The sequence below is a fragment of the Zeus faber genome, assembly GCF_960531495.2.
Source record: "Zeus faber genome assembly, chromosome: 19".
Classification (NCBI taxonomy): domain Eukaryota; kingdom Metazoa; phylum Chordata; class Actinopteri; order Zeiformes; family Zeidae; genus Zeus; species Zeus faber.
In genome coordinates this window covers 22,756,520-22,900,698 of record NC_137206.1, presented here as the reverse complement: position 1 = coordinate 22,900,698, position 144,179 = coordinate 22,756,520, and the positions used below count along the sequence as shown (strand labels likewise).

Sequence of the window (144,179 nt, the reverse complement as noted above, 5' to 3'; positions counted from 1 at the left end):
ATGGTCGGATGGTCAATGGTCTTCCCTCATTTGATTAAAGTTGGTGGAGCGCAAAGGGAGGACATCCGGTGAACAATGAACGAGAGTGAAAAGAGTCTGTTTGGCTCTGATTTGTGAACAGAATTCTCTTGAGAATCATTTCATTCTGTCAAAGTTTTTTTTTATTTGGGTGGAATGCAGAGTGTAAATCAGTCACATGATATAACATGAATGTGGCAGATCCGCTTGCCACACACCACCCGAGTGGCCTTTTCAGGGCCCTCCAGCACAGAGACACAGACAATGGAGTAGAAAAACACCAGTTTATTGTAGCGAGTGGGCTAGGTGGAACAAGCCCCGGAGCAAATGGACAGCATGTCATGACAAGGGCTCCTCTCCTGTCTGTGTGTGGGGATGGGGGTTTTACCTGTTGCTTGTTGATTAATATAACGAGCAACAAGTATAGGCACAGCCACCCTGATCTTGGGCCCGATTACTTAGACCAAAGACAGGTGTTGCTTCTCAAACGACACCATCCCCACACCATATAATGAGCAACGATTTTTTCACACGAATAAATGATTTTTGTGAAACAAAGAATCACTCAATCAATCTCTCTCTCTCTTTAACTTCGAGCCAGCACGCAACAATTGCACCAACCAACCAACCAACACACCAACAACCAACCAACCAACCATCCAACGATTGCACCAACCAACCAACCAACCAACCAACCAACCAACCAATGTTGCATCAACTAACCAACCAACCAAGGATTGCACCAACCAACCAACCAACTAACAATTGCACCAACCAACCAACCAACCAACTAACGATTGCACCAACCAACAAACCAACCAACCAACCAACGACTGCACCAACCTACCAACCAACAGACCAACGAATGCACCAACCTATCAACCAAACAACCAATACACCAAATAACCAATCAACCTAAGATGGTTGGTTGGTCGGTCGTTACAAAAAAATCATTAGTGAATTTCCAACACTAGAGATCAAAATCATAAATGTTAATCTCTCAGGTGAGAGCATGTGTGCCCAAAAAGTAATTATTTTTCTGGAAAAAAAAACTCCCAGATGAAACACGATGCTTTTTTATTATCATTCCCTCTCACTGAAATTAAATACAAAACAATAATAATAAAATATGAAAAACAGCTCTGCGTCTCTCCTTTTAAAGTCCGCAGACATTGAGGATATGTACAGTACACAGCCAAGAAATTCTCCTGTGGTGCGAGCCAGAAGAGCCTCGAGGGCCTGATGCTCTTTTTAAAAAACAAGTGGAAATGTTTAAATGGGGCGTTTTGATGAACTTGTGCAGGGCCCAAGTGCATTCAGGAATCCAGAATGGATTCCTGAATGCAAAGCATTACCACGCTGTCACCACCCACTGCAGATGATTAACAGCGGCTAATGTGTTGAAGAGCTGCTGATGAGTTTTGGAGATTTGGAGGGCTCTGGAATCAACATGGAACCCCAATGTACCCAGCCAACTTCAAAGTTTTGGAAAAAGGAGGAAGATCTGAAGCATCGTTGGTATTCCGATTAAACAGACTAACCCTAACAAACTAAGATTATTATTCTCCCTGACATTTTTCGGCCCATGAAATTTGACCAGAAGTAGCCAAACTGAAAGGTTCGAAAACTTCCGATCGGGTGGTGGAGCAAGATGAGTTTGTTGAGCGGGACACTTTGTGACGTCATCAATTCCTCACGTACGGGCAGGTTGTGGTTCCGAACGTCCATTCGGCCATCGTGCGAGGTGCATAGTGTAGACTCCATCGCTCTGTAGTGGTCACAAACCGTGCGTGTGTGTGTTTGTGTGTGTGTGTGTGTGTGTGTTTCGCCTTACCTGCGTGACGTTGGCGGGGTGTTTTGTTCGTTTTTATATTCCTCCTGCCCGTTTTGTAAATATAAATGCATTCTGTTCGCATCTTACCCGGTGCCATGTAACTCCTGCGGCATTCCAGCCAGTCGTAACATACAAACTGTAGGAGTCAAAAACAGTCCAAAACATATTCCCTGTTTGAGTCCTCACACATGGACTTCACTTGCAGCTCCAGAGCAGCGGGTCTGAATCGTGTCCGTTCTATTTTAGTCAAGTTTAAAAAGTTGAAATGCCTCAGAGAGACATGCAGTGTTTAATCCGTTTGAATGGCACCGTGTTGTTGGGAACTCCTACATGGAGTGATTTCCTTCCACAGGGACACCGTGAGGCAGGACTCTGTGGACTACAGGAAGTAGACAGACACCTTCTCATTTTTAAAGCCGGCAGGGTTGCGCTGTGTAGACCGCATAGTGGTTGCTCTGTGAGACGAGCATCCGGGAGACAACAGACCGGGAGGAGCCCATGCTCATTTCAAGTAAACTCGGAAAATCGTGCTGCGTTTCGGAGTACCTGGAAAACTGTAAAACTCACCCAACACGACTAAACTAGACCCTGTGTATTGCTGCCTGCAGCTACATTTTTTTATTATTTATATTCTTAGTAGTAGTAGTAGTAGTAGTAGTAGTAGTAGTAGTTGTAGTAGTCGTATTTCTGTATTTTTTTTTTACTTCTTAAAATTATTTTTCATTTATTATTATTATTATTATTATTAGTAGTAGTAGTAGTGGTAGTAGTAGTAGTAGTAGGAGTAGTAGTAGTAGTAGTAGTAGTAGTAGTAGTAGTAGTAGTAGTAGTAGTATTTCTGTATTTTTTTTTTACTTTTTAAAATTATTTTTCATTTATCATTATTATTATCATTATTATTATTATTATTATTATTATTATTATTAGTAGTAGTAGTAGTAGTAGTAGGAGTAGTAGTAGTAGTAGTAGTAGTAGTAGTAGTAGTAGTTGTAGATATTTGAATACAGATATTTTAATTCAAATGTAGTCAAGGAAAAGTTGAAGGTCTCGGAAACGGATTATACTTAAATACAGATAGTTGAAAAAAAATGTAAGCCTGGTAACAGTCTACTTGTCAATTTTTACTTTCCACCACAAGAAATAGGCTTTTCCACATGCCCACACCCACGTCCAGTCACTGTGTCAGAGTGGGAGTGGGCATGGCTTCAGTTTGTCCACACAACGGGAGACTTAATTACATGTTTGGTACAAAGATCCAGGGATTTGTTTTTTTTTCCGTGGTCGCCATCATGGCTGAGCCACAGCTGCACGTGTGCTCCACGTGTGGAAGTTTCCACGCTTCCTCCCTGCGGTCTGTGGATGCAGGAAGTACTTCCATCAACGCGGAACTCGTTTAAACGCCAGTTGACGTCGGCGGCGCTTTGGTGTTTACTTTTAATGGAGGCCATATTCCATCTCCTTTATTCCTTTTTTTGTTTGTTTTCAAGCTGTACAGACAGGCAGGCAGGAGGACGGCCGGACAGATGGACAGACAGATGGACTGATAGACGATAGATAGATAGATAGATAGATAGATAGATAGATAGATAGATAGATAGATAGATAGATAGATAGATAGATAGATAGATAGATAGATAGATAGATAGATAGATAGATAGATAGATAGATAGATAGATAGATAGATAGATAGATAGATAGATAGATAGATAGATCTATGGATGGATGGGTGGATTGATAATTAATAATGAAAAATTGGCCACATACAAAAAAAAATAAAATAAACAATAAACCTAAAGATACACAATAAAAAAGGAAACCTGTAAATCTCTCTCTCTCTCTCTCTCTCGCTCCATTGATAACCCGATACTCCTGGTAAAGCAGTGAAATTAGACATCATTATAGGTCATTATCTTCCAGCTCCAAAAATAGCAGTAAATCCACCGCCAGTCGCTCTCAGTCTGTTCAGTCGGCTCCAAAATCCCTCAAACTTCGGTATGTGTTAAGGGAAAAATAAATAAGTCAAACCAAAAAAATATATTAAAACTGGCCCACTGCCTAGCGCTCTCCTCCTCCTCCTCCTCCTCCAGATAATTCTGTTAGATTAGATCCAGTCGAGTGCCCCGAGGACGACGTGGGAACCTGGCTCTAATTCAGCCGTTTGGGAGGCGGAAAGCAGGGACGACAGGGAGATTGGAAACGTGCACTTTGGGCAATTATGCACGTAGCCTCTAATTTAAGTGGCCGAAAAAGACGGTTCGGCTTGGAAATACGAAGGGAAAGTATAGAGAATAATTCTATCTACACTGGAAGGACTGGTTGCATCAACTAAAGACATATATTATTTGAGGTTTTCTCAACTTACAACCTGCAACTTAATTTCTCTATTTTAATTCGAGAAAACTTAAGAAATGTCAGTTGAACAAATAAAGGTTTTTATTTTTAAATTGAATCAATGACTTAAGTCAATGTTTTTTTCAGCACATCTGTTTATGTCTCTAGCTATTTGTTTAAATTGTTTTTTATTCATTTTTTATTTTAATTATTTGTATTATTATTTGTATGTATGTGTATATGTGTATGTATGTCTTTCTTCATTATTGTCAATTATTTTAATTACTATTATTTTTATTGTAATTATTTGTGAAGTGAAATGTCAATTTTTTTTTCATTCATTATTATAATTTATCTTTTTATTTCAGTATTATTTTAGTATTATTATTATTTCTGGTATTATTATTTGTGTATTCAGAGAATGTTTGTTCTTATTATTTCTTATTTGTATTTATACTATTCTTTTTAGTGTTATTTTCATTTTATGTTCCGACATATGCTGCCGTAACATTTTAATCAACCCTTTTTCTATCAATCTATCACCCATCCATCCATCCATTGTCACTTTCTGAAGCAGAAGGAGGTGAAAGGTGCAGCAGTAATTTCCTCCTACTCCTCCTCTTCCTCGGCGGCGGGCGGACGGAGGAGCTGATGGAGTTTAATGGAGGCTCGGTGTCACGACAACAGTCACCACCGGACAGGGACCGCGGGAGGGAGGAGGCGGGAGGAGGAGAGATGGAGGCCAAGGGGACGGAGAGAGAGAGAGAGGGAGAGAGAGAGAGAGGGAGACAGTGGCCTCATTATGGATATGGTACGGAAATTCTATTCCTTTGATGTTCCCCTGAGAACAGTGAGGGTTGTGTAGGTACTTAGGGTTGGGGTGGTGTAGGTAGTTAGGGTGGGGATGGTGTAGATAGTGAGGTTGGTGGTGGTGTAGGTAGTAAGGGTGGGGGTGGTGGTGGTGGTAGTTGTGGTGGTGGTGTATGTAGTTAGGGTGGGGATGTTGTAGGTAGTGAGGGTGGTGGTGGTGTAGGTAATTAGGGTGATGGTGGGTCAGGGTGAAAATGGTCAGGGGGTCCCACTTTTAAAGAAAACAAACAGTTCTGACCACCTCAAGGTGTCACTAAGGCCCGTTTCAGACAGACCATAACCCTAAAAATTCCACAATACGTGGCGTGGTGTGGGAGCTGCACGGTGGAATTATGGGGGATATGTGAGCCAGAGAAGGAGAGAGAGGTATATGTACATATGTAAAGATATCTTTACCAATTTAAATTGATATTACCGTACGTTTTCATTCACTAAGTCTATTAAGTCCATGTCCTGCGATGTATTCATGTCTACATTTTCATTTTAGGACAGCGTTTTTCTAACATCAGCAATGTTCATTTTTTTCAGCTATCTTCATTTGTAAAGAAGAGTACAAATAAAGGTAATTTGTTTATTGTGAAAAATAACATTTCCATCATATTTCAGTTCATATTTTTTTGGAGAATGTCAAGTAAAAAAAAAATCAACCAAATGCTCATTTAAGAAAAATATTGTTTATTGGTTTGCTCTAAGTCATTTTTAACAACCATTCAACATTCATATATATACGTTCATATATATATATATATATATATATATATATATGTATATATATGTTGTTTTTATATAATTATATACTATTTATATTATATGTAAATGTATACATTTGTTTTTTAAGAATTTTTTAAAATGTTTTTATATTTTAAGTTATCTTCACTTATATGTACAGTATATAGTAAACTGTATATATGTACTGTATATATTAATATAGCTTTTATATTTACATGTTTAAATTTTAGGTTATGTCCTTACAACTTACCATGTGAACATACAGTATGTTTTCCATGTTAATAAAGCCCTTTGAATTGAATTGAATTGAATTGAATTGAATTGAATTGAATTGAATTGAATTGAATTGAATTGAATTGAATTGAATTGAATTGAGAGAGGGAAGGAGGGAGAGGGAGAGAGAAGGAGAGAGACAGCATCAGGTCGGTGTGCTATAACGCTCTCACAGGGGAAGGGCAGTCGGAGCGAGCAGAGAATGTGCAATTAGACGACAGGACGTTATCCACATCAAGCATCACCCTAGTGACAGACAGCGGTGAGAATGCATCCAGAAAGGGTGGAGGAGGGAGAGGGAGAGTGAGGGAGCGTTTTTGAGCGCTTGGTTTAGGGCCTTGACATTGGAACTCACATTTACACAAAGGAGTAGTAAAAACATACAAAATAATGTACCACACAAGGGCAAAGGGAGGAATCACAACAAAAGCACAGAGGGCAGGCAGCGAAATTGGGCTAGATTTTTCTGGCATTGTGTCTCCAAATTAGGAGTTGATTTCAATGGAAAAATAGATGGATAACGGGGGCGGGTATGGAGCTGCATAGTGAGGTACCTCTTCCGCTTTCAAAAAAAGCTTTCAGAACGTGGGCAAGGACAGGCCAGCTGCAGAGTAGCATTCAATACCCAAATGGTAAAAACATCAGTGCCGGCTTAACAAAATGTCACGGCCTTGTTTTTGCCCTCCATTCCCAAATGTCACAGTCACGCCGAGACGAGAACGGTGAGCTCCCAAACCCCAAAAAGGTTCCCAATTTAAGAACTTATGTGCTCAGATGGCCCAAGGCAACAAAGAACATGTTTGCTGCTACGACTACTGCTAATACATATTGGACATTGAAGCACCTGCTTGGGAACCTGTAGTTGGTGGCCCCCATTGTGTTTTTCCACCAGAAACAACATGGAAGACAAATTTCCTTCGTACTCAAAGGGCCGATGGTAATTGAGGCGTTTCGAATAGGAAGATCTGGAATCCCCACTGAAGTCGGGTAGAGGCCAAACCGGGAACCAAAAGGGAAGTTCGGCTCAAGCCGACACATTTGCTTCGTCGCGGGGTGTTCGCTCCAACTGTCATGGCAGCCAGTCGTTACAAGAACATTATCCTAATGTTCGCAGAAAGGTGAGTTTCGCCCGGTTCCCGTCCCCAACACTTCCATCAATTCACACAAGGTTCCGACCCCCCCATCCCATTTCCGCCCAGTCACACTTCGAGTGAGGTTTGGTGGGGGGGGGCTGCAGAACAAAATGGCCGCTCTGGCCGAAGCCTTGTGGCTATTGCCCCCGGGGCGCCGGTGGAAAGGTTCTGGAGCATTGAGATGCAGGTCAAAACCAAAAACTCAAGGGTTCTGGAAACCTGGAATCTAAGAAATGATGGTTCTTGATTCAGATCTTGTCCCCTTGTTGCAGGAAAACTAAAATGAGAGGACTACTGGGTGGTTAGAAGAGGAAACTTTATTTGTCACACAACACATGTGTGCCAGGAGCAGTATACAGTGACACCCAGGGACCAATTCCAAATGTCCATCGCTGGTTAGACGACACTAATCTGCATGTTTTTGGTGGGGGTACTTACTGACGTTACATGGAGGAAACCCCATGTGAGCACAGGGAGAACATACAAAGTCCACACAGAAAGGCCCCTAATTGGGAGATAACCCGCCGGAGCACGCAGCCAACAGTGCCCGAGGCGGGAATCGAACCCAGGACCTTCTTGCTGTGAGGCAAGAAGGAGGAGAAATAGAGGTTTGGAGAGACTGACTGAGAAGGTGTGTGTGTTAGTTGGAGTTCAATTCAATTAGGGAGAGAAATACATCTACAATAAAAACACTGTTTTTTATTGATTTGTTCAGAAAAAAGATGGCTCTGCTCTGAACTGCTGAACTGCACTGCGGAGTGCGATGCTCAGCTAAATGGTTTGGTCCACTTTAGGGGTGCCTGAAATGGTATTCCATGATTATTACGGGCATTAATATGGAAAAGAAGGATATAGAAATGTTTTGACCTCCTGTCAACCCACAACCCACCTGTTGTTTCTACCTCTTTTTGGGGGGTCCAAATTTTAATTAGCAGGGTCAGCCCCCACTCCAACCCCTCCCTTAATTCGGGTTTGGAGAAAGGTTCGGCAAAAGAGACAAATGAGCGGGAGAACAAAATGGCCGCTTTGGCCAAGGCCTCTGGGGGAGATAAACGGGGCCGCCGTTGTTCCCAGGACACGGTGGAAAGGTACTAGAGCGTTAAGATGTGGGTCAAAACCCAAAAACCAATGGGTTCCGCTCCAACACACAAAGAAATGATGGTTTGGATCGTGTCCTCCTTTTCCGGGGAAACTAGAAAGACACGGCAGGGGGAGGCGTCCAGGGTGGTTTCGTCTTTCTTCCTGATTTTACCCATTTTTGTGGTTTTTGTGACAAAGTGACTCTGCAGCTCCTCTCTCCTCGTCTCCTCCTCCCTCCTGCCGTTGGAGGAGTGTTAACATTTGAAGATGTTCCCATTTTAAAAACATCCTGAAACCAAGCGGAGGTCTTGCGTGCCTGTTGCTGGTCTCGTTAATCTCGTAAAAATAATGAAGTGTTTTTTAGTTTTTTTTTTACCATATATATATATATTTTTTTTTCCATGGAAGGTGAGGAGGTGCGACTGCCATGCGTCATTTGTAAAAATGAAAAAAAATTAAGAAATAAATGGTTCTCTGATATTTCCAGGAACCCCCACCCCCCCCAATAAAAAAAAAACACAAGTCAAAATACGGGGAATGTGAATTATTTATTTATTTTTAATGTTGATTAGTTTGAGTGGTGGGATGAAAAGCCTTAAATTAAGCAATTGGATTAGGATGCAGGGTAAAATTTCCCTCTATCGCTTTCCGTTCCAAGGTAATAATGACAATTTATTCACACAGACACACACTGCCAGATTAATTTAACGCCAATTTCGAACAATTATCATTATTGGGGGGGGGGGGTAAACAGGAGTAAATGAAACGCTTTGGCTGCCGCTCTGTGTTGGTGGTGAATGCGCATCACTCGCAGCCTTCGCTCTCTGTTAAGGGGCGACTTTTACTCATTCTAAGATCACGGCTCATTCATCATTCATAAAACACACGCCTTATATTTATTTATTTCGCCATGTATTATTCATCGTTTCAAACTTTGCTTCTCATTCCCTACGCCCGAGGCTTGTTTTCCCGCAAAACAAATATAACGTCCGTATAAATGCTGGGGAGTCCGCCGCCTCCCCTTGGACCTTTTAAGGGTATTTAAATGCCTTTTAAAGATACGTGTTGCTGCTAATGCCTGTGGATGTGCTAGGAACGCCTGAGAGTGTGTGTGTGTGTGTGTGTGTGTGTGTGTGTGTGTGTGTGTGTGTGTGTGTGTGAATAAGCAGTTAGGATAGAGTAGTAGTATTGTGACTTTCACCTAACGTGCCAATAATTCATATTTAGTGTGGCTAGAAGGGCTTAATTGGTTGCCGTGACGACTCCGCGGTTACCAGGATGCCGGTTTGCCTTGTTTCCTTCTCGACCCCAGCCTTTCCCACTAATGTGCGAGAATAAGGTGAGAGAGAGTGAGAGAGAGAGTAAATATCTCTATTTTTTCTCTTTAACTGTTAACGCACTGCAGGCCGATTCAACTGGGGCCCTCGCCTCAATGTAGGTTGGTCCATAGAAAAGTAGCATTACCACAAAAATTGGACCATTGGGTCAAAACTAAACATGTAACATAAATAGATGTTTGATTTGGAGAACGAGACATGGTTTGGCTCAATGTTTAGGGAAAGCTTTGAAATTCAAATATGAATAAATGTTGTCCAATGAAAACAGACGGGTTCCAGGGTTGGCCCGCCCGTTGCCATCTCACCCAAATCACAACTAAGGTAGAACGTTAAAAACGAAAAAATACCACCAAATTTGGACCATCGGTTCAAAACGTAATGTCCTCCAATAGAAATTGTATGAGATTTTTCCCTGCAGTCCCGCCCACTGCCGTCTCAAACATCATCATCATCATCATCATCATCATCATCATCATCATCATCATCATATTCTTCTTCATCATCTTCATCATCATCATCATCATTCATCCCAATTTGCTCATTCCCATCTTAAATGTCAAACTACCGTCAATTTTCTAAATGGTCTGGCATATTTAGTTGCTCGTAAACACCCGGCCAAGTGGGAATACATATTATTGATCGGTTGGCAAAGCTACAAAACGTTTCTTGTTCCTAGTTGGATTCATGTAGCACCTGATGGCTGAAAGTCATTAAAAAACAATAATAAAGATAATGGGTATGCAGACGCAATATGAAAATACCGTTTTGGGATATTTGTGCATTTTTCTTCCACGCCATTTGTGTTGCTATGTAGGGATCCTAAGCTGGAAACAAGTAGGAAGCGTTGAGTTCTGCAGCCCTGACGTACAGCACATGTAGTGCATACCTGCACCGCGGTGCCGTCGCTGTAACCCTTTATCCTTGTGAGCGCTGAGCTGCCATTCACCGGTTTTCCAGCTCTGCGCTGAAGGGATGACTGCACTCCACTCCTCTTTCTCCTCTCTTTTTCCGCGGCGCCGAGACGCTCCCTATCAGCACAGATTATTCCCAGTATAGCTTTCATGTAAATGTCAGCGGTGAGGCGTGTCGGGGAGATGAAAGCCGAGATAGAAGCCGGCGTCAAAGCGCGTTCGACAAGGCCGAGGAGAAGGTAGAGAGCCGGGGATGGCGCTTGTGTCTGTGACAGCCATCGAAGGAGGCTGCACGCCGGGTGCTGTGCTCTGCAGTCGTTCCCTGAGAGGCGGCCGCGCTCCTTTTTTCCGAGTTTATCTTCCACTGTTTTCCTCCGTGAAAAGCAGGAGGAGATGCCTTCAAGACGAAACCGCCGGATTCCGATAAGACCTCGACGGGCAACCAGCTCGAAACCGTTTACGCAAAGCCTCCTTCCATATTTACTGAGGGCAAAGATTCACCAGGGGGCGAATAAGCTTTCACGAGGGACTCTTGGTTCTTGTTTGCTCGCTTCTCCAGCCCGAGGCTGAGATGTTGGCGGTGCTGGAAGATGGATGGATGGCAAAGCGAGGGGGATTAATCCACGGAGGAAAAGTCTCCATGATGGCCTCGGGTATCTGGGCCATTGTGGTATATGACTGCGCTGTCAAAATACATAAATAGAATGGGGTGGGTGAAATAAAAATGTTGCTTTATGAAGTGGAAATGTCTAATTGCCTATTACTCCCCTCAAACATTCGACTCCCGCTTAATCTAATTAGACTGGGGAGCTGCGTGCTGGCGTCCGGCGAGCTCCCCCGGGCCTCGGACCGCCCTGGACGCGGCCATGCGTGTGATGTGGTCCTCAGCGAGGGCAGCCACCCCGGTAAGGTTCCCCCTTCGCACTGATCCCTCAGATGAGGTTCCAACCTTGCTCTCTGGGGGTGAAGCGCGAGGCTCCAGATGGAGCCCGGGCGCCAGCGCTCCACCATCCCACCCATCCCCCACTCCCCGCCACCCCCACAACCCCCAACCCCCCATGCCACGAACGTTTGATCTGGCGGAGAGGCGAACGGGGAGCGAGCGAGGGGTAACGGAGTACAAGCCCCCGCCTCTCCCAAAGCGTCTGCTTGTTTAGGTTAACTCGCCATGATTGGTTTCGCCCGGCGTCAAGGATAATTACCGTGGGTTTTTCTTTATTGAATTGTAATTACCAAAGACAAATAGACTTGGAGGAACGCACTTCCTGGCTAAAAACAGCTCCCTCGCACCTCGCACAGCGGCGGGGCCTGGTTTTGTGTCGTGATCCGCGCCGAGGGCCGTCGTGGTGTTTATTGGTTTTGGCTCCAACCATCCAGGGGCAGGAGAACGGCTGCGGACGGAGCGGGTCACGTGGAGAATGAATAATTTGACGTTCTACACTAAAATGTTTACGCAGTCTTAATTGAGGGTGTTTGTTTATCATTACTACATGCAAATTGCTCACAGCTTTCCTTTGAGGGTAATAAATCATGATCTTGTGAACTGAGCGGAGCTGGAGTACCGCACTCATGGGCCGGGCACGGACATTTCTATGTAAACTAAAAACGCCCAAAAACCACCCACTCCTTCGCTGCCACCATCATGACCACCAAAAGTTGTCAACTTTTTTTATGGAATGATTTTGGCCTTTGACCTTAACATTATAAGCCTTTATTGTCGTAAATGTGTATTAATAAAATAACAGCAAGCTCAGTCAAGTTCATGGCATCATTGCTCGGTTTACTTATGTGCACAAAAATTATGAACTGTATGGGTCGAATCGTTTATTGAATCATTGAATTGTTTTTGATATCCATGGGGTGTTAATTACACTTACTGTTAGAGTTAGTTACTATTAAGCCCAGTATAAGCAGGAACAGGAAGGCACAATGTCCACCTGCACAAACAGCAGGATTGGTCAATTTTTGCTGCATTGCATTGGAAGTCAGGAGTCTGTAATTCCGAGTCAGGAGTCAGTAATTCCAGGTCAGTAGTTCCCAATTCCATCTGTCGGGACACCTGGATGCCTGCAGTACATTGGTATTTGTTTGGAAAAACTTGTGAATTCTGTAAGCATCCGCACAGGAGCTAGTCAAAGTTTTCAAATAAAAACGCCATGGGGCAAGGATGTTCCAACTTCGAATCACAATTTGAATGACCGTTCCTTTTCACTTTTTTAAACATGAGTTTGATTTTTCCAAATTCCAATTTGAATGAAGCATTTCTGTTGAGCTTGGATCAAAAGACATTTTGAAGAAGAATTTTTTGTTTGTTTGTTTTACAGTGTATTTAACTGCCATCCATGACTGAATGTGCATGCCGTTTTTATTACAAGAAAGTTCCAATTTGGAATTTCAACTTAAACGGCCATTCCATTGCAAAAGTTCAGAGTTTTACAACTTTCCAACGTCAGTGGAATGCAGCATTTGTGTTTGGCTTATTTTACTTTCGCTCTCCATGATTGGACCTGTTTGCCCTTTTTAATTACAAGTAAGGAATTTGGAATCTCTACTTCGAAGGATATTCCTTTAGGCTCGTTTGCAGGAGTTCCAATTTTTCTGACTTTCCATCTCAAATGGAATGCAGCATTTCTGTTTTGTTTGGATCATACCACTTTTTGAAGGGAGGAGTTCCAAGAAAGTTTGCATTGATTTCAGCATTTTTAAGTTGCACACCGAGGGGCACCTTCTAGGACTGACAGGGCAAAGGGGGGTTAAGCCACCGTTGGTGACAGTTCAAATCTAATCTGGAGCGGTTAATACCCCAACTCTTTTTTCTTTGACCCAGAGATGAATATTGTAATGACCTAACCTGACAAGCTGCCATTTTCCACAGCCGATAACTATATCGCCATGGAGATATGGAGATATGGCGATTGCACCTCATCATCATCATCATCATCATCGTCATCGTAATCGACTTCTGCCCGGGTCCTGACTGAGGTTCAGGAAGGCGTCCAGACAGATGAGTAATTAAAATCTCCCGCTCATTCAAGTCCAAACCTTCCTTCAGAGACATCATTAGTCACGCAACAACCCACACGTGCTTCTTCTTCTTCCATTTTCTTTTTTTTTTATCGCCAAACTTACTTCCCTCCTTCCATCCTTGGACACAATGCGCGATCATTGGCATCGGCGGGGGTAATTGAAGGTGGCATTTGGGGAAGTGGTTAACTGACACTGACGAGTCACTAGTCAGCTTGTCAGCGAGTTTGGAGGGTGGGATTTCTCTTTTTATTTTTTTCCTTAATTCCCTCATCAGTCATAGTCCGTCATGTAGTTGGGTGATTAGGGGGAAATCGAGCGTTCAATCCTACCTCGGAAAGTCAGCAGAAGTCCAACTTGGACGGGACTGGACGATGCCATCCATCGTACTATTCTATAAGGCCATTATATGAATCTATACATAATAATAATAATAATAATAATAATAATTATTATTATTATTATTATTATTATTATTATAATACATTGTAATTCTAAATAATACTTTAACAGCACTTTGCAAAGGAGAAAAAATGTTATATATATATATACAGTATATACATGTGTATGTACTGTATATTGACACACTATATACATGGCATATCTGGACACAGGACTGAGGTGTATGAATAGCGCAGTACGGTTATATAGTGGAGATGCAGAGATATCGTTTCATTTATATATTCTGGGAGAGCAGCCGCTTCCCAGACATGGTTCACATTCAGGAAGCTGAAACCCAGAGGCCTCCACGTGCAACCACAGTCCAGGTACAGTGCAACTCACACACACACACTGGTTGCTGCCATCACTGCATTGACACTGATGACCCCGATCCGTCGGATCTTAGGCAGCTGCACTAACTTCAGTCAGTCAGCAGCTTTGATGAAGAACTTCGCCATGGGGAGGTACTGCCTTGCTCATGGGTCGTGAATTTTAAGGAATATACTGTAATTGCTTTACGTCATCTTTGGTTTTTAGGTTAAATTTTCTGGATTATTGAAGTTACAGCATTTTTTTCAGGTCTTCAATTATTTTTTTCCCCATTTTCTAATTCACGTGTAGTTTTATTATATATTGCCAATTTGTCAGCCGATTCTTGGGTTTATTGCATTTTTCCATTTTTTGTTTTGTCTATTTTCATTTTAATTACTTTATTATTATTGCCTATTGTTTTGCCTATAATCCCATAAATCTCTGGAAACAGCAATTCGAGCTTGTAACAAATTTCCGTTGTATTATCAGCCAGCATCAGAAAAACAGCTATCAACCCTAAAACTAAACCTAAAAAATAAACAAAAAATATGTTATGCTTTACAATTCACGTAAATGCTTATCAGAAGTGTTGGCTGCTGTCATTGTTATTATGCATTTTTCTCATCTAATTTCATTTTGCTGAGCTGTTTCTTATTTCTTCTTATTTTTTAATGTATTTGTGAATTTACAGTAGTGTATATCCTTCATGTTCCCTACTGAGTTGCTACTGAGTTGCTAAAGTGCTACCAGTATCTAATAATACGTATACGCAAGTCATTGAAGCTTATTTAGAATATGTCTCACCGTACTTTAAAAACTTTTAATAACTGGTCAAAGTACAGATATTGGACATTGAAGAAACTGTTCCATGTGAATTTGAGGATCACATCAACTACTTTTATTATATCTCAAAGCACGGAGGGAGCTCTAAATGGATTATATAGAAATCCTGATATATACCGTCTATAAAAAATATATGAATCAAATATCAGTATTCGAAATGTCCCGTGACCCTGTGCTCCTATAAACTGACCCTACGTGGGGTTGCGCCGCGCAAGGTGGAGAACGTGTGCTCCGCTCTGTGGATTATTCTGGATTACGCAGAATATTGCCGGCGGTCAAACCTTCGACCCCGACACGCCCTCCCCTCCGCCCGACATCCCGTCCCGGCGCCGACCCCGTGATGGAAGTGACACATAAAGACGGCTGTCATACTGCCTTCCTCTGCTCGTCTGGATTTGGGATGACAGCCTCTTTGATCGGCTGAGCTGTCCTGCACTCTGCCAAAAGCTAAGACGGTGTTTTATTTAGTGGGGGTTTTTTGGTGGAAATCGGACTCAGCCACCAAGCCGACGAATGATGAACCCTCGATATGTGCATTTCATCGATGATCGGAAAATAATGGCGAAAGGAACACGAAGTGGAAGTGTTTTTTGAATGAAAAGTCGATTAGAATACAGATACATAACAGGGATCCTTAGCCCTAAAGACAGGTTTTTAGGAAAGTTAGTTGAACTTTGTTTCGACTAAACAATTGATTAATTGATTGGTTTCCTGAAAATTTTGTGAATGAACATCATTGTGTTTTATGTTTGTGTACTATATATATATATTTATTTTTATTTTTATTTATGTTTATTGGTCTATTTTTTGTATATAATAAAATAAAGACAAAATGTATTTATAATAATAATAATAATAATAATAATAATAATATTACAATTAAATATATTAATGACAAGAATATATATATATATATATATATATATATATATATATATATATATATATATTTTTTTTTAATATATATTAATAACAAACCCATTTAATTAATTCAGAAATGTATTTAAATAAATCATTTATCAATGAAATAATTATTAATAATAACAATAGGGATGAATACTAAATAGAATACATAAAAATACGATAAAGAAGTCAGACATCCAAAGCATGTAACACCACGTGTTATTGTGCAGCAAGCGCTCCGTCAGGAAACTGCAGCGGCTCAATACCTGCGTCACAGACCGAAACAAACATCCACAATAAGCCAGGTATCCATCACAGTGGAGGACGGGGAAAGATCGCTACGCCCGCCCGATCTGTCACGCGTGTGATTGGTGACCAGTAAGGTGACCAGGAAGTCCAATCATCACAAAGCGATACATTTAAAAGCCTTTGCTGAGTGGGAGAACCCACCGCTGCTACACCTCTCCTCACCTCCATCTCTGCTCCAACCACCCATAGATCTGCTTTTTATGGACACCTGGGGGGGGGCGGGGGGGTATTTTGCACTCCTGTTGAAGTGTGCACGGGCTTAGGGAGTAAATAAAAGCAGATCTATTACGGCAAAAGCAGAAGTCATATCGGTACAGTACAGTATATTCCACAATAAAAGCCAGTAATTATTATCCAGAGTCTGTCCTGACTGTTTATTGAGGAACAATAAACGCAGCAGCAATCCAAGATAAAACATTTTCTGCTGCACTTTATTATATTGTGGAGAAACTACAGTTCTAAACTGCACTTCGAGAAATACACACACACACACACACACACACACACACACACACACACACACACACACACACACACACACACACACACGCACACACACACACACACACACACACACACACACACACACACACACACACAAATGTCCAGAGCCAGCTCTGGTCTGGTGAGTGAAGGCTGAATGGACACATCACATGAGCCTGCGGTGCTGATGGAGCCTGGCCCGTGCACAGCCTCGCCAATCTGTCATCCACTGTGTGTCCTGGAGGGCACACACAGACATGCACACACACACACACACACACACACACACACACACACACACACACACACATACACACACACACACACACACACACACACACACACACACACACACACACACACACACACACACACTGATGCAAGCAGAGGCACACTGATATGCAGAGGCCACACACACTGACATGCAAATGTGGTGCATGCATTAATGCACACACACTAAAAATGACGTGAGCACATACAAGAACTGACATACATGCCGCACATACACACACACACACACACACAAACACACACACACACGCACCACACAAACACACACACACACACACACACAGACACACACACACACACAGACACACACACACACACACACAGACACACACACAGACACACACACACACACACACACACACACACACACACACACACACACACACACACACACACACACACACACACACACACCCTACTAGTAGCTCATAAATCAGTCATCTCCCGGTCTGCTAAGGCCAGAACCCGCTGTCATCCACAGTCTGACTGACAAAAGCAGCAGCAGCCGACCTGACACTGCCCTGGCTCCTTCATTTTCATTTCCCACCGACACCGGAGCAGAGCGGCCGACCTGATGGAGCACCAGGCCCTGGCCATGTGCACATGCACAGATTTATTAGCGCACAGATTTATGATACACGACAACATTCATCAGGATATTTTACACCGTGACGATATCAATCACGGTATGAATTCACACTCATCTCAAACCAACAAGCTAAAACTAGGGACATCTCGGATTCCTTATATTGGAGGATACGACATGACAACAGACTTCAGACCTCATTGTGAGGTTAGGTCAGACATTGTCATTATCATTAATTTGGAGTGCAAATGTATTTAATCAATGTAAAATTAAAGGACATGTCTCTCTATTTAGGATGTAATGGCAATTCGAGACGTTATAACCAACCAAAGAAAAATAATAAATGAAAACATGAACTATGTGTTGCAACAGTTAAACAGTTCTCTGACTCCAGGCTAGCAAACAATTTGCAATTTGCTAACAATAGCGGCGGCCTTAAATGTAATTTGGAAGATCTGCATTCACAAGACTTCACATTTTTGTGTAATGGACAATGCGCCTGATTCAGGGGTATGATGAGATGGTGTTCTTACAAACATTTTCACGGATATCCTCTCTGTATCCTCTGATCTTTTCTCAGCTATCCCTTGGTATCCGGAAAATGGACATAAAAATGTGTTTTGAGGCACTCAGTGCGGCAATATGCTGATGACGCTGATATTTACGTTGCAGAACAATTGACAGTCCAGCCATGTCAAAGGTCATCAGCACCACAGAATCTTTCAGTGCATTTGTAGATCTTGTAAACATTGCTGTACATTAGCCAAATATAAACCAAGCTTGTTTAAACAAATTATATATACATTTAGTCATTTAACAGATGCTTTTGTCCAAAGCGACTTTCTGTACATGAGAGGCTAGAAACAATCAAAGCATACATTCACAATCGGCGCTATTGGACCATTGGAATTGCACTGGATCAAACTAAATTGCATGATCTCCTGTTTCTAAATTCAACCAGATACAAGTGCAAGATGCTGGAAGGAATCAGAATAAAATAGTGTTGTTAGCATGTTATGTGCATTTTTTACATGTTAGTGCATTATGTTGAGTAACTTAACAGCTACTCTATTGTTGAGTAACTTAACAGCTACTCAACATCACCAACTCGTGTGTTGTTAGTGTATTGTCAATACAACAACTTAAAGCTGGTCAACCTCAGCGGAAACAAGAAGAGTTAGTCATTGCTAAGATGGGATCAGGTATTCAGGTGTTCCTGAAAGAGCACGGTCTTCAGGGGTTTCTTGATGGGTAGTCCGCTCCACCACCGGCGCACCACGCATGAGAAGAGTCTAGAATGAGAACTCATTCCACGCTGTGGAGGCACCCCCAGCCGCTGCTCATTTGCGGACCTCAGGGGTTGCGGGTCAGGGCTTATGGCTTGATACATGATGCAGTGGGTGTGGGGGCAGATCCAGTGACCGCCCTGTAGGCGAGCGTCAAGGATTTCAACTTGACGCAGGCATCAACGTGGAGCCGGTGGTGGGAGATGAAGAGAGGCGTGACATGTGCACACTTTGGCCTGGCTGAAAACCAGGCACGCTGCCGCTTTCGGAATCATCTACAGAGGCTTAACAGTGCCACTGGCAGACCTGCCTGCACAGCGCTGCAGAAGTCTAGCCATGAGGAGACGAGCGCCCGGACAAGGAGCTGTTCCGAGTGCTGCAACAGATACCATCTGATCTTCCTGATGTTGCACAGAGTGAATCTGCAGGATCGGGAGACAGAGGAAATTTGATCAGGGAAGGTTCGCTGGTCATCAATCACGACCCCGAGGTTTCTCGCAGACTTGGACGGTATTAATGATGACGAGCCAAGCTGAACATTTATGTGCCGCTGAATGGTTGGAGAGGTGGCGTTCCTTCATCCAGACAGAGACGCCTGGGAGGCCTGCCGAGGTTCTCGCAGAGACAGCGGTATCCCCTGGAGGAAAGGAGTGGTATGATATTGGCGTGATATATAAAGGACCCAAAGTTAAGTTTGCTGCAGCGCCTGGCTGAATGTGTCATGGTGACAGAGTGTACTTTTCAGGGACTTTCAGATTCTCCTCGATTGGTTTTTGCCGTGACTTATTTGCATACGACCCTGGAGTTGACAATTTTCTATGCTGCTGACACTTCGTCTGGCTCCGCAAACCAACAAACGGTCCAGTTTAAGAAAAGTTGTCTTTCATCATCCGGTACATCTGAGGCGCCACAAAATCGATTGTTTCTGTGTTTGATGAACCCTGTGTTTTTGGTAGAGTAAAATAGTAAAAAGAGTAAAATAGAGAATAATTAAATAAAATCTGTGTGAATGATACTTAATCCATTTATATTTGGAAGATACAATACCCCTGACTGGTGTTATCCTACAACATGGAGTTTATCCAAGAGTTGTGGTTCTAGGCCAGCTCGTCCCAGTGAGGACGACCAGACAGCCATTGAGACCAAAATTTCTCAATGGCTCAATGGACTCCATCTTATTTAATAAGATGGAGTCCATTGGTTTCCCAAGGAAGGGAGATGTGAACGTGAGTATTTACCTGAATGAATTATAGAAACACACGAAGACCCCAAATCTGCCACAGGCCAGACGCGGCATTATTGCAGTCTAGCCATCCTGGAAGGTGGAAAGGGGGATTCCTCCCACGGTGACCCTTTCTCAAGGTTTCTTCCATTTTCTTCCTCTGGGATTTTGGGGTTTACGTTGAGACTAGAGGATGCCATCAACGTCTATGAGAAATGAGAAGCTTTTGAAGCCCCCTGAAACCGTGCTGTGATTGAGTGCTGTATAAATAAACTTCCACTTGACTCGCTTTTTTTTCTGGACAAAATCACTTTTGATTCGGTTTACCCGCTCGGCTCTGTTAAGATTTGAGACGGTCCATTATTCATGGTGATGGCTCACAAAGAGCTTATTTATTTTTCCTTTGAACTGGACGGATAGATCTGCCATTATGATGAGCAGATCAGCTTGCTTTAGGAGTCTTCTTGAATCAAATAAATTTCAAGATACTAGTCAGGCGATTTGTATCTCTCCATTGGGTTATTGGATATTGAATTGCAGTTCATAGTGGATTTGAACAGCAACGGGAGCTCATTGAAACCATGTGATGATACCTCACCCAATTAGTAATTCCCCCCCATGTTTTGAAAACAAACAACAAAAATGAACAAATACGGAACGTAAACAGACCAAAATGGACGTTTGAGGACAGCGCTGTTTATGGTCACGTCTGACCACTTGCTTGGCTAATTTACCAATAAAACAATTTCCTGTAAAGATTGGAAACATATGATATCATGGATTATAAGGTACTAACACAATTTCGACCACCAAAAAATAAAAAATAAAAAACAGGAACAAACAGACGAGAGGTTTTTCCAGGACAGAGGAGAAGGAGCCTTGGGGCGGATGGATGGATGAATGGTAGATGTCAGGGAAGGGGGGAGAGAGCGTGACATGTTGATTCCAAAAGCACAGAACATAAATGTGATCACGGGAGTTGAAGAAAGAGCTTCTTCTAAAAAAGAAGAGGAAAATAGTGAAAGCGAGTGCTGTAAACATGCGAAGCAACCAGAGAAAAGCAGACATGATGGCACGGATAACTGGAAACAACGTCTTTGGTTTGGGCTTCAATGGACGGACGCACCCCTTGGCTCTTCTCCATTTTGTCAACTTGATGTGCCGGCGTCGTTTAAAAGAAATAAATAAATAAATACCCGGAGAGGAAATCGCCATTTAAATGACATTACGAGTGAGACGGCTGGCTCCACCGCTTAATGGGGCTTGTTTTGAAAGGAACAAAAATCAAAAAAAAAAAAAACCAAAATAACAGAGGTACCACGACTCAAAACACACGTGGCCAGCCCCATAAATAAAACATGCTCAAAGGCAATCAAACCCCGTCCCTGACATGGGCGGTCAAATTGCACGTCTCGAGCTCTGATGGCTGTCAGAACCCACCCCCAAAAAAAGAAAGCCAGCCTCCTGCTGCCTGCCGGGGTAGATAGGAGAAATTGAAAAGAGGATAGAAAGAAGGGAGGGAGGGAGGGAGGGATGGAGCTGGAAGTCCATTAGCCACTCTCCGTCTCTCGGTTAGCACACGGCGGCTCCCCGCCGTCCTCCCCCTCCTCCTCCGCTATCACCTCTGGACTTCCTCCCGTGGATCAGCAGCGGGGGAGGACCGATAATTGGTCGGACGGCCACACAGCCGGAGCACCGCTCCCCTTTTCGAACCTCATTAGAGGCCGTACGCGCCATACGTCTGTCGCCGCCATGGAAATTTAAATAAGCCGTTTCAGAGTCCGAGGCGTCCCCGGTGTTTCGCAGATTTCCCATTGACTTGACTTGGATACACGGCATGGATACACAGAGCCGGTTTATTTATATCCAAGGGCATAGATTGTGACAAGGTTTAATTTCGATTGATTTGCCCAATGGATGGAGCCGCAGAAATCCGGGTCTGAAAGGCAAAGAGAAAGGAGGAAAGATGGAGCCGTGTACTGTAGGGATTGTTTTTTTTTTTTGTTCCATGCGAAGATAAGCGTTTGATCAGCCACACCGGGCCAAGTGCACTGTAAGGAAAATATACACCACATCGCTCAATCAGCAATGGCCGTTTTGTTTTCAGGATAACGAACTGCCAGACAAATGGGCTTTCGGTCCAATGGGACGTCTTTCAGACTATTGGGGTTTCAGAATAATCGGTTTCCACGTAGACCGGCGGGGTCTGGATCTTATAGTGTTGGTATTCTGTGTTATTCTACAGTTTATCACAAATTTCACCAACTTCAATAACTTCTCTCAGTGTTTTTATCAAATTTAAACCGTTTATTACTCTCCCAATCTTCTGTACCGGGGATGGCTGAACGGGAACGTATGCGGGTTGGGACGGATCTCGGATCATTGAACGTCGTGATTGGTGTAGGTACTCAGTGGGACAGGCCGCGATAAACCTCTATGTAACCGCTGAAAGCAACTATAATATTAACATAATTATTATCATTTCAATTGTGGCGAAAAAACTCAGACGGTTGGCCGTGAATGTTCAAAACCGGGACATTTTAGTGTTTTTCGAAACTCGTGTCCCAAGACCTGATCGATTTCTACCTGTCGGGACTCAGGAAAAGCAGCTCAAAAACGGACAATCCGCAACGTCTGGTCACCGAAGGCTATAATAGCCCGCAGCATCCAAAAAAAGCTTGCTTGGACAGGAATTGAAGGTTGCCTGGTTACATTGGGTTGGATTCTCTCAATATTCTCTCAATTTGGAACTACATAAACAGAATGCCTATGTTTTATTTAACTAGAATAAGTTGATTTTATTCCAATTTGTATTCATTTTTATTTGATATTTAATTAAATAATTGCCACAAAATCAAGGAGACAATTATATTGAATATATTTTACCTAAATACATCATTAAAAACGACATGACCACAGAATCATTAATAACAGTGAGGGCAATGACGCCCACGCTCCGTACGTGGGAGCCCAAATCGGAGAAACGGTTTGTCGCTTAATAGCCGTTATTATTCTTTATCATGATCAATATTATCATTATGATTCACTGTGACGGGCGGCGGTTGCATTGACACGAAGTCGCAAAACATGAGCTTGAACGTTGGACAAACCCCGAGGAAGGTTATTAAAATAAGAAAATACTCCTCGGAGCCGAAAAAGCGTCGGAAGTTTGCCGCCTCAAAGAAGCGCAGCAGCATGTCATTCCAGTTCGGAATAAGTGCCTCCGCCCCTCCGCCCCTCCACCTCTCCGTCTCCCCCAAAGCGTCACCCTGTCACTCTATTTTTCCATCAAATATTGCACTTCCAAGTACAGGGCGAAGAGCATGAGAGGAAGCGGGGAAAAAAATAAAAAATAAATCAGCGACGAGATCCGGGAGATGGCTCGGCTTTTTATCCTCAACACGGCTTTAAAAATGTGAACAAATGGTCTGACTGTATCGCCCGGGGGCTGACGGTAGTTGGCGGGAACTCTCTGTCAGTAACTCTCACTCACAGTCTGTGGCTCACGCTGTTTTTTTGGGGGTTTTTTTTTTATACATTTAAAAAAAATCTCGGTTAATTTGGCTTCGAAATATTGACTGCAGAGATTGGGTCCACCAGAAGAAAACTGTTAAATCAAGAGAGCAGTTTATCCTTTTGATATACCGGCACAGTGGCTGGAGGCTGCAGACGGAACGTTTAAATAAAGTTTTTTATTATTATTATTATTATTATAATTATTATTATTATTATTATTATTGTTATAATTATTATTACTATAAGGGGTTCAGCCCAATTGGTGATGCCTTTTGTGGATTCATGTTTTTTTGTGTCTAAATTGTTTGATGGGTTGAGACAATCATTTTTCAGCGATTCTTCATGTTAATTTATTAGCCGTGCACTACTCCAAGCAATTCTCAAATAATTCTCAAATCATTCTCAAAATAATGCTCACAAAGTTTTTGATTTTTTTTGTCTTAAGTTGATTTTTTTCATCTTTGAACATTAGTCTTAAAATATTTGATTACGATTATTAGATTACGATTCTTAAATAATTCTCAAAATAATTCTCACTAAAGTTTTGTGATTATTTAAACTGAAAAGGTTTTGTTTTTTTACTGTGTTTATGAGTCGTCCCATTTACCACCGATTTCTCAATATAACTCTTATGTAAAACTTTGTGAAACTTTTGCGCCGGTTGCACAAAACTTGCAAAAACTTAAAAAGAAATCTGTTGTTCATAAACGTTCACTATTCAATCCCTTGTCGCCAATTAAACACATAAATAACTCACTTTTTTTTTTGTCATGGGACTGAGCTAAGCCTGTACTGCACTTATTTAAATTTTACGATCCGCAATTCGCATCCGTCTAATTCTCATCATCTGTTGTTGGTTGGCTCGTTCGAGGAATTCCCAGATTGGATTAGAGAGAGAGAGGGCGAGAGAGAGAGAGAGAGGGAGAGAGATGGAGAGAGAGGGGGAGAGAGAGAGATACCTATATATATTTCTAACTGAAAAATGTGCATTTTTTCCGGTTTAAAATGTTATTATCATTAAATATCATTTTTGCATTGCAACATTTACATTTTTTTACTTTATGTTATTTTTAGAATTTGTTTTGTTTTCCATTTTGCTTTTGGCAATGTAAATGTATGGGTCCCATGTTAATGAAGCCTTTTAAAATTGAATTGGGAGGGATGGAGGGGGCAAGAGAGAGAGAGAGAGACAGAGAGAGAGAGAGAAAACAAGCCTGCAGAGACAAATAAATTGTAGATTTTGAAAAAAATATGTGTTATCCTCCCAGTTATTGTTTATTCATCCCTCTTGGATCTCATCTGTTCGAGTCAAAAGCGCTCATCCTCAATCTAACTTTTTTTGAGATCCAGACCAGACTAATGGATACCGTATGTATATGAATTATTGTCCCCCCCTGCCCAGCCCCCGTGTTTGGGTGTTTGTCCTGTCGTTTGCACTGCCTTGTGGGATATGACTAATGGAGTGTTGCGCTTAAAGGATTGCGTTGTGTCTGGGGCGAGCGCTTCGCCAGGTCGTGGGGAAGTTAATTACCTGCGATGGAGCAGTTACACCGACCGCTCTCTGGGGATGGGATCGGCAGACAGGAGGAGTGGGGGTGGTGGAGGAGGAAAGGAGAGGTGGAGGAAGCCTTGAGACTCCGGCTCCGTATCCAGGTCACTGTGGGAAAAAACAACAACTTCTAGTTGTTGTTTTTTTCTTCCCCTCCTCCTTTTTGCCCTCCCTCGTGTCCGCGTGAGCTCGTAACACAACAGAACGTCACGTCACGTGGCGTCGGAATCGATCTGGACGCCACGGACAAGCATAGCATCTGTAGGGAAGGAAGTCGTAAATCTGGGGCCTTCGCGGGTCCCAAAATTTCGGGCCCAAAGAGATTTGTCCCGACAACCAATTGAAAAACTGACCAGGAAGAGAGATCTTTGTTGACGGAATCCGGCTTAGGTTTTTCCCGGATCCGAACAGATCCGGTTATCAAAATTGCTGGGCAGACAGACAGACAGAGAGACAGACAGACAGACAGACAGACAGACAGACAGACAGACAGACAGACAGATTGATAGATAGATAGATAGATAGATAGATAGATAGATAGATAGATAGATAGATAGATAGATAGATAGATAGATAGATAGATAGATAGATAGATAGATAGATAGATAGATAGATAGATAGATAGATAGATAGATAGACGGACAGACAGGTAGGTAGATAGATAGTAGTTTAGTCCTGTGCTGTCATCTGTTATGTTATATGTTTGAATTATATGCTCCCATATTATATGGTTTATGACCATAGTTTTTATGTGCACTTTTATTATAAGGAATACTTTCTGGTTCTCAGTCACGTGCACCTATGGAGGGTGGTGAGAATGAACGAATGAACAATGGTGACTGACGCATTTTCAGCACTATGTCAAAAAATAAAGTGAGTGAATCTGAAAATATATTCTGTGTGATCCTTCTTTGATATGGAGAACAGAAATGGAAAACCCAACAGGTTATGGGCCCGTGCGTGATACAGGAGGAAGATGGCAGAGGTTAGTTTTCGACCGAGATATAAAAAACTACGAACTCTGGGAAGTAAAGTTTCTCAGCCACCTGAGAATAACAGGCTTAAAGATCACAATACTCTCCACCCCCCGATCAAGACCCAGAAAAGAACGGAGAATGCCACGCAGAGTTCATTCAATTCCTCCATGACAAAAGCCAATCATTGGTGATGAGAGAGGCGGCAGACGACAGCAGAAAAGCCCTACTGCACAAAAGGTCATTAACAGTCAAGGTGTGGTCACACCGGCGCCTACGGGGCGCTGCAAAGCGACAGGCTGCAATGTGTTTTATACAGAGCGTGGATTCACCCGGCTGCAAGGGGCGGAGCGAGGACCGGTGACGAGCTGACGACAAGGAATTGAGCGGGTTTCAACTTTATGAAAATTAGCAGCGACGAACGATGCCCGCTGCGTATTCTTCATGATTAGGCTAATTTCTTTTTATTTATAAAAAACGACCCTTAATTTATCGATAAAATAATGAAAACCAAATTTTATGTTTCTCCACCAAGGACAATTCTTAATTTTATGTGATGGATGGCAAGATTATTTACATACTTTTTTTAAGAGGTAATTTATTTTGCGAAGTAAAAAGCTCCACCATTTTAATAAAAAGTAAGTAGACATGGCACATGGATATGAAAGGGGAGAGAGGTTTGAAATGTTTGCCGCGCCCACAACAGCCAGTCGGTTTTGAGCCAACATGCCCAACGAACAGCAGGTGCACAGAAGCCCCATCGGCGGCGGTGTGACCCTAGCTTCAGGGTAAGCCCAGAATTATTGCCCTGGATACAGAACTAACTTCACTGCCGAAAGAATCTGAAGAAACTGTGACGGACCATATAATCCGAGCTGAAAAAGCGGTAACATCCCTAAGAAAGGCAAAGTAGTAACTGAGTGATGGGCTGATGGGCCTTCCAGAATCGTACAAACCTTTCGCCCTTCATGCAACGCAGAGCAGCGAGGCATTAACGTTTACAGAGTTAAAAATGATATTATGAAGCCATGAAAGACAGAAAAGTTTGACACTTAAACAAAATCGGACAATGTTACAAAAGTGGGCGTATCATCTGTTGTTTGCTACGGATGTGGGAATCACGGCCATATCGCAAGAGATCGCCACCAAAAAGGAGCCATTAACTGATGCAGCTACCATAGAAGCACAACACACAGTGACGAGACATGCAGAAGGAACACCAAAAACAAAGACGAAGCAAAACAAACTGCAAACTTAAAGACAAGAAGACAATGAGGCAGAACAAACATTTGTATTCACGGTTAGTCAAGGTTTTTTTCCTCGACAATATTAAAAGAATCGGTAGATTGTCGAGCAACATCCCACATCATAACAGAGAAAAAAACGAATTCACAAGATTTGGTGAGACCTTCAAACCAAAGGCACATCACATGGATCGAGCCGATGGAGCTGGAATGAACAACGTGGCTTTGAAGGAGGATGCATCAAGATGACATTGAGGAAAGCCTTTGTCATACCATCACATCCACAGAGGAGCCACCACTGATGGACAACATACAACAATGAACACTGTGTTGATGATTCGTTTAATGATATGAGGTCCAGTGACAAAGCAAATTTAATGTGTGATGTCAAAACATGATTCTGGGACACAGTAATATTGATGTTGTGCTAAAATTACCCAATATCGTAGAGGGGATGATGATCACAGGGAACACCAAGGCAGATTGTAGTGTCTGCACTGAGGGAAAATTCTCAAACAACAGAAATTGGACTCCTGATGCAAAGGCTAGTGCACCTCTTGAATTGATACGTACTGACTTTGCAGGTCCCACTGAGCCAACTGTTCAAGCATTTCTATTCACAGGTGATTTTTCAGGGGAAGTGTCTATTTACTTCCTTAAAAACAAGAGTGACACAACATTAGCAACCGAGCAGTTCCTTGCAGACCGTGCACTGGACTGTAGAGCCAAGTGCATCAGATCAGACAATGGCGCAGTATACACGAGCGATGCTTTTCAGTCATTTTCAAGGGATAAAGGTATAAGACATGAGACATCATTCCTCTACTCTCCCAATCAAAATGGTACAACCCAGAGAGAGTGGAGGACCTCTCTTTGAAATGGGAAGGTTTCTATTATTAGAGAAGTGATCACCAAAGGCATTGTGGCCTTCTGCAGTTGAAAAATGCTGCTCATATTCGTAATAGATGTTACAATGACGGGACTAAAAACACTCAAACGCACATACTGTATTTCATGCTGACGGGAAGAAAGCCAATGTTTTCTAAATTGTGGGTGGTCGAAAAAGGTGTCAAAGCACAGACTGGTGAAATTCATTACAAAGAACAGTGTTAAACAACAGACACAAACTGATGATTCAGAAAATCCATGAATATGAAGGCAGAAAGCCTGGTGGTGAGAAGATCAGGTCCTCGCTGTGAACCACGAGAATGTAAACGCAGAAAGGTCAGACAACTTACAGCATGATGAAATGACAGACAAACTTGGTCCTGGATGAGAACAAAAAGAGTGCAGAGCCAAAACCTAGTCATGTTAAAAATCATTGCTACCCAAGAAGAAATACGAAACCCCCAAAATTCTTGGATGATTATCAACCAGACTTTGTAGATAACAATGTAAGTAATGGAAAGTAGTGATTATTGTTACAGGGTGGCATGTGTAATTCCCCAAACCTATAGAGAAGCCCTGATGTCACCTGAGGCGCCCAGATGGCAACGTGCTATGAAGGAAGAGCTTGAATCAGTTAAAGAAAGCGACACGTTTGAACTGACGTCTTCACCTGAGGGTAAGAATACAGTGGGAGCGGGGGGCAGGTATATGTCATTAAAGGAAATGCTGAAGGAGGGAAAATCTTTCAAGCTAGATATGTTGTTAATGCCATGGGCACACTACACAACTTTCAAAGTGGTCAGATCGCTCTACTTTTCACATGACACAGCTTTCTGTCTTGTGATCGGGAATCTTGCAGTCTTGTGGTTTTCACACTACATGACTGATCGGTGACAGGGCGTCACACATTACAAGATCTTTCGACCGGAGGAATGACTGACGAGTCTGTTGGGGTCTCCAATTTACGTTTTCTCACGAAAACCCACGCAAGAATTGACACCGGAAATGAGGCGATACCATGCGCGGGACAGGATTATTAATTTTTTATTATATTCTTGATCACTGTAAAAAAAAAAAATAAAATAAAAGCTGGATTTAAATAAGATATATATATATATTAAAAACAAGAGAAAAAAGTAAAATTGGTATGTTGTGTCTTCCCCTCCCCCTGTCACCCAGTCTCTGCTCCCATTGGCTGTAGCTCGGATCTACCCTTTCAGACGTCTAGAAAAAGAAACAAAATTCTCTGTGTCAGATGTGTTTACACCACCTGGAAATAATTTCTTTGGTGTAGACGAGGGGCGGAGCCTGGGTAGAGCGTGCAGGAGGCAGGATGTGATGCAATGACGCTGCAGAGTTTTACAGCACACCGAAGATGGCAGACAAGGCTACAGACTTATCAGACGTTGGGCTTTTATTATTTGCATCGATACTCCATGTATTTGGACGTCTCAGCAATATAAACGAGAGAGTTGAAAGGAATAATAAAGAAAGCAGAAAGGAGTACGAAGCAGCTACGCTCCGTGCGCACGCCCACTCGCTCGCTGGGAATGCTCCGGACAATCACCTGCTGTGTTCACACATACTGCTCAATTTGACATTACCCAAACGTTGTGCTAGGGTGCTGGCTGGATGAAGTCCAGGTCAAATGATTCAGACATTTGGGTTCACACATACTGTACAGCTCATCCAGGTAACATCTGGATAATTTCAGGGTTGCAGTGCATGTGTGAAAGCAGTTTTAGACTACGATTAGACGATTGCTCCAACAGCAAACTTTACTTCAATACGGGAATTGATGCAGGCAGAAGTGCAAAATGACAAATTATTCATCATATGGAGGTCAAATCAGCATACTTACATGCTCCAATATATGCAGAAATCTTTAAGAACAACCAGAGGGCTTTGAAAAGACATCAGAGACAGGGGAGAAACTGGTATGTAAGTTAGAGAATAAAAATGTTAGTTTATGTTTTATCACGACTTAAGTCTTTTTCAGTGTGCTGTCATCCGCGACTATTTCCTCAGTCGCGTGCCGCACTCATCAGTGGACCTGAAGACGAAACACAACTACATCAGTTCAGGGTCCGATATAAATATCTATATTTGCAAAATTAATAGCTTGTTTCTCTCACCTACTTAATGCGATTTCTGCCCCTGAACTTCACCACATCCGGGCTGCGTGATGTAACTTTGAGCTTCACACATGACTATAAGCTGTCATCAGTGAGTCGCGACCGATTTTTGCTTTTAATGATGTTCATGGTGGAGAACACTTGCTCGCACAAGTATGTGGATCCAAAGATGGACAGGACCCCAAATGCGTACTTCTTCAAGTTTAAATAGGTGCTGGGAATGGCATTTCAGGTCTCAAACACAAGTTTCGGGAGGTTTTCAACAACCAGCAGTAAAAGCAAATGAATCTGTCCATGACGCATTAAACGTTCTATTTTCCTCAGAATTTCATATCCAGCTTAGCTTACCGGGGTTCGAGAGCTCAGAATCAGTCACCAGCCTGTCGGCAACAGGTGACGCATACAAGGTGCGACGCATATTTTGATCGACAAAATATTAAAATACGTTTTGTTTCAATGTTACAAGATCACCTAAATCTCCAGAATCATTACTATTACATAGAAAAATTAACTAAATAGAATAACATTTATTTAAATTAAATAGCCATTATTTATTCACACTATTTTCTCAAAGCCACAGGGAGCCACGGCAGACAGATGAAAGAGCTGCATGCGGCTCCGGAGCCTCAGGTTGCCGACCCCTGACCTAGACCCAAGACATGTGTGGCTACTTAATCCACACCGCCCCCACATCACATCCTGATGCCCAGATGTCCTGGGCATTCAGTTTGAACAGAAGGGAGAGGAAATCAAAATGAATCAGAAAAGGTACATACTAAAAATACTTGAAATGTTTGGAATGTCAAATTGTAAACCTAGATTTACCCCATGTGAGCTAAAATTGGAGGGTGACAGCAATGACCTTGTTAATCACAAAGAATACTATGAGATTATAGGCAATTTGATTTATGCCATGACTTGTATCAGACCAGATATTTGCTGGATTGTGGGCAAACTGTCAAGAACACTGGCAAAGCCGAAAGCAGAGGACTTATTACACGCCAAACATGTTTTGAGATACCCGAAGGGTACAGGTACTATTGACTATGAGTTGTGCTTCAAGTAAAATGGATGAGATTTGAAGCTAATTCAGTGATTCTGATTGGGTATCTTGTTTGGAAGATAGACAAAGCACTACAGGGTATTGTTTCAGCCTGACCAAACAAGGCCGTGTTATTTTTAGGAAGCAGAAGAAACAGCTTGCAATCACTGTCAACTTGTGAGACTGAATACATCGGTCTAGCAACCACTACTCAGGAAAGCATGGCTCTAACTCAACTGTTTAATGGCATGGATAATAAAGTTTACAGTTGCACCAAAATCCATGGAGACAATCAGGGGGCCATCACTCTGACAAAGAACCCAGCGAACATACCCAGGTCCAAACACATTTATGTGAAATATCACTTTATTCCTGATGCACTCAATGAGGGCAAAATAGACATTGTTTACTGTCCATCAGAAGATATGGCGGCAGACTTATTAACAAAACCTGCAGCAAAGATTAAAACGGTTACATTCAATAAAAAAAATTTTTTGGAAATAAAAATGTACGGTCCTGGTAATTGGTTTGACATGATGAGAACAAGTGGGGGTGTTAAGTTCTGTGCTGTCATCTGTTATGTTATTTGTTTGAATTATATGCTCCCATATTATATGGTTTATGGCCAGAGTTTTTCTGTGCACTTTTATTATAAGGAATACTTTCTGGTTCTAAGTCACGTGCACATATGGAGGGTGGTGAGCATGAACGAATGAACAATGGTGACCGATGCTTTTCCAGTGCTATGTCAAAAAATAAAGTGAGTGAATCCGAAAATATATTCTGTGTGATCCTTCTTTGATATTGAGAACAGAATGGAAAACCAGAGAGAGAGAGAGAGAGAGAGAAAGATAGAGATATAGATGATAGACAGACTGACAGACAAATAGATAGATAGATGGATAGATGGATAGATAGATAGATAGATAGATAGATAGACAGATAGATAGATAGATAGATAGATAGATAGATAGATAGATAGATAGATAGATAGATAGATAGATAGATAGATAGATAGATAGAAAGATAGATAAATAGAAAGATAGATAAATAGATAAATAGATAGATATATAGATAGATATATAGATAGATAGATAGATAGATAGATAGATAGATAGATAGATAGATAGATAGATAGATAGATAGATAGATAGATAGATAGATAGATAGATAGATAGATAGATAGATAGATGGATAGATAGAGATAACAACAACTTCAGTATGAAATATTGGGAGTTCTAAACTATATGGGAGGTATGGGATCCCACTGGAACTGTTGGTATTTTTATTTTTTCCCCAAATAAAAATACCGGACGGCGCTTTTTTCTACACAACCTACTGAGTGGAGCTAGTGACCCCAATCCGAGTCGGGTGCGGGTCGGCTTCTTTTCTGGATCCGAACTCATGCGTTAAACTGAAAGTTGCCCCTAAAACGTTGTTTCTCCAGCCCGTCAATGTCCTATGAAATAAGGCCTGGTAAGGTTACACACCAGAACCTTCCATGCGTTCCTCTGGTGATTGGCACTGATAGCGCCCCCTCTTGGTTCCACTCGGGTATTACAGTGGTTGTTTTTTTCTCTGGTTCCGAACTGATCCAATTATTAAAAATGTGAACCTTAAACGCTGTTTTTCGGTCTAGCCCAGTCATTGTGGGAAGAAATGGAAAAAGCTCAGGATACTAATTAAGTAACCTCCCATACGTTCCTGTGGTTATTGGCGGTGATAGCGCCCCCCCCCTTGGATCCACTTGTGTATCACACATAATAGATTGAGAGACCCAACCAAAATAAAATGTGGATGCGAGCAAACCCGCACGGCTCCCGGGATAGTCGGGAATCGCGTTAGACTCTTGAAGAGCTCCATAGTGGAGGAACAACACGATTGGGGGCATTCCTAAGGTAATTACAACGTGAGTGGATTTACGTTTACCACCATATTGTTTAAAACACCCAGCGGGGGCGTCCTTGGAAAGAGTGCATAGTGCTCTCTCTCTCTCTCTCTCTCTCTCTTTCTCTCTCTCTCTCTCTCTCTCTCTTTCTCTCTCACCCTCTCTCTCTCTCTCTCTCTCTCTCTCTCTCTCTCTCTCTCTCTCTCTCTCTCTCTCTTTCTCTCTCTCAAAGACTTTGTTAAAGGGATTACATTTGGTTTAAACACCTGAGAGGATTTGAACAGGTTCAGGACGAGAAATGGAGGAGAAAAAAAAAAACTCATTACACTTTGGGTGGAAAGTGGAGGGTTTGTTTGAATGAAGAGTCGACCTCCAGCATGATGTGTTGCTACTTCTTGGTTGAAATAGTGGGAGGTGGAGAGTAAATAAAGTACAAGTACTTTTAGGTACATTTTTCAAGAATTCGTACATTGCTTTGGACTTTTAAGGCATTGCATTTCAATGCGAATTTCTATTATTATTCTAATGCATTTGAAACACAGTAGCCTTGCTTTAGTGAAAAAAGTAATATTCAGGATTAATAATTATATTTGTATTTATTTGTAAATTACTACGACACTACCTGTTCCCTTTTTTTTGTAAATTATAATCGAGATATGCATTGCATATGCAAAAGTACAATGCTATTTGATACCGTATTACACTGCAGACTGTTATATCAGGGCACTGGATACACACACATTGGATACGCACATTCAAGAACAAATACTTTTACTTGAGGAGAAATATCACTGTGGTACTTTTCACTAGTGTAATTTTGCATCAGGGGGTATTTGTAATTACTTAATTAAAACATACTATAAAAATATACTATATAAATATACTACTTCCACTACCAGCGACTCACAACCAAAGCTACATCGAAAGCCCTGCCACTCTCTTAAAAATAAAGAATAAAAAAATAAATGAAATAGACCAATCGGAGTTTAAAAAAAGAATTTGGGGTAAAAAAGAAAAAAGAGCGATGAAGAAATCCCGAATGCATGCTGGAGCGTTTATCAGGGGTTGGCGGTGACTAGTTGGCATCCGAGCAATGAAGCTCGCCGCAGTGTCACGGCGCTCTGTGGCTTTTAATAGGAACACGGCTTAAGAGTTTCGTTGCACTTGAAGTTGTCACTCAGTAATCCCTCGGCAGAAAAGTGTAATGCCGCCGGATTAGCGCCGCAACCCCAGATTTCCAAATTATCATCTGAGAAAAAAAGGAAAAAACACTGAATGATGCCACTAATAGGAACCACATTATGCAGAGGAAGGGGCCCACCACGTCCAGCACCACCCCCACCACCACCCCCACCACCCGCCTCTACGCCCACCACACACACTCCTACAACCCCCCCCCCCCCCCTCTCTCTCTCTCTCCATCCCCCTGTCCAATTCATCTTGTCACTTTTCCCCTACTCCCCTTGCTCCTTCTGTCCAACTTTTAGAGCAGGCAGATGAGCGGACAGCCGCCACCCCCACCACCCCCACCATCCCCACCATCCCCCCTTCTATGTCCACCCCTCTCTCTCTCTCTCTCTCTCTCTCTCTCTCTCTCTCTCTCTCCCCCTCGCTCTCCATAACCCTCTTTCTAATGTGATGTCAGCACCACCCCCCCCCCCGCCCCCCCGCCCCAACCCTTCTTTTGCTTTTTCTGTCTAACTTTTAGAACGGCCAGATTAGCGAGCCACTGCTGCGCTCCATGTCCACTCACTGCTTGGAGGATGGGAGGAAGGGAGGGAAGAAAAAAAAGGAAAAACACACATGCACACACACGCACGCACGCACAAGCACGCACACACGAGCACACACACGCGCGCGCACACACACACACACACACACACACACACACAGTGGAGATGACTACACAGCATCATGGGAAGGATTTAGTTCTAGGGGGCAGTCGGAGTCCATCTAATGGACTAATCCACCGCCTCCCCTCCCTTCTCCCTCCACTGAGAACCAGGCAACAAAAGTCCCAGTGACGGCCCGACGTCGACAGCTGCTCGAGTGGGAGGAAGAGGAGGAGGAGGATGGCGGAGGGCATGAGGGAGGAGGAGGAGAGCCTCCATCTTCGTCCCCCTCCTCCTCGTACAGTACAGTCGATGGGGACGGAGGGAGGAGAAGGAGAACGTCCAAAGGCCCTGGGCCAAACGTTCTTCTCCTTCTCCTTCCTCCATCCTTGTCCGATTGACAGGGACGGGTGGAGGGGAAGAGCATCCAAAGGCTGTTGGCCAAACACTCTTGTCCTTCGCCTCCCTCGGTCCTCCGCTGCCAAAGCCTGAAACGCAGACGGGTCGCATTTGGGAGAACAGACGCCATTCCATCGGCCATTCTCCAAACCCACACAACAAGATCTGTCTGTCTTTCTGTCCGTCTTTCTGTCTAACTTTCTTTCTGTCTTTCTTCTTCTCCCTTAGTCTGCCTCCGCTTCAAGCCTGTACCCATCTTACCCCGACTCCCCCGACTCCCCCCAACCCGCCTTTTCAATCTATGCCCTAAACTCCCTGCGTTAAAGGACAGCGATAATCAATGTTTCTCACACCGTCCTTGGGCTTTTTCTTGTCCTTGGGGCAGAGGATCATGGGTTTTTTTGGAGGTTGTTTTTTGTCGAGATTCTGACTCAGACTCGGGTTCTCTATCAAAACAATCACGCGCGGTCCTGTGCTTTGACCGCGGTTCGGCGAGCTTGGAGGGGGGATGGCCCGGATGGCTGCGAGTTTAATGCTTAAAGTAACAGAGAGAGAGGAGAGAGAGAGAGAGAGAGAGAGAGAGAGAGAGGGAGGGAGAGGGAGGTGGGGAGACAGAGAGAGAGAAAGAAAGAAAGAGAGAGAGAGAGAGAGAGGGAGGGAGAGGGAGGTGGGGAGACAGAGAGAGAGAAAGAAAGAGAGAGAGAGAGAGAGAGAGCAGACGTTATTTTGGCCGCTCCACTTCTTCCTCCAGACACAGCCAGGGGACAGAGGAGGAGGGATGATAGTAGATTCAACCTGCCCTCACAGCACAATTGGGCTGCCTGCCATGAGCCCTGTGATTTATGATGCCGTCAAAATCTACACTGCCCCCGCCCCCCCCCCCCCGCCTCCCCCCTTCCTCCCGCCCCCCGCTGTTGCTTCTCCAAGGGTCATCGTGTTGTCTTAGATGCCTCTATCTCGTTCTCTCTCCTCTCTCCCCCCGCCGCGCCGCCATGGCCTGAAACATCGCTTCTAAAAAACAAAAAACAAAAAATAAGAAATAAAAAAACGGAGGACAGCCAATCTCAGGCAGTCACTGTCCATTTATCCGATACGCGTGAATATGACGTTAAAATGCTAATGCTGATTTTTTTATATACCTTTCAGGTCCTCGACGCCTCGAGGAAAATCCGTTCGCCGCCGCCACCTTTGTTGCCGGGGAAGGGGAGGCATGTTAGATGTTATGTGCCCGGGTATTTCTTCAGATGTTAACACCAATTACCAGAGGAAAGCTGCAGAGATGCATATTCACAGAGCCAGGGCGACGATCGGGGATTTGAATATCAACCTTAACTAGGAGACCATCTAGATCCCTTCATCTGCATGCGCACAACTGCAGGAGATTTTTGCGCTAACTCTCCGACGCCCCTCGGGAAACTCCCGCAAAGCGCGTAAGTTAACCCCGTGTGGCCCACAGTCAAAATTCCAAGATGATTCAACCCATGCAAATGTTTTGGGGTTGAAATGCCTGTTGCATTGTTCGGGGGCAGGTGAGAATGTTCCTGAATGTGGGGATACGAGCGTTCCTGGGGGGGTGACGCATGTATTCCTTTGGGTATGACAGGTAGAGAGCATAATAGTAACATACAACAATAATAGCATAACTTCATCTTTGGAAAATAACTGCCTTTGGGACTACCACTGCAAATGAACATGGCTGAACACTGGAACTTAGACGAAATTCAGTTTTGTAAATACAAATGAATCCATTTTTTTTTTATTAATAAATGACTATTCATAAACAATATGACTGTTGTGTGATTATTATTCATGATATGTGCTGTTATGGGGCTAAATAAGCAATCAACCCTGCAAATTAACCTTAAGTTGTTCTGTATATTTGTTCAGACAAATTAAAAAAAAAGCTTCCAACCACGGCCAACATTTCAGTATTAGATAATTTCCCTAAAAATGTTTAAAAAAAATGTAAAACCCTTTCATTACTGCTCCAGAGGCCTCCTACAACAACATCTGAAAGGGGGAAAAAAAATGTTTGCTCATTTCTTTTCTACATTTGGGCTTTAGAGGGTTAAGGGAATGCTCTTCGTCTGGGTCAGTTGCCAAATCTCAGAGAGCGAATGAGACGTGACAAACGATTCAGATGTCCGTCCAAGTCATTTAAACACCCCCACCTACACCACCAGGCCAACCCAACTGGCGGCCCGGGGGCCAAATGTGGCTCACGCATCAAAGTAAATCGGCCCGGTGAAGAGGAAAGAAGGCTTGCAGTAAACACCTCTGAAATTAGACCATTGCTTCAAAACAAAACACGATTAAATGTCGTCCAATAAACCTTGGGGATTTCCCTGTGGTCCCGCCCGTTGGCGTCCTAAACAATCACAATTTGCTCGCTCACATTTTTGTCAAAATTCCGTAAATTTTATAATAGTCTGGCGTATTACAGTAAGTGGCTCATAAACACAGCACCAAGCAGGAAAACATATTGAAGTTGCAAAGTTGCAAAATTGTTCTTGTTCCTAGTTGGATGAATGTCCGAAATACCTGATGGCTGACAACAAAGATGATGGCTGTGCCCAAGAAGTATAAAAAGTATGGGAACAATATCCAAAAATAGAGCTTTTAGTGTAGTTTATTTAACAAACCCTGAGGAACCGTAGGAACTCTAAGCTTGGTGGCAGGAAAATCTGATCTAGATTCGAATACACTTGAGTAGCCCTGTCCTACACCCACCCCCAACCTCCCCCCAGCAGAACCACCCCACGTCCAACACCCCCAAACTCTGAGAGAGTCAACATCCCGCCGCTCATCTGCAGTTGGCTGAGAGAGAGAGCACGAGAGAGAGAGAGAGAGAGAGAGAGAGAGAGAGAGAGAGAGAGAGAGCACGAGAGAGAGAGAGAGAGAGAGAGAGAGAGAGAGAGAGAGAGAGAGAGAGAGAGAGAGAGAGGGAGGGAGAGAGAGAGAGAGGGAGGGATTTCTTGGCTCTGCTGATTAGCAGCACAGCAGAAAGGACTGAAATTGACGGCTCTGGGGAGGGAAGGGAGGGATGGACGGAGGACAGGAAGAGGAGGAGGAGGGCGTAGGGGATGGAGGGGATGGATGAAGGGGACTGCGGACAGGGCCCCACTAAACTGAGGTTGCATGCTAATAAATGCATGGTGTCACACAGAGCAATGCAAATAGAAAGTCCCCGCGGCCGTTTTCCTTGGGATTGGACACAGCCCCCGCGCGGCTTCTGGATTACTCACAGTTGTGTGTTTTTTTGGGGGGTTTACAGACTGAGGTCCTCAACTTTGAGGCCAAACACCATTTCAAATCCTTTTGAAAGCTTCCCCCTGATTTACTGAATGAATGGAGGAGTAGAATCGTCCCAAAAGCACGGACTCTATTAAAGTGACACCCATACTGTAGGCACGGGGCCTGGCTAATGCTGCAACTCACTGCACCAACTTCTCAAGTGCACCGCCTGGAAATTGGTGGGGGGGGGGGGGGGCATGATTATTGGAGACCGAATTGCTTGGCTTCGTCTTCTCGCTATTTTGGTTTATGTCATATTCAATATTTTTTTTTTCACATGTCCCAATATCTATCTATCTATCTATCTATCTATCTATCTATCTATCTATCTATCTATCTATCTATCTATCTATCTATCTATCTATCTATCTATCTATCTATCTATCTATCTATCTATCTATCTATCTATCTATCTATCTATCTATCTATCTATCTATCTATCTATCTATCTATCTATCTATCTTTCCATCCATTCATATATCCATCCATCCATCCATCCATCCATCCATCCATCTATCCACCTATCCATCCACACATATATCCATCCACACATACATGTATATCCATCCATCCATCCATCTATCCATCCACCCATCCATCCATCCATCCATCCATCCATCCATCTATCCATCAATCAATCTACAGTAACAACTGCCTGGAAGAAGTGTCAGTGCGCTTTGTTGCAAGCGTGTTTTTTTGTTTGTCTTAATGATGCATTTATGATGTGGACTGTGGATTAAATTATGTTCTTGTCCTTTCCCAATGCTCTAAATATTCCTCTTGACTAATCTGCTGATCAGCATTAGGCGTGGAGGCCATTTTGTCAGGAGAGAGTTATGTTGATTATTGCACAATGTCAGAAAGTCTGCTCTGAGCGCGGGGACGGTGGGGGGGGGGGGGGGGGGGGGGGTTTCCAGATCCACTTAAACTGCTTGTCTCTGCAAAACACTAATCTGCTCTCTGTGGGTTTCAGGATAGTAGTACACACACTGATATACTGTATATAACCATTTACATTTTGATTTCTTTTATTTGAAGGAATTACGAGTCACAATTACTTTCTGCTGTAGACTAAAAGGACATCCTGAATTACACGAGGAACCTGCTTCTTTGTCCCATGCCCTCATGTTGGGTAGGGATGTACTGTAGAGGAGGCCGCTGCTCGGCCAGAGACCAAGGGCTTTTTCAGCCAAATGAACCCGCACACAAGGACAGAAGTGTTCAGGAAGCGAGATGCGTTTTTTGCCTGGAAATTCACAGTGTAATTGGTCTTTGGAAAAATATCTTCTCCGTGTAGTTTTCTTGCCCTAAATCTCCCTTATTTAAGTCAACACTCGTGCAGAATTGCCAAAAGTCTCCAATAGAACCCCAAAGTCTCAGAAGATGTGATGATTTAAAACATACATAAGAAAACAATAACGTGTATATTATTTGTTTATATGGTCTGATGTGCCATAAAATCCACCAGATTTGGATTAAAGGACATGTATTCCAAAAACATAGCCTTGAAAAATTCTCCTCCCTCCTCAAGCTACACTTCTTTGTTTATCTTTATTTATCTCAATGGATTAGGCTTCTTGTACATCAATTAAGCCATAGTAAGCATGGGGGCAACAATGGAGTTCAGCAATTGGATGCCAGAGGATATGGACCAGGGTTGGAATATTAGGACCAGGTTTAGAGGAGATGGACCAGATTTCCAAGATTTTGACCAGGTTTGGAGTATTTGGACCAGATTCAGAAGATAAGGACCAGGTTTGGAGTATTTGGACCAGATTCAGAAGATAAGGACCAGGTTTGGAGTATTTGGACCAGGTTTAGAAGACATGGACAAGGCTTAAAAGAGATGGACCTGGTTTAGAAGACATGGACCAGGTTTAGAGGAGATGGACCAGGTTTAGCAGACATGGACCAGGTTTATAAGATATGGACCAGGTTTATAAGATATGGACCAGGTTTATAAGACATGGACCAGGTTTGGTGTATTTGGACCAGTTTTATGAGATATGGACCAGGTTTAGAAGACATGGACCAGGTTTGGAGTATTTGGACCAGGATTAGGAGATATGGTCCAGGTTTAGAAGACAGGTTTAGGAGATATGGACCAGGTTCAGAGGAGATAGACCTCTATAAACACGGTTTGGATGGGAGATGATAGTTGGGTCACTTTGCATGGCACAGCCTGCATCACAAACCTTGGTTAATGCAGATTTAATGAAAATACGAACGTATTACTCGGTGTTAAAGCCTGATTCTAACGGACCGTATACTTTACAAATGTTTTATTAATTCTCTCAATGCTTCTCAGCTGATGAAGCGGCACATCGTGACGTTTCACATCGTGAATTTTCATCACTTGCATGTCTCCAGATTGTCATGTGATACAGTACAGTTAACATTAGATGCACTGAGACACTGTGACAAACTGTTTTCTGTACATCTGACAACTGTGCATATCGTTCTGCTGTTGATGTGCTGTGTGAGACCCTGGGTGTTGAGGAGAGTGCATTTTCAAGAGATGAAAGCAGAGAGTCATTACCGGGCCAAGCGCACCTTGGTACAATTTGTTTTCCCTCTCCGACGTATGAAAGTACATCTAAACAGGACCACGCCGTGTGTGGACTTTTAATTGCACGCCACACAAACACCCTTACAGTAGTTTTGTTATTTTCTTAAACCTCACATGTTCGAAGGAGAATGACATAATTCCTACTGATCAGAGGCCTTTGTTTGGACTCCGTTGTGAGGAAGACGAGAAGAAGCAGGAGGAAAGTTTTCGAAACCGGGTTCATCACCGAGGCATCGGCGGCTGATTCGGGCCGAACCTTCTGAATAAGCTGACGTTGAGGATGGCCTGCGCACATACAGTGGAGGCATGTGCTTGAAGGAGAGAGGGAATAGTGAGAGAGAGAGAGAGAGAGGGCCACAAGTTAGCAAAGAGAAAGAGAGACGATGGAGAGAAATAACAGATTCCCACAGATCCATTTCAGATCAGTTGCTGCTTACTCTTACTTTCACTGTCCAGTGATGCAGTCCCTGCATGGACGGAGGGATGTATAGATGGAGAGATAGAGATAAACAAAGGTTTTCTTTCATGACCGTCATGTGGCTGCATGTCAGAGGCATATTGGGGTAAAAGGTCGGAGGCTGCCGCTCGGAGGGAAACTTGTGACTGCATCAGCTGATGCTCATCCCTTGAGTAATATGTTTGAAAGTAACTTCATTAACCTTTTTCAAGTACTGCTACTTAGTTTAGTATATTCCGTTTTGGAGACCTACATACAGACATTAATTCCACTACATTTTAAAAGCAAATATCTTAACATTGCTTTCGTTAAAAAAAAGGGCATTTATATTCTATCTTTGTAAATCTAGCCACTGGGGGTTCACAAGCCATTGTATCATCAGGGCCGGTCCCAAGCCCTGATGAATAAAGAGGGTTGCGTCAGGAAGGGCATCCACCGTAAAAACCATGGCAAATCAAATATGCGGACAAAAACGTCTGATTTCCATACCGGATCGGTTGAGGCCCGGGTTAACAACGACCGCCACTGGTGCCATTAGCCAACAGGGTGCCAGTGGAAATTGTGCTACTGTCGGCCGAAATAAGAAGAAGAAGAGGGGGAAGGCGTGTCCGGAGACAGCAGGAGAGGAAGAAGGGTAGGAGAGTAGAGTTGAGAGTAGGAACTTTGAACATTGGCACTATGAAGGGTAAAGAGAGAGAGCTGGCCGACATGATGGAGAGAAGGAAGGTAGATGTACTATGTGTACAAGAGACCAGGTGGAAGGGGAATAAGGCCAGGAGCATCGGAGCCAGGGTACAAACTGTTCTACCATGGAGTGGATGGAAGGAGAAATGGGGTAGGGATAGTCTTGAAGGAAGAATATGTCAAGAGTGTTTTGGAGGTGACGAGAGTGTTGGACAGCGTGATGAGTATGAAGCTGGAAATTGATGGGGTGATAATGAATGTGGTCATTGCATATGCTCCACAAGTTGAGTGTGAGATTGAAGAGAAAGAAGAATTCTTTACTAAGTTGGACGTAGTGGTGGAGAGCGTCCCCAAGGGAGAGAGAGTGGTCATTGTAGCAGATCTCAATGAGCATGTTGGCAAAGGGACCAGAGACATAGGTGACAAGAAGGTGATGGGTAGGTATGGTGTCAAGGAGAGGAATGTGGAAGGACAGATGGTGGTGGACTTTGACAAAAGGATGGAATTGGTTGTTATGAATACGTATTTCAAGAAGAGGGAGGAACACAGGGTGACATACAAGAGTGGAGGAAGGTGTACACAGGTGGACTATATCTTATGCAGGAGGTTCAATCTGGAAGAGATTAGTGACTGCAAAGTGGTGGTGGAGTGTGTTGTGAGGCAGCATCGGATGGTGGTCTGTAGGATGACTCTGGAGGCCAAGAAGAGGAAGAGAGTGAAAGAAGAGCCAAAGATAAAACGGTGGAAGTTGAAAAAGGAGCAGTGTTGCATGCAATTTAAGGAAGGGGAAGAGGTAAGGCAGGCAATAGGTGGGAATGAACGGTTACCAGATGACTGGGATCAACTGCAGAAGTGGTGAGGGAGACGGCCAAGAAGGTACTCGGTTTATCATGCGCGAAGAGGAAGGAAGACAAGGACTCTTGGTGGTGGAATGAGGAAGTACAGGAGAGCATAGAGCAGAAGAGGTTGGCAAGGAAGAAATGGGATATTCAGAGAGATGAAGAAAGTAGACAGGAGTACAAGCTGATGCGCCGCAGGGCGAAGAGAGAATTGGTAAAGGCAAAGGAAAAGGCATATGAGTTGTATGAGAGGTTGGACGGTAAAGAAGGAGAAAATGACTTGTACCGATTGACAAGACAAAGGGACCAAGCTGGGAAGGATGTACAGCAGGTTAGGGTGACAAAGGATAATGATGGGAATGTGCTGACTAGTGAAGAGAGTGTGTTGAGAAGATGGAAGGAGTACTTTGAGGAGTTGTTGAATGAGGAAAATGAGAGGGAGAGAAGAGTGGATGATGTGGGGATAGTGGATCAAGAACTGTAGCAAATAAGCAAGGATGAGGTGGGAACAGCATTAAAGAAGATGAAGAGTGGAAAGGCAGTTGGCCTCGATGACATACTTGGGGAAGCATGGAAATGTTTAGGTGGCAGTGGCATTCCTAACGAGACTGTTTAACACCATCCTGGAAAGGGAGAGGATGCCGAAGGAGTGGAGAAGAAATGTACTGGTACCCATCTTCAAGAATAAGGGAGAAATACAGAGCTGTAGTATCTACAGGGGAATAAAGTTGATCAGCCACAACATGAAACTATGGGAAAGGGTTGTGGAGGCTAGGTTAAGAGGAGAGGTGGGGATCAGCGAGCAGCAGTATGGTTTCATGCCAGGAAAGAGTACTACAGATGTAATGTTTGCTTTAAGAATGCTGATGGAAAAGTACAGGGAAGGCCAGAGGGAGTTGCACTACGTCTTGGTAGATTTAAAGAAAGCCTATGATAGGGTGCTGAGAAAGGAAATGTGGTATTGCATGAGGAATTCGGGGGTGGCAGAGAAGTATGTAAGAGTTGTACAGGATATGTATGAGGGCAGTCAGACAGTAGTAAGGTGAGCAGTAGGCGTGACAAAGGCATTCAAAGTGGAGGTGGGATTGCATCAAGGATCAGCCCTGAGCCCTTTCTTGTTTGCATGGTAATGAACAGGTTAACAGATGAAATGAGGCAGGAGTCTCCGTGGACTATGATGTTCACAGATGACATTGTGATCTGTAGCGAGAGTAGGGAGCAGGTTGAGGAGAGCCTGGAGAAGTGGAGGCAGCATTAGAGAGAAGAGGAATGAAAGTCAGCAGGAGTAAGACAGAATACATGTGCCTGAATGGGAGGGAGGGAGGGAGAATGCAAGGAGTGGAGGTGGAGAAGGCGGATGAGTTCAAGTACTTGGGGTCGACCATCCAAAGCAGTGGAGAGTGCGGAAAGAGGTGAAGAAGAGAGTCCAGGCAAGGTGGAGTGGGTGGAGAAGAGTGTCCGAGTGATCTGTGACAGAAGGGTTCCAGCAATAGTGAAGGAGAAGGTCTATAGGACGGTAGTGAGACCAGCTACGTTTAGAGGCGGTGGCACTGACAAAAAGCAGGTGGCTGAACTGGAGGTGGCAGAGTTGAGGATGTTGAGATTCTCATTGGGAGTGACAAGGATGGACAGGATTAAGAATGAGTACATTAGAGGGACAGCTCAGGTTGGACAGTTTGGTGGAAAAGTGAGAGAGGCCAGATTGAGATGGTTTGGACACGTGTGTAGGAGAGATGAGAGTTACATTGGGAGAAGGATGCTGAGGATGGAGCTGCCAGGCAAGAGGAAAAGAGGAAGGCCAAAGAGAAGGTTTATGGATGTGGAGAGGGAGGACATGCAGGCGGGTGGTGTAAGGGAGGAAGAAGCGCAGAACAGAAGGTATTGGAGGCAGATGATCCGCTGTGGCGACCCCTAACGGGAGCAGCCGAAAGAAGAAGGTATTCTATCTTTGTAAATTACTACCACACCACCCATACTCCTTTATTAAGTACAATAGTCTCTGTTATATAAGGGCAATGGGTAGGACAAGTACTTCTACTTTTAATACTTTAAGTACATTTAAGAGCAAATACTCCTATACTACTGTATTATTTAAGTAGAAAAGTTAATGTGCAACTTTCACTTTCACTCGAGTCATTTTGTGTCAGGTGGTATTTGTACTTTTACTGATATGAAGTAACTCCTCCACCACTAGTGTAATAACCAATAATAAAAAATATGATAATTAAAGTAATAACAATCATAATAATCATCATACAAATAATAATAATAATAATAATAATAATAATAATAAGTATAAATAAGTAATAATAAGTATTAACAAGTAATATATAATTAATAACAACAAGAAAAAAAATTATTTCAGTCAATGATGCCATTATTTCAGCAAAAATAAAGAGATTTACATTTTTCTCATATATACAGTATATATAACTGTATAATACTATATACTATATTACTACTATTACTACTTTTTGGTGTTTTACCTGCAGCAGGACATGATCCAAATCCGTATCGGTGGTGTATAGGTTCATGTGTAAACACCTTTGAAAACAAGATTAGCTGGTATTGTATAGATTCATATAGAGTTTTTATATATATATATATATATATATATATACACAGATTGTATATATGACATTGAAATGCTTAAAAGCCACATTAATAGGCCATTCAGATTGTGAAGACTCTAACTGTGTGCTAACAATCCAAATGTCAGATTAGTATTGGTTGAGTACTCAGGTGTACACACACACACACACACACACACACACACACACACACACACACACCCTGTGTATTTATTTCCCTGGTGTGTGTTCCAAAAGTATGTTGGAGAAAATAAAGTATCTCTGGCCTGCAAAACTACAACAACAGGCGATCTGATATTCTTTAGAACAAAGAAAGAAAAAGGGAAAGACAGAGCCAGTGATCTCTGGTTGCTCCCTCGTTCACTTCCCTGCAGCGTATTGATCTTCTGGACACCCTGTTTGTGGGACTGTGTGTGTCTGAAAGGAGACCTATTGATTCCCTATTTTTTGTAAGGTTTTGGCCACATCACAGACCTTTACCCCAACCCACCCCCAACACCCATAGCATTAAACACATAATAAAAAAAAAATCTGCCTACTTAATCATACATCATTTTGGGGTGAGCTGCATATCGACTAAAACGCATTAAATATGGATCGATACTCACTTAACGGCCGATATTAATTCTACACGAGGCGCGGCCCAGGCACGTAATAAGCTGGGGGTGGGGGCAAGATGGCGGCTCTTCCTTCATCTGACGTCATGCAGGTCCCTTCACAGATAGATAGATAGATAGATAGATAGATAGATAGATAGATTGATGAAAATGATAAATATCAGTAAGTTATAAGATTAAAACAAATGTCCATTGTATCGATCCATTAAGGTAGGATTAAGGAATTCATTATTAGGGGTTCAGTCCATGGATCCCTTATTGTTATTGTGCCTGGAAAAAATCTCTGAATTTTTGAAACAGAAGGATAGAAGATACAGACACGGTTTTCTTCTCGTTTGAACCAGTATGTCAAAAACAACTTGTGGTTTAAGTTTCATCAAAATCCATCCACATATGGAGCAGAAATTTGTGTAAAACCGACCAAATTTGATCGATTTCCCAGACACGGTCTAATGAATTCAATGCCAAAATATGTCCAACCCGGCTAAAAGTATCTGGAACACAACAGCCACACAAGATACAAACATGGTTGAGGAAACTTTATGACATCATCATACTATTTACAATAAATGTGCAGGTTCTGATTCAGAATGTACATTGGCACCGTGTCCAGTGTACTGTGTAGATTTCGTCGCTCTATAGTGGTTCGACATTACAAACTATACGTTTACGCGTGTATTTATGTTGTTTCTTACCTGGTTGATGTCTGTAGATCTGTTAAATTGATACTTTGTCTAACTGGTCCGTATTACTTCAACTAATTAGTGAAGAATACGAATAACAGAAGTCCACAAAAACTCGTGACCACGTTGAGTCGAGTCCGCAAGAAAGAACAAGTGAGTGATGTGTTCAAGATCCAGTGAGGCATTGGAAAAATAGAAGCCTTGATATGGAAAATACTCACAGAAATACCACAACGTTTTTTGTATTTCATGGAAAGGCAACATATTGAAAATGTAATACAAGGAAAAAAGTCACCACTTAAATTCCATCATAATTCTCAAAACACCGTTCTTTAGGAATAATCTAACTAAACACCAGAAGAGAAACATGCAGACGTCAGTCCATGTTGATTGGTCCAGACATAAGTCCACAATGTTTGTAACTTTTGTAACTTGTGACGCATTTCACAGAAACCAAAAAACTGTAACATGTACAGTATGTAAAAGGAATAAACAGAACTGTGTGTATTGCTGCCTGCGGCTCTATTTATAGTTATTATTATTATTAATATGATTATTATTGTCTTTATTGACCATACGTCATATTTCGCACGAGGCTTGTCAATACTCCGGCCGATTTGACCGTCTGCAATGTATTTAGAGAGACAAAGTGTTAAATAAAAACCACCAACGCTAGCGTTAGTGCTGAGGCTGGCTGGCTGGCAGTGATGCAGTCAAGGGCAGCAGTCATTCATCTGGGGCTGATCCTCTGATAGAACATGATGCCAAAATGCAGAAATCCCTCTGGCTCGCTGCGTTCTGCGCTATGGGCGGGAGTTTGATGTTCGCTGGAGAGGACAGGACGGCGCTAAAGTGGATGCTTGGAGCCATTCCAGGGATTAACTTCATGAATCCAGCAGCAGCCAGTGGTCACAGCGACGCAAATGCTGCATGGGTGGTAACGCGCAAAAAGCCTCTTGTATATTAAAAAATAAATAAAAATACTGCATTACCAGAGGCCGCTGCCCAACACCTTTAATCCACTTTTTATTTACTGCGCTCTTATTTCATCGAAAACATGATGTCATACATGTACAGCAGTGACCCATTTTGGAACATAATCCGACTTAACCTTTTGAGATCAGGCAAATTTGAGAGCTTTTCAAAGCCAATTATTTTAGAAATGTAACTCGCTAAACCCTATTACACTCATTTTAAATTTTACTGAAATACATTATAGTGTGCCGCATTATTTTCATGTTCAATTCATAAACAGTTTTTTTTTCTTTGAAATCACTGTAAACTGCTTAAAATTTGATAAACATGTATTATTGATGTTATTTGGATATAATATTGGAACGCCTCACTCCATTCGGACTCATAGTGATTCATCTCTGATAGTTACTCAAAATGATGGGCAACGTGTCCTATTGGAACCCAAAGTTACATTTATTACTATTTACTTTGAGTAGTAGTACTGTACAAAGTTGTCTAAAGTCTACAATATGTGGTGGTTGGGTCTTACGTTGTTATTATGATTAAAAATGATAATGTGTCTCGTTTCCAGCCATGGGCGAATGTGCAGTGCGCCATACTGCCGTTCGGTGGAGGGGGCGTGGCTTTCCTGCCCGGTGAGGTATTTGCTCCGCTCTGATTGGCTGCTGAAGGGAAAAGCCTTCAGAGCTGCTTGAACCAGGTGGACTTTTATTTTTTTAATTTTTATTTTTTATCTGTTTTTAAGATGTTTTGGAGTTCAAATTGGAGGTAAACAGACATGATTCCAATTAGTTGGATGACTAAAGATAAACAATAAAAGTTTTTATTTTTGTGGTTTCATATAAACTCCTGGTGAACATTGAGTATATAAGAACTGTCCTTTTCCCATGTTCGACACTGAACTTAAACTGCTGCATCCCTGCATTTTTTTATGATTGTATTTCATGTTACACCTCGCTCTGCCCCTGGTCTACTTCACAGAATGAATTTCTGTGATTATGAAATGGTTTGAGTTGGCACATGATGGTTTCAATGTGTAGTGGTGCCTGGAGAAGTGGGTACACTCTTAATTTTTGCCAAAAATATTTCTTTTAAGCCGCCAATCCGGCAAAGGATAAACGCCCTGTGTTATAAACAGTGAGATGTAAGACTCCTCTTGCATATTTAGTTCACCCGAATTGGGCAGGTAGTATTTAAAAACTGTCGCTAAACTTCTGCTACTTGACTTGAGGGAGTAAGGATCATTATGGAATTAACATTACACACAGAAGAGCAATCAATCAGTACTGGCCCACAGACTTGAGGGTAAGACAACTACATAATGAGCCACTGTTTATGGGAAGATAATCTCTTTAGTGGCTGTTTTTAAGGGAACCTATTTGCATTTGACATGCGATTGGATTAACCACTCATGTGCTCAGACCGTCTCTCATCATTTGGCTGCTTCAGGACGTGACCGAATGATGCCCATCAGGGGGGATGTACAAGTGGGTAAACGCAATGGTGACTGAAAAATAAGTGTGTGTGCGTGTACCCTGCGCTACGCTGATTGATGGGGAAACTTGCAGAGCGTGGTGGTGTTCAAGTTCAAAACTTGAACACCACCACGTAATTCGTCACCAACCGCTGTCAGTGTCGAATATCACCACCAGCCACCACTGAGTAGTGGTATTACTGTAAGTCCGGGGTAAGATCGTGTTAGTGGTACCCCATACCATTAGCAGTGAGACATGGTTAATTTACGACTCCCCACCTCCCGGCTAAATTCTTACTTTCAGGTAATTATTCTTTGGTTCAACACAGGTTTATACAAATACCTCCATAGAGGAGGTTTAAACAGGGGGGTCGTGAATAGGCCTACATTAGCCCTTTCAGTCAAGTTGAGGATGATTTAGGATAGCTTCGCTGTAACCCGTGTGTTCGCTCCTCATGGCTATTGCCGTCGTCGCACCATAATAGGAACATATTTCTCCCTTTTAAATTATGCTAATCTATCTCCTGCATTGTGTGCAGTTGGATATTTGATTGAATAGTCTGCTGTTGCACGAGATTCTATTACCCCACATTGTACAGACAGAATTTAATTAGCTGTTACTAATCATATATGATAAATGGCTTACCAGGGCCAAATCAGAGTTTTATGATAAGCAATCTGTCATAAAAAGTAGCACTCATTGATTGACTCCGCCCCATCGAGTCAGACTGACTGTGAAACTATTGATCAGGGGATATTTAAGTACACAGATTTTCTATTTATTTAACTTCACAGTCCAGACCGGTATACCTTTGTCTCTGTGAATCCTGATCTCCTCTTCTGTCCTCGTGCAGAGACTGCCAAATGTATTCCTGACGAGGCTGCATTTCACGCGAAGTCCAAAATCGTTATTCTGAGTCCGTAGTTCTTACTTCCGACCTAAATGTACAATGTGCCGTATTGCTGTATGCAGTATTGCCTCCGTTCGGGAAAATATGGACGCCTGCAATTAAATTCTGTTTGTTCCGCAACGTTTTTGAATTATACAAGCGCCCAGGAGTTAAAACTAGAGAGTCATTTAGATCCAAGTCAGACGTATTTCAAAATAATAACCCATACAAAGGGGACTTCATGTTGTTCACCATTTCTGTTACTGTGACGCCAGGTCTGTCAATGCGATTACATGAATTTACAAACACCTATAGTTTGAACATTTTGAGCAGATGCAGTGGTCTCCAGGGGGCGTTGCACCGACTCTCGGTTACAGACACTTTTTCAAGTAGGAGGTCGGATTTTTCAGAGTTCTGACTGGATGAGATACAGCATTTTATATTATGAAGACCTGAGCTAAACTACAATTAATTTGGTTGTATTTACAGTAAATGAACACAATGTGACTATTTTCAATTAAAATACTAATTGCTTGTTATTATATATTTTATGAAAAAAATAAATAACTAAATAAAAATAAAAGAAATAGCTCCCAAAATCACCCCACGGGCCATATCTTGGACACAGATACTGTAGATAATACCAGAATGTTAATATTTTAATAAAAGTCCTTGTTATTACTATTATAATTATGATTATAATTATTGTTATTACCACAATAATAAAAATAATTGTTATTGTTATTATTTATGAAAAAAAAAAAGGGATTTTTGTGTGTATTTATTTAGTGAAATATTAGTTTTATTTTGTTTTATCCATTTTTTCCTTTCCTCCAAATCGACCCGCGGACCGTAACGGACGCTCCTTCTGCGGTTCCCGATCCGGGCCCGCGGACCCTCTGTTTGCCAACGCCCCCAGGGTCCTATGCAGAGAGTTTTTTCCCCCCCGCCTCACAGCGTGCGTGTGTGTGTGTGTGTGTGTGTGTGTGTGTGTGTGTGTGTGTGTGTGTGTGTGTGTGTGTGTGTGTGTGTCTCTGCGTGTGTGTGTGCGTGCGTGCGTGCGTGCGTGCGTGCGTGCGTGCGTAGGGACTCGGTGAGTGGCAGCCAATAGGAGGGTCGAGCCCCGCTCAGCCTCCTCCGCGTCCACCTCCACATCCACATCCACGGAGCGGAGCGGACGCGGTGCGACGCGCAGCGGCTGGAGCGGCTGGAGCGGCACTGCGCACGGATACACCGCGCTCTGCGTGCGCGTCTTTCCTCCGATCCAACGCGAACTCCGTCGTCAGGTGAGCGACCGCGGGGTTGGTTTGTGTTGTTTCTTTTGAGTCGTTTCTTGAATTTAAACTTTGATCCGTCGCGGCGTGGAAGTGCGATGCGATCTGGCGCGGCGCGTTTCGGACTCGATGCGGTTGTTGCGCAGCGTCTGCGGCGTCCGACTTGGGCTTTCCCCCCCCCCCCCCCCCCCCCCCCCCGGGGTTACTGCCGCCGGACTGACCGCAGATAAGGCGCCGGGAGGTGGTGATCGTACCTCTGGAGGCGTCGCAGCCGACACATCTCAAGGTGTGAGCTTGGAATGAGCCGATTGCCGCACGAGGCAACTTTGGGCTGCAGCCTCCTCGCGCGCTAGAATTAGAAATTGCAAAGTAGTTTGGGTGTGAAGTTGAGGAATAATTGTTATTTCCTCCTACGTCGGCGAGGCATACCGCGTGACCTACAGTATACAAAGGCTGCTTTAACCGTGTTTACAGTGGTTCTCAACCTGGGGTTCGGGGGACCCACCAGCGGTCCTTTGCGAGGTTCCAGGGGTCCCCAGCAATTGTAATGATTGATAGTTAAACTGCACTGTTCTCTCGTTTTGCAGGATGTTATCACCAATAGGTTGTGTAGAAAAACGACGGTTTTGATCATATATTCACTGTTACCTTTATAACTGTATTATAGACAGGTGTGGAAGTTCATATCTAACAATACAACATCGTCTCCGATCGGGGGTCCCAGAGAATAGCTTTTATGAAATGGGGTCCGTGGCCTATTGCATATGAAAGTGATGGGTTCCTCGATATGAAAAAGGCTGTGAATCACTGCTCCATAACCTTCTAATATTACATTTCCCAAGCCGGGTGAAAGGAAGGGAGCGTGTGACGCCTACATTTGTGCCACAGTGCCAGGGGGACTTTACAGTGAAACGCTCCTTATAACCCTGTTATTTTGAGGACGCTCGTGCGGAGCCCAAGGCCTTTACCTTCTCTGTGTGCCGGAGCCAGAGGCGTAGGAAGCGTTTGAAATGTGGAGGGCACAACTTGATGTGGTGTCTGGGGCGGAGGGGCGGAGGGGCGGAGGGAGGGTCCGGGTCCCTCCCACGTCAGAATATTAATGTGGCGGTCATTCAGGACTTGTACTCTTATCGAGCTTCATAAAGAACATATGAGGATTGAGTTGGATAATACAAATGACTACTTTTTATAATGTGTAATAGCTGTGTAATAGAAATGTAATAGCTGCTTTTTGCTGATGGTTTGAGCTGGAAGCGATAAACAGCCTTTTTCAACCCCCCTCCCTCCCGATGGCACTGCTGGAGCCATTAGCCAATCCATGGCTTCACGGGTAGCAAATCAATGCAGGTGGGACCAATATCAACGTGGATATTATTCCCCTGTGTGCAATAGAGTTTCTCCTGTGGAGTTGTACCTTAATACGGGTATATTAAGAGCACATGAGGGCTGCATTTGGTAATATTAATTAATTGTCTTTGAAATGTGTAATACCTGTGTAGTAGTGCCGTAATGGCTTCTATATGCCAATGGCTTCGGCTGTAAACGGTAAAAACAATAAAATAAAAATAACCTTTTGAACCGATTCCGCCCCTGATGGTCCTGCCATGGCAATCGCCAATCAGCGGCATCACAGGGTGCAATTTGATGACGGTAGGACCAATATTAATGATACCTGTGTAATAGCAGTGTTATTGCAGTGTAATAGCTTTGTGATGGCCTCTATACGCCAATGATTACAACCGGACACATTATCATATGGGTTTTTACCTCGATCTTGGTGTTTTAAAAGCTTATGAGCGGTGTAATAGTTCTGCAACAGCTGCTGTGTGAATGGTTGGAGGTGAAAACGGCAAAGCAGCCTTTTGGAACCCTTCCTTTCCCCGATGGCCCTGCCGTGGCTGGTAGCCGGTGGCCAATCCGTGCCGGCTTCACGGGGAGCAAATCGATGCAGGTGGGACAGCGTGATAAGGTTGGATTGCTATCTTTGGGCGCCCGCAGTTTCCCCCTGTGATGTTGTGTTGCAGCTCCCGACAGCCGCCGCAGAGAAGAGCGCCCGGAGGGCCGTGTTTACCAGAAAGCACTCCCGGAGTTTACTCAAGTTTTTCAAAAGCGAGCGTGTCTTCCAGCTAAAAAAAAAAACCCCAAAAACATAAAAAATAATAGAAAAAATAAATAAATAACTGACAACGGCATCAGATGATTTGCGTGATGCGGCTGTGTATGTGAATATTTGAGGGGTGTCGCCGGGCGGAAAAACAACAAACAAATAAGCTTGGTTTTCAAAAAAGAAGAAAAGTTTTGGGAGTTTATTGTTGCTCGAGAGGAGGTAGGGAGAGATGAAAGGGGGAGAGAGAAAGAGGGAGGGAGGGTGGGAGGTTGAGTCTAATTGGCCAAGAATGTGTAACTGAAATTTTGGAAAATTGAATACAGCGCATCCTCCCTGTCCTTGCTGTCGTTTGCAGATTGCTCCGTGTTAGTTATTGCTCTGGCTCGTCCCACAAGCCTGAGGTAATATGCCTGGAGGCAGCCAAGAAGCAAAAAGTTGGGGCTCTTTCTTTTTTTGTTTTGTTTGTTTGTTTTTTTGGGCGAGTGGGAGTTGTCAAACTATCAGGGGAATGTTCTACGATAATCACTCCTCTCTATACATAGAGTACACAAGCACACACACACACACACACACACGCACACACGCACACACACACACACACACGCACACACACACACACACACACACACACACACACACACACAGATACTTTTTAAATTACAAACAGGGACTCACTTGTGCTGCTCTGGGGAAGATCAAGTGATGATGTGGGCTTTGAAAAAAAAAAGAAAGAAAAGTAAAGTGCTGGCCGGGTTTATGGCTGTTGTGTCATTTAATCTAATTTTACTATTTCGGGGTGGAGACAACTTTTTTCTTTTTCTTTAGGCTGTTTTGTTGGTATAAGATGGATAAGGGTTTGGGTGTCGGGGGGGTGGGGTTTGGGTTGGGGTTTGGGTAGGGTTGCAGGTTCTGTGGCCCCGGGTTTTAACATACATGGGTTTGAAGTCGAGAGATGAAAGGGACATAGTATAATCTGCAGCTGATCAAAGTGCTATGGGGTCCGCGGCAGGTGCTGAATATTTAACGCCTCTGCAAACAGAGTTCCTCTCCCTGTGTGTTCATATGTGTGTGTGTGTGTGTGTGTGTGTGTGCGTGTGTGTGTGCCCGCGCGCACGTGGCGTCCTATGAAGACGTTAAGAGTAATATGGAGGAACTGAGTGGACAGGCAGGGGAATAGACCGATCACAGCCATCTGCTGCGTTTCAATGAGCGCTGCAATCACAGTGGACAGTCGCTCACATTCCCGCCCCAGCCCCCCCCCCCCCCCCCCAAAAAATATCTCGATGGGTCATTTTTCCACTCTTTACCTACTTTTTATATATATAAATACATATACACACATATATATATATATATATATATATATATATAGCTTATAGGATGTGCTCCTGTACCCACACCCGACGATGGCGATGATGTCACCCACTGGTGGGGTCTAAGCCGATGGCCAGAGTGCGTTGGCTGATGACCCGAGTTGATTACATTATGCGTGCTCCAGATGGGCGGCATCATTTTGATGTGTTCCACTCATAAAATTGAAGGTTTTTTTTTCTCCTCATTTTTTCCCCCTTCCAATGCCCTCTTCAGCGACATCTGGACGGAAACAAAATCATGTCCCCGCGCGGCGGTGGCAGCGGCGGCGGCGGCTCCCACCATCCCATACGAGGCCTCGTACTCTGCTGCAGCTGAGTGAACGGGAGAGAGTTTGTGCATTCCGCGTGTAGGGTCTCTCTCTCGCTCGCCCCCTCCCTCCCGCTCTCTCCCTCTCTGTGTACTGTAGGTGCACATGCTGCATATTTGTGCGTTTCTGCCCGTTTGCAAATGTTTGAAGTCTTTGACGGGATGCAGGGCCCCCACCCCCGGGGAGGGCGGGGCAGCGTAACTCTCAGTAGATGCACCTTGATTGTTTGACTGTTCGCGGTCTGGATGATGCGATGATAAATTGTGACGTTGTTTGTATTGAGGGCGCTCTGGGACGTCGCCCCGAGACTCCTCTCTTGCCAAGCGCATTATCCCGGGCGCCTAAACTCAACATCACAAACGTGTTCATCGCTTTTGTCATTTTTACCTCCCCCCACCCCCGCCACCCCCCTCCCCCAAAGACACACTTCCGTCCAATTTTTATTTTTCTATCCCCGAGTCACATGCGCTTCATGGCACCGGAACGGCGCCCCCTGGTGTACAGGGAGCACTTGAACAGGATTTCTTTATTATCCCTTTCTGAAGTTTCTTCTGGCCTTCAGGGGCAACAGCGACGCCTTTGAGAAACGACTAATGAGACGACATCCTCCCTTTCATTTCCCCACGCCGTCGAATATGGTAATTGCCGCGGAAATAAAAATAACCGGCGATGATGACATGTCATGGTATGTTCTCGTTTCTCACAACAGCGAACATGCAGCGGAATGCCGGCAACATTGAAAGTCCGGCCCCCCACCCACCCCCACCCCCATTTCTCTTTATCCCCCGGAAGGAGGCCGGTGTTACCTTCCCTCTTCCCCCGCGAAGGTCAGAGCTACTCCCAGATGTCACTCGCTATGATCAAGAGCGATATTAGAATGAGGCAGGATATGAGTAAGCTGCGGTCAGGACCATTTCTTGGCAAGTTTCAACCGAAAAAAAAAAGGGGGGGGGTTGATTGGAGCGCTTGGATGCCAGCCAAGAGAGACAGAAAGAGAGAGAGAGAGGGAGAGGGTGGGGAGAGAGAGAAGAAACGTCACCGTGGTAGAATCCGGAACCAACAAATCCAGGAATTAGAACTAACAACTACAAAAAAAGGCCCGCTTTTTTGATGTTGTTTATTTATTTTTTTTACCCCGGGTGTGCTTAGTGGAAATAAAATAAATACACAGTGGGATCAGAGCATTTACACTTCCATCCCCAAAAACAATAGGTAATTATCTCTCCCTGCTTTGTAGAGCAGGACCACAATTACACCGAAATAAACTGGGAAATCCTATTTTCAAAGGCGTTACGAGTGGTGTGTGTGTCTGTGTGTGTGTGTGTGTGTGTGTGTCTGTGTGTGTGTGTGTGTGTGTGCGTGTGTGTGTGTGTGTGTGTGTGTGTGTGTGTGTCTGTGTGTGTGTGTGTGTGTGTGTGTGTGTGTGTGTGTGCGTGTGTGTGTCTGTGTGTGTGTGTGTGTGTGCGTGTGTGTGTGTGTGTGTGTGTGTGTGTGTATATTTTCCTGTTGGAAGCCGAATCAGAATCACTTTATTCAGCCAAGAACATTTTCATGTATGAGGAATTTGTCCTGTTGAGGATTGGTGCAATGATGTACAGACAATTGGCACAAAGCAAAAAAAAGCTAAATAGTCAAAGTGTGATTACATGCACAGGATACAAGATAGGTCACAGGTCTATCAGGTATCAATTATTAATAAGTTATTAATGTAATTACTACGTATCATAATGTTTTTACAACATTATTACTGTGTCATTAATGCATCTGCAGTGTTATTACTGTGTTATTAATGCAGCTACAGTATTTTTACAATGTTATTAATGCATCTGCAGTGTTATTAATGGGTGCTGATGTACAGTATCCTTGAGCAAGACACTTAACCCCGCTAACTGCTCCCCGGGCGCCTCTATATGGCAGCCCACTGCTCCTAGGACAGGTAAATGCAGATTTCCCCGTTGTGGGACTAATAAAGGTATATTAAAAAAAACAAAAATGACAGTGTTATTAATGCATCTACAGTGTTTTTAATGCACCTGCAGTGTTATTAATGCACCTACAGTGTAATTACAGTATTATTAATGCAGCTACAGTGTCATTAATGCAGCTACAGTGTTATTACTGTGTTATTTATGCATCTGCAGTGTAATTAATCATCTACAGTGTTATTACAGTCTTATTAATGCAGCTACAGTGTTATTAATCATCTACAGTGTAATTAAAGCGTTATTAATGCAGCTACAGTGTTATTAATGCAGCTACAGTGTTATTACAGTGTTATTAATGCAGCTACAGTGTTATTAATGGATCTGCAGTGTTATTAATCATCTACAGTGTTATTACAGTGTTATTAATGCACCTACAGTGTTATTACAGTGTTATTAATGCATCTGCAGTGTTATTACAGTATCATTACAATATAACGCACAGTGTAATGACGTTGGTATAATAAGCTGGACTAACTGTGGACGATGCAACTGTGAAATCACCGAGATCCATGTCTTTGGGGCTGGAGACGGAGTAAATTGCTGCCAATATTGAATTATACATTCTGGCAACAGTATTTTTATTTTTTTTAACGCCTCACTCGCGAAACATTCTTTTCTAATTACGAGGCGGGTGAGAGATGGCGTCGATATTGAGCTGCCCAGCCGAGATAGCCGACAAAGCTTTAAAAAAAAGATTTAAAAAAAAGTTGACGAGTTTTACACATTTCCAAATCTGACATCCATACTTACACTTACTTTACTGGATATTGGGACTGCAGCACTGTGTGTGTATGGGGCACACGCGTGATCACATGCACTTGTTTGCTGAAGTACAAACAGACACACACACACACACACACACACACACACACACACATACACACACATACACACACACACAGAAATGCAGTAAAGAACAGACATCCAGTGGAATTCCCATTCATTTTCAAACACACACAATGAAACACATGCACACACACACGCACAAAATCTCATAAATACACACACACATGAATGTAGTAATGAACAGACGTCCAGTGGAATTCCCATTTCTTTTCCCAAACACATACACACACACACACACACACGATTGCAGTAATGAACCGACATCCAGTGGAATTTCCATTAATTTCCTCACACACACACACACACACACACACACACACACACACACACACACACACACACACACACGCGCGCGCGCACGCACACGCGCACGCACACACACATATGAACACAGTAATCACAGTAATGAACACAGACATCCATTTGAATTCCCGTACATTTTCAAACACACACACACAAACCAACAAACAGACAAAGTGGGGTCTGGTCCTCACTTCTCAGCACATTTTAACAAGACGTATTAGTTGCCCGGGAGGTGTCCAGCGTCTGACGGCGGGAGATAGTGATTTACAACAAAGCCCCGTGGACCGTGGCACCGATTCAGAGGACAGGAAGTGACTCTGCTAAAACGTGCACGGGCATGAAAGTCTAGGCAGCCGCTTGACTCGGCTCGTTTGGTTTCGCACGCGCCTTTTTGCTCCGGGACGGCTGTGTTTGGTGTCAGCCTCAATGCTAAATGGAAAATCCTCTGCTTGTTTGTTTGTGTGTGTGTGTGTGCGTGCGTGCGTGTGGTGGTGGCGGTTGCGTATCTTTAATTGTTTTTTCTTGTCTTTTCTTCTCCTTTCTCCTGTTTGTATTTTGGTCCCCTTTTTGTTTCCCTTCAAAAAGCGGCCCGACCAGCCGCTTTGGGTTCTGTTTGGGTGTTGTCACAGAGAGGGTTAGAGGAAGGGAGTGACCTACGTATGCTGCTGAATTTTGAATGTGGCTGTTTATTACCCGGTTTTTCAATTTCATCCCATTTTTATGTGATTTATTTTGGGTGCCTATTATAACATATTTTAAAGTAACGCAGCGGAAATTTCAAATATGGACTTTTTTCAGGACAACAAAACTTAAACCACTTAAACAATGTCAATCACATACACACACATACACATATTTATTAAGGCTAGGCGATATATAGATGATGTGAGACTAGATATCGTCTGCGATTTTGGTTGTATTGCGATATAATCAAATGTTGTCTTAGATGCTGACTTACAGTAAAGAAATGCAATTTTATTCCTAATGTTTTCAATGATTTCTTTTGTGTAAATATCTTATAAAAGCACCATTAGTCACCCCAATAATATCAATGATCAATATTGAGGTTGGCCTATACGGTCCAAAAATATCTTGGAAAAAAAAAAAGTATTTCGATATCGCCCAGGCTTCATATAATAATATACTGTCATACAGAGCTTTCTAGATGGATGTGGGGAGGCAGGAAGCAGAAGCCATGTTTAAAGTGTCATGTTCTGGCTCTTCCACTTGTTTTACTATGCGCCACTTGACTTTGAGAGCTGTCAGGACGACTCCGAGCTCCTTCCCAAATGTGCCAGCGTCATCATAAAATGTCATATAAAATTATATGTCTGCCCATTCACATTTAAGACATTTAACCGCCATTCACAGAGACGGCGTGGCGTTTGACTGATTCGGGGAGATAGTATCTCAGCTACCTGGCCACAAGCACTTAAGTGGAACACGGAGCTGTTAATGGGCAAACATTGCTTTTCGCAGAGATCAAACACGATTTGTTTGGTGACGAGAAAATTGTCCCTTGCTCAGTTTGCTGGCCAGTCAGTCAAGCACTTTCCAAGAACTAAATCTCTGAACTTGCACTTCTCGTTGGGAATGGCCTGAGAGTTAATTGTATATTTCAATATTTGAAACGATGCGAATTGGCAAATATTGAATCATATTCCAAATGGGTCATGGGAATTTTAATTGAATGAGAAAGTTCTGTCTCTATGAACTCTGGACATATCACCGGAATATGTTTCATTATATGCTGTTTGTGTTGATGTTTTTATTAATTGATTATTTATTTGGGAACCATGTACCATGTATTGCTGTGTATAATCTGCAACCGCTCCATCTTAATCGAACATTATGCAAATTTCCTGCTGTGCTTCACTTGGTACACGGAGAAGAAGGCGGTTGCTGGTCTTCGGGTCCATGAACCCCTCTTCCCTCCATCTTCTAGTTGGAGTGCTGCCCGTGCTGAAGGCCCACAGGCTTCTCTGCGGTTGCAGTAAGTGGACGGAGGAGACTAAACGCCGTCTGGGGGGTGTGGGTGGGGGGTTAGCAGAACATGACAGGTAGTTAATAAGTGTTGAGACAAGGAACAAGTGCGCAGAGATTTGAGGCCGGGGCGGCCACGTTGTCTTCCCGGCTCATCGTCAAACAAGGGGGGGACAGTGTGACCGCTTGGCCATGAAGGGCGTACATTTGCCTTGTGCGTAGAGCTGTCAACGACTTGTCAGATATCACACTCATTGGATCAGAGTCCATCAACATTCGAGGGTCATTTGAAACCAGTGTCATAAATGCTGCAATAAATACGATGGAAATCAGTTAGAAGAAGAAGAATCTTTAATTGTCACACACACTTTGGATGGTGGCCGGTAAAATGGGTCCTCTGCATTTGACCCATCTTGGCTTGTCCTTCCTCTGGAGCGGCAGCATTCAATGACGTGCCTGGGGACCTGGTCACATATGTCCATCACTGGTCAGACAATGATGTGTGTTTTTGGTGGGGGTCCTTTCTGATGTTCAATGGAGGAAACCCGATGTGAGCACGGGGAGAACATGCAAACTCTACACAGAAAGGCCCCTAATTGGGAGATAACCCGCCCGGAGCACGGTGCCAACAGCGCCCCATGTGGGAACCGAACCCAGGACCTTTTTGCTGTGAGGCAGCGGTGCAATGCACCGCGCCACAGGCAAATGATCCAGGCAAATTAACCGTCCACTCACATTTTCATGTTTCAAGGTTTGTGACATGTCTTATGATAAGTTGTGTTCCATGCCATTATTATAGTGGCATAAAATGAACAAAGAAAGACATTTAAATTGTTAATCTCAATAATTTGTACGACAATTAAACCTCAATTACCTCGGCTGGGCAGCTCAATATCGACGCCATCTCTCACCCGCCTCGTAATTAGTAACAGCACTACTCGTGGGCCTCTTGTGTCCGCAAGGTAAACTGCGGCTGGAGTTTGCTTAGAAATGATAAGATATGTGTATGCGGCCGGGACATCTATTTGCCTTCTGGTTTTGGGTTGCAGTCCGGTCTCATTCTCCTTGCATGTCATCAGTAATTGAGAGTCCATTTACTTGCTCATTTGCATAAAGCTGACTGGATCAACTTCAGTTCAGGTTTGCCCGCATGGTCCCAGGCAAGGTAATGGGCAATCCCAGCGTCCACCATCCATGTCCAATATCCCCAAGGGACGGGAAAACCTTCAAAAGCGCACACCAGTTCCCGGGACAGGGAGTAATATTGGACCGATGGATGACGAGGGGGTGGTAATGGAAGATTAGTGAGCCTGGCGACAAGATGCTGGGAAACCAAGGGGCTTGCGACTGGAGAGCAATAAAGACGGCGACGGAGGTTGAGAAAGGGGTGAGCGGAGCTGAGAGGTGTGCTGTCTGTCTTGTCAGCAGAGAGAGGGGCATGGCGGAGGGAGCCAGTAATGATGCTCAGTTCTCAGTTTCTCGGTTCTTGGTTCTCTCCTCATGAGGAGGCCTCAGCAAGAGGGCCGTCATCCCAGCGAGGGCTGTCAACCCCTGGGGAAATGGGCTGGGGGGTGGGAGGTGCTGGTTAGATGCATGGTGAATTTTTTTCAATTAATTTCCCCTTCCCCCTTTGAGATCATAGATGGTTCTGATGACAGTTTTGGCGGTGTGATTTAGGCGTGGGCGATTTGATGATATTTATAGGATGGTAGTTGGTGCGCGCACAAGATGAAGCAGATAGAGGCATTGATTTGGAAAACTAGAACGTTCTATGACGTTAAGATCATTTCCTTATTTAATTTTAATGCAGCCTTCAAGACGAGATTTGACTATAAAGCCGGATTACGAAACCCAGGTGATACTTCGCCCAGGCGCCTTTGAGCCATGTGTGTATTTGTGTAGTAATAAAACAAAGGCATAAGGGGAAAATCCCCTAAAGAAAAAGTATGCATTTGTGAAAACAGCTTCCTGAGAAAGCACGTCAGTTATAGAATTCACATATCTGTAAGCTTGTCGCCACCTTCGGAATGCGTGCGTGTGCTCCGAGCTTTGAGCTCGCGCCTGCAAATCCAAGTGTGTCTAGGTGTGACTTTTAGCCTGTCAATTTTTCTTGGCAGCGGCGGGGACAGACTGATGTGATTTTCCCCTCTAACAGCCCCACGGAGTAATGATCCAGGTTATTGCAGATGACGTACAACACCTCGACCCAGCGGGCATTGTCGCTGCGAAAACCTGTCCTTGTAGGTTAGGCCCCCGGTGGACTGTTGTCTTGGTGGCAGCTCTCTCTCTCTCTCTCTCTCTCTCTCTCTCTCTCTCTCTCTCTCTCTCTCTTTCTCTCTCTCTCTCTCTCTCTCCAACCTGTCACCTTCAGACGGAGGCCCCCCTCCATCCCCCCTGTGGGTAACGGCCTCCTGTCGACGGTGTGAATGATATCAGGAGTCCATTGTGCGCTGGTTCATCCGTTGCGCCATTGTCCCGCAGAATGCCCTTTGAGGGATTTTTTTTTTTATTCGGGTACAATGGGCCCGACGGTGCTGCAAATGAACAGCCGCTTCTCCGCGCCGATTCTGCCATTTTACTTTTTACCCCCTCGGAGGAACAAACAAGCAGTTTTCTGTCGTCATTCTCCCTCCAGCGACAACATTTTGGCCGGCTCGTGGTGAAAGAGAAGAAGGTATAGAAAGCGGCCCCACACACACACACACACACACACACACACACACACACACACACACACACACACACACACACACACACACACACACACACACACACACACACACACACACACACACACACACACACACACACACGCACGCTAACTACCTGCCAAGTCAAAACCCTGGGTATTATTCTGGGTCTATATATTCCTTAGGGAAGGGCACAATACAGACTCTCTGTGGCAACAAGGGACACACTAATAACAGCACACTACTGTGTCACACCGAAGACTACCCAGGGCATTTTTTATAATATGGCGAGGGAGGAACCTTTCCCCTCTGAGGAAAGGTCATACTGCGAGAACCCCCCAACAGCTGAACATTGTATGTTGACATGGAAAACTGACAAGCCGGATGTGCGCGGGTCTCCGAGGCCTCCAATTATGATTCAAAGCCGCTGTCCGTCAAAGACTGATGGAGTCAGGGCTAGGCGGAGGGCCCCTGGAGCCCCGAGCAGCACGGGCGGGATCTGCAGGGTGCTCTGTATTAATTGAGTTTGATGTAATGAAGGCGAAGCCAAACTCGGGTTGTTATTTGCCTGAGGACAAGGCCCGGAGTTGGATTCATGCAAGATGCTGAGGGAGTTTCTTTGAAATGGAAAAATTGCATTAAACATTCCATTTGTATTAATTATATTGTGTTCCCTTATTAACATCGGCGCTCGTTGCGAGCCGAGCGGCGCACTACGCTGTCAGCGGTGTTGAGCAAGCAGAAGCACTTCAAGCAATAATATTAGAGGTAACTATCCATGCCTCCGGCACATTGAAACTAGCTGTGATATTATTGAATGGATGAGTATAGCTTTATGCCGAAGCATATTGTGAAATATTGTCTAGACCTTTGGTCCTGAGAGACATCAGTCACTCAACTTCCATAGTGGTAGATTCAATTAATCACAGCTATAATTTAATCATACGGTTGGACCCGCCAGCGGCCGCCGAGTGGGGCTTTGAGAGATTGGGTTTGTGCTGCTGAGCAGTCCTTGTGCCAAGCGGAGACGTGGTGGAGACCAGGGGTCAGATTTCCAGAGTGAGGGAGAGTTAGTTGTTTAGGGTCTAGCAAACATGGGTACACAACATACTGTGTTTGGAAACCAACTGCAGCAAACACAAACACAAACACAAACACACACACACACACACACACACACACACACACACACACACACACACACACACACACACACACACACACACACACACACACAGGTATAGGTGGCTTATAGGTTCATCTACATGAACCTTTCAAAACAGGACTAGCTGGTATTTCAAAAAATAATATGGATTATATATTGACTGTATGTATGATCTAGAAAACTTAAAAACAGTATTAATTACAGATTTGGATTATGGACACAAAATCTGAATCTGCATAGGTGGGTTTTATATATATATATATATATATATATATATATATATATATATATATATATATATATATATATATATATATATATATATATATATATATATATATGTATGTATGTATGTATGTATGTGTGTGTGTGTGTGTGCGTGTGTAGATTGTATATATGACATAGAAATGCTTAAAAGCTGATAAGTGTTGGTTGTGTACTCAGGTGTACGCACACACTGCTCTGACACCAAGCCAAAAATGACAGTGTTTGATTACTCGCAATACAGAGAAAATGATTAAAAGGTTGTGTTGGGGGACTATCCCGAGCGGGTGTGAGGCAACTTGTGATCATTTTGCAAGCTGTCATTTATGCTTGGGAAGCTTCAGACAGGTGTCTTGGCAACACCTTTCCACAAATCCATGTACAAGGTTCAAATCTCCAAGCCCTCCGACACCTCACCACAGCCAGAGAATTTACCTCCTTGAACGACCAATTCAATATATCTTGTCACAAATTATTCTTGCGACAATTATTCTTCTTTTTTTTTCCCACTCTGCATCTATCCAGGAGAGTCCCATTGAGATCAAGGGATACCTGACCAAGACAGGCAGCGAAACAAAGTAGACACACTAACCCTAACCCTAACACCCAAAAACCACAGGGCAATAAAAACAGAACATAGCATCAGGTTTCCGGTCATCTAACGGTAATTTCTCCAATTCTTTCCTCATGGATTTAATCATCTTCTCGGTACATCTTTAAGCACTAAAACTATTACAAACAGAAGGTGCAGATTGACTCATAAAGGACATTTTCACAAACTCTTTACGTTCATTAGGGACCGAGAGCAAGAAGACATCATGTGCAGCGCAAAGGGTATTGTACACACGTCTGTCTTTCATTCTACAGGCGCACGCACATGCACACGCACACACACACACATACACACACATACACACACACACACACACACACACACACACACACACACACACTACAAAACACAAAGTCAGAACTCGACCTATACAGTAACAGATGCAGACACTTGTGAAATGCGGTGCGGATCCCCCCATCTCATAAATAATGGAGGTCGGTGGAGCATCTGTCAACTCTTCTGTCAACCGTGTTCCAGATGGAAGTCAGACAGGCCAGAGCCAAGCAACGTGTTACACACACATAACAAACCTCCGTGCATGGTCCCGTGTGCATTGTTGCGGTGCGCTCCGTCGACTCCCCAGCACTCCCACCACTGGTTCCCCTACAGTCCTACACTCCTACAGTCCCACAGTCCTACACTCCTACAGTCCCACAGTCCTACAATTCTACAGTCCCACGGTCCTACAGTCCCACACTCCTATAGTCCCACAGTCCTACAGTCCCACAGTCCCACAGTCCTACACTCCTACAGTCCCACAGTCCTACAGTCCTACAGTCCCACAGTCCTACAATTCTACAGTCCCACGGTCCTACAGTCCCACACTCCTATAGTCCCACAGTCCTACAGTCCCACAGTCCTACAGTCCCACACTCCTACAGTCCCACACTCCTTCAGTCCTACACTCCTACAATCCTACACTCCTACAGTCCCACACTCCTACAGCCCCACGGTCCTGCAGTCCTACAGTCCCATGGTCCAACAGCTCTACAGTCCCACAGTCCCACGGTCCTACAGTCCTATGGTCCAACAGTCCCACAGTCCTACTGTCCTACTGTCCCACACTCCAACAGTCCCACAGGCCTGATGCCCTACCCTTGATTGGCCCCACCTTCATTCCTTCCTTCCTTCCTTGCCCCGTGATTTGCGGAGTCACATAGTTGCAAGAAGAGACAAATAATTAAAATCTGGATAAGCAGGTATCTTCTTCTTCTTCTTCTTTCGGCTGCTCCCGTTAGGGGTCCCCACAGCGGATCATATGCCTCCAATACCTTCTGTTCTGCGCATCTTCCTCCCTTACACCAACTGCCTGCATGTCCTCCCTCACCACATCCATAAACCTTCTCTTTGGCCTTCCTCTTTTCCTCTTGCCTCTTATATATGTATAGTATTACTTAAACATTTATGAAAACAGCATTATTATGATTTTGAGATTATGGATTTGGATTATAAGGAGAGTAATTCTGTCACAATAAAAATCTGAAAAGGTGGTTCATAGGTTCATGTGGAAAAACCTTTAAAACAGGATTAGCTGGTATTATAAAGTTATATAGATTATATACTGTTATATGACATACAGTATACTGTACATGCCTAAAAGCAGCATTAATAGATTGTGAGTACCCTCATTATCTAAATATCCTATTAGTGTTGGTGGGGTACTCAGGTGTACACACACACACACACACACACACACACACACATACACACACACACACACACACACACACACACACACACACACACACACACACACACACACACACACACAGGTATAGGTGGTTTATAGGTTAATCTACATAAAGCTTTAAAAACAGGACTAGCTGGTATTTCAAAACATAATATGGATTATATATTGAATGTATATAAGACCTAGTAAGGCTTAAAAACAGCATTAATTAGTGATTTGGATTATGAGGACACAAAATCCAAATCTGTATAGGTATAAATCTGTATAAGTGTATAAAAAGGATTAACTGATGTTCTAAATAATCTAATATATATATATATATATATATATTTATATATGTGTGTGTGTGTGTGTGTGTGTGTGTGTGTGTGTGTGTGTGTGTGTGTGTGTGTGTGTGTGTCTGTGTGTGTGTGTGTGTAGATTGTATATATGACATAGAAATGCTTAAAAGCCGATAAGTGTTGGTTGTGTACTCAGGTGTGTACACACACACACACACACACGCACGCACGCACTCACGCACGCACGCACGTATAGGTGGTTTGTAGGTTAATCCTGAAAAACCTTTTTAAAACAGGACTACTGGTATTAATAATAAGGATTGTATGTATGACCTAGAAATGCATTAATACAACATTAGGATTATGAAGACTGAAATTGTGTCCTCACAATCCGAACGTCCTATTCATTTTAGTTGTGTATTCAGGTTCACACACACACACACACACACACACACACACCCACACACACACACACACACACACACACAAATGAAGGCAGCTCCGTTAAAAGCATAAAGACAGACACAAATACTGCAAACACAACAACAATATAAATGCAAACACACGCACACACTCGCACACAAAAAAAAACACATTTTAGCGGGGGCCTTGGTGACAAAGAGCAATTGCCCTCATCAAACCCACTTACCGCTTTGAAAATGTCATTCCTCTCCGCCCGTAAACACCTCTTACATGGAAAATGCATCAGTCCCTCGTTTGGTAAAGGTTGATGAACTGACAGAGGCATGTAAATGTTCCCGCTCAGTTTGTTGACTTCGAATGAAAATTCAGCTTGGGCACACAGAACACTCCTCAAAACCAAAAAAACTCACCGGGGGAGTTCCCGCCGTTTGGTTTTGCCCCGAAACCGGACGTTACATCCGAAGTCGCTTAGACCGTCAACGTTTGCCGCAGACGCTGGGCCCAACTGCCACAATCCCAACATCATCAGCAGCGGAACTTTGCAGCTCTCAATATTCACATTTCAGTATTTCACCCGAGCAACGTTAGAAGGAACTCTGTGTTTATCAGCGGAACACATTCTTTCATCACCCGCAACTTGAGTTGCCCTCCACTGACGTTTTTGCTTTTCCCTTGGACCAAGAATTATTTTGTAGATTTTGTTAACGTTAAGTACACAGTGAATCCCGTCTGTCCAATTCTGTTCTACTGGGACTCCCGGACACTTTTCGGAGGACTACGGGAGTATCCAAGCGGAACCAATTTAAGAATCAAATTCCTTACGTGGATAAAGGCCTCAGCCCGGATAAAACACAGGAACGGATCCCGAAATGGTTCCTGCTGTTGGAAAACCTGGTCTGCGCAGACCAACGGACCTTCCCAGCGGACAGTGGTTTTTTTAGGTCTGTAACTAAAACTGAAACTTGGTGAAGCGGACGTTTGACACTGATAGTTGTGACGTGACTTCCCACACTTCCCAAACTTTTTCAGAGTGTTTGTGTTTTTCGGTGAACATTTGATTCACCACCGGTTCGGGTGACAATTTGGATTCGGAAACGCCATCAAGGCAGCGCAGCGTTCTTGACGATTCCCAACCCCGACAGGGTACTGGGATTTTGGGTGGACTCCTTGGATGTGTGGAAGTGACAGGGCGAGCGAGCCGTGCGCTGGAGGGTGGCAGTTACTGTACGGCAGCTTTATGGACTAAAACGCCATCTTTCCGGCCCCCCCATAATAGAGGATCCAGCTCGTAAAGCAGCATCATGATTTGCAATAAGCAGAGTTAGGGGAGAGTAATGAAGGTGTAAATCAGCTGAGCTATCCCACCCCCAACTCTCTCTCTCTCTATCCCTCTCTCTCGCCTTCGTCTTTTAATCTGATGTTGTCGCTTTCAACCCCGTCTCTCTCTTCATCTATCTCTCGATCTTCACCCGTCTCTCTCACTTCCTTTCTTGTCTTTCTGCACCCCCTCCTGTCTTTCTTTTTCTTTCTCTCCATCAGTTATGGAACGTCTGGCACTCCTTAATAAAGCCAAGTGAGACACAGTATTAGTACAAACACTGCTATAATTCAGCCAAGTCCAGCTTGTGTGGGAATATGTGTGTGTGTGTGTGTGTGTGTGTGTGTGTGTGTGTGTGTGTGTGTGTCTGTGTGTGTGTGTGTGCAGAGGTATTTCATACCATGGTGTGTGTGTGTGTTTTAGGGTTGGTGGTGGTGTGTGTGTGTGTGTGTGTGTGTGTGTGTGTGTGTGTGTGTGTGTGTGTGTGTGTGCGCATGTGTGTGCGTGTGTGTGGCCGCTAATGAATAAGGATGGAATGAGGAGTATTTAATTCGAGTCCGGGAAAGGGGCTCAGGGAATGGATTTATGGGGGCGGGCGGGGGCCTCCTCTTAAGTACGTCTTTGTTTCTCATGTTTTCACTGAGGTTTTCAGAACAAAAGCGAATTCTCGGCGGCGGTAGCGTGAATGTACATGCAAATTGGGCGAACATAAGGGGCTCGGGAAAAAAGAAGCGGTCCTGGAGAGAGGGCGAGGTCACGCGGACCACTCCCCCTTTGTTTATATTCCTTTTCTTTCTTAGAAATGATGTTGTGATCAAAAAAAATTAAGTGTTTTAAAGGCAGCGGCGACTTGCGTAGATTGGAAGCAATCATCAGAGAGAGAGAGAGAGAGAGAGAGAGAGAGAGAGAGAGAGAGAGAGAGAGAGAGCGAGGGAGAGAGAGAGCAAGCAAGAGCGAGCAAGAGAGAGAGAGAGCGAGAGAGAGAGAGAGAGAACGAGAGAGAGAGAGAGAGAGCAAGAGAGAGAACGAGAGAGAGAGAGAGAGTCCAGCCGCCTGGCCCAGGAATCATGTTCACATTTCCATTCCTCATTCGGAATCGATCGCACGGGTCCCTGCTCCGCGGCACCCATGGTCACCTTCGCTATAAAGAAGGATATTACTCTGCGGGTGTTACTTAAACTTGGGGTGCGTTTCTTTTTCTCCCCCACTCATTGGGGAGGAAGAAGGAACGAAGAGAAAGGCGGTCGGGAAAATAAAGGCATCTCGGTGATCTTCGCTCTTCATTCAAACAGAATATTTCTCTGGCGACAGAGATGAGTTGCCCCACATCTGCACCTGTGACATTGCTCTGAATTATCCTGCCCGCTTAACCGCCAGGTAGCCACCGCGGATGTGTTAATTCAGTATCGATTGTTTGTATCTGTTATAACACCACCCAGAGGCGGCCATGGGGGAGGGTGGGGTGGTGGGGGCGTTTTATTCTGATTCTGCGGGTAGCAAGGTGGTGACAGATAACACACTATGGCCGCTCTGTGACGGGCGGCGGTGGTGATTGTGAATCTCCGGGTAAAATATATATATATATATATATATATATATATATATATATATATATATATATATATATATATATATATATAAAATGAGGAGGCTGAACACATCCTATCTGGCAACAGACCAGGTGTGAAATGGGAAATATAAACCGGGGTGAAATGTCGGCGCAATGTGGCCGCCGCTTGATAAAGTCCGTCTCCTATGCATCCCCGTAATAATTCAATCTTGGACTCCGGGCCCGGCCCGTTCTGTCCACCCACCAACACATCCACCCACCCTCCTCCCACCACCACACTCTCTCTCTCCATGCCGGCTGGCCCCGGGGTCCGCCGCCCATATGGCCAACTCCGCCACTCCACTGTCTCTCGGTGACCTATGACGGGGGCCTGTTGTTCACTGAGCACCCCACCCCCAGCCCCCCGAGGAGCCCGGTAATTACAAATACGCTGGAAGTCAAAGCGGCCGCGGGGAAAGGTGAGAGTGATAAAAGATTTTTGTGTGTGAGGGGGGAGTTCAAGTGGCAGTCGGGGGTCCTTCAAGCGTCTCCCCCATGCACACACCAGTCCACCCCGAAAATCAAAGTGCTATCTCTGATTAATCAGGTTGGAGTTTGTTGATCAAAAGGAGTTTCAACTGGCCGATGGAGGTCTCGACTGGCCGATGGAGGGCTCATTCCGTTGGAGAGGTTCCCCACCCCTCAGGGATAACGGACGGCGGGTAAATAAACTGAGGTTCAGCGGAGGTCAAAGCCGTTTGTCGCTGTTGAAACCACACGTGTCCCGTCAGACTTGATTGAAACGATCTTTAATTTTAATTTTACCGACCGCTCACAGTAAATGAATTCCAAAGCGGAAAGCAAAGCTGTGAAGAACGAAATGCCACCGCATCATGTTTGTACAGAGGGTGGCACAGGGGAAGCCATCACAAATTTTGCATCACTTTCATTTTTAATTATTTGTAAATGATCTAAACTGTGTTATTTCCAATTTTCTTTTTTCAGCGGCAGGCATTATTCAGACTCAATCTCTGGCGTGTGACAAATGGTTTCTGTAGTACACGAACGCCCCAGCTGTTTTAGTCACAGACATAAGAGAACTTAGTCCAATTTAGGAGGAACAGTGTTTTTCTTTATGTGTGTGTGTTTATGTGTGTGTGTGTGTGTGTGTAGCCATTAATAATGTAAAAACAGGTGGTCCTAACTGTCGCTGTGTTATTTTACGGGGAGACTCAGAGAAAGCCCATTACTCTTCGGTAGAAGGCAAAACACGTTTTCCCGCTGCCGCCTTTTTATTGGGACCATATTTTAGACACCGTCTTTTGTTTTAGCTCCATGTATTATTTAGCGTTGTATTTACCGTAGACACACACACACACACACACACACACACACACCCTCCCTCCCTCCCTCCCTCCCTCCTGTCCTAGTGGCGGGAGGGAGAGAGACGGCAAAACGTGGGAACACGACTCCTCGGCTGATTTTCAATTCTCCGCGCTGGGTTTGACCTTTGTGTAGCAAATCAATGCGTCCCCTTTTTCCGGGGCTCCGGGAACGATTTTAGGTGAGATCTAATATCCAGATAGGGCAACAAACATTATTAAGGGGGCGGAGGGAGGCGGGGCAGCACAGCCTATTGATAACTAAAGAAAAAAACAACAGGTTTTCAGAAAACCCATTCCTGTGTGTCAGAGCTGGACGAGGACATTTTTGTCATTTTTTTGCCCAGACGGCCCATGATCGAGTGCGTGTGGGACGGGCTCATGAGGACTGAGTTGAGTTGCCGGTGAGGGTGCGTGCGTGCGTGCGTGCGTACGTGCATGTGTTTGGGGGGTGGGGCGCACGAGAGTCCTTTATATAATTTTCAGCTTATTTTTTCATGTCGCTTTTCTCTTGGCATGGGGCTGAAGTGCATACCTGATAACATATTGTTTCATTTTGTCAATATGCCACTGACAAAACGTGAGACTTTTTTTTTTATGATTTGTGCACTCCTTTATAAAGACGAGGAATATATCACCCTGATCGCACTGCGGAGCTGCGAGCTGCCAGCGACGGCATCTGACACCATAAACAGAAGGGAAGAGGGCCTAGTCAGAGATCGGGCCAGCCCAGTGTCAGTATAGAAAATTAACCAATGGGCCGCTGTCCCTGCTTTTACGGGCCGCTGGCACTGTTTTTTATGAATTGTATTTTTTTATTAAAAATTAAATCGGCCCCAAGGTGCGTCGGCCTGCCGTGAAAATGCCTGGTACGCCATATTACCAGTATACCCTGCAGGGGTGTGTTATTCCAGTGCTTCCCTGTCAAACGTCACCGGCATGTGGAGCAGAAGAGCTGCTATTCCGTCCAGACCTGATGGATTAGTGCAGCCTTGCGACTTTGATCTTGCAACACAAAGCTACGCATGCTTTTATGTGTGGTTCGGGGTGTCTTTTGTGTGTTTGTGTGCATGTGTAAAGAAACAAGCCTCCATCACGGTGGGACCGGTTGCTTTGCTCTGGGCAAAGTGTTGCTGGGATCACAGCTGCGAATGGAGATGTAGAAGGATGAACTGATCGACCGATTCAGATGTCAGATTTCGTGGCTAATTTAGCTGCATGGCATATGGGTGGTGAGTGAAAACCTCTCCGCGTCGGTGTATGCCTTTAAATACCCGGAGACAAAGGCAAGATGAGACAAAGTCCCATTTAGATCTTGCAACACAAGGGCTCATTTCCATTATTAACGTAATTTTAGGTGGAATCTGAAACATTTTCTCTGCAAAGGGGTTGAGAAACACTTACTATTAAATGTGTTATTCTACACATTTCTGACCTTTTCGCCTCAGAATGTATGCTGTGGAGAAAACACACACACACACACACACACACACACACACACACACACACACACACACACACACACACACACACACACACACAGAAACAAAAGCTTCTCGCACTTGACTGCACACTGCGACGGGCGCCGGGTGCTCAAATAGCGATTTGCATAAGGCCGAGGCTCTGCTTTCCACCAGCGCCCCCGCCACAAAAGCCACACTGGGACAAGAGGGAAGTAAATAAGCCAGTACGCCCAGTACACCCAACTATTGAAAACCCCCCGCTCACCCACCCACACCCTCCCTTCCCATTCCATCCCTTCTCTGTTGTGGTGAGTCCCTCAGACCGTGTTGGACCACACTGCATCCGCTGACAAAGCGGGCAATCTCAGTTGGACACACACACACACACACACACACACACACACACACACACACACACACACACACACACACACATACACACGCAGACACATACACACATACACACACCAACACACACACACACACACACACACACACACACACACACAGAAAGCCACAAAACCCTGCGGGTGTCTCGTCCGCTGAAGAGTGACAGAACCGACGGCGCTAAGCTCCCCATTTTTTTCAGCGTTTTTTTTTTTTTTTTTTTTTGTAAAAGATGAGTCACGTCGAATGTCACCGCCACGCGCTCTATGCCATTAATCGCCACAGATGGGAGGATGGAAGGACGATGTTTGGCGTAATACGGAAATAAGCCTCCTCCGCCCTGCACCCCGTCTGCATCCAACCGTCCAAGGAACCGGCCGCATCCAGCTTTTATGGCCCGTGGCACAAAACACAGATGTATGAAATGAGCCATGTTTGAGTTGCCACTTGAAACCATGTGGACGGCTAACAATCCAGTGTTTGGCTTTCAATGGCGATTCTAACTTGGCGGATTGGGTGAAAGACAGGGCGAACTTTGGGGTGTTGGGGAGGAATCAGCAGTTTCCCGGTGTTTACTGGCACCAGAGGCCGTCGGGCCCCGGACGTCGTTCTTTGTTCGTTGTTAAAGCCACAACGGGGACAGGGGGCGGGACGGAGAGAGGGAGAGTGGTGAATTTTAAAAGGGAGAGAGAGAGAGAGCAAGAGAGAGAGAGAGAGAGAGAGAGAGAGAGAGAGAGAGAGGGAGAGCAGTGCGCTTGGGAGCTGCTGGCAGCCCACAATTTAGTCCAGACTGCGGAGCGGTGAAAGGGTTACTACTTCAGAGGACCCTCTGCGGGGTTCCAAACTGGGCCACGGCGTCGAGGTTTCTGGGAGTGACTGTGCCTGCGCTGAGTGATGGGAGCGTCGCTGAATGATGGCGGCGTTGGAAATAACCAGAAACGGGGAATAAAGGAGAGAAGGGAAAGGAGGGAAAGAAAGGGAAAGAAGGGGAGTGCGGGGGAGGTGGTTCATTGACTTGGCCCAGATTGTATGATTTATATGGGTTATTTGGTATGCATTTGGGCAGCCGGGCAAAGGTAATGGTGTTTGCAATAAGCTGCGGAGCGCTGCATAGAGATGGATTCTGTAGACGCAGCCCCACCATCCCGCACCACCCCCCACCCCCCACACCACCCCCACCGCCCACCTCCACCACGTCTCCCGACAAGGATGGTGCGAGCTAATTTGTTTGGATTATCCTCCGTCGGTTAGGGCAGGGACTTCCACCCCGTGTGGCTGCGATCGTGAAATTAACTGTCACGCGGCCCCGTGCGAAGGTTTCAATCAAGGGCCTGATTAGTCTCAATGTGTCTCACACGTGGAGCCAGGCTTTCTATGCCAGGGAATTTGGGATGTCTACCTTTTCTGGATAAAACGTAGGCCGATGACTCAAGCGATGATAATGTGATAATGATCCTTACTTTCATAAAATGTATTTAGTGGGTTGGGGGGGCGGGGGATGTTGGTTTTATAAAGTTTTTGTGAAGCAAACATGGATGATTTTGGAGGCGAAAGGTTCAGTTGTCAAAGATTCCTGACCTAAAGAGGGGCCAAAAATCCGAGCGGTTCCAAAAAACCTTATTCATATACGTTTTCTGTCGAATTTGAATCAAAAAAAATAAGAAATTCAACCGACAATTCTGTTGCGTTTATTTTTTGATATGACACAGTTTCATCCTTATTCTGCGAAACAAAAAGTGATGTTGGGATCATCAGAGGGGGAGCATCCTCATGTTTACTCTCCAAAACGAGTTCAGTTTGAGCTCAAATATAAAGGCTAAAAAAACGCTCAGAAAAAGCTTAGTGTTCAGAGCTTTATTCACTGTTCTGGTATTCCAACATTAAGCCGAATAAATTCCGTAAATCTACTGTCCTCTGTCATTTGTGTTCAGATGTTCAAATCAGACGCAAAGCTGCTGTAGACCCACGAGATGTGATGTCGCTGAGCATCTCGAAACATGTGCTCGCGCAGTTTAATACACGCGTTTCCCGGCATTTCGAACGCGGCGCGGGTTGGGTGTGTCCGCTGAAGGTTCGGCGTCGCCTTTTTGTCCGTAGCCTCGATCGAGTCACGTTGTTATGGCGCCGCAGCGGTCTGACGAGGGAGACGGACTGATACGTTTCCTAAAAAATGAGATAGCGATCCCACGCCACAGTGGAAGGCGTCGCCTCCTAAGGCCCGGCCCCTGTTCCGGTTCTTCCCTCCCCGAACGCACATTTCAGCCCTTTTCTCGCCCTCCTCCGTGTTGTCGGCAGAACATCCATTTCATTCCAACTTTACACTCCTGTGCGGGCATTAAGTTTGGAATTTTTTAAGCTTTGCATTTCAAATCCGCCCAGAGATTTTGCGGGCTGCGATTTATAATGCGATTCCTGGTCTTTGCAAATTGTTAAGGGTTTTTTTTTATGTTGTATTTTTCTAGTTTTTTAGTGGTGTGTGCGCGGGGTTGGAGGAGGGTTGTTTGTTTACTGTAATATCCTCCATCTGTCTGAAATCTCTGCTCAGTGATCAATTTCCTCGCCTTAATCTGCGAGACGTGCGCCGGGAAGTCAGATTGGAGTATAGCGGAGTTTATTTCCAAGACAATGCCTCGGCGTGTCTAGACGCTGTTTTCCAGCTAAACAAGAGATCAATAGGCATTGACAGGCTTCCGGGGGGATTTATTTATCGGGTTTGTGTGTCTATATCAATTTCACTCGAAGGGTACAAGGCAAAACAAGACTTTATTTCTTATTTTTGAGCTGGTGCACCCACATTCCGGGATCTGCCCTCGTGTGTTTACCGTACATGTGGGCCGGGGATGTTAAAAATACAGCCGAGCAAGATGCTTTGCTTTGCTTTGGGCAAGGTGTCGCCGGGGCCATGGCCGCGAACCGACGAATGGAAACGTGGACGGAGGAGCTATTCTGCTCCGCCGGTTCATACGCAGCATTTGGCGGCTAATTTGGCCACGCGCCAAACGGTATGGGCGGGAACGGGTCCTTCCCTTCTGCGCCAGGCGCGGCCTTCCTGGGATGAGTGGAGAAGCCGGGAGGGAGCGAGGAAGCTGCCAAGACGACGGAGACGACCTGGGAACCCGCCGCTGACACCGTCATGAAGGAGCTGCCCTGAAGGGGCTCCGGTGCGGATTGAACATACCTGTATCCCGACTTAAAAACCGCCCTTTCCCCCCTTCTCCTCCGGTCTCCCTCTATTCCTCCTCTCTTTTCCTTCCACTACCCTCCTCTCCTCTTCTCTTCTCTTCTCTTCTCTGTCTCACCCGCCCCCCGTCTGACATTCTGCTCTCTCACTTTTAATTGCACCCCCGGGGCGCTTGCCGTGTTGCTGTGGAAAGTCTTTGGCTCAACGGGCGCGGTAGGGCGCTTTGCCGTGACGCTCATATCCCTCGTTAGGGAAAATGATACGAAAAAGATAAACGAAAATGAAAAGCGAGGGAGAGGGGGAGGGAGGGAGGGATGGAGGGATGGGAGCGGTGGAGGTAGTAGAGGAGAAGTCCTCCTTGCTTGGAGGTCACTTCTGATTCGGAACCGGGGCTAAAATGCCACCGGGGGCCCATGGTGCAGCCATTAGCCCTGAGTGATCCGATACGTATTGACCAACGCATCTGTGCAACTCCGTCCCGATCAATAACACCGATAGATACATTTAAAAGCTAATTGTGCAGATTCTAAATGTTATCACAGGCAATTCATTCGGCGTGGAATGGCGGGGCTGATCGGGGGAAGAAATAAAATTGGCAGACGACGCATTAATCTTGCTTCACACACACACACACACACACACACACACACACACACACACACACACACACACACACACACACACACAAACGACTATTGTTGGCCCTTGGTCATTCACAGACAATCTGTGACAGGCAATTTAAAGCAATTTACTTCTTCATTTTTTCATCAAGAGTGTGTGTGTGTGTGTTTTTTTTTGTATACAATTAAAAAGCACATGATATGAGCCGAGGACAGACCGAGGAAACATGAGGGGGATAGAGGGAGAGAAGGAGGGAGGGAGGGAGAAAGAGAGAGAGAGTGAATAAAAGCTGTCTTGTGCTTGTTGTAAACACTGGCTCTTAACTGGGAGAATATAATTACGGTGTCATGTTCTATTACACACCTTCATTATGACGGGGGAGGCAGCTCACCTGCACGGGGGAGGGAAAGGGGGAGGCATGAGCCCGCAGTCTCTCTACCTCTACCCCTCTCTCTCTACCTCTATCTCATTCTCTCTCACCGCATGGAGGCTAGTGCTGGAAGTCCACACGCGGACAGAGAGTGAGTGAGTGAGTGAGTGAGTGAGTGAGTGAGTGAGTGTGTGTCTCCCCCTCCCTCCCTCCCTCTCTCTCCCTGTCTCTCTCTCTCCCTCCCTCTCTCTCTCTGTCTCTCTCTCTCTCTCCCTCCTTCTCCTTCCTTCCCTCTCCCCTCCTTCTCTCTTCCTCCATCTGCTTCTCCCTCCCTCTCCCCCACACATCTCTCTTCCTCTCACCATCTCCCCCTTTCTCTCTCTCCACTCTCTCCCTACCCTTCTCCCTCTATCCCCTTCTCCCTCACTTTCTTCCCCTATCTTTCTGTCCCTCTCTATCCCCTTCTCTCTCCCATCCCTTTCCCCACATCTCTCTCTCTCTTCCTCTTGCTCTCCCCCGCTCTCTCTCTCTCCATGCATGGACTACCTTTCTCATCTGGCACTCATCCACACACACACACACACACAAACACACACACACACACACACACACACACACACACACACACACACACACACACACCCTCCCCCATCTCACCCACAGTGTAATGTAAACAGGCAGGTGTTTTGGCCTGGGCCACGGGGCGTCTTGTGGCGCTCCAGCGTCCTTAACCCGCTGTGACATTTGATGCAGCAAAATAAAGCTTTGGATGCGGCTGACTTACTCTCCCCTGTCAGGAGAATTACCTGGGGGGGGGGGGGGGGGGGGGGGGCGCACAACAAATGTGGTCAAGGGGTGAGAGCTCCTCTGGGGGCGGAGGGGTGGAGGCGCGGGGGTCTGTCCGGGGGTCTACAGTCAGTCAGAGCATTAGCATTAGCTCTCCGCGGCAACATTATGAAAGAAATCCATTGAAAGGGGCCGACTTCCCGGAGCTGGTGGGGGAGGGGGGATGTGTGGCGAGGGAGTCTCCCCGAGAGAGCTGCTGGTATTTCCAACCAACGCCGAGGCCTACAGCTAATCAATACCTCTGAGTCCCAGGAGCACCACCACCCCCACCATGGTCCTCCCCATCGACGTCAATTAAGTAAATTCATAAAGTGGAGTTGCAGTGGGAGCCCGGGATAAAAAGGGGGAGGGAGGGGGGGAGAGAGAGAGAGAGAGAGAGAGGGGGGGGGTGGGGGGGATGGATGGAGGATGAGGGAGGGAGGGAAAGCTGATATAACCCCGAAACACTTTTATTCCGGCGAAAATGCAGCAGCCGGGATCGGCGGCAGCGGCTTAAGGGAGAGAAAGTGCCGAGCGCGGTGGTCCGGCCGGACCACTTCACCGCGGGCGTCGTTAAGAAGGTTGACGGAGCAGCTCACTGTCACCTGCTCCATCAGCAAACACACTCCTGACCTGCGAGTCCTCTGCTCCATCTCCTCCATCCCCTCCCTCTCTCTCCTGAATGCTGCTGAGCTCAGGCAGAGGACACATGCAAAGTGAGTGGCTTTGGGGGCGAGCGAGTCAGGGAGGGAGGGAGGGAGGGTGGTGAAGCCCCAGCAGTAATGCATATCAGCTCGGGTTCGTGCAAGCAAAGCGCCAGGACAGCTTTTGGTGTGTGTGTGAGTGTGTGTGTGTGTGTGTGTGTGTGTGTGTGTGTGTGTGTGTGTGTGTGTATGTGTGTGTGTGTAATAAACTGCAAAGCATAGGAGAAAAGAGGGAAAGAGAGAGGGGGACGGGGGAGAGAGAGAGAGAGAGAGAGAGAGAGAGAGAGAGAGAGAGAGAGAGAGAGAGAGAGAGAGAGAGAGAGAGAGAGAGAGGAGAGAGAGAGAGAGAGAGGGCTTACCCCCACTGTTCCTTCGCCCATTTGCAATTTGCCTCCTAAGGAGAACGTCCGGGCGCAGGTAAACATAATGGATGGAGCGGAGTCCAGCTCGGACGGTGCTGACGTGGCTTTGACAGGACATTCCTGTCCTCTCCTCCAGCCTCCGCCCTTCCAGGCCCTCCCTTCCTCCCTTCGCCTCTCTCTTTTTTTTTAAGCCCTTTTGGCCGTTCCTCTCTTCCTCTTCCCCTCATCTCTGTCCTCTTCTATTCTCTAAGCCATAGCTGCCCTAGCCTTCTTCCTCTCTCTCTCTCTCTCTCTCTCTCTCCCTCCCTCCGCCTCTCATCCTGCTTTTTCCATCTCTTTCGCCATTCCTCTCCTCCTCCTCTTTCTCTCAGTCTCTGGCCATGTCTGTCCTTCTTTATGTCCTAGTGGCAATAGCTGCCCCGACCTGCCTTGCCTCTGAATTCCTCCTTCTCCTTCCCTCCTTCTCTCATCCGTCTCAATCCCTTTCTGTCTCCCTCCCTCCAACTCTCCTCCTCCTTTTTTTTGTCCTCCCTTTGGCTCTTCCTCTCCTCCCCTTCTTTCATTGGAAGGTCCTTCTGTATTCCCTCAGTATGGCCATAGCTGCCCCCTACACTCTCTGAAATTCTCCTCCTCTCCCCCTCTTTCTCTCCCTATCCCCATCCCTCTCTCATCATCTCTCCATCTCTCTCTCTTCCCCCCTCCACTTCTCCTCCTCTTTTTCTTCATCCCTTTGGCCCTTCCTCTCTTCCTCTTCATCTCTGGCCATTTCTTCTTTTATATCTGTTTGTTGCCATAGCCCCCCCCTCTCTCTTTCTCTCTCCCTAACCCTATTTCTCTCTTTCCCTCTTCTCTCTCTCCCCTGCCCCCTCTCTCTTTCCCTTATCTCTCTCTCGATCTCCCCCAATTTATCTCACCATTTTCCTCTCCTGCTTCCAATTGGAATCTGTGTTGATCCTTCTCTTTCTCTCACCTAATCTTTCCCTCCCTCGTTTCCACACTCTCCCCCCTGCCCTACCTCCCTTCCCCTCTCTCCATCTCTACCAATCTATCTCTCTCCATTTTTCTCTCCTCTTCCACTCCCAGTAGCTAGCTGTCCCCCCCTCAATCTGTTTCTCTCGTCTCACCTTATCCTCTCTCTCTCCTCTCTCTCTCTCTCTTTCTCTCTCGTCTATCTCCCTCTCTCCCTCTCCCTTTTCTCGATCGCCTCCCCCCACCCCATGAGGGTCAGGGTGTTTAATTCATGCAGAGATGTCTGTTCTACATTCCCACTCTCAACGCACGCACGCACGCACGCACGCACGCACACACACACACACACACACACACACACACACACACACACACACACACACACACACACACACACACACACACACACACACACACACACACACACACACACACACACACAGAGAGAGAGAGAGAGAGATAGAGCGAGAGAGAGAGAGAGAGAGAGAGAGAGAGATTTGGTCGATCGTCCTCCTCAGACAGGGGAGGCTGACCAAATTTCCACCATCCCTTTCACCTCCCACCCCCATCTGAGACGGAGTGATAGAGGAGGAAACGGGTGCAGTCCATCCTTCCTTCCTTCCTTCCTTCCTTCCTCCCTTCCTCCCCAGCGGACCCCCTAGATAACCCCCCACCCCCCCGCCAGACAGACCCCGGAGCCACTGAGCCCCGGCGGCCTGGATATTGCTCAGCCGGCGAAGAATAATGAGAACAAAAGCAGAATACATGGCCTTCTTTTCTCTTTCCAGCAAGCCCCCCCCGCCCCCGCCATACCCCCGGCCCCCCGCCCTCCCCCAGCCTCCGTCTTCTCCTGCTCTTGTTCCATTTTCCTCTCCGCCTCATATTTGCCAGCCCTGTCTGGTGATGAACGACTCGCAAAATATTTGTTCATATCGAGCGATTTGTTCCCCGCGAACGATTCATTTGCAGGGAGCGATTTGTCCGTAGCAACGATTTGTTTGTAGAAAAACAAATCTTCTCAATGGCTCAGGAGTTGGGCGCCGCTCCGGCGAAAGAGACGTTTGTTTCCTTCGCGGCTCGGTAACTGCAGCCAGACTCAAAAGGCCTCCGGTTCATTCATCTCGATTCGCGAAGGGAAAGCAGTCCAGCATCGCACCCGACAAAATCCCTCCAAATGCCCCACAAAGTTTGGATTCAGGGAGTGGGCGACAGAGAGAGAGAGAGAAAGCGGAAGGGAGTGAATCTTCAAGTCGCGAACTGAGAGTTCCCGAGGTTTGAATTAACGTGAAAACAAGGTCAAGTCATTTGGCATGAGTCATAGTGAATGTTTATTGTGTTCCACCAAAAGGAAGCGTTTTGACAGATTTAATTGGTTCCTGGGAGAATTCCATTCGCAACTCGGAGGGGAACCAAATATATTTTTGATTTATTTGACATATCAAAAATACAAATAGCACAAAATTAATTGAAAAAGTCGAGAATAACACAAAAAGTTGAAGGACAACTTATTTCCATTGTGGTCCCCTTTCCAGGAAGACAAAGATAGCATGACAAGTCACAGACGACTAAGGTACCTTGACATAGGCTACAAAAAAACCAATACAGTACATACATATTAAACAACAAAGCAAGGCAAAAGAAAATATCTATCTATCTATCTATCTATACATATATACATCAACAGACTGTACATACATGCATTACATACATACCTACACACATTCCTACCTATTCAATCCATATATATACATACATACATATATACTGTATATTGTGTATATATACTGTACACATAGTGACCACCTCACCAGGCACCCTCGCAAACCAAACAGAGCACCCACTCCAAATCTTTGCGTGTGGCCACTTCATTAGGTGCATCCAACTTGTCCGTGGAGCGTTCATAACTACATACATTCTGTACATACACACACACACCTACATACACGCACATACATTTCTAATTTATGCTCTCATTTAGGTCAAATAACCATTTTCCACGTGCGTGTTTAAACCTATGACAGGGCTGACTTGATTTTATCTCGACTGGAAATCTATTCCACTCTCCCGCTGCCATGCTCAGAGAGGCATTTTGCCCTTCTGGCGCATCTTCTGACTCTCGTTCATGATTGAACCAATCCTTTCGCCGAGATGTTTACGAAAAGTTGGGCTCATCGAGAACCGAGTAAACTCAGTGAACAAAAAAAAAAAAAGGGAAAAAATAAATAAAAGAGCCAAACTTTTCATCACAAGCTCAGTCTGTCCACTCCACACTCCACAGGGAGAAGCAAGGGGGAGGGAGAGAGAGATGGAGATGGAGGAGAAGAGGCTGGGACAAATGATGGAGAGAGCAGCTTTCGCCCACATCGGAGGGACGGCCTGTGTGGTTTGCAAACAGCCATTTGGGCTGTGTATCTTTACATTGATCTCAAAGGTAATAAACTGGGGTTGACATGGCCCGGGGTCTCCATTGGCAGGCGGCTGCTTTTCGATAACAAAGTGTGTCTAGGCCGATCGTTTTGGGAGATAGAGAGAGGGAGATCAGGAGAGGGAGCCCCCTGCACTCCATTAGGTGTTGATTTTGTGCTTAAATGCAGATAAAGCAGCAACGCGGGAGGCATGCGAGGCGTGCTTCCCAGACCGTAGATTCAGTGTTTAAAAAAAATAATAATAAAAAATTCCCTAATCTGATATTTATCGGTTCAACAAACACTGGAGCTGTCGATCAAAGCTCAAAGTCAGGAAAAATCACTGAATCCATTCATGTTTGCACTCCATCACCTTCCATCAGTGTGTAGATGTGTGTGTATTGTGAACAGTCACAGAATAGTATTTTAACCACACGTTGTATAGTACCGTGTTTACGTTCCGTTGTCGTGGTTACGTTGTGACTTTTTGTCACTACAGTCTGGTCACAGATGTCTCTTAATTAGATAGTGATTATTTTCAGTAATTACTGGGTACAATGGTAATGTATTTCACTCGTAACTTGAAAGGTGTTTTTGAATTTTTGTTTTTAACTGTGGTGTCGTGTATTTTATGTACTTTTAGGCTAAATGTTAGCATATGGTGGTGAGTGAGTTTTTATTACACCAACTGAACCAAAAGAACGAAGAGTCGGAAAACTGAACGACACTTTTCACAGTCGTTCATCCAGAACCAGATCTCAGAAAAGAGCAGACCTTTTCATCACTAGTCTCCAGTAGCCTGACGGTGTGTATTTTATGGCATTAATGTGTATTTCTGTATCTGTGTTGTCCTCCAGGTGCCAATCGGAGACTGAGGAGCACTAACCTTGTTGGCAGTTCACACCATGAGGACCGTACTTGCTCTCTGATCCCTCATCACTGGACCCGAAAAACCCAGGCCTGAGTAGAAGACTTTTAGAGGAGGCTGCTGAGGCAGGCGGGCAAGGAGGCAGGCCGCCGGTGCCGCGGGGTGGTGCCATGGCCGGAGGGAAGGTGTGGCTGTTTTTGGTGCTGTGGGCTGCAGCCCACCTCGTCATCTCGGGGGACAGGCTCAGGGCCCCGAGAAGGACTACGGGAGGGGGCAGACGGGGGCCCGGGGCCATATCGTCGGGCCTGAGCGGACAGGACGCCAACGGGCTGCCGCTGCGGCGCTCCAAGCGGGGCTGGATGTGGAACCAGTTCTTCTTGCTGGAGGAGTACACGGGCACTGACATGCAGTATGTGGGAAAGGTAATGTATCCTCCTATTATTACTATTACCGCTATGCCGCGAAATGTTTTCAAATTTCACTTACGGTAGTTCTTGTGTTGCAAGGTCAAAATTGCAAGGCTTTAATAATTTATCAATTCAGCAGCAGCTTCATCCGTTTGATTCAGTTGGCCGAACGCAGAGTAAGCGAGGGAGGACTTCCTGAACAATGAACGAGCCCAATCAGAAGAGTCGCTTTGGCTCTGAATTGTGGATGGAATTCTCACAAGAATCATTTAACACTGTCAAAATATTTGGTGGAATGCAAAATGTAAATTAATCACATTCAACATGAACAATGCCAAATTCCTTGACCTTTGTTGCTTTCGTTAAGTACTTAGAAATTAATTCAACTCGCTCGTCCACTCTTTTGCGGCAGTGACTCCCAACTCGTGAGTCATACAAAATATTTGTAAGGTATGAGCAAATCCTTTTCCCATCTTTCATCACTAACTATGAGTTGGCCATAATAATATTAATAATAACAAGCACAGTTGTGCGGGTTTGTGAGGTTTTTAGTGCTTAACAGGACAGTGGTGCAGCCGTGAGATTATTTAATAGTAAAAGGTGTTGCTTTGAAACGGATGTTGGGAAACACTGGTAGAGACTGCACTTCTGTATCCCATACTATACTATTCTGTACTATACCATGCCATACTATACTATTAAGTAGTATACTATACTACACTGCACTGTTCTAAACCATACCATACTGTACGATACAGTATTATACTATAAGGTACTACACTATACCATACAATACTGCGCTGTACTATACCATACTACACTGTATGATACTATACAGTACTATACTATAAGGTACTATACCATACCATACTATACTGTACTATACCATGCCATACTATAAGGTACTATACTATACCATACAATACTGCACTGTACTATACCATACCATACTATACTATACTATACCATACAATACTGCACTGTACTATACCATGGCATACTATAAGGTACTATACTATACCATACAATACTGCACTGTACTATACCATACCATACTGGACTGTACTGTACTATACTGTACTGTACTGTACTATACTGTACTGTACTATAATATACTGTACTGTACCATACTATACAGTACTGTACTATACTATACTATAATATACTGTACTCGACTATACCATACTATGCTATACTATATTATACCATACTAAACTATACTATACTTATGCTGTCGTTAGCCTTTAGGGTTTAGCAAGTGATGTTGTGGGTGATTCTGGGTCAGATCACAGCCCACCCTCCCTCTACCGTATCCCCCATTTTCTCTACATCTGTCTGTCACTCACACGCTCTCTCTTTCGCCCCATCTCCATGTCACTCACCAAGTCTCACTGTGAAACTCTTTACGTCTTTTTGGAGAATTCAGACTACCCTGTCGCCATCCCCTCCGTTTCTCTCTCTCTCTCTCTCTCTCTCTCTCTACCCTCCTCATGCAGTCTCTCTCTCTCTCTCTCTCTCTCTCTCTGGAATTCTATTGTTTGTTTATTCTGCAGGGAGGGCTTTTTGCGTTGTTTTGCTATTCTTTGGAGATAACAGCTCCTTTCAGAAGACAATACCGCGCACTTCAAGATTTCTTTTTCCTTCCTCTCTTTCATGCAAACATTTCAAAAGTGTCTATTTTCGTTTATTTAAATATGCTTCATTATTTACTACGTTGCTGCTACATATTCATAAGCTCAGATCTCTGCTGTGATTTCAACCCCCTCCCCATCCTCACCCCCCATCAGAACCAGAGTCACAATCTGTTTACTTCACAAGGAATTTGTTGTGGTGAGGATTGGTGAGTTTCTGTGCAAACCAACCCAAAAAGCTGAAAAAGTCAGAAAAAAAAATTTAATCAAAATAAAATATAAAAAAAATCTGAATACAGAACATATAATAAATATATTAAAAAAAAATAATAATAATATATATATATATATATATATATATATATATATATATATATATATATATATACACAGTATATATATATATATATACAGAATATACAAAGTGGGATTCTATGCAAAACAAAAATGACTGGTAAAGGCAGACATGTGACCAAGTCCCTCTAATCCAAATCACAAGTAAGTCTCAATTTATTTTGTCAAAGTCTCAAGCAAGTCCAAAGTCTTATTTTCCGTGGGCAAGCCAAGTCAAGTCGAGTCATAGGTTATGTCGAGTCAAGTTGAGTCACAGATTATGTCAAGTCAAGTCGAGTCACAGGTTATGTCAAGTTAAGTCACAGGTCATGTCAAGTCGAGTCACAGTTTATGTCAAGTCAAGTCAGGTCAAGTCAATTTGAGTCACAGATCATTTCAAATCAAGTTGAGTTACAGATTATGTCAAGTCAAGTCGAGTCACAGGTTATGTCAAGTCAAGTCGAGTGAGTCACAGGTTATGTCAAGTCGAGTCGAGTCACAGGTCATGGCAAGTCAAGTCGAGTGCACAGGTCATTCCAAGTCAAGTTGAGTCACAGCTTATGTCAAGTCAAGTTGAGTCACAGTTTATATCAAGTCGAGTCGAGTCACAGGTTATGTTAAGTCAAGTTGAGTCACAGATCACGTCGAGTCATAAGTTATGTCAAGTCAAGTCGAGTCACAGCTTATATCAAGTCAATTCGAGTCAGGTCATGTCAAGTCAAGTCGAGTCACAGATTATGTCAAGTCAAGTCGAGTCACAGGTCTTGTCAAGTTGAGTCACAGGCTATGTCAAGTCAAGTCGAGTCACAGGCTATGTCAAGTCAAGTCGAGTCACAGGCTATGTCAAGTCAAGTCGAGTCACAGGTCTTGTCAAGTTGAGTCACAGGTTATGTCAAGTCAAGTCGAGTCACAGGTCCTGTCAAGTCGAGTCACAGGTTATGTCAAGTCGAGTCCCATGTTATTTCAAGTCAATTCGAGTCACAGGTCATTTCAAGTCAAGTCGAGTTAGAAATTATGTCAAGTCAATTCACAGGTTATGTCAAGTCACAGGTTATGTCAAGTTGAGTCACAGGTTATGTCAAGTCAAGTCGAGTCACAGGTCATTCCAAGTCGAGTCACAGGTTATGTTAATTCAGGTCGAGTCACAGATTATACCAAGTCAAGTCGAGTCACAGGTCATGTCAAGTCAAGTCGAGTCACAGATTATGTCAAGTCAAGTCGAGTCACAGGTTATGTCAAGTCAAGTCAAGTCGAGTCACAGGTTATGTCAAGTCAAGTCAAGTCGAGTCACAGGTCCTGTCAAGTCGAGTCACAGATTATACCAAGTCAAGTCGAGTCACAGGTCATGTCAAGTCAAGTCGAGTCACAGGTTATGTCAAGTCAAGTCGAGTCACAGGTTATGTCAAGTCAAGTCGAGTCACAGGTTATGTCAAGTCAAGTCGAGTCACAGGTCTTGTCTAGTCGAGTCACAGGTTATGTCAAGTCGAGGCCCATGTTATTTCAAGTCAATTCGAGTCAGGGCATTTCAAGTCAAGTCGAGTTAGAGATTATGTCAAGTCAATTCACAGGTTATGTCAAGTCACAGATTATGTCAACTTGAGTCACAGGTTATGTCAAGGCACAGGTTATGTCAAGTTGAGTCACAGGTCATGCCAAGTCAAGTCGAGTCACAGGTCAAGTCAAGTCGAGTCACAGGTCAAGTCAAGTCGAGTCACAGGTTATGTCAAGTCATGTCGAGTCACAGGTTATGTCAAGTTGAGTTGAGTCACAGGTCAAGTCAAGTCGAGTCACAGGTTATGTCAAGTCGAGTTGAGTCACACGTTATGTCAAGTCGAGTCGAGTCGCAGTTTATGTCAAGCCAAGTCAAGTCACAGATTATGTCAAGTCAAGTCGAGTCACAGGTTATGTCAAGTCGAGTTGAGTCACAGGTTATGTCAAGTATTGGGGATGGTAGCTCAGGAGGTAGAGCTGGTGGTCTAGTGATCCAAAGGTTGCTGGTTGGATCCCAGGCTCCTCCTGCTAGCATGCTGTAGTGTCCTTGAGCAAGACACTTAACCCCTAATTGCTCCTGATGGCTGCGTCCGTCAGTCTTTGAACAATTGTAAGTCGCTTTGGATAAAAGCGTCTGCGTAATGTAAATGTAAAAAGTCGAGTTACAGTTTATGTCAAGTCCAGTCACAGGTTATTTCAAGTCAATTCGAGTCACAGGCCATTTCAAGTCAAGTCGAGTCACAGGTTAAGTCAAGTCGAGTTACAGTTTATGTCAAGTCCAGTCACAGGTTATGTCAAGTCAAGTCCAGTCACAGATTTTTCAAGTCAATTCGAGTCACAAGTCATTTCAAGTCGAGTCAAGTCACAGGTTATGTCAAGTCGAGTTACAGTTTGTCAAGTCCAGTCACAGGTTATTTCAAGTCAATTCGAGTCACAGGTCATTTCAAGTCAAGTCGAGTTACAGATTGTCAAGTCATGTCACAGGTTATGTCAAGTCGAGTCCTGTTATGTTAGTAGGTTAGGTGAATTGTTTTAACTGTTGTTTTGTATCTTTCATTTGAACTTTTTATGAAGAATTGTTTTAATTTATCTTCAATTTGAACTTTTCTTTGGAGAATTGTCCCTTGTGAAACCAGCTCTGCAGCGGACCAGCTCAAATAAAAAGCGCCAGAACCAGTCAGGCCCCCCCTGACTGGTTCTGGGCCCCCCCTGTGCCACCTCATTTTAAAAATCCTGCAGCCACCCTTGCCAATCCTGACTCCATTCCCAGTGTACGCTAGCATACCGGGTCACGTCACACTGACACTGAACAGGTAAGAGTTTGAGATGCACCGATTTCAATTTTCTTGGCCGATTCTGATTTTCATTCAATGTTATGTTCATAATAAAACATTGACTAATAAATATATTTTACATTGCCGTCCGATCATTTTGGGTTGATATCCCCGATCGGGGAAATTAAACGTTCTTATCATTTGGTCTCATTGGGTACATCTGCTGTGCGTCAATGACAAACACATCACATGATGTGATCATGCTCAAGTGATTGGACAGCTGCACATACAGACATGGTGTGTTTATTATTGTTCATTACTATGGAACACTATGGAACAATAATAGAACATGAGAATGTCCCTGAGTTCCAATAAAATGAAATACAACATGGAACGGTCACTGAGTTGTGGTAAAATAGAATATGGAACTGTCACCAAGTAAAATGCAACCTGTAACTCTCCCTGAGTTTTTAGGAGGACACAACATATAACTAACATGGAAATGTCCACTTCAATCAAAGTCTATTTCACTTTAAGTGCAAATATACCTTTATATTTATAACGTACTATGGTACCATTCCAAAAGCAATCACTGCAAAAAAAAGAATGAATGGCTGACTCTCACTCTCTTCACTGGAAGTCCTCCTCCCTTCACACTGTATTAAACCAACTGAACCAAATTGAACGACTTGTTTTACTGAGTGACTCCTCAAGAACCGAGTCTCAAAAAGAGTCAAACCTTTCATCACGAGTGGAGCACGACGTGCACTATGGGTACGAACAATCGGAGCAGACGCTCTGCTGCAGTGACAGTGGTAGATACAGAGTCTGCACAATTTTGGAATATTGTCAAGGTGGAATAAATTATTATATCAGATCGATAAATAATTAATCTAATCTTCTTCATTTAGCTTGAAGTACTTCCAAACACTTTCTTTCTTTTCGCTCTCTTTCGCGTCAACTTCAACTACGTTACATTACGTTGGTATCGGGTTTGAGTATCGGAGCATTTTAACGAGTACATGAGCACAGTATCGTACTGTAATTTGGCCGGCACAAAATCTGATATATCTGACACTGATCAGCTGGTCACCGGTCATGACCGATCAAGCTGAAACCGGATTCCGGTCTCCGGCAGATCGATCTGTGCATCCCCATCAAGAATTAAACTGGAAACATCAGAAGAACACGAACAAGTCATTGGAGTCATCATGTCTCAAGTCAAGTCAAGTCACAACGTCTTTAACTTCCAAGTCGAGTCTCAAGTCCTTTATTTTCTGTCCAATTGCAAGTCATCAAAACAGTTACTCCAGTGCACATCCCTGGGTAGAGGTATAAATTATTACTATGTACTCACTAAATTATTAGAGTCATCCCCGCCACCCATGCTTCCATCCCTCCCTCCCTGCCTTCCTCCTTCCTGGGGCAGGATTAAGCGTCTACTGCGGCATGCATTTAACACTAGCTGTCAGATACGACGGCCCCTTGGACCGCGTCCACTCCGCTCTCGTCAAGGCTTCCCGTCCTGAACAGGGTTTGCTGCGATGCCCACCGGGAAAACACGACTTTCCTGACATGGGGGCAGGGGTATTATCGGTTGGACATAATAAAAAAAGCGCCGCGTCGAGCCGGATGACATCGGGCGGCCTGTGACGGAGTCGGCCGGTTCGTTGGAAGTGGCGACATCCGGTCTCTCCGGCCCCGCAGCGTCCGAACCCCCTGACTGTGATTGAGCTGACTGAGACGAAGCGGCGACCCGGCAAGGTCAGGGAGTCCGAGCCGGGGGGGAAAGAACGGAAAGAAAGGAGGGTTTTGGGCGGGGCGGTTTTGAACGGACGGGGATGAAACCCGCACGAGCAAATGAGATTCCACAACATACGTCCTCCTCGAGCGAGGCTTGACTTTCAGCCCCCCAGCCACGGCGCCACCGCCGCCTCCGTCTGACAGGATTACAATGCTGGCTGCGAGGCCAGCAGGAGAGTGAATACAAGAGAAGAGAAAGACAAAAAAAGAGAGCGAGAGAGAGAGAGAGGGGGGAAGGAGATCAAAGGTCAGCGCGGTACGATCAGAGCGCTCCTTTTTTGTCGGGATCGGGAGAGGAAGAGGAATGGAATGGGGTATCGGGCCGTGCGGCGCAAACTCAGCATTGGCGTTAGCGCTTTGGGGTGCCAGGCCACACCCCGCCCACCTCCCGAGAGAGCCTCTCCTCCTCCAGACGCTATGTAATCATGGATCCTCAGGAGAGTGTGCAGCTGCGTCCGCCACCCAGCTCCCCGACTAGCTAGCGAGCTGACTGGCCACTAGTCGTCACAACGGATGGGGGCAGAGCGCGGATCTCGTCTGATTGCAATTACTGTTCGTTAATCGCTCGACAAAGTGCAACTGATGAAGGGAGCCCTGAAGGGGGAGAGGATGAATGGCATTTGAGGAAAACACATGGCGCCAAAAAAGAAACCGCCATCTGCAATCGCAGTCCTCAGGTGGCGGCCATTTTGCTCACAATGCACCGGGTCTGAACAGTAACACACACACACACACACACACACACACACACACACACACACACACAGCTAAAACAAAAGAGTGAGACGTGCTAGGAAGGGCTTTTGTTGCCGGCGAGCGACACCGAGCCGAAGTGAGAGCACGGCGTCGAACAATAACGGTTTCTTGTTCCGGGGAAGGAGAAAAAAAACGAAAACGAATGAATCAGAAAATGAGAACACAGAGACACAAAAAAACACAGACACACACACACACACACACACACACACACACACACACACAGACACACACACACACACACACACACACACAGGTTATTATAAGCAAGGGAGCCACTCCTGACTCGCAGGAAGGATGGAGTGGTGAAACTTCAGTTGAATTACAGCACACATCCCGTCTCTCCCTCCACCGTCGCTCTCTCGCCCCTTGTTTCCTTTTCTGTTCTTTCTTTTCCTGTTTCTTTCTCTTCTTTTTTTTCCCCAACCATGAGTTGAGAGTGACGGACGCCACAAAAGCCTAACTGCCATTGTTACGCACGGAAGCGGCGGCGTTGACAAAGAGCAGGAAGACGTCAGCGCGGTGATGGAGAAGAAGTAGAACTGGAAATAGAGATGGAGATTTTCATCCTCCTTTTATTCCTTCCTGGAGGACAGGAAGTGGTTCCCTCATTAGCAGCCTGTCGCCAGGGAGCGAGGATGTTTGTTTATATCAGTTTTTTTTTTCCTCTCTCTCTCTGGTGTTTCGAACCCAAAAAAACGCTTGGCGGTTAGAGGCCTGCGGTGGAGCAGTGTGTGGGTGTGTGTGTGTGTGCGATCACATCTCATAAAGTATTAACGGCCCCTGATCGGCCCCAGCGGTTTTATTTCGGGGCCCCAAGCAGCAAGCAAGAAAGGATGGAAGGCGATGTTTTCTCCCTCAAGACACACACACACACACACAATATAATACACAGACATACAGTATACACATGGAAACACATATTCACACAAAGCTATAGACACATGCATATACAAACATACACATAAACACACACATATATACACACATACATATACACAAACACACACATATAGTATAAACAGATGCACACAAATATACATACACACATACGCACACACATGTATACCCACAGGCACATACAGTACACACACATACACTCATACATATACAGTACAGTACACACATACAGTACTGTACAGATAAAGTGCATACACCTAAGTAAGGTAAGTCGAGGACCCATGTTTCTGATGCACTTCTACACCAAAACAAATTGTCAATTTGGAGAATTAACCTAAAATACACGCACGTGCACACACACACACACACACACACACAAACACACACACACACACACACACACACACACACACACACACACACACACACACACACACACACACACACACACACACACACACACACAGTGGTAACACAGACCATGCCCTGCAGTAATGGGCTGGAAATCAGAGGAAAAAGAGCAAAAAGTGAATCACCAGAGATACACAACTTGCTTCTTCTGAATCAGCGCTGAGACCTGCAGAGGGCAGGGCGGGGCGGGTGTGTGTGTTTGTGAATTTGTGTCTGTGTACATGTTTGTGTATGTTAACTGTGTGGCGTGGGCCGGGGATTTGTTTACATGTTTGTGCTGTGTGTGTGTGTGTGCACGTCCATGTTTGTGTTCTGTGCATTTATGCGTGTGGAAGTGTGTGTGTGTGTGTGTTTGTGTGTATGTACACATCTATGTTTGTGTTCTGTGCATTTATGCGTGTGTTTGTGTGCCCGTGTGTGTGTGTGTGTGTGTGTGTGTGTGTGTGTGTGTGTGTGTGTGTGTGTACACGGGTATGTTTGTGTTCTGTGTGTGTATGCATGTGCGTGTGTGTGTGGGGAGGGGTGTGTGTGTGCGTACACGTCTATGTTTGTGTTCTGTGTGTGTTTGTGTATGGGTGTGCGTTCACGTCTATGTTAGTGTTCTGTGTGTGCATGCATGTGTGTATGCGTATGTGTGTGTGTGTGTGTGTGTGTGTGTTTGTTTCTGTCCCGCTCCCTGTGTCACCAGCTGCTCACATTGGCAACATGGCTGCAGGGCTGGCAGTGTCGTGGCGTCATGGCAACATCCCGGTCTCCAGCGGTAACCTAGAGGCAGCGCGTTGATGAGGCGATAAGTCCCCACCTGTGGGATGGTGGAGGCGGGGCAGTTGGGGCGGGTGGGCTGGGGTGGGGCAGGAGAAGGGTTAAATCATGTCCTCCTCCTTGTGTGTGATCAGTGGAGTAGGTGTGAGGACCTCGCGCTGGGAAACATCTGTCGCACAGCGTTGGGGAGCGGGGATGGTTTGAGATGAGGCCCCGAATCGCCGCGATGTCTCCATCTCCTTCACCATCAACTCCTCCATCACCTCCTCCATCTCCTTCCCTGTTTGCTTTTCCGTCTCCATCTCCTTCTCCTTCTCCATCACCTCCTCCATCTCCTTCTCTTTCTCCATCTGCTTCTCTGTCTCCACCCACTCATCCTCCCTCCACCTCCATCCCTCCACCACCGTTTGGAAGACCCGTAGGTGTCCGCCGTGCCGGTCCATTTAATTGCATTTGCTACTGTCAAACTGTATTGTAATGTATTGTGTCTCCCTTTCTTTCTGTCTCTCACTTTCTTTCTTCTATCCATCCCTCCTTCCTTCCTTCTGTCTGTCTGTCTGTCTGTCTGTCCATCTGTCCTTTCTTTCTTTCTTTGTCCGTCTGTCTGTCTGTCATCCTTCTGTCCATCCGTCCTTTCTTTCTGTCTTTCTGTCTCACTTTCTTTCTTCCATCCATCCATCCCTCCTTTCTTCCTTCTGTCTGTCCATCTGTCCTTTCTTCCTTTCATTGTCCGTCTGTCTGTCTTCCTTCCGTCCTTTCTTTCTCCCTGTCTTTTTGTCTCACTTTTTCTTCTGTCCATCCACCCGTCCTTCCTTCTGTCCGTCCATCTGTCCTTTCCTTCTTTCTTTCTTTGTCTGTCTGTCTATCTTCATTCCATCCCTCCTTTCTTTCTCTCTGTCTTTCTGTTTTTCTATCGTTTTTTCTTTCTGTCTCACTTTTTTCTTCCATCTATCCATCTGTCCTTCATTACTCCTTTACCCACTTCTGTCCGTTCATCTGTCCTCTCTTTCTTTCTCTGTCCGTCTGTCCTCCTGCCCTCCGTCCATCCTTTCCTTCTCTCTTTCTTTCTCTCTGTTTTTCTTTCCATTTTCTGTCTTTCTATCTTTCTGTTTTTCTTTCGGTCTTTCTTTCTGTCTTTCTGTCTTCCTTTCCGTCTTTCTATCTTTCCGTCTTTCTGTCCTTCTATCTGTCTGTCTTTATGTCTTTCTTTCTATCTTTCTCTCCTTCTTTCCCTGCTATCACAAATTATTTGAGGTGGGGACTATATTTAAATAAGGGCTAAGTAGAGACGACAGCAATCTGAACAGAAACTACCAGGAAGTGCCTATAATTAAAAAATAAGATGCGGGCGAATTATGCATGGACTTGAAAAGAAAACAACAACAAAACAAAAAAAACAAACAAAGACAACGGGCGACATTGAGAGGAGAGCGAACACGCATCGAAGGCGACGTTTAACCTTCCCGAGCTTTGACTGCACATCTCGGCGTTTACACATCAACGGACGTTCGATCGGCTATTTGTGTCAGCGCTGCGAGGCGACCATCTGGCTCCGGAGAAGAAAGCCAGACCCCGCGGGGCCGGGACACAAGGCCTTAAAGGCTAACTGGCTTCATGCCCCGAGCGCCCCTTTCCAATAGCCGCCCGCTTTGGGGTCTGAACTCTGAGTGGAGCACAAAAAAAAAAAAAGGAAAAAAAAGAAATAAATAAAAACATTTGAAACAGGCGGACAAATCCACCAGTCGCCGCACTCCAAGCTGATTAAATTCACAAACAGAGACGGCGCTCTTCTAAGTTATCACACGCAGCTGTCTGGCGAGCACCACCACACTCAGCAGCCCACTTAAGGATGGAAGGAGTAAGAAGGAGGAATAACTCGAAATATCCTCCCCCCGTGACAAAACAGAGGAGGGATGGAAAAAAAAAAAAGAGGAAAAAACGTGCTTTCGGAGACGCTAATTGAGCCGATGGCACCGCGTCGTATGGAAAGTCATTGATTATGCAATTAAGGAGGAAACGCCGCTCCATGCAAATTAGCGGCAAAGACATAACAGATTACAGTTTTAATTTGGTTTTCCGAGGCCCGACCATCGGCGCTCTGGTTATGACGTCATCTAAACACCCTTTGTTGATTTTTTTTTTTTTTTTTTTTTTGGAGTGGGGGGATTCCAGTGGAGGAATTGATGCTCTGCGGCCTCTTGGCGACCGCCGTGAATACACATGTGGCTTTGCTCTCTCCCCCTCAACCGCCCTGTGACAGTTTAATTGTATTTTCAATAAAAATTGATCAGGAGGAGGAACCGTTGTGAATGCACATCGGTGCTGCCAGATTGATTTCCGGGTGAGAAGGTTTTTTTTCTTTTCACTTAATTCGAGTAGCAAGGGTTGCAGTAAATCCCACCCCTCCCCACCCACTCCTCCGCCCCCCACCTACCCCACCGATCCGATCATGGGCTGCTGTGGGGCAGACTCAGGGGCTGGCATGGATGGATACCCGGGCGACGCCTCAAAAATATCCTGGAGGGATACGGCTCCTTCGAAGGAAGACATCTTGAAAAGCGTTTCCGCAGAGTCGTGCACGTGCCACAGTGTCTGCAAGATGAGACGGTGGGTATAAAGTGGATGGGATCACTGTCAGAGAGAGAGAGAGGGGAGAGAGAGAGAGGGACATAGAGAGAGAGAGAGACAGAGTGAGAGAGAGAGGGGGGGGGGGAGAGAGAGAGAATCATAGCGGAAAAGGGCATCATCATCATCATCATCATTGGTGGCAGAGGCAACAGCCGGAGAAAGATAATAACATTGGAGTGAATTGTTTTCAGCTTAGCTCAGTGGGTCTCAGTTTGGAGGCACAGACACTGGAGGCGGATTTATAAACAAATCAAAGTTCAATGTGTGTTTTTTACGATTTCTTTTTTTTTTTTTGTAAAGATCAGAGGATCATTTTTATCAGCATTCAAGTGGATCAATACAATAGCCAATCCAAAGATAATCAAATTCAACAGTATATTCATGAATATTCAAAAATAAATAAATGAATAACAATCCCAACTGTGGTTGGGATTGGGAGCGTCGGAGCGTTGGAATGAAAGAGTGTTTTCTGGATGCTAATGCTAATGCTAATCCACAAAGCTGCTCGTTCCGCATGTTGCTGGCTCTGCACCGTTACAACGGCATGAATTAGTAAAGCTCCCCAGCACCTGTGATGAAAAGCTTTTTAATATGTGATGAGGACGGCGCCATGCCATGCCATGCACCCCCCTGCTCCACCACACACACACACACACACACACACACACACACACACACACAAAACACACACACACAGACCAATCTGTCGACCAGCAGAGCCAGGCCGTGCAGCACACGCTGCACATGCGACTCAGCTTCATCCGGAGAGATTTGGTTCTGGTGGTTTGGTTTTGATTCGTGTCATGGGTTCAGCCAAGTCCAAATGCACCAAAATGTAGAAGTTTCCAGGAAACAACTCAGAGGAGCCGAAAAATAACTGAATAAGACTCGACTGAATATGACCGAACGACTCAAAAATAACCATCATCTGATGGTTTTATCTGATAATGAGTGACTGATTGTATTTTGTGGTTCATGGGTTTTTTTCAAGGACACGGATGGATGGATGAAAGACAGACGGAGAGAAAAAACAATCCAAATGGTCGTAAAGTACACTCTCTCACACACACACACACACACACACAGCAACATGAGTTAAGTGCCCGACCACGTTATAGTTGTTGTGTTAAAGTTCGCATGTGAACGACGTTCATCCTCGTTTGCAGAAAAAAAAGAACGAAGGAAGAATAACAAAGTGTTCCTTTCGCCCTTTACTTTCCTCAGCAATTATTACCATGTCCTTGGTTATTTAAGGGGTGTAGGGGGGCGGGCGGGGGGGGACAAGTCTGCAAGCTTTTGATGAGTTTTGGGAGATAAATATGTTGGGGGGGATTTGACGGCGGAATTAAAATGTCCGAGTACGCTAAGCTGCTCTTCATACAGGGAAAGAAAAAAAATATCCCAAAAAAACATGCAGCACAGAGAGAGAGAGAGAGAGAGAGAGAGAGAGAGAGAGAGAGAGAAGGAGAGAGAGATTGCGAATAATAATCATGATGATAATAATAAATAATAATAAATAAAATAATAATAATAATAATAATAATAATAATAATAATAATAATAATAATGATCATTATCAGGACCTCCACAGACTCTTTTCAGGGTTCTGGCAGATGGAGGACCTCCACCCTCTCACAGGCTGCTATGTGACAGATTCCAACCCGCCGGCATTCTGCTTCACTGCCCCGGAAAAATGTCACAGTGGCTCCGCGGTTAAACCAAAAGAAAAAGAATGAAAGAGAAAGAAAGAGAGCGAGAGAAAGGGAGGCTACAGCCTGCGTGGAACGGTACTCAAGAAATGGAATGTATTAAACGCTCAAAGTGTGTTGTCCTTGTTGAAGCAGATCGATATTAAGTAAAACGACAAACCGTTTCACGTTTGATAGAATGACGGACATTCAGAATCAGACTTCTTTTACTTGCACTTGCAAGGGAAGTGACTTGGTGAGGTCGGTGTATACAACCTCACCAAGACAAAAAGCAACACAGTACAATATAAGCAAAATAATTAACAAAATATTGAACAAAGAATTAAACAAAATATGATCTAACAAATATTTACTAGGTTATAAAGAACTGTAAATTATGTAGGCTGTGAAAAGCTGAGTCAATGAGAGGGTTAGAGGCTATGAAATAGGTATGAGGGATGGACGCTATAAATGGAATTAATATAAATACAGATTTACATGTGTGTATGTGTATAGATTTGCATTGCACATGGGGAGGTAGAAGTTGTTGGTGGTGCGGGAGCATCAGTGTATTGTGTGTGTGATGTGTGTGTGTGTGTGTGTGTGTGTGTGTGTGTGTGTGTGTGTGTGTGTGTGTGTGTGTGTGTGTGTGTGTGACAGAGCGGGGTTTAAGTCAGTGAGAGGCAAGACGCTTGCTTGTGAGCCCCACTGCCACGGGGGAAGAAACTGTTCAGGTGGCACATGGCAGATTCGGTCTTGATAGACCGCAACCTTTTGCCGGACGGAAGCCTTTGGAAGAGGTGGCGACCGGAATGGGAAGGATCAGCGATGATCTTTCTTGCTCTCTCCCGGGTCCCGGAGCAGCGCAGGTCCAGGAGAGACGGCAGGCGTTGCAGCCGATGACCTTGTCGGCTGACCGAATGATCTGCCGCAGTCAGCCTCTGTCCCCGGCAGTGGAGGCAGCGGACCAGACGGTGATAGATGAGCTGAGGACGTACTCGATGATGGCCGTGTAGAACGGGGCCCTCATTCTCCGCGGCACGCACCACGAATTTCTCCATCTGCCGCGGGGATAACCTCCTCTGCCGGGCCTCGATGGCGGAGGTGATGTTCTCCACCCGCCTGAGGCCCTTGAGATTATTGCTGCACGATATCAATTTGATGTCGACACAATGAACATGAGACGTCTAGGATTTTGACTTAATGTTGGTCAAATATCTTTTCCCGCTTTTAAAGTAAACGGATGCACCGAGACCATGTTTGTTGGGGCCACATACAAGTACTGAGCGCTCCCTCATGGGCACCTTTACAATAATTATGATGTCGCTGGTTTTGAAGAGCCCGTGGCGTTATTTGCGGTAACAGATATCTGCGACAGGAGCAAAGTCCCGGAAATTGCAATCTGCTGCAAACTTCACCGCTTTTAAGAGAGTTGCCAAACCCGCGTTAATTCAGAAACAAAATTGTGCTCATGTCTCGTTTTCTGCAGCTTCTGCACTTTTGCTCTATATGGTATCTTGTTATACTTGGTTTTCTATTTTTTTTATTACCTTGTGCTCTATTGTGTCTTGCTGTACTCAGTTTATCTTCTTCTTACCTCTCTGTTTTAATCTCTTGTCTCTTGTCATCCACTATAAACACTGTGATACTTGCATCAGATAGCAGTTTTCAGTTTGGCTTTGTATATCGTATCCGTCCCTTTCAAATAAATCATGAATAAATAAATGAATATTATATTATATTCAATGGGTGGTTTGAAAAAATCGGACCTCACATCTAATTGTCACCAAGTATCAAAAATAGAGCACAATCTTATTTTGAGTCACGTTGGCTTGGCAATGGTTCTAGCTTTTGGAGCTTTTTTCTTTGCGACCCTCACCCGAGCCTCGTCAAACGCTTCACTTTGCATTTAATTCAACCCATCACAGCTTTGACTCCCCCCCTTGTGCTCTCGGCAGCTTCACTCGGACGGCGACCGGGGCGACGGCAGCATCCGCTACGTGCTGATGGGCGAAGGCGCCGGCACCCTGTTCAAGATCGACGAGAAGTCTGGGGACATCCACGCCACCAAGCGCTTGGATCGCGAGGAGAAGTCCTACTACATCCTCCGCGCCAAGGCCATCAACCGCTTCACCAACGAGGCGCTGGAGGGCGATTCCGAGTTCATCATCAAGATTCACGACATCAACGACAACGAGCCGCGCTTCACCAAGGACCCCTACATGGCCCACGTTCCAGAGATGGCCGACATCGGTAAGCACAAGAGGAAGGCGTACTTTCCACTCAGGATTGACTTAGGGTTAGGGTTAGGGTTAGGGTGAAAAGAGGGACACTAGTGTGGGGGTGCAGTATAGCTAACAACTCTTTGTGGATTGTTAAACAGGACAAGCTTAGCTCGTCTTTGTTGTCACACAAACGCACTACGACACATGCATAACGTGCAGCTACAGCCGACACACACACACACACACACACATGCAGATGGAGGCCGTGAAATGTCTTTCCTGCATTTATCCCATCAAAGCTTGTCCTTCCTCTGGGGGGCAGGCCAGGAGCGATGGGCAGCTCACAATACAGCGCCCGGGGACCGACTTCCATCGGCGGTCAAACAATGTTTGTTGTGCATGATTTTAGTGGGGGTTCTTACGATGTTATATGGAGGAAACCCCATCTGGTGCAGGATTCAGAGGTTAGGGTTGGGTGTGCCAGAAGGGCTCAGTTAGAGCTGGAGTTAGGTAGGTTAGGACTAGGGTGCAAGGAGGTGTGCTAGCATTAGGACTGAGTAGGGCAAACACCTCTTTTGGAGACTTGATGGAGAATTCAGAGGCTATGGCTCTGGTTTAGTACGTAGGGGATAGGGTTAGGGTGAAAAGTGGGTGCTTAGTAGGGCAAACACCTCTTTTTGGATATATGGTGGAGGATTCAGAAAGGGTTTATTTGGTTATGGTGACCTTCTCATTCCCTGTCATCCTTCCTCCCAGTATTTGTTGTTTTATTGCCCCTAGTTGAAGGAGCCCCTTCTGCTGGCACCACCTGTCGGGGACAGAGGAAAAGGTTTGGTTGGTTGGGGTACCTCCATAACTCTAACCAACCCTAACCTACCCTAACCCAACTGATACCAGGTTAGAATAAAGTATCAGAGAATATCCCACATACAAACATTGGATATCAATGATTTGATTTCCGTTTTTTACACATAGAGGTGTCTTTAAAGGAGATTAGTGGATTGTCTTCCCTAAATATGTTCTAAAGACCCCAAACTGTCTAAATTTATACTTTTCCCTGAAGTCATGAATGGACGGAAACTCTGTATCGGCAGATTCTTATAATTTAGTATTCAGAATCGGTAGTGAGAAGGTGGTATCAGCTGATCCCTACTTCCCTTTCCAGGGCAGACTCAATCTGAATTCAATCCGTGGTTGTGCTATAGATTGGATCTTGCCAATGTTTTTCAACCCAAGGTCACATTCGCCGTCTACCTTTGGAAAAATCGTTGCGGCCGTTCTTGATTGAGCAAGGCAAACAAAAAGTCAAATCAAAAACCGTGGCATTCAATGAGCAAAAATCCTCTTAATGGTCCTGGAAACACAAATTGATGAAAACATTTACAGGGGGAAGGCTTTATGTTCCTGTCGGGCGTGCCGGCCTGTCTGTGTGTCACAGTGGGTGGGATTAAAGGGTTTATGGTTCAAATGGGATAGAGAAGTTACAAAATACCATTCTAACAGGATCAATGGGACTTTATCAATCATAATAATGAAGCCGGCTCACTACGTGGACAGCTTCACTAATTAAGCAGGAGTGATTAGGCGGCATCTCAAGACCAAAAAATAAACAAGGTAAATCGTCTCAGTGACGGCTGCGGCACTTGTGCAGATAATCTCTTAAATACAGTACGCCGCTGAAACAGTATTTAATTTAATTACAGTCATTGTCAGCCCCATCATCACAGTAAATAATTGAAGACTCTATTTCTGCTGTGCCAATATCTGAGAAAGCGCTATTTGTTGTCCCCTGCATTAATGCTTCTTCTTGTCACTCTGCTCCAAATTAAACTTTAATTACCGTGCTCTTTGTCTGATATTTTTAGTCGGAGGCAACATAGCACACCCTTAAAATATAGATTAACAGTATATGGGGAAAAAGGCCCCTAATCAATACTTGCATGAATTCTTGGGGACTGGTGTTGAGCTCGGGGACGAAGGGACATCAGTCCTCCGGTGCGGACATGTGACAGAGTTGTCACTCGGTTCAGTAACCTCCAGAGAGAGAGAGAGAAAGGGTCGGCACTTATCTAAGGACAGCGCAGGTTGGTGCCCATGGCAACAAGCGAGGTGTGATGTCACCGCTCGGCAGAGCATGTGCTGTCGCCCGACTGCGCTTAAACGCCCGTCCCTTTAAATGCGACACGGACTCGGACTCCTATCTCAGCCCCATCGCGCCGACATCCTTCTCATTGATTTCTGTTCAAGGATGACTTTAGCATGCCCCTCTTTTGAGAGATGAATGATTGCAGTCAAAGCAATTTACTCCCACTTCATATATAAAAAAAAAAAAAAAAAACAGAAAGTGGTTATTCCCCATCTTGTTTGTCAGAAAACTCTTTCTTGTCAAGCTTAAAGTCTGCAATAAGATGTACGATGCGGAACGCCGATATATATATATTTTTTTCGGATTGCTGCCATGTCAGAAAAGCCCCTTTGAGTCTAATTCCCTAGTTAAAGGTATTAGTTATTAAGGTTGGCTGAACTCGCCCAGGAATCCCCGAACTGTCACTTGGTGCCATGCAACACAAAAAGCAGCCAGCTACTGTCACGCCACGGCACAGCATGCCCCTTCTGTTTTTACAGCCCCCATGTTTTTCCTCTTTTATTCTCCTGCTCTTCCTCTACAACACATAATCCCTCATCCTTACAAACTACATGATTTTTATGAGGGGTGGGGGGTGGGGGGGGGACTCGGTGAGACTCACCCTGACTGACATCGAATTAGAGAAGTTTCTCGGGGTCATTATTCCATTGTATTGCACAATTCTATATTTATACCACTTTGCCATTAAATATTTCTACTCAATTAATTTTCTCACGCATGTAATGAGGCAACACTTGGCCCCGTAAGGCACCATTTGGGAGGTATCACTTGGCTAACCCATCTCCCTTTGTTCTCTCAGCCTCCTCTGGAAGAAAAAAGGGATCAGGGTCGATCGCCTGCGATCAGATATTTGCTTTGTTAGGCCTCCCAGATCTGTGGATAGCCTAATAGGTTTCTTTGGGTCTTTGCAAGCGGGGAACCGGTATCAGCGCCACTTGCATCCTTAGCAGCAAGAAATGCATTACGATTCATTGATCACCTGCGGAAATCAATCAGGCTTCAAGGCGACGAGAACTAGAGGTGTTTGGACGGGTTTGGGTAATGCAAGGATCAGGAAAATTTTGCATGATCATGGTTGTGAAACCATACGAGCAGCCATACTGCCACTAAGCCCCAGATATTGCCTCTTAACCTTACTCATCCTGTGCATAGAATCACATTTCTTTATTCAGTGTTTTTTTTGTATATTTGGTAATTTTTTTTTTTTTTGGCAATTTTCTTTGTATATTTGGCTATTTTGTAGATTTGGCCGTACTTGTTTATTTTTCGTTTGTTCTTACTTGTTGAGCTTTTAATACCAAAAGTCTGTTCAGCAATGCTCTGATCTTTACCACAACAAATTCCTCATATGTGAAAATGTACCAGATTGTGATTCTGATTAGGACTCTATCTTCAACTGAACCAAATGTCCACCAGACCTGTTTTTTTTTCGGCAGTATTGCAGAGTTGATCGAAATCATTTTTCCCGTGTGGCCCCCAAAACCTTCCCAAACCCCTTCAGGTACCTCGGTGATCCAGGTGACGGCCGTGGACGCGGATGACTCCACCTACGGCAACAGCGCCAAGGTAGTCTACAGCATCCTGGAGGGCCAGCCCTACTTTTCCGTGGACCCTGAAACCGGTCAGTTCCCGAAACCGCCCCCGCCCCCAAGCGAGCGTTGCTGAGAAGTCTACATGACTACATACTGATGTCATTTTAACAACATTTTGTGGGGAGGGGGGTTCTCAGTCAGACGGGGAAAACAGGGAGCTGTAGTCGACAGAAGGGCAGAGCACCAGCAGCGGCAGCAGCCCCAATAAACGGAGCCACTTGCTAGTTTTAATCATTTTTGTGTGTTTTGGAAAGCGTCCCGGTTGTTTGTTTTTTTTCTTCTCCTTTTTTTTAACATGAACAAAAGGGAAATGACAGGGAAAAAAGCCATTTGCAGATTAGCGCAGGGATTAACAGTAATATGGTTTATCCCACATGCGCTATGTAAGCTGACATTCCCTCTTACACAAAGACAGGCTCGGACAACACGTTATAAGCAGGATTTCTGCCTGTCTGTCTCCCCTTTTACTTTCATTTATATATACACTGTATACAGTATATATATTTAAATATATATATATATAGAGAGAGAGAGAGAGAGAGACAGAGAGAGAGAGAGAGAGAGACAGAGAGAGAGAGAGAAAGAAACGCACGCACACACACACACACACACACACGTCACTATTAACATAATCAACATAGGCAGCTGTACAATTCTGAACATGTTTTCCTATATTTATTGTCGGATCACTATTTTGCGAAGCTCTGTCAAATTCTGCAGCTGTAACGCCTGGATGTTTTTTTTATTTTAAGTGTTATTTATTCTACATATCTCATCTTATCATACATATGTGCATATAGATTTATGTTTGTATGTCTGTATGATTGTTTCTTTGCTTGAATGTGTGTGTGTTTCAATATGTGTGTTTTGAGTAACGGTTGACTTTGTTTTGGGTATGTATATCGTTCTGCACTCTGTGTGTGTGTGTGTGTGTGTCTATGCTTTGATCCTTGTGCTGCGTGTGTATGGGGTTTTCGGCATGTACACGTTCCTTTCAGATTCTGTGTATATCTGTGTGTGTGTGTGTGTGTGTGTGTGTGAGAGTATGTTTTGATATATGTAAGTCGCTGTGTGTGTGTGTTTGTTCACGTTGCTCTCCATAAACAGTCAAAAAGCGACAGAGGGAACACGGAGCGGTGGTGTATTCTGAGCGGCTCCTCGGGGGTTTCTGTTCCTGACATGGCTCGTTGTGGAGAGACTAAATGTTGTGCTGGCCCTTTTTCACGTTTATATATATATATATATATATATATATACACACACATACATATATTATATGTGTGTGGTTTTTTTTTTCTTATATGTGCGGGGTTCTGGAGGCTGCTTAAAGTTTTTTTAAATATATTTACGTTTTCTCTTTTTCTATTTGTTCTTACGTATTCATTCATTTATTTGTTTTTTTGTTTTGACAATGTACTTTTTCAGCAGCAGCCATTTCGATCTGAGCTGGAGGGGGGTGGCGCGTCACCCCGCCCCTCCCTCCACTTTGTTTGATATTCAATGAGTCACTCCCATTCAGATTGGGTGTGCTGAACTTTGTCAAAGCAATTTATTTGGGGTGAAATTCTTTCTTTATATATATATATATATATATATATATATATATTTACAGTATATATATATATTTTTTTTTCCATCTTCTTTTCTTTCCCTGCACTACTAAGTCATTCTCTCTCTTTCTCTCAACCTCTCTCTCTCTCTCTCTCTCTTTCTCTATTTTCTCCCTCGTTCCTCTTTGTTATGATGCCTGGTATCCAGCACTCTGAGTGTAGACAGCAGCTTAAGATCTGCTTTGACAGGAGACGGAGGCGCACCTTTTGAATATGCAGCCAATTACCACTTCACTCGCTCGCCGCTTTGACTCTAAACTAGAAATACAACGCCGCCGCCGCTGCTAGCACAAAGATGAGACTCCATCCGACCGAGTCTCAGAAGATGGGGTGAGAGAAGATGGGTGTCGAGCGGCGCCAGCGGCTCCTGGTGCTACACTTAGGGGGGAAAAGGAAATAAAAATTTTAAACGTAGAAAAAAATGGCCGTTTAAAGGGGACAAGTTATGCAAAACTCACATTTTCAGTGCTTGTGCACATACATTTGGGTCTCTGATGGGCCTACTAACACACAAACTGGAATAAGACCAGCACGAATATTTGAAAAGAAAGAAAAATTAATACCAACTGTCTGCAACAAAACAGCGGACGAGGGAAATGTCAGTATTTCAAAAATAATTGCGCTGTCTGTATCTTTTGCTGTTTTTGAGGCGTACCTGTTAACCCTCAAGTTTTTCACGGGATTCTCCTGTACTCCACGCTTCTCTCCCGCTGTCCTCCTGTTTAAATATTTTCCCATAAATCTCCTGTATTTTTGACCCTTCTAAAAAATAATAAAAAGAAAAAGGTTTGGCGGTGCACCGCGTGCGATCACAGCGATCTCGGCTTCGCTGCGCGTCCCCGTTCCCCCTTTCTCCAAACAAAAACAATAAAAACAGCTTTTTGTTTTTATTATAGATGTATTTATTTCCTCCGTTTCCTAATTGAATAAAACAATCATTAACACTTTTACATAAAGATAATAGTGAACGTTTCTGTTGTGGTAAAATAGTGAGGTTATGTGAAAATATTTTAACGTATGTGGAATATCCGCACTTTGACCAGGAACACACTGTCAGTTTAGAACATTCGAAAAAATGAAATAAAAACATCTTACTTTATGTCAATTTGTTGCTTATTTGGACGAAATATGATTTGTGAGGCATAAAACCAAAACAATACAAATTCCTAATAATATAAGGGAAACTCTTGAATTGCAGTTGTTTTTTGAGAATATGTAAATAAATATAAAGTAAAAAAATATATATAAAGAAAAACATTGTATGATGTCATCATAAATTTAAAGGAAAACTTTAGTGTGCAGTTAATAACCCAGCGTTAAAGGAAAACTGGGATTTTTCAACCTAAAACCTTGTTTTTCGATAGTCTGAAGTCACTCAGAGTCATTGGAATCTGAATCTTTTATGTTAAATCAATGGATCCATTGATCCAGTGTTGAGAGAGTAACTTGGGGCAATAGGGCAATCATGGTTGCCAAAGAATGTGGCCGCAGTTGCTCCATTGTGCTCCTTACAGCAGCTTGGTTTTAAGACTGATGCCAATCACTCGGGTTGACTCCCAATGGTCGAAAAAACAAGGTTTATACTATATTGCTCTGTGTTTTTCCACTCAGGTTTGATCAAGACGGCCCTGCCCGGCATTAGAAAACATACCAGAGTTTCCCTTTAATGGGTGAACCGGGGTTCTCTTTTATTTGTCTAAAATAAGAGAGGATTGAAGCACATTATTGTGACGAATGCCAGATCAACACACATATGTCCAAAATCCAAATTGCTGTTCCCATTTGTTGCTGATTAATTTCTGTTAACATAAAAGCCACTAATCTTAAAATGATCTTAAGGTCTCAAGTACTACCCAAGAGAACTTTTGAGTACTTAATACATGCACGGACTAAGTATTTGGTTGAATTCTCACTGGGGGTCAATCTATGGAACCTAAATGTCCTAATCTTGTATATATATATATATATATATATATACACACACACACACACACACACACACACACACACACACACACACACACACACTGTTTATACTATATTGCTCTGTGTTTTTCCACTCAGGTTTGATCAAGACGGCCCTGCCCGGCATGGACCGCGAGGTGAAGGAGAACTACCAGGTGGTGATCCAGGCCAAGGACATGGCGGGCCAAATGGGGGGTCTTTCGGGCACCACCACGGTCAGCATCACCCTGAGCGACGTCAATGACAACCCGCCGCGCTTCAGCAAGAGTGAGCAAAAAAAAAACACATTTATAATTAAAAATATACCAGAGGTTCTCAACCCCTGGGTCGTGCCCCAATGCTGGAGTCACTCTGATACGCAAATGGGGTCAAGGGGATGTTTCTCAGACTAATATGCTGATATTTGAGTTATACATTGATATTTTTGATAGAAAATGTTGTTTAATATGTTTTCAGAATTTGGATATTATCCATTTTGAGCTACGCCCATGCTCGAGTAAATAATCAAAGTAGCTGATGTGACACTCAAATTCACACAGTTTCCATAGATGCAATATCCCCACTTTGACGAGCGTCAAGTTGGTGCTTAGATGTCTCCCAGTATCCGAAACCACTCGTATCACAATATCGATAATATAATGATATATCGCTCCAGCCCTTGATGGTGTAGAACATCACTGAAACACACGCAGACGCAGACACACACACACACACACACACACACACATACACACACACAAAGTAGGAAGTTACAACAGAAACAAATTTGAGGAGCGGCCAAAATGTCGTCGCTCTAAGGGTTAAAAACTCTGGTCCTAATAAGTATATCAACACACACACACACACACACACACACACACACACACACACACACACACACACACACACACACACACACATCTGGTGAATCTCTAAATGCAGTGGATCAGTGTGCTGCTCTTAATAATAATTAAATATACAGACGACAGAGCGTCAGCAAAGTGCATCAGATCAGCAGCGTAATCCCTAAAAAATGAATAGAGCACTTCCACTCTCGCTCTTTTTTTTTTCCTCTCCCTCCGCTCTTTATCTCTCCTCCGTCTCTCTGTGAAGGAAGTCTCCCTTTTTACCTTCTCTCTCTCGTTCTCTCAAACCAATGTTCGCAATTTCGTTTCTGTTCCATCCTTCTCTGCATTCTCTCCATCTCACCCTTTGCTACACTTCCTCTCGTCCTAATCTTCCTTGTTCCTTACTTCCCCCTGCTCCCTTGTTCCTTCCTTTCTTCCATCTTTCTCCATTCTTCCTTCTATTCTTCCATCCTTCCCTCATCCTCCCTCCCTCCCTCCTTCCTTCCTTCCTTCCGTCATTTCTGCTCCCTGGTTCTTTCCTTCCCTCTCTTCATCCTTGACTTCGTCATGCTCTTTCCTTCCTCCCTTCCCTCCCGGTCACTCCCTCCCCTCCCTGCTGCTCCCTTCTTCTGTTCCTTCTTTATTTCTTCACTTCCCTCCAGAGCCCTTGTTGTTTCCTCCCTCCCGCCCATCCTTCTCCCTTGTTCCTTCCCTTTATCCTTCCCTACCACTCCCTCATTCCTTCCTTCCCTCCTACAACCTCCTTCCTTCCATCATTTCTTCTCCCTGGTTCCTTCCTTACCTCCCCTATGCTTCTCCTTTCCCTCCCACTCCCTTGTCCCTTCCTTTTCTTGCTGCTGCTCCCTTCTTTCGTTCCTCCCTTCCGTCCCGCTCCCTGGTTCCTTCTAAATTTCCTGACTTCCCACCTGTGCCCTTTTTTCCTTCCTCCCGCTCATCCTTCTCTCCCTCCCTCCTTCTCTCCCTCCCTCCCTTCCTTGACATTTCACTACATATATCTATAAAAGTATGTATACGTATGTGACGAATAAACCTCTTGAATCTTGAATCCTTCCTTCCTTCCTTCCCTCCTTCTCCCGTGGTGCCTTCCTTTTATCCTTATCTACCACTCCCTCATTCCTCCCTTCCCTCCTGCTACCTATCTCCCTCCTTCTCCTTTCTTCCCTCGTTCCTACTCCGTGTAAAAAAAACGGTGAATTGCAAAGTTGCAGCCAGACCAGACTGACAGATTACTGGTGTCATTGTCTCCCTTTCCCCTCAATAACAACGTTGTGTTTGTGCGCGCGCACACATACACACACACACACACACACACACACACACACACACACACACACACACACACACACACACACACACGCGCAGTGTGTTTGTGCACTTGTGTGTGTGTGTGCGCACCCCCCCCCCCCCCCCCCTTCACATGACAAAACGCGACGTGACCGCGCTACCCCGTCGCTCATTTATCACTCCGGCCAGCGAGGAGGCAAACACTGTCATCTGCACACACCTCCAACCAAAGAACAGAGAGACAGTGAAAGGCGGGGTGGATGAAGGGAGGGAGGGGAGGAGGGGGAGGGAGGGAGGGAGAAGGATACAACAGCGATGGAGGCGGTGACAGCAGTGAGAGATAGATAGGGACAGAGGGAGAAGAGGAATTGCAGGGGAGACGGACAGTGAAGGGGAGGGAGGGATGGTGGAGGTGATGGTGTGGGAGAGAGAGAGAGAGAGAGAGAGAGAGAGAGAGAGAGAGAGAGAGGGAGAGAGAGAGAGAGAGAGGGAGAGAGAGAGAGCGAGAGAGAGAGTGTGTGAGGTGTATGGGTTGTTGGCTTTGAGAAGGAGTAGACACGGAGAGGAGATTGAAGGAGAAAAGGGGAAGATTGATGGAGAGGGAGAGTGCACGAGAGAGGGAGAAGGGGAGAGAGAGAGAGAGAGAGAGAGAGAGAGCGAGAGAGAGCGAGAGAGAGCAAGAGAGACGGGGGGAGGGAGGGGGGGATATTGTAGCGGGACACCCAGAGGAGTTGGAGTGTCAGGAAGCGATATCATTGTTGTCTGGCGGAGTGATGCCTCCTCTCTTCCTCTCTCCTGATGCTAAATATCTGTACGCCCGGGGGGGGCGGTGTGCACGTTCATTTGTCATCTCCGTGCATGTGTGTTCACGTGCACAAAAGCGAGCGTATGTTTGCACAGGTGTCACCGTGCCACAACACTGTCAGCTTGTTTTACTGGTGTGTGTTTGTGTTACATATACATGTGAGAACCGGCCTCCGAATGTACTGTTTTTGGTTGAGAAGTGCACCAGAAACATGGCTGCTGCTTACCAGGTGTATTTACCTGGACCTCATTTTAATACCAGTACAAGAGTGTGTGTCTGTGTGTGTGTGTGTGTTTGTGTGTGTGTGCGTGCGTGTGTGTGTATTCCTATACTTGTGAGAACCAGTGTGAGTTTTTAATCCTATGAGTGAGGACATTTTGGGAAGTGAGGAAATTTTGACCCGTCCACATGTTTCCATTGTAACTGTATGTATCAGAGGTGTGTGTTTGTGTGTTTGTGTGTTTGTGTGTGTGTGTCCTTCACAGAACATCCATTTAAAGCATGAGAGACGCAGCGGGGACAGAGCGCCGACAGGCAGCCATCAGTTCTGTCGGCCTCAAACTTGGAAATCACATTAGAAATAAAAAGTTATTCTGGGGCGCCTCAGTGGCTCACCTGGTGGAGCGTGCACCATTAAGGCTACGTTCTCCCCGTGGACACCCCCGGTTTGAATCCGGCCAGAGGCCCTTCGCTGCATGTTCCTCCCTCTGTCTCCACACTGTCCTTTCTAATCAAGCAAAACAATTATCTGAATTGATTCACAGAGAATAACATGACACACACTACAGTTTTTGCTATTGGATCATGAAAATAATGAAAAAAAAGTGTAGGCAACTTCTATAGGAGGCCAAATGTTTCGTTTCGGGTGTGAAAATTAATTAAAGCGTCCATGTCTAACCCTCTATAACAGAGGTTCTCAACATGGGGTTTGGGGACCCCCCCAGTCGGTCCTTTGAGAGGGTCCCCAGTAAAATGGCACAGGAGATAAAGCTTTTTTGAATTACAGGATTTATAGTTTTTATTTCCCATTTCAAGCCCTCCTATAGAATAGAACAGTCTCCAAAACATTTTTTTTTTACTATGAAATAATCACAGGGTGAGACCACTATCCTGTTAACCAGTGAAAACACCAGAACTGTGTTTATTATTTTTATTACAGCCTCCTAATAGTCGAACGATTCATTCATAGCGAACAACTCTTTGATGGAGAGTTGGAAGTCACTCTACAAACCTGAATGAATCTTCAATCCGCAAACTCCAAACAATTAACTTGCGTCCGTCGCTCACCGTGTATTAAGCCAACTGAATGTGATCAATCAAGACTTGGAAAATCAGACGCGAGGGACTCGTCAAGAGCCAAATCTCAAATAAACAGAAAAAATAAAACAGCCTTTCATCGCTTCCAATCGCCGTTACAGAGATGCCGTTCTGCTGGAACGTATCAATTACATGAATTAGTGCAGCCTTGCAAATTTGGATCTTGCAACACAAAACAATTTTTTTTTTACATTATTTATGCATTTTGAGTGGAATTTGAAAATAATTCACGGCACACCTGGGCAGAACCGCGGGTCCTCGAATTGAAAAAGTTTTGGGAATCACTGACCTACACTGTATGTCCTTGTCCCTCAGACCTGTATGAGTTCCGGGCTCAGGAGTCCCTGGACCTGGGCTCGCTGGTGGGCACGCTGCGGGCCGTGGACGCCGACATCGGGGAGAACGCCGAGATGGAATACAGGATCATCAGCAGCGACGGTCCGGGCGTGTTTGACATCTCCACCAATAAGAGCTCGCAGGAGGGCATGATCACCCTGAGGAAGGTCAGAAGGAGCCCTCTCTCACGTCTGCTTCATTGAGGCTCCTTTAAGCTGTAGGGCTTTTATTGTGAAACTCGAATCTAACATAATATACATATAAATATATATATGATATATAAAAATATACAGAATAAATGAATGTGATTCTTTGCACAGCATCATTTATTTGTCTTGGTATATAAGGTATTCATTTTAATATAAAATGATTGCAATTATTGCCAAGTTGAATTAAAATGCACCTTTGTTGAGAAATCAAAACATACATATATATATATATACATAGACATACAACACCTATACGTGGTTCTGGTTTGGTTGTTGCTGTCAGGGTTTTTTAAGTCAGAAATAAATTTAAATGATTTATGTTAAAAAAAAAAAAAGTTCATATTCATCTGCTCCGTATGGTCTCACAATCTGCATGAACATAAATAATAAATTAGCATTTATTTATTATTATTATATATTTTTTTATGCATTTTCCAGATGGAATGCATCTCCAAAAAATATGAAATTGAAATATGAAGTAGTCAGTTGTACAATAACTTTGATTGATATTATTTACATTCAAAGTGACAACATTTTCAATTTCACTTTGACTTTAACGCATTATGTTAACAGAGCAGGGTGGGCGATACAGCCAAAATCTCATATTTTTCTAATTTTTGTCAGAATGACTGTTTTCAGTCAAGGACACAATGTGATTTATTGCAATACAAAAATCGAACGGTCCACCTGTCGGTCTTGAAGGATGCGAATGGAAATTAGAGAATTATTGAGCCCCAAGTCAGCCTCCAGTCAAATCTGATAGAAACCAGGGCATCTGTCGAGTCGGTAAAAAGTCCTTAAATAGCCTTAAATTACAATAGAGTAGAGTACGATAGAGTTCATTTCAACGTAAATATTTAGCTGATTTGATTGCTTTCTATGATTTTGTTCATGTCAAAATGACTATATGTTATATATGTATATATATATATATATACACTTTTTGTCAAAATGACACATATATATGTCAAAATGACTATATATATATATATATATATATACACACACAGTATGTCAAAATGACTATTTGTTATATATATATATATATATATATATATATATATATATATAACATATGTGTCAAAATGACTCCAGATGTTCAAGCAAACTGTTCTAATAACAGTTCATATAATGATCTAGTTCATAACATATCTAATAACTACTGCTCTGTTCTAAATATATAGCACTAACCCAGTACAACTATTATAAGCAAGTCTTGAACATGTCCTAGAAAGTGCTAAATTCACGCCCTGATACCTGCAGTCCTCATACATCCAGTCAGAGTTGGATATAAAAATATAAAAACACCTTAAATCAGAGCGGTGGATCGGTTTTTAACGCTCCAGTTACTCCTGCTCCCACGACATGTGTTTTTCAACGAGCTGGAATTGAAATTCCTTTCATTTCTATACATTTTTGTTATATATATTCTTCCCCTTTCCTCACAACCCGCGGGCTGCGGCAGAAACACCGCCCCGACGCCCAGCTTCCGACGCGTTCGACGGAAAACCCCGACAGCCGCTCTCTCCGGCGTTATCCGTGCGCTCCATCACGGGATGGAAGGAGGGACGATGGCCCTTTGTAGCCGAGCCGGCGTTCGCTGGTGGGGTGTACAGGAGGGTGCTGCGTTGCGCGGTGGAAAGCTAACCCAACGCCAATTCTCCACCTATTTAAATGGGAGCTCCGGTCCTCCTCCTCCTCTTTCACCAGCGATGGATTCCTTGTGTTGACACTGTCTGAACAGTGGAGGCAGAAAGATCTTTATTTCCTTCCTTCAAATCAATGACTCATATCAGGTTATTATGGATGGCGTCAGAAAAGCTCCCTCCGCCCGCCGCCGCCGCCTGCTGGAGGCATTGACCTGGAATGTCCCTCCCCTCCCACTCGCCTGAGTGTTTGAGAAGAAGGTTTTTCCTCCCCTCCGCTCCATTACTTTAATCGCAGCTCAGATGCTCGTAGCGGCCGATTCTCCAGAGAGGACGGGGGGGAAAAAAAATAAAAAATGAAATAGAAAAAACATCTGCCCCGAAATCAATTAGGGTATTGGGTGGCAGCGAAAAACACAGCGTTGGGAAGCGAGTTCTGGGGGTTGCGGCGTCGGCAGGTTGGCACCCGGCGCCGTCGTTAGACCTAATGAACTGCGTGATGTGACCTTGTTGAGCGGCGGTTCCTTTGTTTGGAGGCGGCCAGTTCCAAATGAGGGGAAATGGGAGCGTGTTACATTAAAGAAGAAAAAAGGCCTCCATTGAAAACACCACCACCACCACCACCATGCCCGGGGTGCTCCCGTTTCACCCCCACTCGTGCCGTTGCCGTTGAGCAAGGCACTGAGCTGGAAGAGCTTGGAGTTAGTCGGTGAGCGTGTCCAGTGATCCTAAAAGGGTAGGCGTGGTCAAATGCAGTACAACGGAGAACCAGTTTCCCCGTGGGGACGGATAAAGTGCAGCTTAACTCAATTTGAAAAAGAGACGACCAAATAAATGGTCATAACTGCCGGCTTAATATGGCCACTGATTTAAGATAAGGGTGTTGGTTTGTTGTTGTTGGATTTTTGTGTTTTTTTCTAGTGTTTTAAAGGGTTGGCAATGTTACCACGCCCAGTTCAGAACTCAATTGATGAATTGATTCAACTCGGATTCAAAATTGGACAGCGCACCTACTCAACGCACATATACTTGAATCTTGTCGAGAACACCACTGCCCAATGTCCACAAAAAAAACAACAGACATCATTTCCCCAAAAAGGTTGGAGTTTGGAGAAGTCCAAAGGGCATGCGGTCCTGCTCTCCTGGTTAATCAAACGCTTAAACGTTATGGTTACTGACTGTATTTTAAGGTTGGTCGGAGCTCACATCTTCTGCCTGGATTTTTCTTATGCAGCGCTGAAGTACATTTAGGAAATTTGAAATGAAACTTGAACGCCTCCCGTACCTCTGCCCTTAATCCCGTACGTTTCCCTTCACCTCGACAAGTCTGCAGCCAAATCGTATCTTCCTCCAAACGGTCTTCAATAGAGATCCGACAGCAGCCGAGGCCCCTTTCGACGGCCGGCTCCGACCCTCTAACGTCGGCGCAGCGTCCGTGTGCCGGACTTGCCGGGTTTTGATCGGCGTTACGCTGTACGCATCGATGGTCTTGGATGTCAGGTAACGGCGCTTCACAGCGCCGTACGGGGGGGGGGGGAGAGTAAACAGGAGCCACGATGCCCTGCAGGGGAGACGCGGTGGTTCGAGGGAGCGGCCGAGCGGCACTCGGATCGGCGCTCACACCTCGGGGGCGGTTTCTGTGTTTCCTTGTTAGCGTGTTCTGGGAGGTGAGACGGGCCTTGGGGGGAGTGGGAAGGGGTTTGAGGACCGTTCCGCCGGGGGTGAACTCGGCTGGGCCGCCCCGACTCCTTATCGGGGCCGTCACGGTCATTGAAACTTTAGTTGACGATTGATTGTCGTACAAATAATGGAAGTTGTGGATTTAATTTCCTCTTCTGTCAGTTTTATTCTGCTATCATAGTTTATAACGATGTAATAACACGTCTAAGGCAGAGGAGCTTGCTAGTGACATTGAACATTGGAGCAGAAGCATTTGGGGTTAATTTGCCTTAACCCAAGCGATGGAAACACACTTGATTCACATTTTACTCGTTGCAACTTCTTACTTTCTAACATTGCCTCACAATTCTCCTTAACCTTGAGTGGAATTATATGATTGCGGAATATCTTTTAACAAAGTGCAATTACCTCAAATAATGGCGATCACTGTGACAGTGAATTCAGTTTTTTTTATCCTTGATGCACAGAAATCAGAATTGAGAGGCTGTGAATATCACGATCGTATCCATCTATCAAATATTTGTTGATAGAGGTAAATGTATTCATGACATATTTTTCTGTATTTAATGGTGTTTTTAATGGGACTGAACAAAATGTACTCCTGTTCAAGGCCATGTGTATCATGGGGAAAATGGTCAAAATAATAATGGATTTCTGTTCATAGCAGGGTTTTTTCCCATCTTTGCACTGCAATGAGAGGCTGCAAACGTGTTGTTCCTCGTTGCCCTCAGTGCCTCTTTACGTCCATCTTAACTACTTTTCCATTTTAATTCCTCTTGAATATCGCTTGCAGCATGACAGATGTATGGGGATTTATTTATGCAAATGAACACACACACACACACACAGTTGTAATTACATTTTCATTATGGATTTATTAACACTTACAGGTATTTATGAACAAATCACACATTACCTGCGTGTTAAAACCAATCTGAGCTGATTTTTTTGTGTGATGGAATTATTCGCACAAATATGAGAACGCACAGATGGATTAATGAATGAAACCATGTTTAGTGTGGGGGGCCAAATGTAAAAATTCGGTTGCAATTTTCTGGCTGATCTATTTTCTCACATTTGAGACAGAAATCCTGAAAAAAAATTAATGTTAAATGTAAAATGTTGGATCTCAATGTCTCGCCGCATGTAAAGCCAAATGATAATGAAAATATGCAAAAAGCCCACGCCTCGCCATAACCACGCTGCCTTCCTCAAACAGCATGCACAGCCCCGCCCGCACCACTGACGGTGTCTATATATATGTATGAACACACAAACACACACTCGATTTTGTCCTACAGATCTTATTATCAAGTTTGAAACAACGAAAAACATGGGAGGAGGGCAAAATCGAACTTGCTCCACTATACTGCTCCACTATACTCTATATACTACTCAAACACATACAGTGTATATACGCGTTCAGTGGTGTGGGCGGGGCTGTCCCTGCTGTTTGACGAAGGCAGCGTGGCTATGGTGAGGCGTGGACTTTTTGCATATTTTCATTATCATTTGGCTATACATTCGGCGAGACATTTAGATTCAACATTTACTTTCAACATTCATTTTAACATATTTCTCTCTCAAATGTGAGGAACATGAGAAAAATGTGAGGAAAATCAGCTGGAAAATTTAGACAACTCGTTTAGATAGTTTAGATAACTCCATTTATACACACATTTAGTAATGCAGCAACAAAATACTAAACATTTTACAATTAAATATATAATATATATAATATAGACCATAGAAAATATGTAATTATATATATATATATATATATATATACACACATACATACACACACACACTGTATATAATATAAATGTATATATTTAATATAAATATATATGATATAATATTCAAATAATAATAAATATTATTATTATGAAAAATAGAACATTTTAAAAATTGTTATTTTTTATTGGTCATTTGGTAAAATAGTTATTAAAATATATGAATACATAATGTAACGCTTCCATTGTTATACAAAACCGTATCAATACACAGATAAAGACACAGCAAGCACCCAGCTCCGCTAAATGGAAATGACATGGTCAGACCAGATGTTTGATTGCTTCACTTAAAAATACTGTGAATTCAACCCAACATTTAATTATTACACGCCAGCACCAATCCTCTACTGTCAAAGCGACTTTCGTCCTTTTCAGATTTTCTTTGTTACTTCAGGCAGGTTGTGGTAAGGAGAGATATTATGGGGACGTGCCAGGGCGGATCTAATAAATTGGGGAAAAGCCGCTTAGTTCTTACTCTGAGAGAAGAGAGTTTCTGCAAAGTAGACCCACTGCTCTGCGGTAATAACGTACAGTCTGCTAATGTGTCCTACGCTCCGGGCCAAGATGAGATAAGATAAGATAAGATCAGATAAAACCGACTCCATCACGGTTGGCTAACAAAGGATTTAGTCCTATCTTCAGCTTGTGAGCAGAGATTAAAGAGGATGATACAAACAACGCGGAGCAACAGCAAGAGCACGGCCATTGTTAGTTTTGTGAACAGACCATAAACCGAGTCCCTAATCTCTCTCCCACGCTCTCCGCTAGCACTTGCCTTGAGGGTTGCATATTGAATCAAATTGAAAGTACGATGCCAATTTATCTGTTTGGGATTATCATTTATTCCTACCTTTGGATCCTTGTTGTTGTTTTGTGTTGATGTTTGTGCTTCAGTTCTTTCATTCACTTCTTCTATTCGGAATTAGGAATTAAAAGAATTGATTTGCCTCCGCCTCCCCGCAGCCTCTGGACTTTGAGAGGAAGCGTCAGTACAGCCTCCGCGTGCAGGTGGACAACGTCCACGTCAGCCCACGCTTCATGTCCATGGGGCCGTTCAGGGACGAAGCCTCCGTCAAGATCGTGGTGGAGGACGTGGACGAGCCGCCGGTGTTTGAGCGCTCCAGCTACGTGATGGAGGTGAAGGAGGACGCGGCGCGGAACATCATCGTCGGGTCGGTCAGCGCCTCCGACCCCGACGTCAACCGCAGCCCCGTCAGGTGAGGGAACCTTTGTCTGGAAGCCTTTGCTCAATATAGGCCGATATTAAAGGCGTTTGCGGGGTCTTGCGCGTTGAGCGGTTATGGTTATGAAACGCCAGGCGGGGAGGCTTCGCACTTCTGGTCAAGTGAGGAGGAGATAAGAGGGGACGAGAATCTACATCTAACCTCTGAGCTCTCAGGCTCTTGTGGACAAGCATTCAGACAGCTTATTAATCGACCTGGAAGGCGTATGTATTCTGTTTGTATTGAGTGGATGCTCTGAAGCAGGAAGAGTAGAATAGGTTGTATTAGCTTTGGTTCTTTGAGAAGCCAAACTTAACCGGATGCCACAATCACTGCGGGGGAATGGGGGTTTACATGGCTCTTTTCATTGGATAGACAACTCTGCCCAGTGTTGAAAAAGCCAAGACTGGATTTAAGATCAGGAAGGCGCATGACTAGGGTTCAGGGAATGGATTTTTCCGCCCAAGTGTCTTGTATTGGAGCACAGGCTGATGGAAGGGATGGTATGGTCTTTGGCCTGGTGTAGGGGTGTAGGGGTAGCAGTCGGGAAAGATGGCCTTGTACACCAGCTCCAGGGCTTTAGGTTTGATCTGGAAAGCCACGGGCAGCCTGCGAATGAGGCGGTCATCGAAGGGCAGAGACGCAGGAAGGAGAATTTAAAGGAGGCTGAAGACATTCTGGGCGAGTGGTAGGGAGTAAAGGGAGTATTTGAGGAGATTCCCTCTGTGGAAGCTGCCGTAATCCTTGCGGGAGGTTAGCTAAAGCTTCGACAAGGAGCCAGGGCTGAGGCCCCTGGTGAGGAAGGGCCCCATTGGACAGATATTGTAAAGAGAAATCCCCCATTACATTTTACAAGGTCTTGGTTTGTACGGAGGATGAATCTCTTCGATTGACAAAGAGCACCATGGGTAAGAAAAGGTAAGATAGTGGAGGTTGAGGAGTTAAGATGCAGTAGCCACATGGGTCAAACTATTGTAGGCGTTCACACAGCGCAGCGCGAATACCAAAAAATAAAGCGTTGGTTCAGTTACGCAACATCGTCCATTGAAAGCACCGACCAGGGTTCAGATGCTCATGAATGAACACAGCGGCACTACTAGTAAGGTGGTGGAAGGTTGCGTTCTTCTAAAATACGTTTTTATTTTTACGAGGCACTGTGGGAGTTGATTCTCAAGGTTGAAGTTCCGGCACTTTATTGCAGGTGTCAAATATGATATCATTCTCTTTTATCACCCATCATCAGCGAGGTACCTACCCCCTGGCATTTAAAGCCAAGGAGACGAGGAGACAGCGCTGCAAAGCCCGGGGGCCGCCGGGCTCCTGAAAGACACCGAGATGCTTATCCGTATTAGCTTCGACTGCATGGGGCATGCACGCGCACGGATGCAAACTCCATCCACACCCTGGTTTCCCAGCTCCGTCCTCCGTGAGGTTGCAAGCTAAAATGTGTGAGACAGTCACAGTTTATTTGGAAAAAATCTGGTGGTACAAAAACACAGTATGGGCAGTCTTTGCGGGTATTCAATAATTTAAAATATGATTAATGCAGCAATGCATCACAGCAATTTACCGTCTCAACAATGCAATATAAAATATGGGATGTGGTGTTTGAACGCAAGACTTACATTTTTTAAATGCATAAGCATCCATGAACCAAATATGTGATTGAGTTGGTTTGAGTATCTGTACAGGAATGGAGGGGAGGGGAATCACAATCCTCAAGCATATCAACATGTTCCATATAGCGCCGAAAACTAAGCTACCAACCTGATGACTCTTGAAATATACAAGACAATGTACTCACCCTCTTCAGCACAGAGAAAGTTCACACCTAGAATGTTTTGGGTAGAACCGACCTCGGCCAGGTCTCCATGGAAAAAGAGATTTTGAATATCAGGTGATGAATAAACAGAGGACAGCTCAACGGATACTGCTTCATTTCCAAGGCGTCCTACTGGTTAAATCTAATTCCAACTACGTACACTTCATTGGTCTTAAAAAAAAAAAAAAAAAAAAAAAAAGTCGTCATGAGGGCTTCTCTGAGAAAATTCAGCCACTCTCTGATTTCGGAAGTACTTGCACTTGTGGCCGACATGGTGGACAAAAATTAACAAAAAAACAACAACTCCATGTGTGAACAGATGCTGATCCATCCACAGTGGTTAATAGTTCACACCCACCTCATCAACCCTTACTGCATGGACCACCAACACCGTCACCCTGCACCAACCCACTCCAACCCACTTGAGAACCACTTGTTTGCCCCCCCCCAAGAAAACAAAGGGAAATGAGAAACTACAGTACACCCACCACCACCTGCCCAAAACAGGACTACTTCACAACAGTTTGCGTCCACAGACCGGGACGAGACACACACACCAACGCACAGGTTGCCATTTCCCTGTCGTTAATCAGTAGAGGGCTGAGTGGATCCCTGTATGAGGAAAGCAATTAGAGAGGCAGCTGCCGACGCTGATTTAACAAGTTTAGACGCACCGTCAGCCACAGTGGAGAGGAAGGGGGTGGGTGGGGTGGTGGTGAGGGTGTAGAGGAGGAGGGGTGAGGGTGGAGTTTAGCTAGAAGACGCTAAAACGGAGGATGGCGGCGGTGAAGCAGAGGGAGTTGGGGTTTGGGGTGAGGCAAGAGAGAGGAGGGGGGAGATGGGAGGTGGGGAGGAGGGGAGTGATGGTACGTGCAGTGCTGCCGGTTCATGCCCCTCCCCCACGGGGGTGTCTCTCCCCCCGGTGTCCACGCCTCCATTAATCACACTGATGTATCGTGCGAGTCGCGGACACGGAAAAACAACACGACGGGATGACCTGTTGGTTGGGGTGGGTGTGTGTGTGTGTGTGTTAGTGCTTGCATGCACGGTGGAAGAGATACTTAGACCTTACACTTCAGCAAACATACAAATACACAACATGACACAAAATGGCTTAAGGCAAAGTACCACATTACATCGTGCCATTGATCAGACGCCATTGTCCAAATGTATTCAGAGCAGGGGATCGAACTGCCAATCTTCCAATTACTACTGTACTGTAGACGACCCTCTCTACCGCCTGAGGCCCTAACCGCCATATTGATATTGTAAAAAATTAGTAAAAGTATATAAGTACTTTATCTTTAATGTACTTTAAGTGTAAAGTGAGACAAGCGCTATTAGACCAAAACCCAGTAAAAAAGAATGTTATGGACAAACTCATATTTTTTAATCCAAATTTTTGGATCATTGGGGAGTCACCAGAGCGGTTGACGTCGGATTCTGAATCGTGGTTGCCGAAGAACGTGCTCACGATCGCCCCACGGCTCTTCTAAATCGATCCAGGTTTGATTGCCCCATCGGAAGGTGTATCAGAGCTCGGCTATCGGCCGTAGCTGTTCCTTTGCTCCTTCCGTCGGAGCGTGACTGAACCTCCTCCCTCCCCGCCTGTGGTTCTGCAGATACTCCATCGATCGGCGTACGGACATGGACAGAGTGTTCAACGTCCACGCCGGCAACGGCTCCGTGTTCCTGCTGCGGGAGCTGGACCGGGAGGATGCTGCCTGGCACAACGTCTCCATCGTCGCCACTGAGTTCAGTGAGTAACGTGTCGTCTGTATTGTCAACAAGCGGCGGCAGCACATGGCGGAGCTCCGAATGGATGGGAAAATGTGGAATTTACACATTGATAAGATCATGTAGTATTTTATTAATGTGGGTGTTCCAACAGCTTAGTGAGGAACGTAATACAGGGATATGGTACAGAGTGTAAGTTAACTGTTACAAAATATAATAATATATAATAATAATAATAATAATAATAATACAGAAAACATATGTATACAACTTTAAGAATATACATGGTAGAAAAAAAAAATCGAATTCACAATTTTGAAAAAAATAGATGAAACTGAAAATAAAATGTACCCAGAATTCACAAAAAAAATGATGTTTTAAATTGGGAAATAAAAATCGAGATTCAGAGGTATTTTGTTCTCAGGAATGTGAATTCACTGCAGAATCCCGATTGTATTGTGAGAATCTATTTGACTTGAACTCAAAAAATGTATTTCACATGGCAATATTTTTTGTTCTCCATGTGTATAATTAAACAGGCAAAGATGATTATGGCAGTTTTTCATACCACGCGTGACGTGTTCAAGGACCTCGGGCACCGTGACACAGACAATGGGGTTGTAGATACACCAGCTTATTGTGGAGAGGGGGCTTGATAGAACAAGCCCCGGAGCAGATGGACACGTGTCATGACAAGGGCTCCTCAACTGAGTGTGTGTGTGGGGATGGGGGTTTTACCTGTTGCTCGTTAGACCAACCAATCAGCAACAGCTATGCAGCCACTCTGATCCTGGGTCCCCAATTATCTAGATCCAGGTCAGGTGTGGCTGCTCAAACTACACCATCCCCACACCACAATGATCCAACAAAAAGGAGAAGCGGGCGAGAGACCAACCCCCCCCCCAAAAAAAACAAGACAAACAACTTAAAGATGATGAAAAATCCCTTTGACACAAAACTTTGGATTTCTGAATAACTTTGTTTAAACATCTGTCCAATCTTTTACTGATTCATCATGTCCTTCTCTATCGTCTCGCAGACAACCCTCGGCAGATGAGCCGTGTCCCAGTGTACATCAGGGTCCTGGACGTCAACGACAACGCTCCGTCCTTCGCCACCAACTATGAGACGTTCGTCTGTGAGAACGCCAAAGCCAACCAGGTATGAACTGCAACGAAAACCATAAGTCGGTGATCAGCTTCACCTCCATTGGCTTCCACCTGCTCCACCGTTCCATTTTAGAGTTTAATAATAGTGTAATAATAGTGAAATAACCAGACCTCCGAAACACAGGGTGAGGTTGGTGGACTTGTGTCGGGTCAATTCAGATAATATCAGGTAAGAGAGGCTCAGCTAAATGGATATTACGCTAAATTAGAACAAAAACTAAAACAGCCAAAGAAACAGGATGTGTTTGTGCTGTTTGTCTCAGAGCATCTCTTTACTGCCCCATGGAGGGCCTTTTTGGCGCTCCAATTACAAAGCGGCAGCAGCAATCGGTATACCGAACATAAATTTAGCAGATAAATTTCACACCCAAAATGAGAACGCAGATGCCAAATTGTAAAGGTTGTTCTGTGCAGCGGTGTGTGAATCTGCTCTGGGTTCTTCTTCTTCTGCAGAGAATCCAGACGGTGAGCGCGACCGACCCGGACGAACCCGTCGGTGGCCACCGCTTCTTCTTCAGCTTAGCGCCGGAGGCTTCTGGCAAGGCCAACTTCTCTGTCCGCGACAACAAAGGTGAACGGTGTTCCGCCTACAGCTCCAGTCCGTACATGTCCTCCACATACTAATGATATTTGCGGCAACGGTTGCTCTGTTATCAGTGAGATTCGTCCGTCACCCGAGGCCCGTTTATGGAGATGTAGGTTCTGTCTGGATGGTCATGTAATGATTTGGTTGACGTTCTGCGCGGCGGATAATGAGCAAAGCACATGCGTGGATGCAACGGCAGCAAATAGTTCATTGAAATGTTTATCTTGTTTGATATTTCACCCAACTAATTACAAGAACCATGAAGGCCTACAGCCACCGTCTCTGAAAACCCAGTAACAAAAAGGCATGTATTAAAGGTATTTTTTAGCCTAGATGGTCATTAGAATCGTGGTTGCCAGAGAACGTGGTCATGATCGCCCCATTTTCTCAATAACGGATGAACTAAGAGTCCATAGGAATTTGATGCCAATGATTTCGGTTTTATTGGGACTCCCAATGATGAACAAATTAACCCTATCCTGACCCCTAAAGTTTAGAGAATACCTGAGTTTTCCCTCAACGTTGCATTGCTAATGGTACCCTTACCCTGCTTTCCGGCAGACAACACGGCCTGGATCCTGACGCGCAGGAACAGCTACAACAGTCTGCAGAAGAGCGTCTACCTGGTTCCCGTGGTGATCTCGGATGGCGAGTTCCCCATGCAGAGCAGCACTAACACGCTGACTGTCAGGGTGTGCACGTGTGACCGCGAGGGCAACATGAAGCTGTGCAATGCCGAGGCGCTGACAGGACGGGCAGGGCTCAGCACCGGAGCCCTGGTGGCCATCTTGCTTTGCGTCATCATCTTGCTAAGTGAGTGGGAGTGGTTGCCTCGTTTAGGTGAAATAATCACTTAGGTCCCGCGGCTCACTATTATGAGCCTTTTTCACAGAGGCTATGATTCGATATTTTAGACATTGCCATGCCTATAATATCCTGTTTATAGAATTTTCCCCTCACTGGAAAATTAAATGACAGCGCAGCACTAAAAACAAGCTTTTGCAAATGAAAAAAAGAATGTAATTACATTCATTTGACAAGTGCAGTCTAACCCAATAAATCTGAAGTTGGGTTTGTAGAAACCCAATCCAATAAAGACAGATGTGCTGCAGTATTAAAAGGCACAATTGAATTTTAGAAGCTGCCTCTCCGGCACAAAGCCGTCTTGTTCACAGCTTTGTGGTTTTTAAAAAAAAATCATGTTCCCCTTGTAATCCGGAGGGGCTCTGCGTCCCGGTCCTAAAAGACAGAGAACTCAAAACAACGTATCCCAGCGTTTGCCCTGCCCGTCTCCCAGTTGAACAAAAAGTGCCTGAACATCAGTCGGCACGCCCACGCCGTCAGACCTTCCTCACGGAGCCCAAACAAGCAAAAAAAAACAAAAAAAACAAATTCAACCTCAACCTCTTTGGTATTCTGTTTTCTTTTTTTTCTGGCTGCTCTTGTTTATTGCCCCTCTCTTAAACTCACCCCCCGTGTACCCCGCCTCCCTCTGTTCTTCCCTCTGTGTTTTCCCGCAGTGATCGTGGTCCTGTTCGCCGCCCTGCGAAGGCAGCGGAAGAAGGAGCCTCTGATCATCTCCAAGGAGGACGTCCGGGACAACGTGGTGAGCTACAACGACGAGGGCGGCGGCGAGGAGGACACGCAGGCCTTCGACATCGGGACGCTGCGCAACCCGGAGGCCATCGAGGAGAGCAAGCAGCGCAGGGACATTGTTCCCGAGACCTTCTACCCGCCGGTGCGGAGGCCCGTGCTGCCGCCAGTGCGGGAGAACAATGGCGACGTGCGGGACTTCATCAACGGGCGGCTGCAGGACAACGACTCGGACCCGGCGGCCCCCCCCTACGACTCGCTGGCCACCTACGCCTACGAGGGCAACGGCTCGGTGGCCGAGTCGCTCAGCTCGCTGGAGTCGGCCACCACCGAGGGCGAACAGGACTACAACTACCTGAGCGAGTGGGGGCCGAGGTTCAAGAAACTGGCGGACATGTACGGGGCCGAGGACAGCGATCGGGATTCATAACGAGAGCCCGCGACACGTGAGAGCAGTGGGGGAGGGATGGACAGACCAACACCCAAACACACCTGTAGATGTCGAGAATGTTGAACTGAGATTATCGGCTGCAAAAAACTGTTTGGACAAGCAGCCTGTGGACGTACAGTACAAACACTGTGGTGAACCAGCTCAACGGACGGTGAGCGGACAGACAAGCGCTCATTTACCGCCATTGGTCACAGCGCCGGCCGACCGACAGCCTGACCTCCTCCTCCTCCACCCTCCGATCCCAACCTTTCCAGTGAGTGGATGTAGGCTACGTGTGTCCTGTCAGTGTTAGTTACGTCTCTGCAAGGACAGTGAATAGCGAATAAAAATAAAAAAATAACTTGTGTCCAAGACCTTTTTATGTATATGGGTATACGCGAGGCCCAAATATATCTATATCGACTGACATTATTTTGATGTTATTTTTGTTTGTTTTTATCGATGACTGTGCCGATCACAGCGACGAAGCATTTTTCTTTTTGTAAACCAACAGATATGCCTATGTATTTTACAGTGTTTCTGGGACATAAAAATGCTGCATATTGTGAGTTATATCTTAGCTTGTGTACGTACGGTAATATGATACAATACGCTGTACAGTTGTTCTGTTTTTCTGGTTTTTGTCCCCCGGGGATTTCTACAGTGTGAGCAAGCCCCTCTTTTAGCACCGCCTACCTCACATTAGCCTCTTATCCACAGCTGAGTTCCAAACTCCTGATAAAATCTGACACTATACTTAAAAGGCAGTGTCAAAGGGTTAGGGTAATGTTAACAAATACTTTTGCCACGGGTACTTCATTTTGCTGTCTTTTGCATTTGTTAATGCAATGGCGCTTCTGACCTTTCAATTGGAATGAGCACATCACACAAATATGGCAAAATTAAGTACCTTGAACAAAAATATGTGTTCGGAGATAGTTCTGAGCTATTTCCCTCAAAAATAAAGACACTATTATAAATGCTTACAAGCAAAGGGGCTAAAAGCCAACTTGACACCGGTACGGTCTTCGACCCGCTTCAATGTACCTTTTCCCATATTGTGCAGGATGGGTAAGTAATATTATCCAGCTGTGAATCATGCTGTCGCTAAGGGGTTAATGTTCACGTTCTTTCACATGGCGCTGTGCTGAAAGACGATTGTGGGGTCTGTCGCCACAAGACCTGGCGCACGCACACACACACACGCACACGCACACACACACACACACACACACACACACACACACACACCCCCCCCCCTCCTGGTTGTCATTTCAAAACATTATTGTTATAATTTGTATTTTCCCAGCTGAAATACCAAATAGTTCCTCATTAAGCTGAATGTCATCAAACCGATGCCAATTACTTCACAAAACCATCCCTTGAACTGGAAGGCGATACTCCGACGTGTCGACAGGCATCCCCATCCTGAGGAGGACAAGAACAGGGTTTTTGTTTAAGCATTTATACTCCATTTACGACTTGGTTCCTCCAATTAACATATTGTACAGTGTCTTAAGTAAGTAGTGAGACGTGTTATGAAAGCCAGTTAGCTCAGTGCTTCACAGGACCCCATCGAGTCAGAAACTCAATCAAATATCCCATTGAGCGAAACCCTTGTAGTTTTAACTCCCCTGAGTTGCTGTTGAAAAATAGCATCTGAATCAATATAATCTGCCGTGGAAATAGTCACTTTCTTTTATATGGGGCATTAACTGGAACTGACTTTTCAGAAGAATTCCTGGGTTGAAAGGAATCCACAAAGTATGTCAATTATAGAAACCTTTCCTTAAATCAAAGTACAAACAACCCACAGGCTATGGAAAAGGATAACTGGTGTACATTATTAGACATGTGTCACACATTATCGGACGTGTATGTGTATCAAAGTGATTTCCGCTGGTGCACAAAACAGACATTTAACAAACAACTGTACGTAGTGAACTCATACGCATGGGATTCAGAGCTATGTAAACATCATGCACATGGAATTGCCATCGGAAATCTTTCAAAAAGCTGGAGCAGCGTGGACATTATACACATTTGATGGAAATCTGGAGGTAAAGATTATCTTTTACACCCGTCATCAGTTTGAAAGAATGTGTACTTCTTTTTTCCTAGAAGTACAAATAGGCAAGTATTTATATAAGAAGACAGCAGCAATTGTCTGTTCCTCATAACATTTTAAGCCACATTATTGAAAAGTGTCATTCTTAGGGACAATTCCGATATAACTGAGGTATCAACTTTTTAAACAAATACATCTAAGGGACAAAATTAAACAGAATTGGACTTACCCAAACTCCCTGTCCTGGGAAACTCTGGGTCCTGAACTGTGGTGTAGAGAACAAGGTGAAACGACCCGATGGGGAAAACAGGTCAAACCCCAAATGCGGCTAATAATCGGTTTTGATTAAAATCACATATTCTCACGCTGCCGTACTCAAAATGCAGCCCACGTGCAGCCACACCCGGTTCAACCCGTCCAGGATCCACTCGGTGGATTTTCTTGGAAAAACCTTGCAACTGTTTTTTTTCCATGAAGATGTTTGTTCAAGGAGCACATGACCTTTAGGTTGCGCTGAATAAGGTTCTTAATCTCTCACTGGTGAGAAGGTCAACAGAACATTACACTGGGACCCGCAGCACGGGATCGATTGCAGACTTTTTTTTTTTTTTTTTTTTTTTTAAACCACCATTGAGTATTTCTTTAATCAACAAAACCACCAGAAAACAATCTAGCAAACAGCAATACTGTCAATAAAAATGAGCTTCAACCTAATTTTATGTTAATTTTATCAAGCAGCTTTGATATCGCTACGCTTATTACGATTGCAAATTAACGGATGAGACAACTGGAAGGGCAGTGTGCCACATCGCCGGGAATGACCAGTTTATACAAGTTTTATCGTCGCCACAGCGGAAAGGCCAACCTGAAGGCAGGCTGACATTTATCAGACATTTGGAACCGTAATAACATAACACAATGGCATAATTGCTGCAGCACTGGTATTTCTTTATTTTTTTGTTGTTGTCCCCCCGCTACACATGCATCCAGAAACCGGCTCAACATCCGCCAAGATCAGACGCTCCACTTCACAACAGAAAGGTGAAAAAAAGAAAAGTAATTTCTGTTTGCTCAATTACAGGGTGCACGTTCTCTTCACACACACCGTTTCAGTTTTCATTATTTCCCTGGTTTCACCCCTGTGTTTAAGAGGCTAGTTGAGATGAGGTTACTATGATAGACATTTAATGGCGGTATAAAACAAACAACAATCTCCTCTCCTCCCACCCTAAAGCAAAAGCGAAAAAAAATAAATAAAAAAGAAAACAAATCAGGAGCACACTGTCCCTTAAAGTAGGATGTGAGGCCCCGAATAGAAATCAATGTGACAGAAACACTTGCCACCAGCATTTGTTTTTTCCCCTCCTTTCATGCAGGGTGTCTGTATCAGCACATTGCCATTTTCAAGTACCAGCTTGTGTTTTTCTACCGAGACTATTCTTGCCTTGGAGCGTCGGCACTATGCTTAGCTAAGGATCCTGGGAAAATGTTGCCCGTTTTACATTTAATGCCGTGATATTGCCATGTCAGCGTTGTGATGGGGAAGCGTTGGGTTTAGTTTAGACATCTACTTGCGTGTGGGGGGGTGGGGGGGACCGCCATCGCCGCCCAGTTTTCATCGGATACAATAGGTGTGTGGTTGTTGATATGTAGACACGGTGAGGCCCCGAGGCATCCCACTGCTGCAGTTCATTATGTTGGTGACAATGTGAGTGAGCAGTGACGTTTTTGTTGACGTAAAAAACAGTTGCTGAGAGGTCGTGGTAGTGTTACGGGGCGGGTCCATCGATCTGCTTTGTAAAACGTGATATTTTGTACTAAATATTTATATGACTCAACACGATTAAACATCTTTAAAAAGCTAAGACTCTTTTCAATTCATGGCGTCTCTTTTTAAAAATTGAGATGTGATTGGGAATACATTTTTCTGCATTAGTCAACATTTCTGAAGTTATAAAACCCTAGCACTGAACCTTATCACTTGCCCTCAAACTTATCTGCTACACTTACCTGTTCTACATGAACCCAAATCACTTTACACTTACCTTCATATTCACCTGTAGAAAGAATTTGAAGAAAAATCCTTGTACGTACCAGTCTGTCTGAAGTTCTGTAAAAATAAATATATACTGTATATACAGTATATATACACTGATCAGCCACAACATTAAAACCATTGACAGGTGAAGTGAATAACATTGATCATCCAATGTCACCTGTCAAGGGGTGGGATATATTAGGCAACAAGTGAACAGTCAGTTCTTGAAGTTGATGTGTTGGAAGCTGGAAAATATGGACAAGTGTAAGGATCTGAGCCACTTTGACAACGGCCAAATTGTGATGGCTGGACGACTGGGTCAGATAATCTCCAAAACAGCAGGTCTTGTGGGGTGCTCCCTGTATGCAATGGTTAGTACCTACCAACAGTGGTCCAACTGGTGAACCGCCAACAGGGTCATGGGCACCCAAGGCTCATTGATGAGTGTGGGGAGCAAAGTTCAGCCCGTCTGGTTTGAGCCCACAGAAGAGCTACTGTAGCACAAATAAGTGAAAAAATTCATGCAGTCATGATAGAAAGGTGTCAGAACACACAGTGCATCGCAGCTTGCTGCGTATGGGAGCAGTCAGAGTGTCCATGCTGAGCCCTGTCCACTGCTGAAAGCACGTACAATGCGCACATGAGCATCAGAACTGAACCATGGAGCAATGGAAGAAGGTGGCCTGGTCTGATGAATCGCGTTTTCTTCTACATTATGTGAATGGACAGGGTTAGGGTCCGGTCCGATGGAGCATCTGTGGGATGCGCTGGAACAACAAGCCCGATCTATGGGGGCCCCACCTCACAACTTACACAATTGAAAGGATCTGCTGCTAACATCTTGGTGCCAGATACCACAGGACAACTTCAGAGGTCTTGTGGAGTCCATGCTTGGATGGGTCAGAGCTGTTTTGGGTGTACAAGGGGGAGCTACACAATGTGACCCTTCGCAGACTTTAGGTACATTTGGTGGCATTTCACCTTTTCTCTTGCATAATTTTAAAGTGAAAAATCAGAGCTTCAAAACAAGGTGTCACTTGTGCTAATCAAGCAACTATTTTTAAAGCTATGACTTGTTAATGACAAGGGTGTGGCAAACTGTGATTCTGAGTTATCACCTTCAAAGTTTTCCGCCACACTTGGCTTCATTCAGCCAGCTCCCAGAATGCAAATGGTTGGAGAATCAACAAAGCCGCATGGCTACTTGTCACATGGCCACTTGACACCCTGTTTTTAGAGAATGTTGAACAGCATCATTGACACACAACATCTCTTGTTTTTAAAAAGGCTTTTATTTAACAGTAAGAATATACATGTTTTATAAAGGTGGAATTATTGAGCAGTTTAAAAGTGCGGACAACACAAGAAAATGTAGTCTATCAATAATATGAGTCTCTGTATATCACCCTTGGTGTGTCATTAAATATATTTATGTGTGTATGCCAAATATCTTCAAAGTTGTTGGAGTTATAATGTGGGCTAACCCCAACCCTACCCCAGCTACACTCTGATAGCCTGTTTGGTGCCTCTTTTTAATTTTCTTTTTGCCACTGGCTGAATTTGCGGGTAAACTTGAGAATCTTGTGCATTACTACTTGTTCATAATCTGCATCACCAACCTCAACGGACTTCATCACGTCATCAACTTCTTCGGTTGGAACAACGGGCGTGTCGTCGGTCTCCTCCAGTCGTTCTTGAAAATATTCTGTTTCATCGTCACATTCAGGTTGAAATCCGCTGTCTGAAATTTTTTCTTAGTCCGAACGCCGGTATCAGTTTCAGCATCGCTGTCTTTCTCTGTGTCGCTGTCAGAAAACTGACTATAATTGTGGAAAATGAAGTCCAGTACGCGCTGCTTACACTGACTTGGATCTATCACACTGGTCAGATTAAGGTCCGCGATATGATTTAGATCTTCCGCCACCCGTTTATCTTAATCCTTAACAACGCAGAGACAAACGTTTTAACAGAAAAGTGAAACCGGATCCTCGGCTTGTTTACAAAAGTGACGTCAGCGTGACTTCTTCGTTGGTATACGTTGGTACACGCCCCCAACACAATAATGTCTGCGTGTGTGTGTGTGTAAAAGTAATACCATTTAAAGGTTGAACTCTATCAAAATGGTTTCACATTGCGACTTCAGAAGGAATATGGAGGAATGATCTTCACCTGGAGGGTCGCTTTAAAGGAAACGATTGTTCGGCGTTGTTCAGCGTCTTGGTAACTGAACTGTGTTTCCCCATGTAATGTAACGGAAATATTTAACTCCACGGTTAAACATTTTTCTACAATTTATAAATCAAACTCGGTTTTGAAAATACGTTGATTAAAAAAAAAAAAAAAGCAACACGAATCTGGAAAAATCTCATTTTCTTCCAAGAAAGGTTTTTTCAACTTATTTGGCTGCTCCTGGCGATTTTAGAAATGGGAGAGATGGTGAGTTTGGCTGTGGTGGGACACATATTAGTGGTTATTAGTGGTGGTTTTAATGTTGTGGCTGATTGGTCTGTGTGTGTGTGTACATACATATATACATACATACATACACATACATACATACATACATACATACATACATACATACATACATACATACATACATACATACATACATATATATATATATATATATAGTACTTACCTCCTGGGTTTTTATTATTTCTCAGCCACAACACATTTCCAAGAAGAGATCCCATGGGGTAGCATGCATTTTAATATCTTCTTCCTTTCCCCCTCATACAATTTAAGGCTTGGGAGGGCAAATTTGCCAATTGGATCGGCAGTAAGTAATAGGCACAGGTTAGCAGGTTAGGGAAATTTATCCCCTTGCAGGCGAATATATAAATTGAAATAGCCTGAAAGCAGGATGACAATCCAAAGGAAGACAATTGGTAAAATAGCTGAAACCAGGGGCTACTGAACTGAAGAAATCATTAATTAGACAATCTATAATTAAAATCTGTTTTGCAGGCAATCCGATTTAGTGGGGGATTAAAAATAAAAATAACTATTATTGTCCGCAGATGAGTGGCAGATGTGGCAGATGGAGATATTTAAGAGATTTTGTATAATTAACCATTTTTTTTTAAAATTCCTCTTACTCTGGCTGTGATAGGATATGAAAAAAAAAGTAACAGAGAAGTCAGTCGATTGATGAAAATAAGCTGACACTTTATTTTAATATTTGCGATTTCATAAAAAATCCCCGCAAACAAATCGGGTTTGTTTCCAGTTGTTTGTCAACATTATGGACAGTGATCAGATTTAAAAGAACATACAGAGTACATACAGCAATCAGGCTTCCACTATGATAACAGGCACACCAGCAGGGAAAACATATAAAAAGCCAAACATGAAAAGAGACAAAATATGAAGCTGACATTCCATTGAGACCCAGACAGAAGACGGTATCCTCTCCCAGTTCAGCTGAAACCATTTTACTTCTGTAAGCGCGGACTTCTTAACACTACTATGGTACTATTTTTATTTCTCATCTTTTTTTTTTATATTTCTCCCTTGCTTTATTTCCTGAAACATATGAATTGTCTTTCTGTTTCTATAAAAGGAAAACTATTAAAAGGTATTTATTAACCTTTACCGTATTTTTGCATGATTGGGAGTCAACCGAAGCAGCATCAGAATTTTTTTGAATTGCTCAAGTTTGGAGAGAAGACCTTCAGCCGACCTCCAGGCAATGGGGCTGTGGTGACAAAGTTCTTCAGAGACACAATTGCCCCATCCTGATACTAAATACTCAGGTTGATTCAAAAATGATCATGGTGGTTTGGTTTACATTTTTTTCAAAATAACAGAGTTTCCCTTAAAAACCTTGCCTAGCGACAGAACTAGTCTTCCATCCATCCAAGCGCACCCCTTCAAAACCCACGTCCTGTTCCACACCCGTTTGTGTTTCCATTCCTGTAGATCCTAAACTGAGGCCAAACACACGCAACGCTCAACAACCGGCATCAGGCGGGTGTCATTCCCGACCTGGATTTCCACCGTGTCAGTGACTGGCCGGATCGTGTGAGGTAGCGTCACTTCCTGGACTCCTCGCCGCCGCCGCCACCGTCGTCGGCCTCCTTCTCCTGCCGCTCACGCTCGCGTCTCATCTCCTTCAGCTCCTGTCGGTATTTCCGCTCGATGAAGCGCTTCTGATGAGCCATCTGCGGGAAGTTATCTGGTGCGGGGAGAGAAGTCGACCAAGAAGAACAGATAAAGAGAAAGGGGGGGGGGGGGGGCAAGGGAGGCGGGGGGGTGAAGAGACAAGGTCAGTTTCCAACTGGGCGGCGGCAATTCGGCTCTAAAATTGCACCGGCGATAGTGTTCACGTCGAACGTCAAGCTGTCACTTTAGCCAAATGAGGGAAAATGTGGCGAGGGTTATTACGACTCAATGCCGTGTTGTTATTTTCATTAATAATAACAACAAAGTAACACAAAATTAGACAGGCCTCGTTTAGTCGGCCGGCGAAACGGCAGACAGCCCGATCTGATAACATAATTATGAGAATTCATCTCCAAATGAGATCTGCGTTAAGAAGATGGGAAGAAAAACAAACAAGCGATGGGTGCTGGAGGAGCGTGGCGCACGTCTCCGTTTGAAAAACGCGACACGTTGCCAGACGCCACCGCCTTTTGTGTCAAGCCGCTCGAGTCATACATTTCATCACACAGATTATCCTGCCACGGAGCGGGCGACGGGGGTGAAGGATCCGCCGGCATCACATGGGCCCGGGGACAAATTACAGTCTTATCATACAAAGTATTTTAATGCCATTACTGAGCTCGCTCCAGAGCCCGCGCCGGGGAAATGGCCTCGCAGACAATCTGGGTCCAAATGGCACTTTTCACTGTCTATTGTTTTCCTTCCAGGCCTTCCTGTCAGGTGGATTTTAGGATGAGTTCAGGCTGTTTCACACATGACATGCGATGGTTTTCGGGAAAGATAATCGGACCTGAGCTTTGAGATTTCTTCTTCTTTTTCCCTTTTTTGTTAAGAATTGATTATAAGGATGACTGGGCTTTGAACAACATTTGGACACATAATATCTTGGTTGCCAGAATCCTTATCTATTTTTGTGTCTACCATAAGCCCTAAAAAAATAATAAAACTAATTTCAAATTAGGCGTCAGAATACAATGATGAATGTTCTAAAAATATTTGACTAATATACAATAATAATAATCATAATATTTGTGGAGCAGGGAAAAAGTCTGCTCTCTCCTCCATTAGACAGGACTCAGAGCTGCATATCCAAACAAATGAATCCCTGAAAACTGAATTAAAACACACACCAAAAACGCCCCCACCCCCACACAGATTGCAAAGTATGCATTCTACTTCAATATGCCTTTAATGATTAAGCAACACTTGGCACGCCTCAGAGAAAATTACATATTGCAGATAAAATATGGAAATCGCCAGCATTTCTCCCTGGGAGATGGCTTGAAAATAACCCACTTGAGGAAGAAGGAAAAAAAAGAGCTTTGGCCATTTACATTGTTTAACATGCGGCACCAGAGCCTGTGTCAGAGAATGGCGCTGCTGGAGGAGCAACAAGGCTTTCCATTTACACACGGCTTCCACTCCCGAACAGAGAGGCCAGTGTGTCGGTGCGTTGCGGAGACATATTGTGAATTCTCCGCCGTCCGGCGTCGTGTGGAAAAACACCATTGAGGCGGTGCCGCACTCTGCATACTGATTAGCGCCTGGTTAAGGCGTTAGCACACTTAGCTTGGCTCCGGTCCTTTGTTTTTCCACAATGCAGTAATTCCTTTCAAGGACGGGGGTTGCTGTCTAGAGATTCCGGGTGTAGCTACTTTGGGAGGGGCGCGTCAGGCTCGGCCATGGGAGGGAGGGTGAGGGTGAGAGGAGAGAGAGAGAGAGAGAGAGAGAGAGAGAGAGCGAGAGAGAGAGAGAGAGAGAGAGAGAGAGAGAGAGAGGGCGGGACGCCACAGCCGAGCTGAGATACGAGCTCACACAGTGGCTGTACGTTGAATCTGTGATTAGGGATCAGCTCCCATTTAGGGGTGGAAGAGCACACAGTGTCCTTTCAGCCGGTGTTTTACTGTTCAGCCTAAACCCGGGTTACACAGCGGAGTCCACAATAGACTGCAGCGGTGGAGTCTATCACCTGGAGCTCCCCTATGCCCCATCAGTCAACAAACCCAGTAATGTATCTCCATGGTGCTGCAGATGAAGGGATTTTGTCACCATGCCAAGAAGGGGGAGGGCAAACAAAGGAGCCGGGCCAGTGAATTTTGATCCGCCATAACTGTACTCTGCTTTGCCTCTATCCAAGCTGATGCTTTTATCCAGAGATTAAGGGGGTTTACAGGGAGAGAGCGATTCTGCTTCCCCTTCCCCTTGGGGCGATGGTGGCACAACAGGTAGAGCGGTTCGTTCCGTAATCAGAGGATTCCTGGTTTGATCCCCGGTTCCTCCCGGTAGCGCATCAAAGTGTCCTTGAGCAAGACATTGAACCCCTAACCGCTCTTTGTTGATCAGGTGTGCGCCTTGCACAGCTACTGGCGCCATCGATGTATGAATGGGCGTGCGAATGGGCGAATGTGAGGCATGTACTGTAAAGTGCTTTGAGTGGTCGCAAGTCTAAAAAAGAAAGAGAGAGAGGGGTGTGGGGAGCGGGAGAGATGGGGATAAAGTGGGGGGAGAGAGAGAGAAAGGGAGAGAAAGACGCAAATAAAGACTGAAGGAGATATGGAGAAGGAGACGGAGAGAAAGATGGAAAGGTGAGAGGAAGGAATTGAGAGAGAAACGGAGAGGTATCTGAGACAAGAAAGGAGAACTACGTAAAGAACGACAGACAGAAATGGAGAGAGAGATCGAGGAAATGAGAGACACAAAGGGAGGGAGTGAGAAACAGAGAGGGAGATCGGAGGTGTTGGACAGAGTAAGAAATGCAATCTGTTGGAGAACAGCTGATAAATGCTTCGGCCTCAGTCCATGTATATTTGATGGCGCCCCAGACCCTCTAGTGCTCAGCTTCTTGGGCCGCAGAGATGCTCCACACCTCTTTCCTTCTTAATTTTTCCCAGCTCTCCTACCTGGACGCCCTGGGCCCCATTTGTTTGCGCTCATGTTTCTGCCGGTCCGAGCCCCGGTTAGCATTTAATCCCGGCCTGACAGATACAGGCAGGAGACTGTCAAAAACAAGGACCGTCAAAACACCAGTAAGCGCACCGACCCGGTCACTGCTAGATTGTCAGACAGCACAAGGCGCGTAGCCCTAAATCTCTGTAATGAGGCCTGAGCTGTCTGAGCCAACACGGCTCTACCCCTACCTCCTCCGTCTCGTACCTCTCCAACGTGGCTGTCAGCCATGCACGCAACCAAAGAGGAAGAATAAAATATGAAAGAAGAAAAAAAAGAAAAGGTTCAAACCCACTCAAAGTGCCGCTGATACCGAGAAGCCCGAGAAGGCCTTAAATAAAACATGGAGATGAATCTTGACGTGGTGTGGACAGATGGTTTCGATCCGACGGCAACACTCTGTTGTACAAGAGGAAAAAAAGAAAGCAGCGAGCGGGCGGGGGGAGAAAAAAAAAAGAAAAAAAAGAACGTGTAGCCAAGACAGCAGAGAGGGCCAACAAGACAATCAATGATGAATTACATGACACCAGGGCTAATGTCCTTGATTAGTCTTGCTATGGGAACAAATGAAGCAAGGCCCTTGACAATCACATGAGAGACAACGAGGCTCCAGTAGGAGTTGCCGTGGCAGCCATGTCAGCGGAAGATGAGCCCTGCACAATCGTGCAAAGCTCAAAGTCAAGAGGTGTCGGGAGAAAAACTTGGAAAACCAGTGCTGTGACCGATGAATCGGATATGATAATACAACTAATTCAAGAGTGGCGAATAGGGTTGTTCGACCTGGAGGGGGAAGCAAGGTTTTTTTTTGTTTTTTTTTAATTGATCCGACAGTTGCGAACATTGAAACAGTGCGGCGCGAGACGCCAGCATTCCGAATCTTGCAGGTCCACGGTTGTTGTGATAAGAGATGAAGCCGCCATCATGTTTGATTGACCTTGCGGAGAATGCCGTTGACCGGTGAATAACGCTGTTCAAGGGGAAGTTAAAGTTTTGGGTTTTTATTGATTTGACGGCCGTGGACATTGGCATTGTGCATCACAAGAAGAAAGCCTACATATATAATCTCGCCAGTCCATGGTCCTTGTTTGACCTCGCCGAGAAACACATTATTGTTGTGAGACTGGTGTCCTGATGGTGGAATCACACATAACAATACCAGTGATGATTCAAGGCTGGTGAATACAGTTGTTCAACCAGGAGAGGAAGCTCAAGTTATTTTACTGATATAAGAGTACTGATTGTATGGTACGGCACAAGAGGAAGCTCCGGCAATTCTCATCTAGCCAGTGCAACTTCACATATTTAAAAAGGAGAAAATTACATTATATTATAAAAGAAAAGCAACGGGTTGACTTTCCAGCCCCTGGAAGACACCAGCCCGGCTCTTCGACCCATGCTGAGAGATGATTTAATACTCTGGTCAAGCCATGTCGTGTTCCGGAGGTGATTTTAACTGGCTGTAATTACTGACGGCGGCACTATTCTTTTTTAAACGAGCGGCATCTAACATGCGCTTCACAACGATTCATCAAAATAACACAACGGGCGGACATCGACCTGCAGCTGCCCAGGAGAATTAAGTGAAAGCGGGGTTGTAGACTTTGGGATAAGCGCAATATCTGTACCTACGCTGGGGCCGGGTTTGGTTGGAGTGGAATTAAAATGAGTGGTAAAACAAAATCAAATGCAGACTCGCGAAACGGGGAGGGAATATTGCGCTGGAGGAGAGAGGGCTGGAGGAGATTATTTTAAATTAACTGACCTTTTAAAAGGCATCGCTAATCTAGTCACATGAAACAGCAATTTATGAGGGGGGGGAAATGTTCATTTGCTCGCAATGAGCATCTATCAATCATGGTGACAGGGGTGTACACTGGGGAGAGAGAACGGAGAGAGCTTTAAGTGGTGCAGGAAGACACACCAGAGAGTCTTTGCATGGGAGTACATCCCCCCTGATAAGAAGGGCGGAGAGAGGGAGACAGAAAACTCACTCGAGAGAAGGAACGGCAGACAATAGGTTTAAATAATAAGTTGCTAACACACTAATGTTTCATAAAAACCGAGAGCTTGCCCGCGCAAACAGTATCAATCACAGGCGGCTGGGGGCCTCATTTGCAGGCCGAATGGAATAAAAGTTTGACCTTATCGCCCCCTCTTTTTCCCCCGCAAGTTCTATGGACCTGTTCCTGCAAAATCCATTTGTGTCCACCTATGGCTAATTAGTGGGGCTGAAGAACAAATTGTTTCTTTGATTTATGTGGAGGTTACAGAGGCAGCGAGCTGGTTTTGCAAGAAAATCTCTCTTGATCGCATCCATAATTTTCAAATACCTAATTTATCAGATTACATATTCACATTTATATGCATGCGGCAAACTGGGCAGGAAGCAGATGAGGTTCGTGACAGTGGCAGACATGTTTCTGAGGCCCTCTGGACACGAATAAGGATTTTTCTCAAAATGCCCCCCCCCACTCCCCGATTCAAGTCAAGAATGCTCACATAAGCCTTGCAGGCCGGGCACGATTCCGAGACTTGGAGAGACTTTGAAACACAACGGCCGTTGGCCGTGGCTATCTGACGCATGCGCCATCGCAAAAGCTGGGAACCAGACGTAAGCGTGGTGAAGAAGCTCCATTTTACCAGTACACACAAAGACACGAAGACGGAGCTTTGAAAAATCTCCATCCGTTCCCCAAAATCTTTGTTTTCAGTTCCTAAAACGCTTTTTCTGTGAGGCTGGGAGGCTGCCAATAACAAAGAGGGTATTAAAATCAGTGTCCTCACTAGTTTGGTGAAATTTCAGTATTCACACCAGTACTTGGTACTATACATACTTGGTAGCATTGGCAAGTATCTAAGAAAGAAAAAAAAGGAGAGACCCTGACAAGACCAAATTCGAGGATCGACTTGCATAAAACACCTTGAGTTTGCTTTGGCCTTAAGGTTTGACTGAAGAGTTCCATTGCCTCACACGAACTGCATAAACTGTATCACTTGAGAGACTGAAAAGAAAAATACTTTAAGGGCAAACGAATGTCATTAAACGATATCATCAGGTTGAAACAAGAGTTTTCATTCAGTCAGTGAGGGACACAAATCTAGCCTGATGTCATGTGTTGCTATTTTAACCAAGTGTATCATAGGCTCAGAAATTGTTTTTTTTGCAATTTTGCTGCAGTAAAACATGTAAAAGTTGAACTCCTTGCAGAGAAGAGCATTTCGAAAGTTTATGCAATGATCTAATGTACACCCTTTGGTGGGTGAATTACCAAAACAAAAGTATTTCATGTAAAGTGGTTATCCATCAGGTTATTTAGCAAAAAAAATCTCACATTTGATTATTAACAAATATTTATTTGGCTGGCCCTTTATGCATGTGCCGCTTCAATTGTTAGTGGCGGGATCCGCCAACTTTCCAGTAAAGAACACACTGATAGGGCAGAGTAAGGCATCTGTGGTGAATTTGATAAACCAGCATAGCAGGTTACGGTCAGTAAACTGTCGATATCGATTACATTTCTCAAAAAAGACAAAGACAAACTCTGGAGAAAAGAAAGTGATTAAAAGACTGATTAAAAGAAACATTTATGTTGATGATATATGATTGAGGCGGGGTAGGGCTGTTAACAACATTTCAGACTCCTTAAAATAAAATAAAAAAATTAATACAAATACAAAAAACTCCTGCACACTCAAAACTTTTGCGCGGCCCTCGATGCAAAAACTTTCTCGGGGTCCTTGGGGGATAGCGGCAGGGTTGAGAGTGCTTAGCATCCCTCGCTAGTGGCCTTCTGGCCATCTAGCTGTGACTGGGCCTCACGCCTGTGCTCTGGGCGCGCACTTCAAACGGCCTAATGTCTTAGATGAAGCAGCCAAACGGCCGACCGGGCCGCAGGGCTCTGCCAGCCCGTTCCCCTACTGTACCGCCAAGACTAATACTCAACACCGAGGCTGAGGACGGGGAAAGGCTTTGAGCGTAAAAGTGTGTTTCAAAAGCATTAAAAGGGCACTGATGTGTGGTGTGTGTTTGCGTGCACGAGTGACTAAGTGTATCGTTTGCTGTAGTTCGCGAGGCAACATCACCAAACAACTCACATTTTTCAAGCGCATCCATCGCAGCTCCCATTTCCGCCTGTTGGATACTGGATTGAAAAAGAAAATAACAGAAAGAGGAGAGAAAGCATAGGTGGAGTGAAAAATATGTGAGAGGGAGAGAAGGAGGTCTTTAGCATATTCACAACATCCTTTGTACAGTCTGTCAAAAGGGAAAACAGGACGGAATATTGAAGGGATTATCAGAAAGTGCGTTCTTTCAAAAAGCATCCTCCATTTTCCCTCCTGCTAACACTCCCAGGTAGCTGCACATCTGAAGACTAAGCCTGTTGGTAGCAGCGGGCTGCACTCCTGCCGCCCCGTCCTCCACATATTTATGCATTATGCGATCATAGCACAGTGGAGGGTTGCGGGGGGGACGGCAGGGGGAGTTCGGGGGGGCTTAAGTCGAATAAATACAAAAAAACAGGAAGCTGTGAAAGAGCCTATGGAATGGGACACAAACTTATCGCCAGCTTAGCGCGGCGAAGAGCACTTTCAAGTGGGGTGGTGGGGGTGGGATGACTCGCTGAGGTGCTTTCCACACGTTGGGTGGGGTGTATGGATATGTATGAGTGTGAGGTGGGCGGGGGGTTTATGGGATGGTGGTTTTACTTTTTTTTTCTTTTTCCTTTTTCAATGGTTCAGCGACGTTTTACTACTACACCATACTACCACCACGGTGAAAATGCAGATCATCTTCCTTTTCACGGCTGTCATCTAGGGATGGGTGATATATCGTTATAATATCAAAATTGTGAGATGATATGATATCGTCTGGGATTTGGGCAACATTAGTAATATCACAATAAATGTTCCCTAAAGTAATGTCCCCCCCACTTCATGGACTGCTCTAGCTGTTTCTCAAATAATTCTTGTGTGTAAAGATAATTTACAAATATCAAGTAAGGAATTTGTCGTGTTAAGGATTGCTGCATTTCTAATATTAGCAATTATTAAAAAATAAAAATGATAAAAAATAAAAACATAATTAAATTAGGCAATAATATAATAATACATCGAATTCACAAATGCAATTTTATGCACAGGATAAATGCACTAAAGTTATAAATGCACCAATAGCCATCCCCAAAATATCGTCAAATGATCAAAATCGAGATATTCGTCAAACAAATATTGTGACATTCGATTTTTACAAATCGAAGCCCTACTGTCATAAACAGAAGATGGAACCAGCTTCCACCCGATACCTGGGTGTAGATGTTCCCGCTCATGATCACCACCTCTCCTCGATTTTCCAATCATGCAATTTACTTTAAATCGATAACTGATAGATTTATTTTCATTTTCATCCTACATAACATAACAGGCCGATAAGAGCTTAATTGCAACAATAAACAGCGTCAATAAGGCACAGCCGTTTTTCTGGAGCCCATTAGCGGTGCAAAGCAAGAGGTGGGAAAGGGGGGGAGAGAGAAAGAGAGAGAGGGAGGGGGGAGAAAAAGAGATCAGAGGTGTTGGAAATATAAGAACTACGATCTGTGGTGCTGTAAGAGAATAGAGAGTGGGAGTGAGGTGGGGTAGAGTGAGAAAATGGGGGGAAAGCAAGAGAGCGGGAGAAAGAAAGAACAGGAGGGAGGGGATTGAGATCAGAGGTGTTGAGCAAATATGAACTGCAATCTACGGTGAGGCAAGAGAATAGAGAGAGAAGGAGAGGGTAGGGAGCGTGAGGGTGGCAGAGGGAGAAAGAAAGGGAGGGAGAGAAGGAAAAAGAGAAGAGAGGTGAAAGAGCGGGAGGGAGATGGAGAGAGGAGTGAGAGAGCTGAGATCTGCATCACAAGGGGGAGAGAGAACAGAGGTGTTGAAACCATATTACTTAAATCTGTGGTGCGGTAAGAGAATAGAGAGAGGGAGGGAGGGCAGGGGGATGGATAGATATAGATAGATAGACAGATAGATAGATACTGTCGTGACCTTTGACCTCGCTCACCTGGGGCCTTTGCCGCAGCCGATCCGTTCGCCTTTGAAGTAGACGGCCACCGTGTAGGTCCGCGAGTGGGACGGCCCGACCGTCTGCAGCGTCCTGCGGTTAAAGACGGGAGCACAAAAAGAAGGGATGAGCAGAGGTGAAGAAGAGGTGTGTGAGGGGATGATGGTGATGATGATGATGATGACGAAGAGGCGGGCGGGAGCAGAGAAATAATAACACACCGGAGCGAGCTCAAGGACACTGTGCGACAAGGTCCTATAGTGAAATAACAAGCAAGGAGGGAGAGTGAGTGAGAGAGAGAAAGAGAGAGAGAGAGATGGGAGAAAAACAGAGGTAGGGACAGAGAGAA

General features: G+C 44.6%; 2 protein-coding genes across 4 annotated transcripts in view; one reads left to right on the top strand and one right to left on the bottom strand.

Moving 5' to 3' along the window:
• Positions 1–51,944: 51,944 nt before the first annotated feature.
• Positions 51,945–127,453, top strand: LOC307245164 (cadherin-6-like). The gene is made up of 12 exons (XM_080020598.1): positions 51,945–52,042; positions 84,455–84,887; positions 100,508–100,802; positions 104,422–104,541; positions 108,187–108,354; positions 112,657–112,844; positions 118,972–119,225; positions 122,676–122,812; positions 123,830–123,951; positions 124,413–124,530; positions 125,107–125,358; positions 126,066–127,453. Exons 2-12 carry the CDS (start codon positions 84,636–84,638, stop codon positions 126,566–126,568), a joined length of 2,409 nt encoding a protein of 802 aa, XP_079876724.1. The 5' UTR covers positions 51,945–52,042; positions 84,455–84,635; the 3' UTR covers positions 126,569–127,453.
• Positions 127,454–133,823: 6,370 nt separating this feature from the next.
• drosha (drosha ribonuclease III) overlaps positions 133,824–144,179 on the bottom strand; it is a 147,451-nt gene continuing 137,095 nt past the window's right edge. For 2 of the 3 annotated variants that reach the window (XM_080020549.1, XM_080020550.1), the window contains 3 exons: positions 143,831–143,923; positions 141,883–141,929; positions 133,824–134,854 (listed from right to left, as the gene is read on the bottom strand). In XM_080020549.1, coding sequence (XP_079876675.1) covers positions 134,712–134,854; positions 141,883–141,929; positions 143,831–143,923 — 283 coding nt within the window. In that variant the 3' untranslated portion in view covers positions 133,824–134,711. The remainder of the gene's footprint in view (positions 134,855–141,882; positions 141,930–143,830; positions 143,924–144,179) is intronic. The other variant, XM_080020551.1, reaches the window with a different exon arrangement.

Bases quoted from the DNA above. Each gene is read 5' to 3' on its own strand.
- LOC307245164 (XM_080020598.1), top strand. From the start codon at position 84,636: ATGGCCGGAGGGAAGGTGTGGCTGTTTTTGGTGCTGTGGGCTGCAGCC. The intron at 112,845-118,971 runs GTCAGAAGGAGC...GCCTCCCCGCAG, and splicing joins GCATGATCACCCTGAGGAAG to CCTCTGGACTTTGAGAGGAA. The intron at 119,226-122,675 runs GTGAGGGAACCT...GTGGTTCTGCAG, and splicing joins GTCAACCGCAGCCCCGTCAG to ATACTCCATCGATCGGCGTA.